The 144,179-nt window shown below is 38.0% G+C and overlaps 2 protein-coding genes across 4 annotated transcripts; one reads left to right on the forward strand and one right to left on the reverse strand.

Annotated features, from left to right (window-relative positions):
• Positions 1 to 12,040: 12,040 nt before the first annotated feature.
• On the reverse strand, positions 12,041 to 70,270 carry ARP7 (actin-related protein 7). Of its 2 annotated transcripts, none has more exons than XM_088954969.1 (7): positions 69,891 to 70,270; positions 68,201 to 68,416; positions 55,595 to 55,736; positions 30,937 to 31,181; positions 14,533 to 14,716; positions 13,043 to 13,110; positions 12,041 to 12,595 (listed from the first exon to the last, which is right to left on the reverse strand). In XM_088954969.1, the coding sequence occupies exons 1-7, from the start codon at positions 69,969 to 69,971 to the stop codon at positions 12,443 to 12,445; spliced, it is 1,089 nt and encodes a 362-aa protein (XP_088811095.1). In that variant the 5' UTR covers positions 69,972 to 70,270; the 3' UTR covers positions 12,041 to 12,442. The 2 variants fall into 2 exon arrangements, with proteins under 2 accessions (XP_088811095.1, XP_088811096.1); XM_088954970.1 differs by having other exon boundaries at positions 12,041 to 12,576; positions 69,891 to 70,256.
• Positions 70,271 to 88,012: 17,742 nt separating this feature from the next.
• On the forward strand, positions 88,013 to 105,949 carry LOC148846074 (uncharacterized). Of its 2 annotated transcripts, XM_088956250.1 has the most exons (4): positions 88,032 to 88,439; positions 89,731 to 89,841; positions 103,831 to 103,978; positions 105,623 to 105,949. In XM_088956250.1, exons 3-4 carry the CDS (start codon positions 103,856 to 103,858, stop codon positions 105,665 to 105,667), a joined length of 168 nt encoding a protein of 55 aa, XP_088812376.1. In that variant the 5' UTR covers positions 88,032 to 88,439; positions 89,731 to 89,841; positions 103,831 to 103,855; the 3' UTR covers positions 105,668 to 105,949. The 2 variants fall into 2 exon arrangements, with proteins under 2 accessions (XP_088812375.1, XP_088812376.1); XM_088956249.1 differs by lacking the exon at positions 89,731 to 89,841 and having other exon boundaries at positions 88,013 to 88,439.
• The last annotated feature ends 38,230 nt before the right edge of the window (positions 105,950 to 144,179 follow it).

Genomic DNA, 144,179 nt, shown 5'->3' on the forward strand with positions numbered 1-144,179 from the left:
TTAAATTCTTTCTTTCCCAACCATTTGCCAAGGTATGAAAAAATTTAGTATTGTTGTATCCTTCCTTAATTCACGTATGCCTAGATTTTTGTCTCCAATTGGTCTCTTCCTTAAACAACACGTCCTCTAACTTCTTCCTAAGGGATCACCTCAAATCTTTATCTTCCACTCCAAAGGTTTCAATCTCACTTTGTTAGGTAATGATGGTTCCATTCACTTCCAATTTATAAATGAAATTCTTTCTTTTCCAACCATTTGCCAAGGTATTAAAAAACTTAGTATTGTTGTATCCTTCCTTAATTCACGTATGCCTAGATTTTTGTCTCCAATTGGTCTCTTCCTTAAACAACACATCCTCTAACTTCTTCCTAAGGGATCACCTCAAATCTTTATCTTCCACTCTTAAGGGTCCATTATCTTATTTAATATCTAGCTTCTCAATGTGGCTAATTAATTCTTGTTTTCTTTCTTTCAGTCTCCTAAACTAATGGATATTCTATTCTGTATTTTGGCTCTCAGATCCTTCAACTTCCTATGGAATAACATGCCCTTCCATTTAATTCTCGGTTGACTTCCTTCCCACCATTTCTCAACTTTCTCCAAAAAGCCACTATGACAGAGCCACATGTTCTCAAATCTGAACAGAGTAGGGCCTCCCTCTAAACTCTTCCTTGGCAATGGAAATAAGCCAATGGTCTGAAGTCACCCTAGGTAAAACCCTCGAAGCCAAACTTCCCCAATATTCTTCCCAGTCCAAGGTTAATAAAAATCTATCCAACATGGAACATAATGGATTAGCTTGAATATTGGACCAAGTGAACTTGTGGTATGACAGAGACAACTCCTTAAGCTGAAAATCATTAATAAATTAACTCAACTTCCTCATACCGGCGCTGCTAGTCTATCTTAAATTATTGGACTCTTCACCAAATGTGATCACATTAAAGTCACTCCCTAAGCACCAAGGTCCATCCCACAAACTTCTAATATCACCCAACTCCTCCCACAATTCATTCCATTCTCTATAACCATTTAGACCATATACATTTGTTAAAACTCATTCAAACCTGTCACTTACCTGATGAAACTTCATAGACATTGTCAATTTGCCCACCAATTCTTTCACTCCTTCCATGTAATCATTCTGCCACAAGGTAATAATACCCCTAGAAGATCCCCAAGAGGGAGCAAAAGCCCAACTAATACCTTTGGCCTTCCATAAACTTCGAGCCCATTTCCTATCAAAATCCAACTAATACCTCTAGCCTTTCCTTGGCTTTAAAAAATGTCTTCAACATTGCAAATCCTATTTTAATCTAGGATAGGCTAAAAACTAAACATACTTTAGCCATTGGTCTCTAAGGTTAATTTCACCATGCTTGATTTTGTTGAGCATCTCAAACAAGTGGTTACATGAAGAACCTATAAAACATATAACACATAGACCATGGACTTGAAGCTTCTTTCCTCCTTGATGTATTGTTGTAGCACCAAATCATTTTGAGTTGCTCCAAAATCTTCTTATCCCTTATAATTCATTCATTCTTTAAGTTCTTTGGAGCAATCCTCAAATTTAAAAAGAATGGTAATGGTGTATGATGAAGTTTAGCTCATTCAATTGAATCAAGCAATGCTTCCACTTCGTTTTCTTTAGAAACATGCTTGTAAGAAATTTAGCCCAAATAAGCTTACTTGGATTAGCTACATACTTACCACATCATTAGTATTTTCCATGAGTTTGTTATCATTAAAACATATAGAGTCAACACAAAGGGACCATTCTTCGTCTCCATATGTAATGAACTTGTATGAAGACTAATACTAATCTAATTACTAAATAACAACCATTAAATAACTTAGAAACAAAAACCAAATTTCTCCTAAGCTATGGAATGAAACAATAATCTTTCAAAATTAATTGCTTCCCTAAGAACTAATTCTACAATATATAGTCATAGATAAAATAAATACAAACGTTCCCATTTAGAGCACTACCGCATCTTTAACTATTCTTTTGCTTTCTTTGAATCCTTGCAATGTATAAGGCACATGAACAAAAATACCTTAGTCAATATACTAGCAAAAGGTGGAAGTTACCAATAAATTGACCTTTATATTCCAATCATTAAGATTACCTTTAGCAGGTTTATTCTTTCTAGACTCTAGTTACTATAGGTAGATGCTAGCATAAGGGAGACTCATTAGATGATTTGTCTCTCCTTTGCCTTTTGTTCTACCAACCCCATTTGTTTTGAGCCTTCTTCTTATTCTTTCTCTTCTTCTACTAGATTTTTTGCCAACTTCTACAAGCATGACTACTAACTTATCATTTTTTATCAGTCCCTTAACTCTTTGCAACATATTGTAGAAAGGCAAGATAGCAATTTTCTTGTTCATATTGTAATTCAACATGAATTGATTGAATGATGAAAAGGAGTAAGAATCATATCTACTTTAGTATCATCTCTAAGAGATTCTAGTTCATTAATGTAACCAATCATCTTCATAGAAAAGACATGAATCAGCATACTCACAATCATCCAAGTGGTCATCAATTATTTGAAGACTTTTTGTTGAGCAAGTTCTAAGATTTTCATGTTACTTCTGAAAAGATGTATCCAGCAATCCTAAGATATATCATTTGGCAAAAGATTTCTTAGTTTACTATTTCTTATGCTCTTTAATTTCATCCTTTGCTTAGATGCACACTCACCAAAAACATTTGGAAATCTTTAATTTTGATCACATTTAACTTTTTAGACAAAAGAACAAGGTTAAGATTTTATTTCTATCAACATAGTTAGGGCCTTTAAGTTTATATTTGTTAAGAAGTTTTTCAAGGGGACAAAACGTAATTTTTCTACAATATAAAAATACAAGATTAGTTCACAACTAGTTATGTATTATACCATAGATAGAACTTTTGTCTAGGTTTCACTCATCTTTTGTCAATTTTGACAATTCCCTTTTTTGTTAGAGATGATACAAGATTAATGTCTCCATGAGTATCAAGACCTCCATAAGTGTATAAGGTTGACTGTTTCAACCATGCCCTATCACTTTCTAGAGAGGATTCGTAATCCATTCATTCAAAAAACATCCTTTGGGCCTCTTCAGATGTAGGTTTATTGCCACTCAGTTAAACCTTCTCCAACAAGAGAGTCTTTGATGTTAAGATAGTCCCCGCCTATTAGTCTATAATTCCCTATAATCTCTATCAAGTTATCTATAAACATCAAAATATGAGTAGATAGCCCCATTTTAGGGTGCATCTCTATTCACCATATGGACTCACTTTTACACCAAAGATAGAAGCCTTTAGAGATTCCCTTCCATTTAATTCTCATCCTATGCACTTATATTATTTGATAAGGGAACTTGAATTTGCAATCCCAAAAGTTTGGTTAAGGTCAGCCAAAGTAATTTCTACTAATTTTCATTAAGTTCAAATTTTAACTTGTCTAGGCAAGTAAGGATTTAACACAAGGATCCCTCTTGGAAGAGAAATCAAGTGGACATGACTATAAGAGGGAGATCATCTAATGATTTCAAAAATTCATGAAGATGATGTGCATCTATCAATGACACATTGATGGAGTCACAGAAATCTAACATTTGGCCAAGTACTAATAACCATGTTGCAACCAGCATGCCATTTGTATGCCTTCTTATGTGTCCCAGGTGGGGCAATGTATGTATTTTGTATGAGGGGATTTTCAATGGCGCTGTTGTAATTATTAGTATGATATTTCACCATTTTGATGTATTCTTCTATCAGAACCCCAAAAGTTTAACATCCTCTTTAAGGGGAGGTGAGTAGTCAGAAAGGAACCAAGGTGTAAAGCTTAAGCACATAGCCCCATGGCAGGTTGGCACATAATTTATTATGTATGTACTTACCTTATTAATGAAAGATAAGGTGCCTTTTTTACTAATTTGTGTGCCTTCTTAAGACAAATTCACATGGTATAAGAGTTTCAGACCTACATATCTACGGCAACTCTTAAGACAAATCCAACTAAATTTTTGTCATAATGCAACTTAAGGGTGAGATACCCAATAGGCAAATCCTAGTCATTGATTCTAGGTTTATTTTGTGCTACTTTAATCAATTCATAACAATGTGATCTAAACTACTAAACCACACAAACATGTTAATTAATAAAATCAAGTTTGATAAAAAAAATATATAGCCTCAAAGGGGAGGCAGAATGCTTGATCCAATCCACCTTGTAAATTGATCAAGGTCTCCACCATTTGTCCATCGATCCATGATCTCCATCACATGCAAGTTTGAATCTCCAATTAGCCTTTCAGGATTAAAACAAAAGAACCTATTCTAATGCTTATATAACTGAAAGACCTAATACATTTTCATCTAATGAAAGTAAAACAATCAAATTTAAACACTTGGAAAACCGGAAATCAATAGTGGCCACCCAAGGTGATTACTGAAAGTTGTAATGCAAAAAGTGGTGAAATGTTTCAGCTCAAGCAAGCACAAGTTCGAAAACATTACATATAAAAAAAAAAAAATCTGCTCAAAGCTGAAATGTCTTACCATAGTGAAATGATTTCTCCATTATAGGATTTTACATGGAATTGGACCAAATAATCTCAAACCCAAGAGAGGTTAGAAAGTACCTCAAGTTAATGGAGAATCATCACCACAAATACAATGCAAGCTATGAAGTTTATGCCCAGGTCTACTTGTGCTTCTCACCAATTAGATGTGAAGGGTGAAGATGGAGCAATACTGGTCCACTCAACCTAGCAATTTTATCCTCTCGAAACAAGCAACATTTTGCAGTAAAAGTTGCTTCTTTTTAGTGTTGACTTGATCACAAAAACTCAACAACTCAATGGTGTAGGTTAAGTTGCAAAGGTTGAAAAAGATGGAAAGGGTTGATCGAATTCCAGCTATTTATAAACTCCATAGAGTCTTAATTAGTTACATAAAAGAATTCCCTATCCAATTAGAAAAGAGCTCCCCAATTAGTTAGACTCCTTAGTCAAATTAGTCAACTTCTAATCAAATTAGAAGTCTTCCAAAAGGTCCCCTTCTCTCTAAGAAGGGATGGAACCCACCTAGGCTGGTTTCTCTGTTCACTAAAGAGAGACCACTGTAGGTATTTGGGCCTCAAATTTGGCCCATTTATGTCAAACGCAAAATGCCTAAGTTCTTCCATCCAAAGTACTTTGTCCAATTGGTCCAAATTCGACAATATCCACCAAGTAAAAGGGCCTAAATGAGTATTTGTATTGCAATATCTCAGCCATTAATATATATAACACTGAGTATTGAGAAGGACTTCTTCCCCTAGTTGATAAGACCCAACGTCACACTCTCTACAATGATGGAACTTGAGAAAATCATTTTGCAAACAAATTTTCAAAATAAACTATTTATTTATATAATATCTATTTTGAAAAATTGGGTTCAAAACAAATTAAAATCCATTGTTCATAATTTAATTGTATTTTCCAGCCATCAAGAGAGTATGTTCAAGTATATTCTCTTCATTTAACAAAGTGGCTGATCCTATAACAATGATCATTTGCTTAGATGTCAACCTCATCTAATCCAGCATATTCAGTTATGACCTCAAATGGATGTTGCTGATTGTCATATCAAAAGCAAAGTTTGACATCATACAAAGTATCTTTATCTACTCTAAGGGACTACAAGAAACAATCCAATTCCTCCAATAAAAGAAAGGTCTAAAAGCACATGGGAAATTATCCAATTTAGTGTTTCAAAAACACCCATACTTATATTGGATCAAACCCAAGCAATTGCAAAATACAGCTTCACCCTTATGCAGTATAAGTCATGTCAGCCATTAGAATAAACTATCCAAGTTTATCCACTAATTGAGAACATCTAGTCTACATACCAATTATAAATGCCTCTATGCAAAATTCTATCAAGGGATATTTCAAGAAACATACCCAATAACACATGTAAAAGTCAATAAATTCAGCTTTCTTTCATAATACAATTAGTGTACATCAATAATTGGATCCTCAGGCATACACCGTTTAACAAATGCAACCCATAAATTAATTGAAATACAAGAGAAAAATAACAAATAATCAAATCAGCTATTGTCACACAATTCGTAGTTAATAAAATTAACAATGATAAATCAAACCTAAATTCAGATCAAATAGCCCTTTAGTCGTGAACCATTCACACCATAAATCAAATTGCCAAAAACATGAAAATTACACATAACTAATTTAGAAAATGTGATAATGACACTAATGAGGGCAGATTTAGCTCTTCACTGACAACATGACACATGGCATTTTAGAACAGCTGGATGACATCCCAGCATCACCTAGACGATGACTTGCCTCAGCCAAAATGATGGAGTCCCAGCTGGCGACCTGCCTTTGTCGTCGACCTGGCGACCTACCTTTGACGTCGACCTAGCGACCTGCCTCTACTGCCGACCTAGCAACCTGCCTCCACCACTAACTTGGCGACTTGCCTCTGCCGCTGACCTGGCAACCTACCTCCATTGCCGACTTGGTGGAAATCTAGCTGGTTGTGGAGCCGTCTATGGTTCCCATGGGAGTTGATAGCCAACAAACTGTGAAGTCGCTCCACAAGTCGAGCCCTCCATGCTCTACGTGGGAGTTGATGGCTAGCAGGTTGTGGAGCCGCCCTTGCAGGTTAGTCCTGTCGAGGTGACAAGGTGTCTGTAAGCCGAGGTGCTAAGACAAAAACTAGACTATCAAAATTCCGCCGACCTGGCAACCTGGAGACTTGCCTCTGCCGACCTATCGACCTGGAAACCTACCTCCGCCGACCTGGAAACCTAGAGACCTACCTCTGCCAACCTGGCGACACACATAATCAGCTCAGACGAGCCTTGTTAGCCTTGTTCACGAGGTCACCCCTACAAGTTGAGCCCTTCGTGGCTCCCGCGGGTGTCGACGGCTAACAAAATGTAGTCGCCCTTGCGGGTCAAACCTTTCAAGGTTCCCATGCGAGTTGGCAACCTACAGTTAGTAAAGCTGCCCCCATAGGTTGGGCTCCCTATGGCTTATCGTAAGAGTAGACGACCAGCACCTCCGAAGATTGACACAGTGCAGCCGTGACACTAACCTGCTATTTAAACAACAACACACATGTTACAAGGGGAAGCCAAACCGCTTTCAGCATCAAAGACCCCTAAGCCGACCTCGAAATATGTTGGTAATAGGCCAAAGGACCTACAATAAAGCTACTCCCTTCGCTGAAATAACCTTAACTTGGGAGTGGGGGGCAATTGATGAGGGCAAATTTATCCCTCCACTAACATCATGGCACACGGCATTTCAGAACAGCTAGATGACATCCCAGCATCACCTAAGTGACGACTTGCCTTAGCCAAAATGATGGAGTCCCATCTGGCGACCTGCCTCTACCACTGACCTTGCAACCTGCCTCTGCCACTGACCTGGCGACCTGCCTCTACCACTGACCTTGCAACCTGCCTCTGCCACTGACCTGGCGACCTGCCTCCATCGCCGACCTGGTGGAAATCTAGCTGGCAACCTCGTCAACAACTCAGGGTGGCTAGCAGCACTTTGTCCAAGACCGACTTGTTGTACTTCATCAGTACTGGCCGAAGTGACCTTAACATGAGAAGCAACCTCCCTCAAAGGCTTGCCGACCTGATTGAGGTCCAGGTGGTGACCTGCAAAATGTGCTCGCCGACCAATTCTGCATGCATCCCATAACTCATGGATCTCTCGGAAGTTAGCTCTCACACCGAATGTTCTAGAGGAAACCGAATAAGGCACAAAGATTGGTCTACGTGCACAACTACTTCCAAGGACTTTGGACTAGTTAGGCACGTCTTCCCGAAGATCTTAGACGCGGTGCGTGATGCCCACGCCAAACAATGCCTATATAAAGGCCTTACCTCCAACCTCAGAAGAGATATGCACAATTTAGTTCTCGAAGCTCTCCAGCTCTCTCACATTTAGTTATCTTAAAAATCTCAGATTCGCTGACTTAAGCATCAGAGTGCCCACCCCGGGTAAAGCAACCAGGGCACTCTGACATAGCTTCCTTGCGGGCCGCACCAATAAACTATGCAGCTTGCCACCTTCAGCTAGGGACAGTTCAGCTAGTTATCAGAGCCACCTTCAGCTAGGTGTCAAAGCCACCTTCTGGGTAGGGATTGTTCAGTTAGGCATCCAAGTCACCTGCCAGCCGAGAGCTACCAAAAAGCGCATCATCAAACACTAATTTTGAACCAATAATAATTTCATGTTTGCAAAACAATGGTTCAAATTCAACAATTCAAACCAATTGCTCAAATATCAATTGAAAACGTTTCATCATATGGAAGGGCGAAAACTACAATTCATAGTGTAAACCAAGTTCAAAATGCAAAGAAGACTTAGGATTGAAAGTGCAATTGCTATGGTAGTTCACACCAAAGGTTCGATTTTTGGGAGCAACAAGCTTTCTCTATAGTTTCGATTTCTGGGATTTGTCCATGGTATAGGAAACAAAAAATGCAGAGAACTGCTAAGGTAGTTCACACCAAAGTCCCCTTAGTTCTCTCACAAAACAACTTAGGATTGAAAATGGAAAAATCCCTTGTCATCCTAGTGTATTCCCCATTTGATTTCACAATTATTGCTCAGATTTTGATCTCCTCTTGGATGTTCTTCAACCACCAATCAAGAAGCAAAACAGTGGTCTTTTTCTGGTCTTAACAAAGCAAGATGATAGTGCTCACCCTAGACCTTATCTAGGTATATTAGATGTCTTTTTGGTTGGTCAACTAGAATGCTTAGATTCCAAGATGTTGGAGTGTCTATAACTAGTCAACCTTAAGGTTTAATATCCCTAGAGAGTCCTTTTCTAAAAGCCTATTGCACTTATAATTAGTCATTGACTCCTAATCCAACTAAGACATTGACTAATCAAACTAGTCAAACTCTAACCTAATAAGAACAAAACAAACCAGTCCTACACTTTCTAATTAATCAAAGGATAAATATGACAAGAGAATTTGTTTTCCATGGGACTCACAACCATAAGATCGAACCAATTAACTAAATATTTACAATGTAATCTCTCCACCATTAAAACCTAGCAACCGCATGGGGAAGGACTTATTCCCTTCACTTTAAACGCCATCTCACACTCTCTACCACAATCGAACTTGGAAAAAATATTTTGAAAACATGTTTTCAAAATAAATATTTTATTTCTATAATATTTATTTTTTAAAAACTTATTTTCGAACATTTAAAATTCTCTATTAGCAGTTTCCAAGTTTTCCATTAGAGAGAGTTTGTTCAAGAATATTCTTTTTGTCTGACAAAGAGGCAAATCCTATCACAATGATTACATGTATCCAAATATCATTCTAATATACTCCAAAATACCTAAGTATTGACCAAGGACCTCATTGATTGGCATATCGAAAATAGGTAAGTCTAATACCCAATAAAGTACAATTACCAAGTTCAAGGACTACATGCAACAATCCAATTGGCCCACCAATCAAAAATTCTAGAAGCACATTGGAAATGGTCTGGTTCAGAGTTTCATAAGCTCCCACACTTTCACCTTGGCTCTAACCCAAGCAATTGAGGCACACAACCACATCCCTTGGGTGGTATAAGTGTGTCAGCCTTGTCAAGATGAACCCCTAGGTTAATCTATCGATTAAGAACATTTAGTCTACATATTGAATATGTAGTCTCATAAAATAGTCCTAAAATGTAGATCAAGGGTATGACACAAATACACACACACACAAGATGGCACATAAAATGTATAAGAAACTCAACTTTATTCATAATAAAGTAGATTATAAGCAACATGAATTGGACTCCTAGAGCGTATTGCCTTTATCTTGGTTCACTTTTATTTTTTTAGTTGTTTTTTAAACTGGTTCAGAGGGGTCGGTTTAAGGCTCATCTACCCCCTGAACCAAGTCAGACCCTGAAACGTCCACTGTAGAGGTGTATCAGAAGGCCACCAATACGATACATATTGGCCGATACAGCCCAATACGTATTGAAATTTTAAACCTTGACTAAGATCAATCTAGAGAAAAACAACATTTGCTTTTCTTGTACTTATTGTATAGTTGTTTTTCAGAAAGAATAAGTTAGTTAGTCATTTTGTTGAAGAGATTCTTAAGCTTAAATAGTTTTAGAGGCAAGATAACCTGAAAAGCCCTTGAGCTTGGACAATCTTACCTATCTATTGCAAATCTCTTCACTAAGTTAAGCATCAAAAGAGACTCTATCAACTAAATAGTTTATGTTTTTTATTGTTACATCTACTTATTTAGAGGATTCTTTTGTTGTAAACCTGCATGAGCTAAAAATAGCATTATCCTAGGGTAGATAGGTGTTCAAGTTTTAAACACTATTAATGTCTTATTGGCACATCTACTAATCCCAACTACAAGGTCTTATAGGCACCTGGAAGTCCCATTATTGATTAGGTCTTGTTGGCACCTATTAATTCCATTTGGTTTAAGTCTTGCAGGCACCGGTAAAGTCCTATTGGTCCAACTATTTAGTGGAAATTCTTAATAGTGATTCAAAGTAGGGAACGAAGACAGAGTTAGCCAGACCTCTATAAAAATCTTGTGTGTGTGCTTTATTGTTTCTATCTTTCTTTAATTATTTTGTTTCAAGTTCTTGCAGTTATCTTGCTACTAACTTACTAACATTCTTTGCTAAATACAATTACTAGAGTTTCTTGTGATTTTAAAGTCATTACAGTTATCTTGTTGATTTTCTTTTGATCTATAAGATACAAGAAGACTTAGTATAGTTATTGAGCTACTAACATCACTTCCTTCTCATAGATACCCACTTGTAGTTGGTCTGTATCTCAACTACCTACTAGTGGTTGATCCTCTCTCTCCAATTGCTAATTAAAACACACTCATTTAAGCAGTAGGCATTCATTTTACTGATTTACTTTCAATTACCATTTAAATTTCAGCAATTATTTACTTTCAGTGTTTATTTTTTGTCTATTTAACTATGGAACAACTAATTTAATAGAGGATTGCAATATTTATTTGTTATATTTCATTTAGCTGCTATCCACTTGTTAGCAGGTACTTGTTTTTATTGTTTGTATCTATTTAACTACCAACCCTTGTAACTCCTGCTATTATATTGTTCATTTGTTTTTGTAGCTACAATCTTATTTCAACAATAGTGTTAGTCATTAAGACTATCATCTTGATTAACTATTGAACTAAACTGACTAAGCCTTTATTGGACTACATCTTCATTCTAATTATCAAAAAGGCTTAGCTTTATTTTTAGGGAAAGAGTTTTCTGCTTTACTTGTTTGTAGTCAAAGATTTTTTAATCTTTACCTAATTCACCCCTGGATACGGCCATTGACCCTAACAAGTGGTATCAAGGCAAGCCCACCAATCCATAAGCTTAATAACTTGGTGAACAATGGTTCCTCATGTTAGTGCTCCATTTTTCAAGATACTCTATATTCCTATCTCCTATCTTTGATGGTATTGATTTTACCTACTGGAAGGCTAGGATGAGAATTAACCTCATCTCCATGGAGTACAATCTTTGGGAAAGTATAGAGAAAATTCCATCTACTAGAGAAAAAGGCAAATAAACCTCTTAAAGAGAAGTTTGAGCCAAGAAGAAATTGGCAAAATCACTTCCAAGTATATCTGCGTATGAAATTTGGCAAAGATTACAATTCTTGCATAAGGAATTAATTACATATGAAATGGTTGTTGAATTTGTGTGAAAGAAAGATGATGAGATTAATCAAGATTCATCCATTAATGTTACACTCGCAACCAATAACAAGGAAAACAAGGAAGAGGTCATTATTGTAAGATCTGTATGTATCAGATGACCCGGATGGAATGAAATAACGTATCACCAATTTCACCCACGCCGCATTCCATCAAGCCTCAGAAACAATACATATCGGCCCAGGAGTGAAGGACCAATATGTTGCAATATTTTGAACCTTTCTCATGGTCCTCTCAATGGACAAAAAGAATAGGGATCCTTTTAAGTTATCACCCATTGAAGTTATACCTTGATCTTCCAACCAAAATCAAGTTGATAAATTGAGCATACATCTGATTAAACATTCCAACCAAAATCAAGTTTCATCCAGAAGAGAACCATGAGAAAGGTTCAATACCATTATCCTATTATATTTTCACCTAAAAAAGTCTCGTGTTGAAACCAATCACTCCACAGCATACTGTTGTACAAATTCACTCTTGTATATTAGTAACAGGGATCGTTTACAACAGCTTGCACCCACAAAAACAATCTTCATTCTTCAGGTTGATGATATCTTGCGCGGTCTTCTAGTAATGTACCTGCTGGTTAATGGTACAGGCGTACAGCTAGATGGCATGGACCCAAGGCAGACTTCTAAGCATGCACTAGGATAGTTTCAGAAGCATTTCCGGTGGACAATTGATGGTCCAGTTTCATCATAGTCTGCTTTGGTCACATGCTGGTTTTGTGGGAAGACAACTTTGGCAAGTATGGCACCTCCCATCCACGCTGAGTTCTTGGTCAAGTTCTCTGGCATATATTCAGGGGGCTATCAAAAGAAAAAAAAATCAGATATTATAGCAAAATTATTGCACGGTTAAAGATGTATAATCCATCTCTTTACACCCCAAGATTGCAGAACTGATGCCCATTGGGGGGTGCAAACCTCGTAACCTGCTTTCAAGAATTTCAACTGCATTGGGCCCAGGGCCTTGCGCTGGGCACCCTTCAAATTTTAACAAATACCCAACCCAGGCCCGCCCAGGCTGCACCCTTAGGCCTTAATGTCCATCAGACCAGGCTCTTGAATCAAGGCCCACCTTAAAAGACAGGGCACAAACCCAAGAAACATAAGGAGAAACAAATCAATTAAATATATCAGAAACGTATGTAACAGGCACCAATTGGTTCAACAGCTAAGAGTCTACACATATATGGCTTGTAGAAAAGTTTAAACATGGAATTTTATCATCACATAGATATAATAAATAACTACCTTGACAAGAGAAGGACGGATGGCTGATGAGCATAAGTTAGATTCTTTTTGGAACCTCTCTTCAAATCCTGCAAAAATCAAACCCCACATAAGCAGTTCTAAAAGTGCAACTCCTTGTCAAATGAAGTTCATGAGCATTGTAACCTACATTTTTCTATTGGGTATCTCACCCTTAAGCTGCATTATGACAAAAACTTAGCTGAATTTGTCTTAAGAGTTGGCATACATACGTTGGTCTCAAACTCTCATACCATGTAACAATGTCCAAAAGAAATCAACTGTTCTTTTAACATTTAGGGGGTGTTCTTTTTTTGGATTTTGAGAGGGGGAAAGTTGGTCAATGGGATTTTGGTTACCACAAACCAATAATCCCATGTTCATTTTTCATATTTATGTGGGGACCAGGGAAAGTTTATTTTCCTGGGTATCACTTACCCGGGTAAATGATACCCATCTCCTAGGTGGGTAAATAACTTTCCCACCTAGGGGGAAAGTTGCCCACACTTGAATGAGACAAAAATGCCCCTTTTAATAATGGATTTTTAAGGATAAAATGGCCATTACCTTATTTACCTAGTAAATAAAAGAACATGGGTAAATGCACTTACCCGGATAAGTGTTTCCCAGGAAAAACTTACCCGGGTAAATAACTTACCGAAAAGCGAACAGGGCCTTAGTAGAGTTACGATTTTCTTCCCATTTATTATTAGGGTAAAATATAAAAACCCCCCCTGTAGTTTCACAAGAACCTGCAGTTACCTCCCATCTTTGTCCCAGTAATGGAGACTTTAAAGTTACAAAACTACCCTTACAACTTATTAGGGCATCTTTCAATATAATTCAAAATGTCAGACTTACCCTTCTAGACTAAACTAGACCTAACTTTTTATAGAGTAAAATTACTTACTCTTTTGGGGAATTTTTTAATTAAAAGTAAAAAATATATATCTGGGGGTATTTTAATAAATTTCCATCTAAGTTGATAAATACAAGGGTAAAATAGGCACTTTTGAAAAACTAATGCATTTGGTCAATGTTTTCCACCCAAGACAATAAGTAAAGGGAGGTAACTGCAGGTTTTTTCAATACTTCAGGGGAGGTTTTGTGAAAATGAAATCTCAGGGGATGTTTTTATGATTGTCAGAAACCTCAGGAGGTTTTTGTATTTTACCCTTATTATTAAAACCATAGCTTTAGTTTTTCCTGTATTTTAACCAGTGCACAAGATCAAAAAGGATAAGATGAAAGCTGAAAAGGATTTGGATCGCTATGAAGAATAACTTTTAGTTCTAAATATGCTACCTACAAAGTGAATCAAGGGACTTGTGAAGCAAAACCGAATATAGTTGGGATGAGGCTTTAATCATCAACCAACCAATTGACTAACGAAAACAAACAGGATTGTATTTGCATTAACCCTGTGAAGCAGACTGCAGACTTCTCCTTTTAGACGATATAATAAGAGGGCCTCAAGTGAAAGAAAAATATACCAATCATAGATGCAGTGCCACCACAAAGTACAGTATTTTCCAATAGCTGGCGGTGATTCTCAGATGACACACTTGAGATACTACGAACAAGCTGCTCAACAATCCCATGCTCCTCCAAACCAAGTATAGATGGTTGAAACAAAGCCTCACCAACAGTATACCTTTCTCTTTTGATGGTTAGAACCTAAAAACCATATTTGCAAGGATAAACCTTTAATGCATCCAAAAAAAAAGTTCTACACTTATAAGTATAACAAAACATTATGATATGTATAAAAGGAAAATATAAAGCAATCATGTGTAGTGTGTTAGTGTAGTGGTCCATCATTGGCAAAGTAATACTTCTGATGGATGCCATGTGATTGACCTTGCCTCAAACTTGCTGAAGGATCCAAGTGGAGATCTTTAAGTTAAATGGACGATCACAGCCTATCCAATCTCTTGGGCATTTGCAATTAATTTGACAATTACTTTCTGGGGCATCCTAAAGGAATCTGATGAATATAATTATCAGTATCATTTCCTAACAATAAGTTTCAATCAAGGGCTTGTCCTAGGTGGTACCTACCATTGGCAGTTCGTGAAATTTGCTTGTAGTCATATTTGTCTAGCCTTTTATTAATTTATATAACTAAAACCTAGCATTTAGTCAGGCTGCTAATTTGTCATGTTCTACCAGCAAAGCAAAGTACATTAGCTGGGGTTGGCCAAAAGAAACTATAGTGCTCTATAGAATCCTATTGTACTTGGTCACAATTGTACATGCAATACACTTTTCGCGGCAATACTGCAATATAAATTATACTCTGCCTTTTTCAAGACCTAAAATTTGAATCAATGTGTTCGACTACTGCTCCTCTCTGTTCATGACTTCCTTGTTCTTCTTTCTCGACTGCAAATGGAGAACACAGACTCAACCTAGGTCTGAGAACACTTCGGCCTCTCTTTCTCTGCTCAGAACTTGATTGCCTTTCAAAGAGAATAACTCCAGAAATAAGTGGATCGTCGACTGAAGCTCTCCATCAAGGTTGGTTATCCTTTTTTTTGTGCTGTTGGTGTTTCTGGGTTGGAAAACCCTCAAAAATCTGCTCGGACTGATCAGAACCTAAAGAACTAGGTTATTTGTAGCCTTGGTTCTTGGCAAAAGGTCCAAGAACAGGCTGTGTTTACAGTGACCAAATGGTGTAAGGGTTACGGCAGTGGTAGTAGTTCATGTCTTTGGACTGGTAGTGACCTCTGAAAAAAAGGTCAGACAGACCTGTACCATGTGGGACAGATATGGTTGTGCGGTGATGCTTGTGACGCTCACCCTTTATTGAGCAGCCTCAAGAGGGCTTGTATGTGGTTAGTGAATTGCTGAATTACTGTAGTGGTGATTTATGGCTGTGTAATCAGTAATGGTGTGAATAAGAACAAAAGTTGTGTTTTTTTCTTTGGGCTGGAAGGAATGGCTGAATTGCCTACATCAACTTTCTGCCTTATTGGTGTTGTCTGAGTGCTGGTTTACCTTTTGTTCTAAATCTGAATGGTGGTTTGTGCACAGTGGTGATTGATTTTGACTTGTTGTGAACCTATCATCTGAGTTTAGAGATTGCTGTAGTGTTTCCTTGGCTGCTGTAGTATTTGGTTGGTCACTGAGAGTTCAGCATTAGAGATAGCAGTGGGGGGACATAATGGCAGCAACGGGAGATGGTTCTAGTGATCAATAACCGAGTGTGATGATCCCCTCCAACTATTTGGATGTGCAGATGACTTCCATTAAACTTAATGGTGAGAATTATGTGTCATGGGCCAAGTCAGTGGAAGTTTTCCTCAAGGTAAAGAGGAAAGTGAAACACGTGAATGAAGATAAACCATCAGCTGACTCTCTAGGGTTTGATGACTAGGAACAGGAAGATGCCCAAATCATGACATGGCTATGGAATAGTATGGAACCCAAAATAAGTGCCAACTTTGTGTTCTTAGATATAGCTAAGGACATATGGGCACATGCCAAGAAGCTTTATTCTGGGCAGGATAATACTACAAGGGTATTTCATCTCTATCAGGAGTATTTCGATATGCAGCAAAGGAATAAAACCATAGAAGTGTACTATGCCAGTATGAAAACCCTCAGAAATGAAATCAATGTCTATCATCCCCACACTCCAGATGTTAAGGTTCAACAACAACAGTGGGAACAACTAGATGTCACTAGGTTCTTAGTGGGGTTGAAATCAGAGTATAAACCAGTTAGGGCCCAAATATTGGGAGGCTCTACTCTTCCTACACTTGAGGAAGTTTTTGCATGGATTCGCAGGATTTGTTTGGGATCTACAGAGAATCCCACACCGTCTGACAGATTAGCATTTGTGATAGCCAGAGGAGGTGGATGTGGTACTAGAGGGGGAGGACATGCCTCCCGAGGAAGTCATGATGGTTCCATATTTGGCTGTGGTAAAGGAAAAAGTAACTCTATAAGGAAGTGTACCCATTGTGGCAGGGACAGACATTCGGTGAATTTCTATTATGATCTCCATAGCCCTCCTTCTACATGGGCTAATCATGTAGTAGCCGGTGGGGTTGAGGTCAGTGATAACCAACAGGCAGATCTAACACCTTCCACATCTACATCTGTTTCTGGGGAAGGAGATGGTGAGTGTACCGTGCGATGAGTATGAGAGGTTCCTTCAGGCTACTTCACAACATACTACAGCCACCCTTGCACACTCAGGTATAGCTTATCTGGCATCCAAACCCTCTCCCTGGATTATTGACTCTGGAGCCTCTGATCACATGACCGGGACTCCATGTGTGTTCTCTTCCCTCTTTGAAACTTCCACATCTCAAACTGTAACCCTTGCCAACAGTTCCTCTTCTCCCACCTATGGTGTTGGTAATGTTGACACGACTTCTCTTTCTTTACCATATGTTCTATATGTACCTAAATTTCCATTCAATCTTATGCATGTTAGTAAATTAACTAAGGCTCTTAATTGCTCTATTACATTTTTCCCTTCCTTTTGTGTTTTTCAGGATCTCAAGACGGGGAAGAAGATTGGTGGGGGCATGAGGCCAGTGGATTGTATTACCTTGACAGTGGTGGATCGTCAGCTGCACTTCATACTTCACTCACTCCTCTACAATGGCATTGTCGACTAGGACATCCATCTCCCAAGGCTCTCAAGATACAAGTTCCGTCTTTAAGTCATTTGTCGTCTTTACAGTGTGAGCCGTATCAGTATGGGAAACATCGTCGGGTTCCCTTCAGTCCTAGAGTTGATAGTCATATGTTGAGTCTTTTTGCTTTGGTTCATTCAGATGTTTGGGGTCCGATTAAAATAGAGTCCTATAATGGTTTCAAGTATTTTGTCACTTTTATTGATGATTGTTCAAGGATGACATGGATTTATTTAATGAAAGAAATGAGTGAATTATTTTCCATTTTTCAAAAATTCCATGCTGAATACGTACACAATTTGGTGTTCCAATCAAAGTTCTTCGTTCAGATAACAATCGTGAATACTTTCTTACTTCCTTTCAACAGTATTTATAACAACATGGCATCATTCATCAAATTTCATGTGCATCCACTCCTCAGCAAAATGGGGTGGCTGAACGAAAGAACCATCATCTCCTTGAAACTGCTCGGTCTATTCTTCATCATATGAGTGTTCCTAAACGATTTTGGAGTGATGTTGTACTTACTGCTTGTTTCCTTATTAATCGGATGCCCTCCTTCATTCTTCATGGTCAGTCTCCCTTTTCTATTTTGTTACCCACCTTGTCTCTCTTTCCAATAACACCCTACGTCTTTGGTTGTGTATGCTTTGTTCACAATCTGAGTCATGGGATAGACAAGCTGGATGCATGCTCTATTAAGTGTGTATTTCTTGGCTACTCTTGGACTCATAAAAGGTATAAGTGTTACAATCCCATTACTCGAAAGTGTTATGTCTGTCCTGATGTCACCTCTTTAAGTATGTCCCCTTCTTCTCGGGACCTGAAGTATTGGTATCTCCACCTTTGCTTCATTTTCCTCTTCCAGTCTGTGATCCTATTCCGGTTGTTCCAATTGGGGTTGACCCTTCACCTCCTCCAATGCAGATCCCTACTAAACGATCACCGATCCGGCACGTGTATACTCATCAACAGACATCGGCTCCTCCTCCAGCTTCTACCTTGTCTACGGATCCTGTTGTTGCTCCTATCCCAGAACCTTCAAGACTTGATCTTCCCATTGCTTTAAGGAAAGGTAAACGTAGTTGTACCCTCCATCCCATTTCCAATTTTGTTTCAGTCTCTCGCCTTTCCGCTTCACATCGCCAGTTTGTTTCACTGTTGTCATCTATTTCTATACCTAAGAATGTCCAAGAGGTTCTTACCTCACCTGGGTGGTAGCAGGCAATGGAGGAGGAACTCTTTGCCCTTCAGCATATTCAAAAGTGGGAGTTCACTACTCTTCCTCTCGGTAAGCATGTTGTATGTTGTAAATGGGTGTATACTGTTAAATACTTATCAGATGGTAGTGTGGAGCGTCTGAAGGCCAGACTTGTTGCTAAAGGTTATTCACAGTTGTATGGGGTGGACTATATAGAGACCTCTCTAGTGGCTAAGATTGACTTTGTCCGTGTCTTAATTTCCCTGGCAGTTATGTATGATTGGCCCTTGTTTCAACTTGACACTAAAAATGCCTTCCTTCATGGTGACCTTGTGGAGGAGGTATACATGGAGCAACCACTTGGGTTTGTTGCTCAGGGGGAGGAAGGTGAGGTGTGCAAATTGAAAAAGGCAATTTATGGGTTGAAACAATTGCCTCATGCTTGGTTTGGGAAGTTTAGTGAAATGGTGAAGAATTTTTGTATGAAACAATGTCAGGTTGACCACTCAGTATTTAGCTATGATTCAGAAGCCAGAAAGATTTTATTAGTGGTCTATGTGGATGATATTGTCATAACTGGCAGTGACAAATTAGCGATTGATAAACTAAAGGTCTTTCTGCAAAACCATTTTTAAACAAAAGATTTTGGGACGTTGAGGTATTTCTTGGGTATAGAAGTTGCCAGATCAAAACAAAGTGTAAACCTGTGCCAAAGAAAATATGTTCTTGATTTGCCGGATGAAACAAGACTGTTAGGTGCAAAACCAGTTGAAACTCCCATGGAGCCAAAAGCTAAGTTGAGCAGTGGTACAGGGGAAATATTTGATGATCCTGGAAGATATAGACGGTTAATGGGGAAGCTGAACTATTTGACTATCACGAGACCAGACATCTCCATTGCAGTCAGTGTGGTGAGTGAGTTTATGCAGAACCCTCAAATACCTCACTGGGATGCAATTCTTAGAACTGTAATTTGTAAGGTACCTAAGGGGAGCTCCAGGCCATGGGTTATTGTACAAATCAGGAGGAAGACTTGTGTATGATAGAAGATCTACTACAGGCTACTGCACATTTTTTGGAGGAAATCTTGTGACATGGAAGAGTAAGAAGCAAATGGTTGTGGCAAGGAGAAGTGTTGAAGCCGAATACAGAGCCATGGCACACATTACATGTGAATTAGTATGGCTGGGGAATCTCCTACAAGAAATCGGGTTCTCCATGGATAAACATATGAAACTGTACTGTGACAACCAAGCTGCACTCTACATCTCATCTAACCCTGTTTTTCATGAGAACAAAGCACATAGAGATTGATTGCCACTTTATGAGGGAGAAGGTCCTTACTGGAAAGATAAGCATAGAACATGTGGGCTCAGGTGATCAATGGTCATATTTGTTTACAAAAGGCTTAAGCTCAGGGAGAGTGAACTAAATATGTAGCAAGCTAGGATTATACGAGGGGGAGTATTAGAGCTAGCCAAATAATGGTAGATTAGTCATTTTATTTCTGTTAAGTTATGTGCTTATGTGGCAGTTTTAATAGAGACTTCCTGTCCATACTTAAGTGGGGGCAGTTTAGTCTTTGTACAACTAATCAGAGGCTAATTCATATTATGGTCGACTGATAGGGTTTAGCTTCTTCTTCTTCTTCTTCTTCTTCTTCTTCTTCTTCTTCTTCTTTGAAGCCACTAAGCAAACATATACAATTCACTCCCCGAACCCACATGGGTAGTTAGGTTTATGCAAGTTATTTGTTTAAGCACGACTACATGTGCCTATAAATACATATCTCACGTATATTTATCAATATGTTCATATATAGGTAATCATTGGATGCCTATTATGCATGTGTGAACACATGCATATTTTACATGTTATTTATGATGCCAAAAGTGGGTTTTAGACTTTAGTACTGGTGCTGGGAAACATTGTTTGGCTACGAAAGTTCCAAAAGGAAAAGCTGTGCAACATTCAACAAAAGAAGAGTGGCATTTGGTAGCAATGTACCAAAAACCCTATGTTCAGTAAGTTGTAATGGGGTATTTTTTTCATATATTTCGAGCAATGGCATTTTAGTTACTTTACTGCTATGTTGGGGTTTGAAGATAGCAAGGAACTGAGGGAAGTCTTGTCGAGAAAGGAGACTGTGAACAGAAACTCTTTCCTAGCCAAAGAAGGCACGGAAGAGAAGGGGAGTGGGGGATGTTCTCAAGAGAAAGGCAGGGATGTGGCTGTTAGGTTCCAGGAAATAAAGGAGGTGAGAACTGGTTTGGGAACCGATCAAAGAGAAGGACAAAAGAAAGTGAGGCCAGGATAACTAACAGCAACAGAGTGATTGAAACTGATTTGGATTGGGTCAAATTGGTGAGGAATAAGCAAGAACTAAGAAAGTTCTAGTTGACAAGAAAGATAGGAGAAGTTCAGTTCCAGAAACAAGGGAAGAGGAAGAAAGTTATGACAGTAAAGTGGAGGAGAGATACTAGATTCATCTTGATCCAATATCTAAAAAGGAAAAGGAATTATTGAACAAGACCTTTGTGAGAGGCTGGTGAGAATACTGTCCCCCTCAAGCTAATCATAGATATCAATCATGCCCAGCTTGCATACATACTGCTGCAATTTAGCTTTAGGGACTCCCTTGGTATGTACGTCAACCAGTTGCTCTTTAGATGCAACGAACTGTAGGCAAACTTCTCCAGTTGCCACTCTCTCTCTAATAAAGTGTTTGTCCACCTCAATATGCTTCATCCAGTCATGTTGGATAGAACTATGTTCTATGTTAATGGCCACCTGATTGACACAACACAGCATCAAGGGCTTGTCATATTCAACAACCACCTCCTCCATCAGAGACTGTAACCATAAAAGTTCAAATACACCATGTGCCGTGGCTCTACATTATACCTCAACTGAAGACCTAACCACCACTGACAGTTTCTAGCTCCTCCAAGAAACCAAATTTCCAACAACCATAGTATGATACCCAGATGTAGACCTCCTATCATCAATACATCCTACCCAGTCTGCATCTGTATATGCTTCGAGTGTCCTATGACCATGCTTTCCAAAGAGGGTACCTTTTCCTATGTACCCTTCAATTAACACAAAACTCTCGATATGTGTATCTCTAGGGTATTTGTTTTGTGCATCCCCCTCCCCACGAGCACACTAAGCTTACTGCTCAATCAGCTATATGTGCCTTTATGGTGTACAGTTCAGAACACAATGGCTTTCTATATTATAATCCTAAAGTTTGTCATCTTTGCATATCTCAAAATGCTATCTTTCTTGAAAATCTGTCCTTCATTGAACACATTGTTAAATTACTTGCACCATTCACCTTTGTTTTCTTTGCTCCTACAAGTTTCCAGACTTACGAGAACAAGTTACAAAGCAGCCCAAAAAAGACCTTCCCTGGATACCCCTTGCTTGGCCAAGGAATCAGCGACAGTATTTGCCGACCTGCTTACCCATTTAACATACTCTCATATTACTGGTTAGCCGCTTCACTTTTTGAGGTGGTTTCTATAGCCCCAAATGGCAGTGTTCAGGTTTGACAGCCACCCTACTACCACCAGAGAGTCTCCTTCAATTAGAAGATGTTCCACCCCAAGCTGGTTGGCAACCTGGATCCCTTGAACAGCAACTAGTACCTCGGCTCTTGTAGAGTCTCCCCCTCCCACCAGTCTGAGAATAAGGAAATAATGTTGCTGTTCTTATTCCTTAGCACATCCCCTACACCCGAAGGAACAAGGTTGCCTTGGATACTCCCATCAAAGTTCAATTTAATGACACCTTCTGGAGAAGGTTCCCACTGTACCTCACTTCTATTCTTCCTAGTGGAGGTATTAGCCACTTTTAGCCAATTCCTCCAAAGATCATCGAAGGAGAATTCAGCAAATAGGGCCAATGTCATGAGCCAATGGATTACTCTAGTTAAAATACAATCTTTCACTTCAGCAAAACTTCTTTCCTTCTCTAGGAAGGTTCTAGAATTCCTTTCCTCCCAAACAGTTCATAATATAGCTGCCCTAATAGATTTCCACATAATTTTACCTCTTCTCGTGTGCCACCCAAAGGTAGATGGATTAAACAGCATACTTGTATCAAGCGGCGGGTTCCACCTACATCCAAATAAACTAAAGCTCCAACTCCATAAGGCTGCAGCAAAAAAGCAAGAAATTAGTAGATGGTAACAGTTCTCATTCTGAGCCTTACACAGGAAGCACCAATTAGAGGAAGAGGCAAAGATAAGGACTCTTCTTTTGCAGGTTTTCCAAAGTGCTGATTCACTCATAGAAAACTTCCCAGCAAAAAACAGCAAATTTGGGGGAATAGGTCATACCCAAACTTCTTTGACAGGGAACACCCGGAGGTTAGGGCTGGCAATGAAGCATTTTAGAAAGGAAGCACAAGTAAAGGCCCCTTTCTGAAGAGGGGTCCAAACTCTTTGATCAGATTTAGTGGGGTCCAAACAAACCGACTCAAGTAACTGAAGCAACTCAGAAACACAAATCAATTCATCATCTCTTAATCCCCTACGAAAGCCAAAGTCCCAATTTAAAGACAAAGGAAGTATCGGACTGGGGACAAACTTTGAGATTGGCTCATTTTTGTAAAGGGAGAGAGAATAGAAAGAGGGGAAAAGATCTTTGAGGGGTTGGTTACCTACCTTCCACAAAAGCCATCTCAGATTCCCCCACCACCTCATGAAGCACTTTCCTCGGTCTTTTTGACAGAACCTTGGCTAAAAATTTGTAAGTGCTTCTAATCAAGCTGATTGGCCTGAAATCCTTCAGCTCTACTGTGCCATCCTTCTTTGGGATCAATTATACGAATATAGCACTAGCCATTTTCTCTAGAGATTTTTCTCTATGGAACTCTTTGAAGATCTGATCAAACTCATTCTATAGCATATTCCAACATGTCTTTATAAATGAGAAATTAAATCCATCTGGATCCAGAGCCTTATCCCCATTTATTCCTCTTAAAGCCTCCTTAATTTCCCCCAAATCAAAATCTCTCTCAAGCCAAGTTGTTGAGACATCACTCACCTTCTTGGGGGCCATCTCCCCAAGGGCCATCCAACTCTAAACTCTTGAAGAAACTAAATCCTTGTAAAAACTTACCACATTGCTTTGAATTTCATCCCAATCCCTCTACCATCTCCTCCCCCACCTGGATTCTAGAGACAAAACTCCTCCTAGCATTAGTGTAGGCATGAAAGAAGGCAGTGTTTTTATCACCTGCTTTCAGCCACATCAATCTTGATTTCCGTCTCCATTTCTCCTCTTCTCTGTAAATTATTCTCTTTATTTCACAATCCAGTCCCTTTCCATCCTCTTCTCCCGGGTAACAGTTCCTCCTCCAACTTGTTTCTCCCTGTATCCCCAAATATTGTTGAACTCCAGCTCTTGCTTTCCCCTTTCAGCAATTGGAGCCTCCTAACCAGTGTAAAGCCTGCAGACCCTTGTATCTTATCCCACTTCTCTTCCACCCACTCTAAGAAATTTGGGTGATCAAGTAACATGTTTTCAAACTTGAATGGTTTTGGACCAGAAAACATTACAAATTGTCTAAGCACGACTATCTTGTGATTAGACAACAAAAAGGCAAAGCTTTCTGTATCAGATTAAGCAAATGCTCCTCCCAATCTCAAGATAACAAGAACATATCCAATCTTCTCAGAATAGGTGGACTTTGGCCATTCAACCAAGTATATCTACATCCGCTCAGAGTGGATCGATTAAACCATTCCCCCTGATGAATTCACCAATCTTCTCATCCCCACTCTTTCTCTTTAATTCCTTCCCCCCTTCATTTCCCCCACTCTCCCGACTGAATTGAAATCACCTCCTATACACTATGGACCCACCCACTCCTGTCTTACCTTTTCCAGCTCCTCCCACATCTCCACCCTCCCCCTTTCATCATTAGGACCATAGACGTTTGTGAGACCCCACTGCCAACCCCCTTCCACCATTTGAAAACAAATTGATATTGAAAGTAATCTACTCCTTTCTCTGATCTTCCTTAGACATCTTGGGTCCCAGATGACTACAAAACCACCTGATAAACCCATCACATTCACCTCTGCCCATTCCCCACTATTGGCTCCCCAAATTTCATCTTTTATGTCCAAATCAAAAACAGCCAGCTTTGTTTCTTGCAATAATACTACCTCTGGTGCAATCTTCCTCTTAAAGCAGAAGTAAAAAATTCAGTGGTCTAGGTGTGGAGAACATTCATAAAAGGAATATGGCTCTTTTGGAAAGTGGTTATGGAGACTGCTTGATGAAAGGATAAATTGTGGGTGTTGAGAGAGATGTTATATGTTAAGTCTTTGGAGGCAGGGTAATCTAGTAATTTTCAAAAGAAAATAAAGGTGCTCCATGTCCTAAAATTGTTATACACAGGGGCACTATTGTACTTGAACTTATTTTTCATTAATATATATGTCGGGCCAACTTTCTTAGAGAGATTAGACTCTAATCTTCTCTTCTAAGAGTGGTTCTTCTGTTTCTCTTAACCATAATCCCTCTTTCTCTTCTCCCTCTCCTCTTTCTTCTTCCTTGTCTGAATACTAATAAAACTCTGTTACATGGTAGCAGAGAAGGAAATTTTGTGGTATCTTATTCTTTCTACCCCATCTCATTCCTTTCGAACTGCTCTAGAAGTTTTCTTCGCTAACTAAACCCTAGTTCCCCTAATCGGCCTAGGGCTATTTCACTCTCTATTTACTAAGTGATGGGTCTAACTACCATAATTGGCAGTGCAAGTTATGTGTGAAGTGAAAACCCTCTAGTGGGATCATTCCAAGAGGGAGTTGTGATGAATCTGAATGAAGGTATCAATCCAATAGTGATCAAATGAACAAAGCAGGTGAGATTTGTGTGAAGACATCAATTCAGAAGTGATAGAATGAGCAAAACAGGTAAGGTACTGAAGTGGCTATGATTAGTACATAATGTGCCTTTGCATGTGTTAGCTTTTCCATCTCTTCGGTTATCAAAGGGACAAACTTGAACCCCAAGCTGTTAAATGTGTTTTCTTGGGTTACTCTAAGACACAAAAGGGTACAAATGCTATACAGACCTTCGCTTTGCCATCATTTCATCAGCCCAAATGTCACCTTCCATGAGTCTATTTCCTATTTTTCTTCCCCCAATGATTCATCTCACTTGTTCACTCATGATGATCCTCCTCTTCCCATTCATGTACCTTCATCTATTCAGGTTCCTGTTCCAGTCTCTCTTCCTACCAAACCACCCCTTAAGCAAGTTTATTTTAGAAAGAGAACAACAGTTCAGCCTTTACCACCATCTGTCTTGTTGTCTGTAGATCCTGATGATGCAGTGTCAGAACCTTTGCCTTCAAATATTGATCTACCTATTGCTCTCTGGAAGGGTAAGTACACTTTTTTTGCACACCCTATTATTACCTTTGTTTCCTATCATTCTCTACCACCCACAGCCCGTGCATTTGTTACATCTCTCTGCACAATATCTATTCCCGAGTCCATGCAGGAGGCCTTACCTGATCCTGGGTGGAGGATAGCTATGGAAGAAGAGATGTTAAATTTACACCAGAATTGTACTTTGGAATTAGTTCCACTTCCAGCTTGTAAGAAAAATGTTGGTTGTAGATAGGTCTATGCTATGAAGCACATAAACAGGGGCACTATTGTACTTGCACTTGTTTTTCATTAATATAATGTTGGGCTGACTTTCATAGAGAGATTAGACTCTAATCTGCACTTCTAAGAGAGGACCGTCTGTTTCTCTTAAACCCAATCCCTTTTTCTAGTCTCTCTCTCTTCTTTTTTCATCTTCCTGGTCTAAATACTATTATACTAATACAACTTTGTTACAATGGGCAAAGGTGATTATAAGCAATCATGAGCTTGCGGCTAATGAGTAGAATCCTAGGCTATGGACCAAAGCAACAAGAGCTTCATAGAAACCTATCCATGACATTCTTCTAGTGTTCTTACCCTTCATTAGATATAACATGCGCTCTGCAAACCTTGTTAAACTCCGGGAACATGTGTAGTTGGGTGACTCACCATTGAAGGACAATTTCCATCTCTTTTTAATCTGTCTAACCTTGAGGATGAGCTTGCGTCTTCCTTCTTGTTGCCTTCTAGCTCAAGTTCAAGCTTTGCTTGGAACCTGGGGTTTAGGAGGAGGCTCAGAGATGCTGAATTAAATAATGTTTCAACTTACTCCATTGTTTGGACAGGATGTTCCTGAACCCTTCAAAGTCGAATAGTAGGATTTGGTGAGTCGGGATCTCCTACCCATAGCTTCCTACCCATGTCCATACCCACATCATAAAATTTGGACACATGTCCACTAACATGTGTCTAATCTTCTTATATGCAAATGTAATGGGACGAACGTTAAGTCCATCCTATTAGAGCTCATCCAATTAAACCCAATTACCCAAATAACATTTTTCTAACCAAAAAAAAAATTAATCCTTCCCCTTCCTTTTGGAACAGGAACCCTAATCTTCTTCTTCCTTCGGTCCCATTCTCTCCATTCTATTATCCATAATGTCCTGTTCCAAGAAACTTCATTAGCAGCCTGCAACCAGAAACCAGTGACGTACTCACTGGTATTCCTATTCTCTCCATACTCTCCATCGATTAGCCCTGTTCTTCTATTCTGCATAACGTCCTGTTCCAAGAAATTGCACTGGTGACGTGCTCAACGGCATCCTATTCTATGCATACTCCTCTATTGGTTAGCCCTATTCTTCCTGTGGCTCACAGCAGTGTGGTCCTCTTCCCAGGTATGAGAAAAAAGCACCGGTGGTTAAGCAACCTCATCAGTGTCCCAAGATAAAATATTGCAGAGAGAGAGAGAGAGACATAGGTGTTGAGCTGCCTAACGAAGCTTGGGAAATTGCTAAGTTTGAAGTACTTAGGAAACAAGTCCAGGGAAAATACAATGACACCCCATATGATAAAACTGTTTGCTCGAACTCCACAAAACTATGGGAACAGTTGTAGGATCCTCCACCGTATCGTAGCTTTAGGTCCTATATTTGGGATACCATGCAATAACACAAGAAAATCATTATTATGGAAAAAATAATGTGAGAATAAATTGAGGAGATTACTTATATAGAGTGTCTGGCCAGAAGAAAACATAAAATATGGGAAGCAAATAAAACAGAACATAACTACCCATGAGAATAACCTCATTGGAAGAACTATAAGAAAATAATGCTCACTTTTTTCTTGTATCGGTTGAGGTTGCTTAACCACTGCAGTTTTTTTCTCATACCTGGGAAGAGGACCATACTGCCGTGAGCCAGAAGAAGAACAGGGCTAACTGATGGAAGAGTATATAAAGAATAGGATACTGGTGAACATGTCACCGATTGCTGGATGCTGGTGAAGTTTCTTGGAACAAAAAATTATGGATAATAGAATGGAGAGAATGAGACTAAAGGGAGATGAAGATTAAGGTTCCTATTCCAAAGAGAAGGGGAAGGGTTAGTTTTTTGGGTTAGAAAAATGTTATTTGGATAATTGGGTTTAATCAGCCGAGCTCTATCGGGATGGAATTAGCGTCCACCCCATTACATTTGCACATGAGAAGATTAGACACATGCTAGTGACATGTGTCCAAATTTTATGATATGGCGACACTTGCTACAACTTATTAATTTCTTGCCCTTTGTTTCTGTTATTTGGGTATGGTTTCTCTCTATTCGGGTGTAGGTTGAATCCCCCACAAAATGTGCAAGGCTTGTTCGGTTCTACCTTTGTCAACTGGAGGAAGAGAAGGGAGACAATTATGTGGTGTACAAGAGCGGTTGTTTGCTAGACAGTCTAGGAAGAAAATGGAAAGAGGTGGTTCATTGCTCTCCTTGTGGAAGGAGGTCGAAGGAAGAAAGTGGGAAGACGGTAAAGGTGCTGAACATATTGGAGGCACTTTCTAGAATGAGAAGAGAAGAATTATTGCCTTCCACTCAGGCCCAATATGTATGTGTGATTCATTAAGGATGAAAGCATGGCTGTGATGGAAGGAGTTCAATAGTAAAGGTGTTGAACATCAGTAGGTCAATCAATGAAGAGGATTCAAAGCTAGTAGTGAGCTGGCAGCACAAAGAGGAGATTGGTTGGTGGAACTTTGTTAATGAAAGAAGGAAGTTCAATTGGATAACACAAAATTTAGAAGTTAAGCTGCAGTGGGTAAAAAGAAGTGCAAATTCCTTTGTTGATGCTTTAGCAAAGCAAAGGGTGAGAAGTGATCAACTTTTCTGGGTTGTGTTGTAACTTGTGTAATTAGCTGTCATCTCGGAGAGAGTTAAGAGAATTTATCTCTCTCATGGTGTTCCAATGTATCTTTTTCCATATTAATGAAATTTTCCTGTTATTGATAAAAAAAATCAACCATGGCATATCCTGGGACAGATGCTGGGTCGAGTCCCCACTTATAACGAATCCGTTTGAAAGTTGGGTCTTGTTGGGCCTCAGCCTTTATCTGATCCAATAGTGGGTACTTAGGTTGAGAAACTCCCAATAAGTGTAAATCCCTGACCCATGAGTTTGTCAGGTACTATGTTAGCTAGACCGAGTGTGTACTCTATGTGAAAATTATAGCCCAACAACTTATAAGCCCAATGCTGCTACGGCTGAGCACACGTTGATCCAGAACATGGCAGATGCTCCGATGGTCTGTACAAACTGTAAACTTTCAGCCCAAGAGGTATGTCCATTTTTGGATGGAAACAACTACAGCCATTAACTCTTTTTAAGTAGATTTGGACAGGGCCCGTCTAGACAAGGCCTTACTGAAATATGTTGTAGGCTGACCTCCTTGCATCAACACAGAAACAAATCCATGACCCAATGCATTTGTTTCAACAATGAATTCCTTGGCAAAATTAGGTAGGACCAAGGTGGGAGGAGATGTCACCAATTGTTTAAGGGAATGAAATGCTTGCTCTACCTTTTCATCCCATTCAAAGAAATGTTTCTTCAATAAATGAACTAAGGGAGCTGCCAGAGTGACATAGCTTTTGATGAATCGTCTGTAACAACCGATCAACCTAAGAATCCACACAAGGTTTCTGCGGTGTAGCTTGGACCCATTCTGCTATCTGCCTTGCTTTCTCCGGATCCATTTTTTTTCTTACTTTATTATCTAGGACAAATAACAGGTACCATGGAACAGTCCTATTTATGGCTGCATTATATATTTAAATAAAAAAAACGTCTATATATTGCATATGTATAAACCATAAAGACCAGGAAAAGCTGAGGTTCAAATAGCCAAACCTATGACCCAGGCCCCACACAACCTGGAAATTTGGACAAATATCTAAGCAAAGACTTAAAGCCCTCCAAGCCGGGCTCCATCTGACCTGAGCCAGAATTTGCCACCACTAAATTTAATTATAGCCAATAACTATATGCAGCATCTAAAAAGGAGATGAACAAGATACTGATATGTTGGATATATTTAAGATATGAAAAGGAGATGTAACTATGTTCCAAACTCAACGGCTCATTTAGTAGGGTTTCTAGCACGGATCAAAATCTCGCAACATATTGGCCCATAGGTACCGTATTGGTGACCCAATGATACGCAAAATACAAGGAGTTTCAGGGTATGAGTATGACCAGTTTCAAGGGGTAGGCAGGCCTTATAACAACTCCCCTGAACATGTTTAAAAAACTAAAAAATAAAAATAAAAACACGTTATTTAAAAGTCCGGTATGCCCTATCTGGTGTATCGTACTGTATCGATACATTAAACCTTGATGTCTAGAGCTAGAATGGAGAATGACAGGGCCTAGGGAAGTTTTGTAATTATCATATATTAATTCTTTATGGTGCTGCCAGCCTGTCACAACTAAAGAGTTTGTTGTTTTTCTTCCTACTCTCTCAAAGTTCTTGGAGAACAGTGTTGTCCTTTACACATCTGTTTTAATAAAATTTACTATTACTGACAAAAAAAAAAGAATTATAGTCTAATTTAGCTTTACTTTGCAATGAGAATTATAGTCTCTTGTAGCATCAAACCTGGCCGTCAGGAAGAGTATGCTGCTCTTCCTGGCATGATTTCTCAGTCTCCTGATAAGCAGCTTGATCATCGGCACAGCATGCATACTGTTCTTTCAATCTCTCAACATCAGAGATGCTGATATTTACCATTGGATTGGATTTGTGGAGTTCCTGAGCCATTAAGTTTGTCAAATCAATACCCCCAATCTCAAATCTTTTTGAAGCAATGTGCTGAACTGCACCTTCACAAACTGGTGCAATATCTGGTAAAAGGCCAAAATAACCACGTCGGACAAAGCTATCAGTACAATGTGCACCCTCTTGGACCATGGACATAACAGATTGCTTAATAGATTATAAAAAGGCAAAATTCCCATGTCAACCAAAGAATAGAAGAAAGAGAAAATAAAAAAGAAAGGTAGGAATGAAGGCACCACATAGAACTATGATCCATTGAACTTATTGAAGGACTTGGTCACAAAGTGTAATAGCCCTTAGCCCAACAGGTACATTTTATTATACACTTACACCTGGAGTTCCATAAGCCATGAGATGTACAGCCTATAAATAATCAATGGCATAGTTGCAAGTAAAATGCATAGGCATAGCAGAAGTGTTGCATGGACATGTACAGGAGTCAAAATCAATACGTTTTCAAGTTTGATTTGGACAAAACAAAAAGAAAAGGACATGCAGACACACCTCTACATAAACATATATACTATGAAGACAGACCACATTTTTTGAGTCTTTACACTATATACCTATAGAAGATGTTATAAAATATTGTCTCTGTTATTAAGAAATTCTTTGTAGAAAAATGGCTTTCATCATGTAGTAGCTGTTAATTTATGTCAAATACTACAGGAGAAAAGGAAATTATGAGTGTCCCCACTGTCTTAAAAACACAAGGGGCATTTTCCACCTAAGGCATAAGGTAAAGCACATCCTTTGTGAAGCAAGGCAGAAATTTAAAAAATAATAATAATAAAATTAAAAATGATATTATTTCAAAAAATGCAAACTTAAACTTTAAAAGAAACTGTTGTATTTGTGACTTATATGCTACAAGGGGCACTTTGTCTTTTTATTCTTTTACTTTTTATAGTTCAGCCGCCCTACTATAAATAATAAAACAGGGAGCCAGCCTACCCTTTTGACTCCAAATCTTCTCTCCTCTTTTCTCTCTGTTTTCTCTTTATTTTTCTAGTTCTCTTTCTGCTAATATGGTATCAGAGCAGGAATCTAGGGTTTGAAAACAGATCAATCAATTCCTCTTTCCTTTTTTCTCTGATTTCTGGGATTGAAACTCAATAACAGTTAACCGGCCACAGGGGCACCTTTGTCTTTTTATTCTTTTTTTATCGTTCAGCCGCCATACCATAAATAATAGAAAAGGCACTGCCATCCTATCCTACAGTCCTACCTTTTTGACTCCAAATCTTCTCTCCTCTGTTTTCTCGCTATTTTTCTAGTTTTCTTGCTGTTACTATGGTATCAGAGAAACTATAAATAATAGAAAAGGCGCTGCCAGCCTACCTTTTTAACTCCAAACCTTCTCTCCTCTTATCCTCTCACCTTTGATTTCTCGCTATTTTTCAAGTTTTCTTGCTGTTACTATGGTATAAGAGCAGGACTCTATGGCCTGAGAACAGATCTATCAACTCCTCTTTCCCTTTTTCTCTGATTTCTGGGATTGAAACTCAAGAACAGTTAATCGGCTTGGTCTGGAACAGTTCAAGTGCTTTTGTTCCTGTATTTTCTTGGTTGTTTGCCAAAGAAACACTGTGATTGTGGTGGCTGAATGTTGTGAAGAGGTTTAGTAATTTTCCAAACCCCTGTGTTGACTGTGTGATCCTTCTGTAACAAGGGATGTACTCTCATTAGGTCAGGAATGACCAATTTCTGCTGTAACAGCAGTAATCCTCTGATATCTTGTGGCCATGTGGTCTGGTTTGATGGTCAGTAGCCTTTGTCCAGACTTGGGAGTGGTCTGGCTTGTCACTGAAGGGTGTAGGACAGTTTTTTCCTCAAGTAACCTGGAGTTCAATCACTTAGTAAGTGTTGGTTAAGTATTCAGTGGTGCTGCTCCTGTGTTTTTACTATTAGGAGGTAACTTGGTCAATTCGAGGAGTAAGAAGCAAAATGTTGTGGCCAGATCCAATGTGAAGGCTGAGTATAGAGCCATGCCTTATGGAGTTGTAGAGATCCTGTGGATAAAGAATCTGCTAGGTGAGTTAGGATTTGTGGTTCATAGTCCTATGTCACTTTATTGTGACAATAACAAAGCATATTGAGGTGGACAAGCATTTCATTAGGGAGAAACTTAAAAATGGAGAGGTGTGCACTCCTTATACTCCAGAGATCAACTTGCATATGTGTTTACAAAGGGACTTCACTACTTGTGACACAATGATCTTTGTGACAAATTGGGCATGATAGACATCTATTTCCCAACTTGAGGGATATGAATTCATATCATGAATCATTTCCTGCAATTCTAGGGCATTCTCTGAATGACAATGCACTGCATTGGGCACCCATGGGCTGTGATTAGGGCTGAAAGTTAGTTTACCCAATTTGAAGAATTTCAATTGCATTGGGGTCAGGTTAGGGTTCAGGCCCATTGAAATTTTAACAAATTCCCAACCCAATCAGACCTAGTTGCACCCCTAGCTGTGATAAATGAGCAAGGGATTCCCACTTCCTAAAGCTTAATGGACAAGTGTGGGTAAAGAATTTGGTCCAAGAGACAAAAATACATTTAAACTTTAGCGAGAGTATGGAATTATGTAGATAAAATGATAAAAAGATGAATTAATATTGAAAAATCTGGCATAATGGTGATTATCATGGAACAATCCAATTAAAATACATACAGCAACAGGGTGGTTAAAAATAATATTTTTCAGTAGCCTCTAAATGCTAAGACTAAAAATACAATTTAGCTGTAATATGTGAATATTAGAGTAACTATCATGTCCTATAAAGCATGTTTACAAGAGACAAAATGGAGAAAAAGTTGAGATGAAAGAATAAAAACTTTGGTATACAGGAAAGGCTAAAACAATAAGAGGATGGAGATAATAATAGCAGATAAAGGTTTAAAATATCAAATTACAGATGCAAAAACAAAGGAGACAAAATAATATTAATAAAACTCCTCTTAAGAGAAGACATAATTAGTTTTAATACACCTGAAAGGATAAACTTAAGAAATTTGGACAATATGGTCAGACTAGTCTAAGAAATTTCACTTGGGGAAGCTGGGAAGCATTATTATTGCAGATCTTAATGGTCATGTAGGAAAGAAAGTGCAAGAAATGAGACAAGAAATACAATTTAGCATAGTTGTCAAGGCGACGCCTAGGCGCCCTTCTAGGTGACTAGGCAGTTTTCACAGAGTGCCTTGCCCAAACATCAAGAAAAAAGTATGCTAGGTGCATGCTTAGGGGACTGAAACACATATACAAATACAATATATGATATTTATTAAATAAAAATAAATATATAATATATGATATATAATATTTTATTGGTTGGTTTTAGTTTTTATAATAGAACCCATTGCATGCTATCATGTTTTTTTCATGGAAAGTAAAAACAAAATAATCTTCGAGGGTTTCACTTTGACAAAAGAATCGAACCAAGGAAAAGGAGAGGAACAGCCCTCCATCGTTCCCACATAGTCCTCTAAGTCAAGGTGAGCTAATCAGTTTCCTTCTTCTTCTTCATTTTGTTCTCTGTTTCCTGGTTTAAAATAGTAGTTACACCCCATTTTTCTCCTCTTCCTTTTTGTATTTTTCCCCAAGTTTTTTCAATCATTTTATTGGAATAAAACAGGGGCTCTGCCCTCTTCTTTTGTTCTTAAATTTTTTGTGTGTTTTCAGCTTTTTTTTCTCATTATTGGTGTCTGAAACAGAGGTGGAACAGGGGCTCAGCCCCTTCTTTTATTCTTCATATTCTTCTTTTATTTTAGTATTTTTTTCACCAGCTTTTCTGGGTCTAAAACAGGGGCTCCACCTCCTTCTTTTGTTATTAATTTCTTGCATTTTTTTGACTTTTTTTTCTCATCATCGGTGTCTGAAACAGGGGCTCTGCCCTAGTGTTTAAAAAGTGCAATGCACAAAAAAGGTGCAGGGGTCAATTTGCACCTAAGGCGCAAGGTGAGGTGTGTGCCTTTTTGAAGAAAGGCACAAAAATTTAAAAAAAAAATGCTAAAAAGATCAAAAAACATGTCAGAAAAATCAAAAAATGGAAAACAAATCAAAAAAAAAAAATTGATAATATTAAAAAATATAAACTTTAAATTTTAAAGTAAATGTTTTAGAAAACCTATTATCTAAAATTAAAATACATAAACATAACATGTAAAACATTTTCAAATGTGAATTTAAAAATAAAAACAAACATATAAAACCTTTTCAAGCATGTAAAACCCACAATCTCTTTTTTTCCTCAATTGCATTACTTAAAGTAGCCAATGTGATGCACAACATATTACCTTCCTGATTCTACGAACCACCTTTGTGCCATACCCCTCAAGGCAAGCCCAAACAAGTCCATGTTAGGGTCCTAAATTCTTAGTTCTCACACAAAAAATAAAAAGTGTAAACCTTCAAAAGGCACACGCCTGGGCTGAGGCGCAAGGCGCATCAGGTGCACACCTTTTGAAAGGGCTGCGCCTAGGACCTAGGCGAGGTGCCTACCCTCAAATGCGTCTCGCCTATGCACCTAGGCGTGCATGAGGTGCGCCTTTTAAATCACTGTTCCACCCCTTCTTTTCTTCTTCATATTTCTTCTTTTATTTTAGTACTTGTTCTCATCAAGCAAAACTGCAAGAAACACAAGCACAAAAGTAAGTGCAGAATACAAAAAACCAAAAAAACTAGTTCAGATAGGGTAGAAATCCACCGGCTTCTTATTTTTAAATTCCATTGCCTAGGCACATAGGCGCCCCATGGTCACCTAGCTTGCCTTGGCACCTTGATAACTATGCAATATAGGAATTTGCAGTACCATTTGGTCCAGTACTCCAGGTTTACCAATGCAGTAAAGAAATGATTAGTCATTTTGACCTCTCTAGTCAAAGTGATGACTAGTCAGTTCTCTTGATAAAAAAGATGTGTTCCAAATTCAAGATATTGATAGCAAGGTGCCAACCAGCTGGTTGGTAAGGCCTCCTGCTGGTTGTAGCGGAGACTTGGGATCAAATCCTGCCTGCACTTGGGTTGAGTGGGGGGGTTATGGATTGCGGGATGGGCTACCCCCTGTTGTGTAGCCCTTCAAAAGTGATCAAAAAAATTAAGATATTGATATAATTTCAAAAGTTATGCAAGAAAAGAATGACATTGGACATTGAGCTTGTAGTCTTTGTTTTGCAAACAAAGAAAAAGTTAGGTTTGATAGCCTAAGATAGGGAATCACAACCTTTCTTTTCCAAAAAATCTTGACTATTAAAAATGTCTTTTGTTTGTGGCAACTCCATAACGACACGCTACTGAATGAAAGAAATCCTAAAATAATTCCTCCACTGCCCTCTTTTATTCCATGCTTTTTTCATTTTTATGTACCATCATCTAATCATATCCCATCACAAATATTTTAAGAAACAGCATGAATATAACAAAATGCAAAACATATTCTATATTATTTCAAATTAGAGATGAAAGAAAACAAATAAAAACTTAAAAAGTATGTTGTGGTTAACTAGTTGTTCATTGACTGTTAGAAGTGTCTCCTGTTTGTGGCAACTCCATAACAAAACGCTACTGAGTGAAAGAAAACTTAAAAGAACTCCACTGCCTTCTTTTATTCTATGCTTTTTTTCTATTTTATATACCATCATCTAATTATATTTCATCACAAATATTTAAGAAACAGCAATGAGTATAACAAAATGCAAACATATTATATATTATTTCAAATTAGAGATACAAGAAAACAAATAAAAACTTAAAATGTATTTTGTGGTTACCTAATTATTAATTGATTAGTTGACATGGTCAATGATTAGCTGTCCAAGGTGACTGCATCATGAGTATAGGCTAAGTAGTTAGTGATGTAATTGGTCTAACCATCAAATTACTAGTCAATGCTTTGATAACATTAACTTGACCTTGTAATGATAACCCTCCCAACAGGGGGTTCTGTTTAATGGTGTCCAGTGAGGCTCACACAAATCCAGGCGCCCAACCCCCACCCAATAGAGGGTAAAATGTTGATAGAGGGTTCTTGAAGGGTTGCCATGTCACAGACAAATAACAGCCAACAACTGGATCAAGCCTCTAACCAACCAAAGCACACAACCAAAGGGCGCCTTCAACCTGGTAGTTTGTCAAGAGACTACAAATCCTACTCACCCTAGTAGGAAGAGTTGTCACTAGATTTTAATGCCTCAGATGGCAGTGGAAGACTAGTACAACAATGAAAAGACATAAAGACACCATGGGTACAATAATTACCTGTAAAGAAGGTCTATTTTGGTAATTGCAAGCTTAAGACCTCTCTCATAAAGGAATGTCCCAGATCAGGCATGACCCACTTGATTACGGATATTTGTTGGTGGCCTGACAATCATGGGAAGAACCCCCATCAACATTTTTCCCCTTGTCAGGTAAGGGTCGAGCACCTTGAATTGGGCAAGCCTCACTAGACACCTTAGTCATTGAGGACATACATGAGGAAGTCCCCAGTAGAAAACCAAATTCTAGAGGACGGTTTACCTTCCCATCACATCTAGACACACAGGGCACGAACTGGATGGGTTACAAATTAGGACAATCCAAACCAAAATAAAGTATTTTATTGACTTGTTTCTTACTTAAGCTCAATTTTTCTTCTTTCTCTAATCTTTACCCTGCCCACCCAAGTTGCACCCCTACTAAACCCCCTAGTTGACACTATATCATTGAAACATTTCAAAGGGTCTGTTTGGTTCCCTAGAATAGGTGCCTGGAATCGGAATCGGAAAGGGTCATCCCAATTCCAGCCATTTGTTTGGTAGGAATGGGATTCCCCATATGGGGAAACTCCATTCCATTCCAGTCCCCCCCCTGGGAATGAGATTCAGATTAAAAAGTTTCTCAAAAAGTAAAGAACTCTTGACAAAAAAGCCCTTCCCAAGCCCTCATGTTAATATAATATTAGCAAATTAATAAAATATTATTAAATTAATAATAATGAAATCATAGTAATAAAATATTAATATATTCATAATTAAACATGTAGAGAAACTGGGCCGGATGGCCCCAAGTGCTTTATCTTGTTTCTTTTTCTCTTATATGTTATGTTAGTGTTAATGGGCCTTGTCCACATGGACCTGTTAACCATTACTTTGTTCCTTCTAAGTGATGTATAATAGCTGGCCGCCCCATTAAAGGCAAGATTGTAATTGATCCATAATTATTAGTTTAATAAAACAGATTAGGAGAATAGAGAGAGATCTGATTGAACTCTCCTCTTCTTCTCCCTTCTTCATTCTTTTCTTCTTTTCTTTTTCCTCTTCCACTGTTTCTCTTCTCTTCTCTATTTCTGTTTATTTTTTTCAGATTTCTATTCTGATTTTACAGGACTGAATCACATCTTGGTATCAGAGAAACTCTTCTCTTTTCCTTTTTCTCTCTTAATCCCATACACCCTACGGTTGGAAGAGTGTATGGAGAGATAAGTTTCTGATTATCTTACAATCATTTTTGCCTAGTTGGTAGAGGTTTGGAGAGATAGAAGCTGGCTGTAGATTTCCAAGAAATTGAGGCTGCATTTATTTGCCCAAAACCCTAGCCGGCTCAGTGTTTTAAAAGCGCAAGGCACAATTTGCGCTTGAGGCGCAAGGCGCAAGGTGAGGCACGCGCCTTTTTAAGAAAGGCACAAAATTACAAAAAAAAGAGCTAAAAAATAAAAAAAAAAAGTCAGAAAATTCCAAAAAATGCCAAATTTTTTTAATGCAAAAAATATTAATAGAAATATAAACTTAAATTTTAAAATAAATGATTTTAAAAACCTACTATCTAAAATTAAAATACATAAACATAACATGTAAAGTGTATTCAAATGAAATTTTAAAAATAAAAGCAAACATATAAAGCATTTTCAAGCATGTAAAACCTACAATTTCTTTTTTTCCTTAATTGCATTGCTTCAAGTAGTTAATGTGATGTAAAACATATTGCATTCTTGATTCTATGAGTCGCCTTTGTAGCATGCCCCTCAAGGCAAGCCCGAACAAATCTATGTTAGGGTCTGAAATTCCGGCCAAGCCGTTAGACTCAAAAAAAATAAAAAGCAAAAAGCGCAAAATTTTAAAAAGGTGCACGCCTGGACTGAGGCCAAGGCACATCAGGCGCACGCCTAGGTGCACCAAGCACATGCCTTTTGAAAGAGGTGTGCCTAGGACCTGGGCAAGGCACATGCCCCAAAATGCGCCTCGCCTATGTGCCTAGGCACGCCTTTTAAATCACTGAGCCAACTAGAGAGTTTTCCAGTTACGGATCAAGGAGATTGTGTGAGGGTGGCACTCAAGGCTTGAAGGACCTCTTTTGATCCCTAGAAGAGATCGATTGAAGTTGGAGGTGATTTGGAAAGCTTTGGTAAGAGCAGCTACAGTTTTACCATTTCTCCCACAAGGTTGGGTGCAGTGAAACCCTAGTTTTTGGGTCTTCTAGCTTGGGACTGACTATAGTTAGGTAATTCTGGACCTGAAATATTGTTTTTTTATTTTCATTTGATTAATGGAATAGTTTGGAAGTGAGATGAAGCAAAACCTAGAATTTGGGGTTGGTCCAATAGATTTCGTATTGTGTTGTGACCACAATTAAGTTGGATGGAACAAATTATTTGGCCTGACCATGATCCAAAGGATTTATGTTTGTAGTGGAGGGAAATTGGGATATCTTACAATTAGTAAGGAGAAACCAGTAGAGATGGATCCCACATATGAGGGATGGATGTAGAAAAACTATGTCATGATTAGATGGTTAGTCAACTCAATGCCGCCTCACATCAACCAACATTATCTCTAGATGATTTCAACCAAGGAGATTTAGGATAGTGTTACAAAAACATATTCACAAAAATTGAATGTTGCCAAAAATGTTGAAGAATGATGTGAACAATCTAAGATAGGGACAGAAATGTGTAGTGGTGTTAATGTTTTACTCTATGTTGAAGTCCCTTTGGTAGGAAATTGACATGATGGAAACAGTTGTGTGGGAGAACACCAAGGATGCAAAAATTTATAGAAAGTTGGTAGAGAGGAACAGGGTGCTTGAGTTTCTCACTAAACTCAACCCTGAGTTTGATATTAGCAAACAGAATATTCTAGCTAAGGATGAAGTCACACTTGTTCAGGCATATTCCATGGTTAGCAGTGAAGAGAGCAAGAGGCAAGTACAACTACAAGGACCGCCACCCCCAAAATATTTCGCACATGCAGGGTTGAAGCCAAAAGTACCTACTAAGAAGAAGGAAGTGATGTGTGAGTACTACTGGAAGTCAAAACACACCAAGGATACTTGTTGGAAGTTACATACTTACATCCAAATCTTCTTCCAGAATGGTTTCGGAAAAACAACACTAGTAAGAAGAATGGTCAGGTTGGGAAGCCTAAAAATGCAAATGTAGCTACAGTACCAAAAGGTAGAAACAAAGAAAGTAAGAAGTCTACTATGAAGCAGTTGACAACAGTAAAGGCATAATTTGAAAGGTATGGGAGACTCAATAACCATTCGCAAACTACAATTGTAGCATCCAACTCCTCAAGCAACACCTCTTCATCCGCCTTTGCTCACTCAGGTATTCATGCATCTGCAAATCATGTTATTATATTAGGTAATTATAAAATCCCTTGGATTATAGATTCTAGTGCTTCAAACCACATGACCAGCATGGCAACATATCTAACCTCTTTTGTTAATATCAACTTCTTTCTAGCCATGAAAAAATATCCCTTGCCAATCGACCTCTTGCTCCCATCTCAAGGAAAGAGGATATCAAAGCCTCTAATTCCTTTGTTTTGTCCTCGGTCCTTCATGTTCCTAAACTTAACACCAACCTTTTATCTACTAGTAGTTGACCAAATCCATAAAATGCAGCATAACATTCTTTCCTACCCATTGTGTTTTTCAAGACTTGAAGTCTCAAAGGACGATTAGGAGTGGCCATGAGGCGAATGGAGTCTACTTGCCGGATACACCTGACAAAAGTCTTGCACCACCTCATGGAGTAGCTTTGGATTCTGTTTCATCATATTCTGTTGATCGAGTCATGTTATGTCATTTACGTTTTCGTCATCTGTCTTTTTCTGCTTTGAGTCATTTGTTTTCAAAATTGTTTAAAGGAATATTTTTGTCTACTCTTTATTATGAGTCTTGTGAACTTGCTAAACATTGAAAAAAATCCTATTCATTGTGTAACAAAAGTCAATTTCTCATTTTCATATTGTGCATTCTGATGTGCGGGGGTCATATCAATTATCTGCTATGTGGGGTTATAGATACTTTCCTTTTTGTTGATGACTTTTCATGTTTAACTTGGATTTATCTCATAAGGTCATGGGATGAGGTCTCAACCATTGTGTAACGCTTTCATGAACTTATACTTACCCAATTTAATTTGATGCCTTTCGGGGTTATTAAAATTTTAATTCCTACACTCCACAACAGAATGGAATGGTGAAAAAAAAAGAACCATCATGTGGTTGAAGTTGCCAGGAGCCTCCTCTTTGCTATTCATGTTCCTATTAAATTTTGGGGAGATGATGTCCTTACGTCTACATATTTGATAAATTGTATGCCATCCTGGGTTTTGGGTTTCAAGGCCCCCTTTAGCCTCCTTTATCCTAATGAAAATCTCTTCTCTCTTCCTCTTCGGATTTTTGGGTGTACTTGCTATGTTCATATTTATATGCCAAAGGCATAATAAACCTAAACCTAAAGCTCAAAGTGTGTTTTTATTGGATATGCCCCCACACATAAGGGATATTGTTGCTATGATCCGATGTGTGGCACCAACTTTGTATCTAGGGATGTCGCATTTGCAGTCTACTCCTTTCTTTAGCATTTCTCCTGAGGGGGAGCATCCACAGGAGTTGTTTGTAGTATCTTCGGTTGTTCCTCTTCCTATTCCTATTGAATCCTCTGTTGACTCACCTACTCTATTGTGTCTCCTCCCATTAAGTCGTCTTCTCATATTCCTACTCCTCCAACTCATCCTCCCACTTTTGTCTCTCATCCCATTGTTCAAAGGTGGTATCAAAGATAGAGACTCAGGTATGAGCAAGTTGGTTCCACTCCTTCAAATGAGCCCCATGCACCTCACATCACCAATGGGATACCAGGCCAGCCTCCTACTACTCCCTTAAATACTTTCTCAGATCTTGACCTTCCTATTGCTCTCAGAAAAGGCAAACGAAAGTGTACAGCCCATTGCATCTGAAAACACCTATCCTACAGCCTTCTTTCCTCGACTTACTATTCCTTCCTTGCCTTTGTTTCTTCACATTTAATCCCTATGTCTACCCCAAAAGCCCTATCTAAACCAGAATGGAAGGATGTTATGATAACTAAGTTAGATGCTTTGCATAATAACAATACCCATTAAATTGTTGATTTACCCGAGGGGAACAAACCAGTTAGTTGTAAATGGGTACTTATTGTTAAGTATCATTCTGATGGTACTATTGAAAGGTTTAAGGCTCGTTTGGTTGGGCTACACTAAAATGTATGGTGTTGATTCCTTGGAGACCTTTGCTCCTATAGCTGAAAGACATATGTTCAGGTTTCGTTATCATTGGTTGCTAGTTTTGACTGAGCACTTCATCAATTTGATGTTAAAATTGCCTTCTTGAATGGAGATTTGCATGAAGAGGTCTAAATGCCTTTACCTCCAAAGGTGTATGGGAAGGAAATGAAGGGAAAGGTGTGTAAATCGAATGTCTTTGTATGGCCTCAAACAGTCTCCTAGAGCTTGGTTTAAGAGAGTCCAAGCCGCTCTTGTTGCTTTTGGATATTCACAAACTCAGTCTAATCACACCCTCTTTGTCAAGAGGAGGAATTCCTTGGTGACCTTTCTCAATGTCTATGTGGATGACATTGTGGTAACAACACAAGTAATACTTAGCCTTAAAAGGTTTCTTAACTCTGAATTTGAGATCAAAGACTTACGGGAACTCAAACATTTTTTTTGGAAATTGAAGTTGTTCAGTCTAATGAAGGTATCGTCATTTTTCAACGCAAGTATGTCCTTGGCCTCCTTGCTAAGAGTAGACATTCAAGACTGCTATCAGCCTTGAACCCTAATAGATTTCAGGTTCGAAAATAGAAGAAAAGGTATAGAGAAGAGAGGAGAAAGAGAAGAGAGAACAGTAGAACACAAGGGTTGAAAGGAGGGACAGAATCTTAATGTTCTGCCGCCGCCACTTCTATTAAGTATTTATAGGTTATGCTCACTAAATGAAAAGGACAGATCTGCCCTTAGTATTTACATAACAAATAGAACAAAATAAAACTAAAATAAATAACAACTGAAATAACCAATTGACCACCAGCTAACCCTAGGATGACTAGAACACATTCTACCCTACGAACACAATGGGACCATAGTTGTGGGGCCCACATCAGTGTTCTCTACACTCCCGCTCAAGTTGGGAATAAATGTATATCATTCCCAACTTGGATAGATCCGCCTCTAGCTTCTTCCTTGGTACAACTTTGGTCAGGATATCTGCTAGCTACATGTTGGATGTGATGTACGAGAGACACACTTCTTGTGATGAAACCCTCTCTCGTACAAAATGTCGATCAACTTCAATATGTTTAGTTCTGTCATGCTGCACCGGATTGTGTGCTATATTAATAGCCGCTTGATTATCACAATACAGCATCAAGGGCTTCTCATACTCAATACCCAACTCCTCAAGTAGTGATCTCAGCCATAGAATTTCATCCACTCCGTTAGCCATTGACCTGTATTCAGCCTCAACAATAGATCGAGAGACAACACTCTGTTTTTTACTCCTCCAAGAGACAAGGTTACCTCCCACAAGGGCACAATATCCAGAGGTAGACCTTCTGTCATCAACACTCCCAGCCCAATCAGCATCCGTATAGACCTCCACCTTCATGTGGTCATTGTTCTTGAACAGTATACCTCTACCCGGGCATCTCTTCAAGTATGCTAATATTCTTTATGCTGCAAGAAGATGCATGGTTCTAGGAGAATGCATGTACTAGATGACAACACTAACTGCATAACTGATATCTAGCCGAGTGAGGCAGAGATATAGGAGCTTTCCCACTAATCGCTGGAACATAACTTTGTCTTCAAGAGGTTCCCCACTCTCTACACTAATCATGTGGTTCTGTTCAATGGATGTATCCGCAGGCTTGACACCTAACTTTCCAGTTTCCGCCAACAGATCTAGAACATATTTCCTCTGAGAGACAAAGATCCCCTGTTTAAATCTAACAAACTCAATACCCAAAAAATACCGCAGTGCACCAAGATCTTTCACCTCAAACTCTTGATGAAGGAGCTGTTTGAGGGACTCAATCTCATGGCTATCATTTCCTGTCACCACAATATCATCAACATATACTGCAAGTAGTGTCAAAGAGGACACCACCCTCTTGATGAACAGTGTATGATCTGACTGGGCTTGTACATAACCGAACTTCCCAAGGGCTAGTCTAAATTTATCAAACCAAGCTCTAGGTGACTGCTTCAAACCATACAATGCCTTATTGAGCCGATAGACCTTCTTACCTGTCTCTATATCATAGAATCCAGGAGGTAACTGCATGTAAACCTCTTTCTGCAGGTCTCCATTCAGAAAAGCATTTTTAGCGTCCATTTGGTACAGAGGCAAGTGTGGCTCGCTGCAAGAGATAATAGAACTCAAATGGTGGTCATCTTGGCTACTGGGGCAAGGGTCTCCAAGCAATCTATACCATAAGTCTGGGTGAGCCCTTTTGCAACTAGCCGAGCTTTGTACCTCTCAATGGAGCCATCTGCATTGTGCTTCACAGTAAATACCCATCTGCATCCAACTGGTTTCTTTCCTTTGGGCAGATCATCTAGCTCCCAAGTATTATTTTTCAACAGGGCATCCATTTCAACTTGCATTGTACCTCTCCACTCCGGGACTAATAGGGCTTCTTGCACTATTCTTGGAATAGGGACATCGGCAACGAAAGTAAGATAGGACCTGTAGGAGGGAGATAGGCGATCATAGGATAAAAACTGGGAAATGCAGTGGGATGTAGATGTGGCGCAATGTTGTTTCCCTTTACGGACGGCAATGGGAAGGTCAAGGTCGTCTACAGGAGGTGAAGTGGCAACAGTGGAAGGAGTCTCTGTGGGCCCTGGGGCTGTAATACCTGGACTTGGAGCCGTAGAAGAGGTTGGAGCTAGCCTGGACTGTTGATGACCGGGATCAACCTACCTGCATCGCCTGTGATAGACTCTCAACTCCTGATCCCTCTGACCACCCTCACTACTACAGCCATCATCACCCAATGGAATAGGTAAAGGAACAGCCCCAAAAGTATTAACCCTACCCTCACTGTGCTCCCCCTGAAGAAAAGGTCTCAAATCCCCACTCTCACTACTCTCCCCCTGAGGAGAAACCCGAGAATAATAGTGTGTCTCCTCAAAGAAAGTGACATCCATGGAGACAAACTTCTTCCCTGAGACAGGATCATAGCAACAATAACCCTTTTGATTTTGTGCATAACCAAGAAAGATGCATTTGGAGGCCTTTGGTTCGAACTTGGAGTGATTGAGTCTGAGAAGCTGAACAAAACAGGTACAACCAAATGTTTTAAGGGGAACAGTAAACAATTCCTCATTTGGGTATAGAAGGGAAAAAGGAGGTTTCATATAAAGAACCCGGGAAGGAACCCGATTAATAAGATATACCGCCATGAGGATAGCATCACCCCAGAAGCGAATAGGGACATTGGAGGTAAACATAATACTTCTAGCCACCTCCAAGATGTGCCTATTCTTCCTTTCTGCAACCCCATTCTGCTGAGGTGTATGAGAGCAAGTGCTCTGGTGGATAACCCCATGAATAAGAAGGTAAGATGCCAATGGCTTAGCAAAGTATTCATTTGCATTATAAGATCTAAGAACTTTGATCTTAGCATCAAACTGGGTTAGGACCATTTGGTGAAAGTTTTGGGTTAGGGCGGGAACCTCATCTCGTGAACGCATAAGATAAACCCAAGAAAACCGTGTATGGTCATCAACAAATAACAAAAAATATTTATACCCACCCATAGAAGGGATGTGATATGGCCCCCAAACATCAGTATGCACAATATCAAAAGAACTAATTGGGACAACTTAACAGACTCAAACAAAGTAGGAAACAAACTCTTTAAGGACCGAAAAGACAAATGACCCAATCGGTTATGCCAAAGCATGACCGGACTCATACTCTGAAAAACAAATGACTTCTTATCCACTGACTCTTCCCGACGAGAACTCTCCCCGAGCAGATAGATCCCATTCGTCTCACAACCAGTCCCAATCACCGTCTTCGTCTCCAGGTCCTAAAAAACACATCGGTCAGGGAAGAAAGTTACTGAGCAGTTCATATGTTTGGTAATACTACTGACTAAAAGAAGGTTACTATCAAGCTTAGGAACATGTAAGACACAAGACAAGGAGATAGTATCCAATAGCTTGATGTCACCCTTGCCAAAAATGGGGACAAGAGAGCCATCAGCAATAGATACTTTATCCCAACCAGAAGATAAATGATAAGTGGTAAACAATGAAGGCAAGCCAGTCATAATTTATCCCAACAGGGCTCAGTAGTACCTGCAGCTGAGGCATGGTAGGTTGAGGCTCGAGTACCTGAATGTGCGAAAGCAAATGTGACAGGGGCTAATGGTGACTACAGTGGCTGAGTTGAGTTCCCAACTTCCTTTCCAACTGTGTTAGAGCAGCCCGAACTACAGCTAAGCTCTCTAAGGGTGTGCCTCTTGTTCCAGACGAGGATGTTGAATCAGTATTCATGGCCACATGAGCATTACCCTTCTTGCTTCTCAACTTTGCCGGGACCAAATGAGGATGCAACTTCCAACATGTTTCTTTTGTGTGTTTGGGTTTCTTACAATGCTCACATACCACATCCCTTTTATCTTCTTTCGTCCTGTCCCTTTCTGAATCACCCCCTGATTTGGGTTTAACAACTACAAGGGTCGGTGTAAGAGGCTGAGGTTGCATCATGACTTTCCTCCTGGTCTCTTCACTATGCACTAAGGAGTATGCCTGGGAGAGGATCACACTATCTCTGGCCAAAATCTGTTGCCGCACAATACCGTACTTTGAATTCAGGCCTACCAGAAACTCAAACACCCTGTTTGTCTCGACTTGCTTTCTATGGGTTTGTGCATCTTTGGGAATCTCCCACTCAAGAGTCTCTAAGTGATCCGTCTCATGCCACAGGGACTTCAAGGTAGAGAAGTAGACCGAAACCGGTTTCTCTCCTTGTTTAAGAGTATTCACTTCACATTTCAATTCATATGCTCTGGCAACATTAAGGGGTTCGGAATAAGTTTCTTTCATAACATCCCATATCTCCTTAGTTGTCTTTGCCCGCAAGTAATTCCGGCTGAAATGAGGCTGCATAGAATTACACAGTCGTGTCATAACCAAGTAGTTTTCTTGGACCCACTTGGTATACATGGGGTCTCCCTTGGAGGGTTCTTTCACATCTCCCAAGAGATACCCTAATTTACCCCTTCCCCCAATAGCCATCATGGCTGATTGGGCCCATTCCAAATAGTTTGATCCATCAAATCTTACGGTTGTAATCTGAAAACCTGTCTCAGAAACACCACCATAGTTGTTGTTCCTAAAACTACCTTCTGCCTGATTTTTAAACTCCATTTCGGTCAAGAACCAGTAGTCTCAAAAATTAGGGTTACTACAGTCAAAGAACAGCACTTGGACTATCAATCACAATCGAAAATCATTATAGAACCAATCTGTATTCACGGTATATGTGCATGAAACAGGTATAAGTCTGATATGAAACCAATTAGCAAACACAACAGCAACAGTCCGTACAGTTTTCACCCCTTAAAAGAGTTTGAAACCCCCAAAAAATCTGAAAACAGCTTGGAGAATAATCTGATATGCTGAAGCAGAATTAGGGTTTTAATCAGTCCTTAAAAAAAATTCTCAGCCGCACATTCCAGGCAGTACCGTACAGATAAGACTTGTAGTAGGGTTAATATGAAACCCTAAAACTGATCAATGCTGAGGAGAAAACTTAAGAAGAGCTTCACAGGCAGATCACAAGGCTCGGCCCAGCATTAGGATTTGCCGCAGGGTTAAGACAAAACCCTAGAGAATAGAAAGAAGAAAACCCTAGAGTGGTCGGCCGCCCTTTCTAGATAGGTCCAACCTATCTTCTCTGATAGTACTTCTCTTAGAAAATAAAATAACTTACAAGAGAATGTTGTTCGCTGCCTTCCAAGGTTACTCGAACCCTAGCCTTCTCTAATTCTTCCTGATCACCAACACTCTGCAACCGTGGCAAGTCTTCAACAGCTGCTAAACCCTCTGGCGATCTCCAAGAATCAGTCAACGAACTCTACTTTCTCAGCTTCCAGCCCTAAATGGTTCTCATGTGGTCGGCTGGACTAGACTCACATAAGAAACCCTAGCTCTGATACCAAGTAGACGTTCAAGACTGCTATCAGCCTTGAACCCTAATAGATTTCAGGTTCGAAAATAGAAGAAAAGGTATAGAGAAGAGAGGAGAAAGAGAAGAGAGAGCAATAGAACACAAGGGTTGAAAGGAGGGACAGAATCTTAATGTTCTGTCGCCGCCACTTCTATTTAGTGTTTATAGGTTATGCTTATTACATGGAAAGGACAGATCTGCCCTTAGTATTTACATAACAAATAGAACAAAATAAAACTGAAATAACCAACTGACCACCAGCTAACCCTAGGATGACTAGAACACATTCTACCCTACGAACACAATGGGACCATAGTTGTGGGGCCCACATCAGTGTTCTCTACACTAAGACTAGCAAACTTGGTGTTAAACTGGCCTCCACACCTATAGATTTGAATCATAAACTCTTGGCTACTAATGGTGAGCTATTGTTTGATATGAGAATGTTGCAAGGACTACTGAGTGTTGTATCTTTGTATGACCCGGCCAAATATTTCCTATGTAGTGAGTGTCATTAGTAAGTTCATGCAGTTGTTGAGACTGAGAGGATTTTGTGTTACTTGAAAGGCACTCCAGGAAAGGGCAATCTTTTTGCTAAGCATGGACACATGAAACCGGAAGCATACACTGATGCAAACTAGGCTGGATGTATTGATGACAGGGGGTTTACCTCAGGATATTGTACTTTGGTGGCATTGAACATTGTTTCAAGGATGAGTAAGAAACTATCTGTAGTGGCCAAATCCTCGACTAAGGCAAAATACAGGGCAATGGCCCATGGAGTTTCAGAACTATTGTGCCTTAGATCCCCTTTGAGAGAATTAAGTATTGACTTTGAGAAGCCAATAATGCTATATTGTGACAACCAATCAGCTATTAACATTGCACATAATCATGTCCAGCATGATAGAACAAAACACAGAGGTTGACAGACATTTTATACAGGAGAGAATTGCTTCAAGGGTAGTTTGCTTGCCATTTATTGCTTCCAGATGGGGCCCTTGTGCTTTAATTTGTTTCTTCTTCTCTTATATGTTATGTTAGTGTTAATGGGCCCTGTCCACATGAGCTTGTTAACCATTCTTTTGTTCCTTTTAATGATGTTTAATAGTTGGCTGCCCCATTAAGGGCAAGGTTGTAATTAATCCATTATTATTAGTTTAATAAAGCATATTAGGAGAATAGAGAGAGATCTGATCAAACTCTCCTCTTCTTCATTCTTTTCTTCTTCCTCTTCCATTGTTTCTCTTCTCTTCTCCATTTTTGTTTATTTTTTCCAAATTTCTATTATGATTTTACAGGACCGAATCACATCTAAATGATAATACAATAATAATAATATGATAAATTATTAATAACAAATAATAAAAAACTAATAGTACTATAATAAAAATTATTAAATTGGTATTAAAACACAAATAAATTTACTATTAAATAATAAAATAAAGTACAAATAAAATATTAATATAATATAATTAAAGTAATAATAAAATAATAAAAGAGAAAATAATAATAATAATAGTAATTATTAAAGAATAATAGTGTAATATTAAATAATTAAAAAATAATAATGAATTCATAAACTAATAAGGAAAAAAATAAAATAATAAGTTATTAATAAACTAGTAATAAAATATTAGTAAAGTAATAACAATATAATAATATATTGATAAAATACTCATAAATTAATAATAAAATACTAAGATAATAATTATTAAATACTAATATAAAATTATTAAAGTAATAATAAAATAACAAAATATTAATAAACTAATACAAAACTAAAAAAATCAATTGAAAATTCCATCTCCAAGTGAACCAAACAACAACAATTGAAAGTATAGTGTTAGTTGACTATAGGTATACTCTATGAAGGGGTAGGGTGTAACTTTGGCATGTAAGGGTGCAATTTCTTTCTTATATAAAGCTTAGTTTTTCTGCGTTTTTCAACCGTTGCCCTTCCAAGATGAGAGGGAGGTATATATAGAATCCAAAAATCAAATGGGGATCTTAAGCATGTAATTACCAAATCAGGCCTCCTTTCATGTAATCAATATACCCATGGGCATCTTCTCAACTTTTTGTTATCGTATAGTCATCTAATGCCACAAGAAAGGCTTGGCCAACAGCCTAGGCTATTTTTTGAGCTTTCTCGGCATGACACCTTATCTCACTTAGTCCCTTGTTTGTCTTCCTCACTAAACAATGTTGAAAGCTTGTATTTTCCTAAGTATAGTACCACAGGGGTACTATTGTACTTTTACCCTTTTATTTTTTAAATGTTGTCACCCTAGTATATATAACAAAATAGCTGGCGCCACCAGCATGCTTTTTGACTCTCAATCTTTTCTCCTCTCTTCTGCTCTCTCTCTCTTCTCTCTCTCCTCTCTCTTCTCTTCTCTTCCATCATTGCACTGATAACATGGTATCAGAGCATGACTGTTAGATCCGAAAGAAGAAATCGAGCACAGCTTCCCTGTCTTCTCCATTCGCCAAATCCAGATCCAGATTCATTGAAGATTCAGATCCAGATCCAGATCGAACTGAAGTACCCTCTCTCCCTTCTTTTTTTTATTTTTTCTGGTCGTGTGCCAGAACAGAACCTGTAATAGGTTCAGACTGTTAATGTGAGGCAAGCAGTCCCTTTTCTTTCCTTTTTTGTGGGGTCGGCTGATCCCTGTAAAACTGTAGATCGTGAGGACCTTTTGTGGGCTGCAACAGCAGCTTTTATGGTGAACTGGAGGTCAGAAAGTGACCTATACTTGCTGTAATTGCCTTCCTGTTGATGCATAGGTCAAGAGATGACATGTATGCACTATGGCAACACTTGTGTTAATTCCGTAGGTCAAAGGATGACCTGTTAGTGCTGTTACAGAAAAGAGATGTGTTTTCTGAAGAAGAAAAGGGGTTCTCCTTGGTACCTTGTTAAGTTTTTTTTAAGGCTGTGTACCCCTCTAAGAGTGTTTTATTGAATCTGAAATCATGAGTGGTGAAGATTCTGCTACATCCAGTGTTTCCTCAATGCCGAATGGAATAAGTGGGGGTGCGGACCTATCCTTTCCCATGGCTGTTATTCCTCTCGACAGTTTAAATTACTTGGAATGGTCAAGAGGGATCAAGTTATACATTACTGCAAGGGAGAAGATAGGTTATATAAATGGGAGAATCAAAGAACCCAATTCTGGGAGTGCTGAATACGACAGATGAAACCAGGAGAACAGCATGGTTATGTCCTGGCTTTTAGTGTCTATGCAACCCCAAATAAGAAGGAACTTTATGTGGGCTGAAACGGCAAATGAAATCTAAGAACAGGCAAAATCAACTTATTCTGACAAGGGGAGAGGTGTATTTCTGTGTACTACTCCGACTTGACCTCTGTCTGGAATGAGCTAGATCATTATCAGAGTGTGGACTGGAAGTGTAATAAAGATGCAAAATTATACAAGAAACTTGTATCTCAGCAAAGAGTGTTTGCTTTTCTACATGGCTTGAATCCGGCATATGAATCCATCAGAGTTCAGATCCTAGGTAGCAAGGATCTTCCCTCCGTCTAGGGAGTTTATGCTCTTGTACAATCAAAAGAAAGTAGAAGGAACTTGATGAACAGTTCTGGAGGGGATGCAGTTGGGTTGGTAGCAAAAGGAAGTGTGATTACAGGTGGTGGGAACACTTTTAAGAGAGGGGACTCTCAAAACAGAGCAGATGACAAAGACAAAATGTGGTCTACTCATTGCCAAAAACCCCGACACACCCGAGATACATGTTGGGATCTCCATGGGAAGCCAAAATGGGCTCAAGATTTGAATAAGAAGCAAGGTTCAAATCTGAACAAAAAGTCAGGACAGCAAAGTACAAGAAAGAACACTATGGCAAACATGGCCTCTCAGGGAAATCAACCCCCCATTACTACTATGACACCGACTCACATCTCTGGATCTGACCCAAGGGAGGATACTACTAATTCCTTTCGTGACCATTTAGAGCTCTATGGTAAAGCAATTCGTCAAATGGATGCTCCTCCCTCAATGTCATTTGCGTCTACATCAGGTAACTCTGGCACAACCTTCCATGTTGCATCTCATACCCCTGACACTCCCTAGATCATTGATTCTAGAGCGTCTAAACACATGACTGGTATGTCCTCTTACTTTCAAACCTATCACCTCCTTTTCTGGAAGAGACAAGGAGAGACTAGCTGATGGATCATATACTACCAATAGCTGATCAATGAACCATTTCTCTTCCTTTTGGCCTTACACTCTTTGATGTTTTACATGTCCCGAAATTTCCCATTAATTTGTTCTCTGTTAGTAGTATTACAAATTCTCTGGCCTCGAGGAAGAGAATGGTAGAGGATGTATGGTGGATGGACTTTACATGCTGGAGAATAAGGTTCGTCTTCAAGTCACAGAGTCTAAGAGTCAATCCTATAAGAGTCAAGTCTATTTACGGCATTTTCGTCTTGGTCATTTATCTTTTGAATCTTTAAAAGTGGTGTTTCCAGAATTGTTTAAGTCAGTGTCAGTTTTAGATGTTTCTTGTCAAACTTGTCAATTGAGTAAGCAATGTAGAGCTCATTTTCCTTCAAAGAATAATAAATCTGAAATTCCTTTTCACATTGTTCATTCTGGTGAGTGGGGCCCATTTACTTTACCATCTGAGAGTGGCTACAAGTATTTTATTACCACTATTGATGATTATTCTAGATATATAAGGGTATATCCCATGCGGACAAGGGATGAAGTACCAAAATTTATCCAGGACTTTCAGCGGATGATCTTCACCCAATTTCAAACTGAAATCCAAATTTTTCAATCAAATAATGCTAAAGAGTATTTTCATAGTGACCTCACAAAACTCTTTGCTTCACGTGGTTCACTTCATCGTAGCTCTTGTTCCCGAACACCACAACAAAATGGTGTTGCTGAAAGAAAAAGTCGACACCTCCTTGAAGTGGCCCAGGGTTTACTAATCCATATGAATGTCCCAAAACGATTTTGGCTTGAGGTTGTCCTTTGTGCTACATATCTCGTTGGTTAGAGTGCAAAGCCCCACATCAGCTTCTTTTTCCTAAGGCTCCCCTTCTTTCCATTCCTCCTCGTGTGTTTGGTTGTCGTTGTTTTGTCCAAAATCTGTCACCCACTCGTAGAAAATTAGACCCTCATGCTATTCCTTGCATCTTCCTGAGGTATTCCTTCACTCAGAAGGGATACCCTCGTGCTATTTCTTGCTACACAATTTGAAGTAAAGGATCTAGGTCCTTTAAGATACTTTCTTGGAATTGAATTTGCCCGCTCACAAAAGGGTATCTTCATTTCCCAAATGAAGTATGTCCTAGATCTACTCCAGGATAGAGGAAAATTGGGAGTGAAGCCAGTTGATTCCCCGATTGATCCTAACCACAAATTAGGTGACTGCCAAGTTTCAGAGACTTATAAGAACATTGTTATATCTTTCTATGACCCGCCCCGACATTGTTTATGCAGTTAATGTTCTTAGCCAGTTCATGCATGCTCCCAAGACCACTCACCTTGAAGCAGTAGAAAGAGTTCTCAAATATCTTAAGAAGTTCCCATGCGCAAGTTTGTTGTTTCAAAAGCACGGACATCTGAAAGTTGAAGTGTACACTGATGCAGATTGGGCAGAATCCCTAAATGACAGAAAGTCAACTAGTGGTTATTGTGCCTTCATAGGAGGAAACCCAATTACCTAGAGAAGCAAAAAGCAGAATGTGGTAGCTAGATCTAGTGCTGAAGCTGAATATCGAGCAATGGCTCATGGAGTGGCTGAAATTATGTGGCTAAAGAATCTGTTTAGTCAGTTGAGTTTTCCAATGAACAGACCTATGACCCTATTCTGTGATAACAAAGCAGCCATAAATATTGCTACTAATCCAGTGCTGCATGATGGAACTAAATACATCGAAGTCGACAAACACTTTATCAGAGAAAGTGTTATCACAGAGAAAGTGTGTACTCCTTATATCAGCTCTGAGGATCAACTTGCAAACGTCTTTACAAAAGGGATACACCATTCACGGCATTATAACTTATGTGACAAGTTGGGCATGATTGACATCTATGTCCCAACTTGAGGGGGAGTGTTGAAAGCTTGTATTTTCCTAAGTATAGTACCGTAGGGGTATACTATTGTACTTTTACCCTTTTATTTTTTAGTTGTTGTCGCCCTAGTATATATAATAAAATAGTTGGCACCACCAGCATGCTTTTTGACTCTCAATCTTTTCTCCTCTCTTTTGCTCTCTCTTTTGCTCTCTCTTCTCTCTCTCCTCTCTCTTCTCCTCTTCTCTTCCATCACTGCACAGATAACAAACAATATTGATTAAAATTATTCTTTTACCCCACTTCATGGTAACATATCATGTAAAAGAAGCACTCAAACACCCCAGCCTATTTGTTAAACAGCCAAGCCTTTCCCTAGCACCACCAACTGAAGTGTGAAAATCTAGTGACAACCTGTGAGTCATGAAGCTAATTCAAACAGGTTTCCTAACTAATTGAAGAAGGAAATCCCAACACTCAACAATAGGCTTCAGCTACAAATAGGACACACTATAACTCCCTAATTCCACTAAACATAAAAAACCCAAAATTACTTAAAATAGTAGGTCATCTTTTAGTATACAGGCAGACAACAGACCAACATATCCAAATAACTGTAGAATTTACATGATTTTAACACAAAAATATCTACTTTGAATAGAGGAATCAAAAGCATCAATCTGAGATGTGCAAACACATGCTATCAAAAGAGTGTTGGCAGTCTGGGTTAGCACATCAGCTACTGTAGGATCAGTTTTGACCTTCAGTTTTATTCAACCATGAGCAAGGGCTCTCTTCACAGTCACATAATATCAAAGGACCCAATTCTCCCTGTGAAAATAACTTAAAGCATCATAGCTAGTTAGCTGAGAAGACATAAAAGCACTAATTTAATTCTGTTGGGCATAAATACCTATCTTCCCATGACCAATATCAACAGTGCAGCCTGAAATACGCCCAACTGCATAAAGTGATAATACTGCTTGTTCAGATGCATAAAAGCCTGAAACATTAAATGTTTCGAACATCATTTGCACCAATTGTTCTCTGACAGCCTGATAGTAAAATTTTGACAAAAATAAATAAAATAGAACTTTTAGTTAATGAAATCTAGGAAACTAGCATGTGAGCAAAAATACTTGACAGAGGCCAGAATTCAAAGACTGGAAAAATGACCAGAAATGATGATCATGCCTTCAATTATAATAATATAATAACAAATGAGGACCTACAAGAGAGATAAATGTTATTCCAAAGAGCATATGCATTTTACCATGGTCCATGGCTTAAGATCTTCATAATGACGGCACCCTGGATCATCGTTTAAAATGTCCCTAATTTCCCTAATATTTTCACGACATATTACCATTTCCATGGGTAGCAACATGAAATTTTACTAGAATCAATAATTCCCCAATGAACAGTACCAAAACTACGTGGAGTACAAGAGATAGTATCCACGACATATTTCCATTTTCACTTCCATGTGTAGCAATATGAAATTTTACTAGAACTGACATATTCCCTGGTGAACACTACCAGTACTATGTGGAGTACAAGAGAAAGTATTATAACATAAGTTGGTGACAATTTTGTAGATGTGTGGAGTAACAAGTTATTGTCCACCTAACTTACATTATTACAACTTTGAGCTGGCTCAATATTCATTTCAAACATGAAATTAAATAATAGTTTTTGTTTCTAATGGTAAAGTATTTGGTTGATCTATTACAACCATTTACATTTTCTATGAGTTTAAATTTTTCTTTAACTAATTCTATCATGAAGTTCTAAAGCTTAAGGTTTACAGGGCAACTTCAGAACATATTCTTTTGTCTATAACCTTATTTTCTTAGTTTTGTTTAATAATTTGGAACAAGATAATAATTTAAAAAGGTGTGCCTATGCTTCTTTTGTCATTTCATAAAATACCATTCTATATTTTGCATATTTTACAATGTTTCCACCATGTCTATAATTTTTACAATATTCCCATACAATAATTCCGACATTTCCGACATGTTTCTTATATTTGGATAACCGACATCGACATTTTAAACCTTGCCCTGGATTGAACATAGGCATTAATCCTTCGTAGACCATGAACTCAGAACAGTGCTGGTTTCAGTATGCAAACCATGTTTTGTTGCTCATGTAAGTATTAAAACGGCATGTGATATCAATCACCTTAAGAAATTATAAGGTCGTCTAGTATACGTTTCTCTATTATTTTGTCTGTCTTTTCAAACTTGGCAATAAAAAGTATTTGGAGTTTGCTACCTAAACCTACACACCATAAAGACTTACTAAATTTGAAATCAGAAGTAAGAGGAAGGGGAATCTGGACACTATGCTGATTGTTTATGTAGACAATATCGTTGTTACTGGTGATGATCTGCAGAAAGTGTTGAACCGAAGGCACTCGTTGCTTCAGAGTTCAAGATTAATGATGTTGTCTTAGAACTGAAGTTGCTAGATCCAAGAAAGGTATTTTTATCTGTCAATAAAAGTATGGTCTTAATCTTCAAGAGACTGGTAAGTTGTTTTTTGTGGGAAAAAAAGGTAAAGCAAGAATTTATTAGACTAGGAGATAAATAGTACAACAGAGAGGCAGAGCTGCCCACTAGGCCAACCCCCTACAAATGACAAGCCACAACAAGGATCATTACAAAGATAGGTCATAGGCAGATCAGCAAACTCTCTGGACACAAAGCCACAACCCAATTCTGCCGATTACTTCGTTGATCAGCTCATCCACACATCTTGATCTTTGGGAGAAGATTACTCTGTTTCTTGCACACCAGATTATCCAGGTGATGGCTTCAGGAACAAGCCTCCAGATGACCTTTCCTTTGGCAGCACATCCAGACCAGGCAAGGTTCTAAATATCAATACAGGCTGATACACCAGATGGGGCGTGTTGGCCTGTACCGTTGGCTGCATTTTTTTTTAAACTGTTCCCTCAGGTTGGCATAGGCCTTTCTACCCCCTGAAACAGGTCAACCCCCAAAACCAAGCTTAAAGTGGCATATTAGTGGGTCATCTATACGATATGGATTGCCCAATACGGGCTGATACATTGTGGAATTTCAAGCCTTGAAACCAGGTTCTGAAAATCTCGAAAAGGGTTCCAGGCATTACTCAGTTAAGATTAGCTTAACCAATAAAAAAACTCCCAAATGTGTAGGCTGTTAAAGTTTGACCTGCCCTAGAATTCTGTCTTATTCGTTGACTGTAAAGTAAAGTAAAGTAAAGTAAAGTAGGAGAAGAAAGAAGAAGAGAGAAAGATGAGGAAAGAGAGAAAGGCTGGTTCGAATTAGAGAAAGATTCATATCCCTAGATTCGGCCAGACCTGTTATTATATTATTAACTAAATGGAAAAGACTTAAGTGCCCTTCTTTAAATAAGAAGCACTCGAACTAACATAACAGTACACATCAACCTTCTCAACAAGTACAAAGACCAAAATACCCCTTCACTAACACCACTAACACTCCCCCTCAAGCTGGTGAGTATATATCATATAATCCCAACTTGTTACATATGTAGTCCACTCTCCCCCGACTCAAACCTTTTGTAAACAAGTCTACCCACTAGTTTCACGTACTAACATATGCAGTTTCTATCACCCCATTCAACACCTTCTCTCTCACAAAATGACAGTCAACTTCGATGTGCTTGGTTCTTTCATGAAACACTGGATTGGAAGAGATATGAACTGTTGCCTGATTGTCACAATAGAGCTTCATTGGAGTACTGATGTCATATCCTATCTCCTGTAGAAGGTTCCTCAACCACACTAATTCACAAGCAGTATGTGCCATGGCCCTATATTCTGCTTCTACACAGCTTCTTGCCACAACTGTTTGCTTCTTACTTTTCCACGTTACCAGGTTACCCCCCAGAAAGGTGCAATAGCCTGTGGTGGATCGTCTGTCAGACATAGAACCTGCCCAATCAGCATCGGTGTATCCTTCTACTACCAGTTTTCCACCACTCCTGTACAGCAAACCACGACCAGGAGCTCCTTTCAGATACCTCACAATCCTTAGCACTGCATTCCAATGTGGGACCAAAGGTTTCTACATGAACTGACTCACCACACTAACCGCAAATGAAATACCTGGCCGAGTAATGGTTAGATAGTTTAGTTTGCCTACAAGCCGTCGATATCTGCCAGGGTCTTCAAATACTTCACCTATATCACTGCTCAGCCTCGTATTTGTTTCCATAGGTGTCTCAGCCGGTTTAGTACCCAATAACCCTGTTTCTTCCAATAAATCGAGCACATGTTTCCTCTGACACAAATTAATGCCATGCTTAGATCTTGCTACCTCTATGCCCAAAAAGTATTTCAACTTGCCAAGGTCCTTTGTCTGAAAGTGTTTTTGTAGGAATGCCTTCAATCTGTCAATGCCCATTTTGTCATTCCCAGTCACAACGATATCATCCACATACACCACCAATATTATTTTGCCTGCTGAAGAGTCAAAACTAAAGACAGAGCGATCAACTTGGCACTGTTTCATACCAAACTTCTTGACCACCTCACTGAACCTACCAAACCATGCTCGAGGGGATTGTTTAAGTCCATAAATAACATTCTTAAGTCTGCATACCTTACCATCCTCCCCTGAGCAACAAACCCTGGTGGTTGCTCCATGTAGACCTCCTCGAGCAAATCACCATGCAAAAAGGCATTTTTGATATCTAGCTGATGGAGAGGCCAATCATACATAGTTGCAAGAGAGATGACGACACGAATTGACCCTATCTTAGCAACCGGGGAGAATGTCTCTGTGTAGTCAATGCCATAGGTTTGGGAGTACCTTTGACAACCAGCCACGCCTTCAGGCGCTCAACACGACCATCTGGCAAGTACTTAACACTATACACCCACTTACAACCGACAACCTGCTTCCCAGGAGGAAGAGCGGTGAGATCCCAAGTGTGATTATAATGTAGAGCAGAGAGCTCTTCTTCCATAGCACGGAACCACTCTGGAGAGGTAAGGGTTTCCTGGACATCCTTAGGAACAACCACGGAGGATAACAAAGAGATGAACTAGCGATGGGAGGCGAAGAGGTGGGTAAGTGAAACAAAATTGGAAATAGGGTGAAGGGTGCAAGTACGTTTACCTTTCCGGAAGGCAATAGGAAGATCTAGGTCGGAGGCTGGTGTCGGAGCTGGAGCTGGATCTGTCGACGGTGATGAAGCTGGAGGAGCTGCAGCCGGTACACGCAGCGACGTGTATACACGTGACGGATGGGTGGACGGTCAACCGACGGTGGCACCGAAGGCAAGGACGTAGGCATGACTGGAACCAGAGGAGGTGGATCAACCACAGGAAGAGGAAGAGGAGGTGGTGATGAGGAGGAAGCAGCAACACCGGACCCGACGAAGAATGGAGTAGACTCGAAGAATGTAACATCAGCACATACAAAGGAACGACGAGAACTGGGATGATAACACTTGTACCCTTTCTGAGTTCGGGAATAGCCAAGGAAGATACATTTCAGGGAACGTGCATCTAACTTGTCAGTCCCGGGACCCAGATTATGAACGAAGCAGACACACCCAAATACCCGAGGAGGAAGCGGAAACAGAGACATGTTGGGGAATAAGACACTAAAAGGAGAACGACCATCAAGGATAGACGTGGGCATTCGATTAATTAAGAAACAAGAGGTGAGCATTGCATCGCTCCAAAAGGTTTTGGGAACATTCATGTGGTGCATGAAGGAGCGTGCCGTTTCTACAAGATGACGGTTCTTTCTCTCAGCCACCCCATTTTGTTGCGGAGTGTAAGTACATGAAGTTTGGTGTATAATGCCATGTTGGTCCAAGTATTCTTGAAAAGATGAAGACAAGTATTCACGTCCATTATCAAAACGGAAAATTTTGATGTGAACGCCAAATTGATTGCGGATCTCAGCATAAAATTTCTGGAAAATGGCAAATAATTCACTTCTTTCTTTCATTAAATAGAGCCACGTCATTCTTGAACAGCCATCAACAAAAATAACAAAATATCGGTATCCATTATATGACATCACTTTATAAGGACCCCAAACATCTGAATGAATTAAAGAAAAAAGACTCGACACACGATAATCAACCTTAGAACGAAAGGGAACACGATGGTGTTTCCCAAATTGACACGACTCACAATCTAAAACAGAAAGTTGACTCAATGAAGGGACTAAGGACTGCAACACTTTCAGCGAAGGATGACCAAATCTACTATGCCACTGGAGAGGAGAAATTGATGACTAAAGGGCCGTCAACGTTCGTCCACCATCATCAAGATAATACAGTCCATCGGCTTCATGCCCTTCACCAATCTTCATCCCCGTCTTGAGATCCTGAAAAACACACATAGAAGGGTAAAATGTGATGGAGCACTTAAGGGACTTGGTCAGCTTACTAACAGACATAAGATTAAATGGAAACTTAGGTACATATAAAACAGAGGATAGAGATACAGGGTCTAGGTCAACATTACCAACACCACAGATAGATGATGTGGAGCCATTAGCAAGGGTAACAGATTGTGATGTTGAGCAATGAGTGAGAGATGAAAACACACCCGGAGTTCCCGTCATGTGACCGGAGGCTCCATAATCAATAATCCAGGGGTTGGGTGTGGATGCCAAACAAGCCATACCTGAGTGTGCAAAGGAAGTTGTGTTCTGGTGCGACTTGGATTGAACAAACCTCTCATACTCATCCCGATGAACACTCACCATCTCCTTGCCTGAACCATCTGAGGGAGTAGAAGGCAACAGGTCAGCTGACCGGTTCTCCTGTCTAGAGCTGAAACTAGTGTCACTAGTCATGGCATGGTTGGCCCATGTCGAGGGAGGACCATGTAAGTCGTAGCAGTAGTTAATGGTATGTCCATCCAATCCACAATGAGTACACTTCCGTGGACCCAAGCCACGTCCTCTACCACGAGCTCCCCTGAATCTCTGCCTCTAGTACGACCACCACCACGGGTATGTGTAGATCCACCACTACCACTTCTGCCAGGCTGGGCTCCTCGAGCCCCACTTCTGCCACCTCGACCTCTCGACACTGCAAATGCTGATTTATCGGAGACATTAGAATCCATAGATCCAATGGAAACCCTCCGAAGACGAGCAAACACCTCCTCTAAAGATGGAAAAGCAGATCCCCCTAGTATCTGAGCTCGTACTGGTTCATACTCAGACTTCAACCCCACAGAAACCGTGTCACATCAAGCTGCTCTCGTTGTTGCTGTTGAACTTTGACATCAAAAGTGAGAGGATGATAGACATTTAACTCATTACGGATATTCCTCACACTGGCATAGTACTCCTCAAGGCTCTGACTTCCTTGTTGCAGATTGAAGTATTCCTGATACAGTTGATATACCCTAGTGGTATTATCCTAACTTGAATACAGTTTCTTAGCATGATCCCACACCTCTTTGGTTGTGTCAAGAAACATGAAGTTCACACTGATTTTGGGTTCCATACTGTTTCACAACCATGTAATGATCTGTGCATCTTCCTGTTCCCAGTCTTCATACTCTTGAGAATTAGCGGGGGGGTTTCTCCTCTCTTATATGCTTCACTTTCTTCTTTGCCTTCAGAAAAACCTCTACAGACTTGGACCAAGGAACATAATTCTCTCCATTCATGGAGGTCATTTGGACATTCGGGTAGTCAGTAGAGATCATGACACTAGGATTACTATCACTGTTATCTACCATTGCCGAACTCCCTTATCACTGAATTCTGAGCATTGAATTATGAGCACTACACATTGCACACTACACACAGACACTTCACCAAAATCTGCACACTGATTTCAACAGTAATAAATGCTGAGAACTGCAACACCACAAACCCTAATCACCGAAATCTGCACACTGATTTTAGCAGTATTAAATGTTGAAAAACTGCAACACCATAGCCCCTACTCACCGAAGTCTACAACCTGATTTCAGCGATATCAAGTGCTGAAAACCACACTTGTAACATCACAAACCCTAATCCACACTATTGCCCTTTGAATCACACAAACCAGAATAAACCCTAGCATAAACCCTAGCACACTGCAATCGAAACCCATCATGCAAACTGTACTACACCTCTCATGTATTCCATAACAGAAAATATGCATAAAAAAAACACTTTACCTCATCGCCTGAAGGCCAACCACACGAAGGGCTGAGACACCATTGCACCACACGTACCAGCCCTAACTAGGGCTTAGAAACCACAGCAACCAATCACCAACGACACAATCGGAGGCATAGGAACCTCCTAGGGAAGAGGGCGATCACTCCTTTTCAGCCCTTTTCCCAGTCTCCAACTCACAGCTGAGAAACCCAAGAGAAACCCTAATTCGAATGCGCAAAAGACAGAATTCTAACAAGTCTGATTTGTTGAACCTTGCTCTGATACCATGTTAAAGTTTGACCTGCCCTAGAATTCTGTCTTGTTCGTTGACTGTAAAGTAAAGTAAAGTAAAATAGGAGAAGAAAGAAGAAGAGAGAAAGATGAGGAAAGAGAGAAAGGTTGGTTCGAATTAGAGAAAGATTCATCTCCCTAGATTCGGCCAGACTTGTTATTATATTATTAACTAAATGGAAAAGACTTAAGTGCCCTTCTTTAAGTAAGAAGCACTCGAACTAACATAACAATACACATCAACCTTCTCAACAAGTACAAAGACCGAAATACCCCTTCACTAACACCACTAACATAGGCTAACTGGAAAATCTACTAAGACTCGTATAGATTTTAATCATAAAATAGAAGCAAATGATGGGGACTTCTTTGCGAAAAGGAAGCTTTTTAAGTACTTGAAAATTGGCTACTCTATCTCTGCTAAACCATGCCAGATACTCCTTTGCAGTTTAAGTGTTGTGAACAGTTTATTTATCAAAAAAAAAAGTGTTGTGAACAGTTTATGCACCATCCTAGAACCTCTTACATGCAGGCAGTTATGAGATTGTGTTATTTGAAGGGTTGTCCTAGTAAGGGGATATTATACTCTTTGCCAGTTGTTATTGAGCAATCAGTGTCTAGGGAGAATGTGTTGGTGTCAAATGTGTATGGGCCAAATGGGGATGGAAGCAGGGAGGAACTTTCGGAAGAACCGGAAAGATTTCATGATGCAGGATCAGAAACTTCAGATCTTATACCACGTCAATCAGTTTTAAATTATCCTGTGAAGAGTCATGATGTTGTACTGTATTATCATAGTCCCTATTGTATGCTACACATTCTTTATTTCTTTGTTTTCTCCTTCTCTAGTCCTATAAGGGCTTTTTTGTAATTGTACACACACTGACACAAATATATATATATAATGGATGGACTCTTTGGGTAGGGGTCAATTCATTCTTTTTGGCACCCCTGATTTCTTGTGTTCTCCCTTGTACACACTGGAAAAATGACATGGTACCATAGAAGGTCATTCATACCAGCTTGTAATCTCAGTTTTTTGTTCTAGTGTGAAGGGTAATCTTTAGGCCTTCGACATCCTTTTTTTTTGATAAATGAGAGTAGTTTTATTAATTCAAAAAATAGCAGTACATTCAGACTAGGAAGAGGCACGAGGTGTTACCTCCCCCTAAGACTGAGTCATAAACACTCACAAGCCTGAAGCACAGTTCAAAGTGGCCCAAAATAGATCTCCCCTTGACACCCCTTGCTTGGCCAAAGAATCAGCCATTGCGTTTGCTGATCTGCTGACCCACTGAAACCTGATTGACATATTCCTTGTCAGCCATTTAACCTTCTTTAACAAATCCCTGTAGCCCCAACAAGCTGTCTCTGGACTTGTCAACCAGCCCACTACTATCTTGTATTCCCCTTCTACTATCAAATTATTCACTCCAAGTTGACTGGCCATCTGTATACCTTGTACTGCTGCTAGCTTCTCTGCCCTTACAGAATCACCAACACCCACTGGTCCCGAAAATAAAGACAACATGTTGCTATCTTTGTCTCTCAGAATCCCTCCTATTCCAGATGGCCCTAGGTTACCTTGGCAGCTACCATCAAAATTCAGTTTTACCACTCCATCCGGTGGGGATTCCCATTCAGCTTGTGATTTGTTCTTTGTGGAGACTGTAGAAGCCATTGCTGCCCAATTTCTCCTTAAGTCATCAAAGGATTAATCTGCCAACAAGTGTGAAGATTTCAGCCATGAGACTGTCCTTGTTATTATGCATTCCTTAATTTCAGCAAGACTTCTTTCCTTTTCTTGAAATATTCTAGCATTTTTCTCCTCCCATAGAGTCCACAAGGTAGCGGCTCTGATACATTTCCACATTAGCTTCCCTCTTTTTGTCAATCTCCCAAAGGCAGTTGGAATGAACAGCAGCTTTACTTCGGAGGGCAAGTTCCAGCTGCACCCAAATAGTGAAACAACCCAGTTTCAAATATTGGCAGCACAAGAGCACGATATCAGTAAATGGTTACAGTCCTCACCCTTCACTTTACACAAGAAGCACCAATTTGGGGACAAACACAAGTAAGGTTTCTTCTTTTGCAAGTTTTCCACCGTATTGATCTTACCCAAGTAGGCTTGCCAACAGAACACTGCTATTTTAGGAGGAATTGGCCTTGACCAGACCCTCTTTAACAGGAAACACCTGAGAGGAGGGATTGGAGCAGAGGGCTTTAAATAAAGAAGCACAAGTGAAGGAGCCAACTGGGGTTAGAGACCAAACCCATTTATCTGGATTAGGGGGGTCCAGGCACACTGAGTCTAGAAGCAACAAGACCTCTGAAACACAAAGAAGTTCTTCATCCCCTAACCCTCTTTGAAACCCAAAATTCCAGTTTAAATCCAAAAGGCGAACCGGGGGGGAAAGAAACCATGAAATTGGTTTCTTTTTAAAGAGGGAGATGGAATAAAGAGAAGGAAAGTAGTCTTTTAGGGGTTGATTGCTCACACAAATATCTTCCCAAAAAAGAATGGAGTTTCCAGAACAAGCATCATACTTTACAAATCTGAGGAACTTTGGGAGAATGCCATAAATAGCCTTCCAAGGTGTTGTGAGCAAAGCCCTTCGGGATACCCCCGCGTCCCAACCTGATTCAAAACAGCCATGGATACTCTTCACTACTTCATGCCACAACCTCTCCCTCTCCAAGGGCCACCTCCAAAGCCACTTACCTAAAAGAGCTTCATTCTTACTCACCACATTCCCTAAGACTAGGCCTCCTTTTTTGCTTCTACTCACCACCTCCCACCTAATCAAGTGATCTTTTTTCTCTTCCCCAGGTTCCCATAAGAAGTCCCTCATCAGTTTTTCCAACCTCTTTGCCTCCCTTTTAGGAATTCTAAAGACTGACAAGAAGTATAAAGGCAAATTGGCTAGAGTTGCTTTAATCAAAGTAACTCTACCCCCTATCCAGAACCTACTTTCCTTTGGAATTGCGCCTAAGGGAAGTCCTAGGTAGGATAGAGGCCACTGAGACCATGTGCAATCTAACGAGGCTGCTATAGACTCCATCTCCTCTCTACTCAAATTTATTCCCACAACACAACTTTTCTCAAAATTTATCTTCAAATTTGAGGCCCTCTAAAAGTGAATTATCAAATCCTTCAAATTTCTTACCTCCATCATATCACAACCTTCATAAAAGATTATTATGTTGTCAACAAATTGAAGATGGATTACTGAAACTCTATCTCTACCTATTATCCACCCTCTTAAGGATCCAGCCCTATTCGCTTCTGAAAGAAGTCTACTAAAAGCACCAGCAACTAAAGTGAATAGGAAAAGTGACATGGGGTCACCTTGTCTCAAACCCCTGCTAGCTGGGAAGAAACCGTTAACTACCCCATTGACTAGGATGGAGTAATGGCAAGAGGAAAGGCAATCGTTTATCCATTTGCACCATCTATCCCCAAACCCACACTTCCTTGGCACGAGTAATAAGAATCCCCAATCCACTAGGTCGTAAGCCTTTTCAAAATCTAATTTACAGACATAACCTTTACGACCCGATCTCCCCATCTCCTCTACACATTCATTTGCTATTAGGGTCCGATCTACTATTTGTCTCCCCTGAACAAAAGTTCCTTGGGCTTGGCTGATAAGACAAGGAAGCACCTTTTTAATCCTCAAAGATAAGACCTTAGCCACAATCTTGTATACACTAGTCACCAAACTAATAGGTTGAAAGTCCTTTGGATGCTTGGCCTCTTTCTTCTTGGGAATTAAGGCTAAAAAAGTAGTGTTAACTCCACGACTAATCACTGAATTATCCTCGAATTCCTTGAAGACCTCAATCAAGTCTTCCTTGATTATGTCCCAACAATCTTGAAAGAAAGCCATTGTGAAACCGTCCGGCCCTGGTGCTTTAGATCTGTTCATGGAGAAGACAGTTTTTCTTATTTCTTCCTCCTCAAAATTCCTTTCTAGCCAGCTTCTATTCTCTTCTAGAAACCTCTACCAGGTCACACCTTCGACATCTATTTTCAAGACCTTGTTTGGAGGTTATTTGAAGGCTGTTCCGATCAGCACTCTACGGAAGGGATCCACCCACAGACCCACTCTCCTCCCATATGAGAAAGGATCTACATCGGTAGCAACACTGGAAGACCAGCTCCTCCAAAAAGATGGAATATAACAAAAGCTAAAATTCCATCTACTTCAGGCCCAACAATGGATGAAAGGTTCCTACAACAAAAGGCACATACCGGTTCCATACCAAATTGGAGATCAGGTGTTCCTCAAACTACAGTCATTTCTCCAAATTGTATTAGCAGGCCACAAGTGGAACAAGCTGAGCCCAAGATCTTTCAGTCCATTCCAGAATCCAGATCATGGATCATATCGGGCCAATAGCAAACCAACTTGACCTCACATCTACATCAAAATTACACCCTGTGTTTCACATATCTCTGCTAAAAAATGGCCAAGGACTGGAGCAGTCACAACACCAACCCTTCCACTATTCTCTGAAGATGGACAGATTGAAACTGAACCTACCCACATCACAGATTTCAGGTGGGTGCGAAAAGGTCATCATGTTGAACCAGAAGCATTGGTAGTGTCTTCCACTCAAATATGCAACTTGGGAGCCTTACTTGGAATTACAGAACCGATTCCCACACATTGACCTTGAGGGCAAGGTCTCCTGTATAGGGGGAGGGACTGTTAAGATAGGGATACCAGGAATAATAAGTCAGGTATACAAGAAAAGGCCATGTCAGCCCGTAACCAACACAACTTGAATACGGTAACTATAACAGAATCCAAGATTGTGTAACCGACTGTGTTCCTCCTTCCCTCCCTTCCTTGAACATGCAAAATGTGTTTTGGCACAACATCAAGAATCCTCACTCAAGTGCAAGTAGAAATAAATGCACAAGATCATTCTTTGAATTAATATAATACTCCCTGATATGGAGCGGAACATGAATGCAGTTAAATGCAAAACATTCCGTGTCAATTTTCTATGAAAACAATTAACAACCAGAATTTATATTAATTCATAGGGAAAAGCAATATTTTACTAACCTTTGGGGTTGAAAGTGGATCAGTGAACAAAATCTGTCCTTCATTTCCAATCTCCCATCCAAGGCCAGTGTACAGAACATGGTGCAGCAAGTCTTCCATAGCATCCCAATCCCTAATAAAGCCTCTCACAACTGGATCAACAGTGATATCCTCAAACAATGAACTATCTGTCAAGGTTTCATCAGCAAGCGTGCGTTTCATTTGTGTAGGGATTATCTGTATCACATTCCAGAAAAGTTAGAAACCATTCCTCAAATGAGATGATTGTAAACAAAAATATTTTTCTTTCTGATCAGCAACACAGAAAATTTTTCACTACGATTAGAAAAAGGATTACAACAACAGGTTGTGAAAGAAGAAACAGCAGCTCCAGTAGAGCTGACCCATCCCAAGTACTATAATTGAGCCCAATACAAGGATTGTCTTTGTACCCCTTGCTTAGCTAAACCATCTGCCAGACTATTCGCAGTTCTCCTAACCCATTTAACTTGGATCAATGCATTGATTTAAAAGGCACGCCTAGGCGCACAGGTGAGGCGCATTTTAGGGTAGGCGCCTTGCCCAGGTCCTAGGTGCAGCCCTTTCAAAAGGCACACATGTACCTCAGCCCATGCATGCACCTTTTGAAAATTTGACGCTTTTTCCTTTTTGTTTAGTCTAGCGGCTAGGGCAAGGGCAAGGGCTCCGCCCCCGAACCCCCGTGCCATGCCCCTCGAGGCAAGCTCAAACAAGTCCATGTTAGGGACTTAAATTCTTAGTTTTCACACAAAAAATAATGATTTTATAGTTTTAATTGCTTTTTAAGAAGATATTTTATTAGGATGAATGAATGGACAACATTGCCAAATAGGGGGTTCTCAAAGCCAAATTTTCCATTTTGACATTACCAATCCCCAAACCCCCTTCAATCTTCAATTTCACCACTTTCTCCCATCTCACCAAATGATCTTTTTTTCCCTTCCCCCAGCTCCCATAAGAAGCCTCTCATGTTTTTGTTCAATTTTCATCACCACCACTTGGGGCATCCTAAAAACTGACATATAGCACAATGGAAGGTTGGCTAGGGTGGACTTGATTAGAGTTACTCTGTCACCGAACGAAATATAGTTTCTTTTTCACCCTGTTAATCTCTTCTCAAAAGGTGATAAAATGAGAGAAAATACTGAGGCAGTTTGATCAAGTGCAAGGAAAACCATATACAGCACCCATTAGAAAAAGTAAAATGTTACGAATTGAAGTGGCGGGGTAGACCGAAAAGGACTTGGGTGGAAGTAGCAATAAATGATTTAAAAGTAGTGTGTGTTTGTGGCAGGAGACTTAAAAGAATATTCAAATGGACGTGGCACTAGAGAAATGTGGAAGCTTTTCAAGTCATCCTGAAAAAAAATCTAGGGATTTATTTGAAGCGTCAACTGGTCTTTTTATTACCGCAACCACTTTTTTATGGAAATTCTTCCCACTTAAATGGATAATCGGGAAACAAAAAGCAAGATATGTCAAAGAGGAAAAAAACAGTTGTATCAAATAATTCAATTCATAACATACAGAAGCTACAATTACTAAGCAAACAACATCAAATGCTCTACTTTTTTTCTCTATAGTTTCCTTAATCATTAACAATCAAGAAAACATGTTTGCGCTTTTCTGCATAGTGTGAATGAGTGTGTGGTTAAACGAGAGATAGGATTACCATGGATGGAGCTTGATCGGGAACGGCCAATCCAGCCTTAAGGAGCTTGGATCCAGCATCGACAACGACTGCCTCACCCATTGTAGATTGCTTCTCCTGTAGTCCAACCCTAGTTTTCAGAGCTTCTTCCCCTTTTGGCGGTTTGGCGAGCTCTGTTACTCCGGCACAATTCGAAATCCAAAAATAAAGCGCGTATTCTCAGACTTGTAACAACAATTAAATAAACAAACGGGTCAACCCACCCCAAATCCTATGTGGTTGGACTCGCCCCTTCTCCGCCTCGCGAATGAACTTGGGAACCGGCTAGGAATTGACTGGGGGTGAAATATTAACCGGTCGGTTTGGTATTTTTTGAAAAACTAAAGTATCAGTCCGGTTTCAGCTGATCAATATAAAAGACTAGCCGTTAACTCAACCGACGAGTATATTATCAATATATCAAGAAATTGAAAAATCAAAAGATAGAATCGATGGAAAAATGAACGGATCAATTGATTAACGGACGGGCTTTAGTTCGGTTTGAGTTTATAGTTTTCTAAAAACCAGTAGTACCAATTCGGGTTGGAAAATAAGCCCATAGTTTGATTAACCAAACTGTAAGCACCCCTAAATGGCCATACTCATTCCCGCCCTCACTGACGAGGACAAAGATTTTCCCGTCTATTGGACCAACCGAGAGGACTTCAATATTATATTTAGAAAAGTAAGTGAATCATAAATTGTTCAAATAAAAAGGAAAATGGTAGTTTGGGATTTAAAGAAATAAATAACTGAATGAGAATATTTTTTAAGTTAAGCAACAAAACTCTAATATAAGGGGGTATTTGTCGCATAGTGAATGTGAAAGCTAAGGCTCTTTGTTGAAAATGAAAGTACAAGTGGGTAATTGTCATTAGTCCCATAGTATAGGGGTTTCTGTAATCTACCCTTGTTTTTATTTATATTTCATTCCCAACAAATAAAAATAAAATAGTTAAAACTTATAATAGATCCAAATTTCTTAAACTACCAATTATGGTTTAGCAAATTGACTAACCCTACCCATAGTGTTTATATATTGTCTTAGACTACCCTTGAGTTTTTTACCAATTGCCTATAACCTCCCAAATCATTAACTTTCCATCACATGAGGCATCATGTGACCGATAATTTTTTCAAATTTTCCAAAAATGCCCATGTACCTCTATTCAATTGATCTCCTTTTCAGTGTCGGACACAAGTCGTTAGAGTTTAACTCATATAAAAGCCCAAAAAATTAGACCCCTACATCTAGCGTTGTTAACTCCAAAAAGGGAGTCTTCCTCCCCAGTTCCACACATCTCCTCTTATTCACTCAATAAATTTGAGGCAAACCCTAGCTTTGACTCGAACATTACTCTCTACAAAACCTAACCTAGTCACCGATATATATGAGTGGGGTTAGGGCCAATCTTCCACAAGATCTATATCTTTAAGGTCTTGAAGTAGGTTTGTTCCGACATCAGTATCTCAACTAAGGCTATGGGAATCTTGAACAGCTTCATCAATATCGCTATTGCCAACAATTGCAACGATAGCAATGATTGATCTTAAACAAAGAAAAGAAAAAACAAAACCAAAAAAAGGAATGAAATGGGGCATTCGGTGATGTAGGTATAGAGAGAGAGAGAGAGATGAACACCGTTCAGCTCGAAATCTGGTCATATTCTACCATCGACAACAGAGTTAGAGGTTAGGCATATTCTACCATCCGATTTAAAGGTTAGAGGTTAGGCATAAAAATCTAGGAATATTCGATTTAGTTTATTGAAGCCAAGGGTGATCGGAAATACCCATGATTTCAATCCTTGATTGAGGTCAAGCCACAATCGTTCCGTCTAAAGGGTGGTGGTGGAGGTACACTGACACTGGTGGACGGTGGAACATGGGAAAGCGGAGGCAGGGAGAGAGCAAAAGAAATAAAGGGGAGAATCTCTCGAGTTGATGTTATAGTGTTTCCTTCGAGTGGAGGCCGGTAGCAATTGCAATGAGTTGATGTTGTTGAAGCACAGTAAACAAAGGGTTGAAATTTGAATAAGAATAGTGGGTAAAGTAGTCTTTTTCATCTTTATGTTAACGAGCATTAATGGTAAGGAGGATTTAGTTAATTGCCAAAAATACTTAGCGGTAGTATAGGATGATATGAGACAATATGTAAACAATAAGGGTAGGGTTAGTCAAATAGCTAAACCATAAGGGTAGTTTAAGAAAATTTTCCTTTTCAAAAGATACTAATACAAATTTATTGACTAATTTATAAGTAAAACACAAATACTCAACATAAATCCCAAGTTTTGTGTCTCAAGGCCTTAAACCCATTTATTAAAAACTTAAATATCTACAGTTTGGAATTATATATGGTAGGGATGCCCACGGGTGGGGTATTGCCTAATTAGTAACCTAGGAGAGGGGGTGAATTGGGTTTCTTGATTTTGAGATAGAATTCCTTACAAGATTAAACATTTTTTCCACATTCCATGTATCACAAGAATAATCAATAACAAATCATGCAAACTTATTCACTACAACAAATCTAGCACAAATAAACATTTTTTACCTATGTTATTTATACTAGCCTTGAAGCATGTTCATATACAATTAACATTTGATAGAAACTAATTAAGGCATTCATACATACATTGATTATCAAGTTAAAAACATGCAGTTGTGCTCATCAAACCTCATTTTCAAACGTGAACCAAATTGCATGATACTTGTTGGAGTTGTGAGAGATAATGGAGAAAATATCAAAACACCAAGATTTATATATATTTGGCTTTTCCAAGCCCACATATTGTCCCCAAAGCCACCACATTGAGAGTTTCAATCGACTAACCAATTGGAGTTCGCAGTAACAACCAAACCATATATATCTTTATAGATAGCCTTTATGAGTCATATCGAAACCTTTATAACCACACCCCCATCTTCTCACCAAGAAGACACAATGCCACACCTCCGCCTTCCCTCTTAGAATATTTGATGCACCATGGATAGCATTCACAAGTAATATCAAAACCATTATCACAACCAACATGAACATCCCTTGTTCTTGTTTTCCCTTACACAATTTATCTTAATAGATGATAATAGTTTACAATCACAACTCACTTAAAAAAGAATACACCAATACAATCTCAAATTGTTCAACACAATGTGCAAATGGAGTTTGCTTACATACACAATGGGGATGTCCCTACTTCTCTAAAGAGATGAGATGACTTTCTCTTCCTGTTATCATTTTCAAATTGTCTTATTTTTAGCTCTCCTTTTTCATTTTCCATCTCCCATATTTTCATTCTGAAACTTATATACCCATAATTTTCTAACATTAAAGAGAAAAAGTCTCTTTTCCTATAACCCTTCATTTTCTTAGGAATATACTTATCAATTGCCATATTTAGTTTATCTAAATAAGAATGAAAATATAACATTCTTTGGACTATATACTTGTCATAGAAGTCCTACATTATTCGTTTAAAAAACACCATTTTATTTTTCATAAGAATGGATAATAGCTTGTATTCCACACCTTTCTATTTGTGGGATGTTTACTTTTTTTTTTTAATTCAGCAAAACTTTCTACACACAACAGGGGGTAGCATGTCCCCAAGAGCTAGCAAAACAAATAAACAACAAAGAATGAGGAGGGAAATAAGGAATAAAAGACAAAAGTTATGCCAAAGAAGTTTGAGCCTCATAAGCCAACCAATCTGCTCCATGGTTTACCTCCCAATATGCATGTCGGTACTTTGGCCCTTTATCGAGCAGGCCCTTCAGTTGAATGCAACTTTCAATAATATTCCTTAAACTCCATTGTAGGTTAACCTTTTGCTTGAGACATGTGATGGCAAATTTGGAGTCACCCCAAAGATGATTGAATAATTTCTTAAATTGATAACTAACTTATGGGCTTCCCAAGCATCACATGCTTCAATTTGGTTTGTGGTGGATATGCCAAGATATATGCTTTAATATTGAGCACCCTACCTAAGAAATCATGAGCAATGGCTGTCATTATACACCTCTCAATATCCCATCACCATCACGGGAGGCATCGAAATTAATTTTGATAAGCTCATTATTCGAATGTCTCCATATGATGGGCTTCCAAAGTTTGGCTCCTCAATTGAATGATGGAATCGTCCATTCAAGGCCTTCAAGGCATTCTATAAACATGTTGAGAGCCCTCTCAAAATAACAAGAGGGGGAACCGATGAGTTATTAAACATTTTGATATTTTTGTTCTACGACAAAGCCTAGAGAATAAAAGCAAGTTTTTCCCTGCATTTTTATATAGGTTGAGTTGAGAATGAGAGTCCTATAGAGGTGAAAAACGCTTTTGAAGTCTCTCCTCTAATTTTTCCCTCTTTTTCCCACCCAAAGGTCCACTTAGAGCTTGAGTTGGATTTGTATTTATAGATAAAAGGAGGGGAAGAGTTATGAAATAATCAAAGAGCCTAGGCTTCGATAGAGTTTTTTTTTTTCAATAAAATATCAAAGATTTTCACAGCAAAAAAAAGGTTCTCAATTAATCATTTCTTGTTGGTCAAAGGATTTCCCTTGATTTTGAGTTGATTTTCACGAGCTTTTGGCGTCCAAGGGGAGATTAGAACATGCTAGATGTTGTAGTTTTGTATTTGGGGCTGTTAGAGGCACAAACTATAAATTTGAAACACCCTTGATAGTTATTATCTTTTATTATTTGTAAGTTGAGGTATCTTTGGGTTTTTATCCTTTTTTAAGTATAATAAGTTTAACCTTATTGGTCCAAGTGTTTTAAAAGGTAAAGTAAGAGATTGACATCAGCCATCATCCTTTTGAGGTTTCAGGTTGGGACAAATGAAGTGGCGATTTGTCCATCACATTGAAACAAAATCTTTATAGATTAGTAGTCAAATAGGTGAATTAGGTCATGAAATTTGACATACAAGGGTTCTTTTTAGGTATTTGAACACAGTAGTGGGGTTTAATTGGTCAAAAGTTGTCGGGATGATGGAGATCTATGGTTGTCAGCACCTAATTTTTGCTTAATCCACTTCCTGAACCCCAATCCACCCAAATTCTCAATCAATCCCTTCACATCCTTCCAAAACACCCAAAAACAAAAAAATCCCAACTTTCAGCCCCAAAGCCCTCAAATCTACCGTTAAAATTACCATCGGATCCGATCAACCCCACTTGCACCTCAACCATTATATCAAACAAAACCATCAGACCCAATACCTCCTAAAAGACTTACTCGTAAAATTTCAACTCAAAATTCCTCTGTTCACCCATCATAAAGTGAAGATTCCATTAAGACGCCTCTTGTTACCCTAAGCACTCGAAATCCAGATCCCATTTATCTTAACACATCTGAACTGATCAAACCATGTCATTAAACTCTCAACACATCATAACACATGCTCACAAAACTTCACCCCCAGATTCTTCCACCCACCCTTTTATCAAACCAATACTTCGTTCTAAAACATTCCATTGACCAAAATTCACACGATCTTGGCCCTCTAAGATTGGCCAAACCTCATCATCAGATCCTAGACACCCTCAAATACCCACCTGTGAAATCTTATCTCAAAATACCTCCATTTACCCTTTAATCGCACCAAGATTCCATTTCAAGGTCCTAAATTGACCAAATTACAAATCTACCCGATTCGGGCCCATTTGGCTCAACCTAACCTTAACAATCACCTCAGACTACCCAAAAAATCCTACCATGATAAATTTCATCCAAAGCAGACCTTATTTGCCCTAAATCACATAAAGATTCTGTTTCGAGATTCTAGATTAACCGAATCGAACCCTATCCAGATTTGACCAATCCGAGCCCAGTTGGGCCAATCTGGCCCCACTAATCAACCTCAGAATGTACAAAAAACCCACCCTGTGAAATTTCAGCCAAGAATACCTTCATTTACACTTCCATCTAACAAGATTCCATTCAGTTAAACTCATCATTACGCACATACACGACCCCACTCCGCAGTCAAATCCATCATAACCCTCTGATCATCAACCCAAAAACCCCATCGTTGAACCAGAACCCCAATTTGACCCTGGACCAACATTGACCTGAATTCACAAAAATAACTGAATTACACTTAGATGCCCCAAAATTACCAAAATGCCATTTTAACTTAATATTTAAACTTTCTTTCATTTGAAAGTAAGGGGTTGGAATTCATTTTTTAGACACTATTCATCTCATTCGATAGAGAACTAGAGCGGTGATAATTCTAAGCACAGTAACCTTCTCCAGCTCCAACATATCGTCTCCTTTCTCCGAACTGTTCATATTCTTCCTAAAGTGACGAATCGAGCGGCGGTGAAATGACCCTCATTCGGCACTGCTCATCTTCCATCGGATTTTTGCTCCCTTCATCGAATTCCTCCCCTTCTCTCTTATTATCTCTCTCTTTTTTTCCTTATACTTCTTCCTCGTCCTTTAATACACACACACACACACACATATATATATATATATATATATTTGAATCCCTAAAAATGTTGTTCATCGTCTTCCTCTCGACTGACAAACTAGCGATGACGAAAATCACCAACTGACCGAAATCTACTGATCGCCTTTGTCTTTTACCTAGGAAACTGAACCAACAACAACAATTGTCTTAATCCTCTTCCCACCAGATCCGACGTGATCTCCGTCCCTTGCTGCAGTGTCCCCTGTTGCTTCATTTTCAGATCCAACGGAAACCACTTCCTATAGGTTATCTGTTCCAACCTAATACCGTTGTTTCTTTTTTCTTTTTTCTTTTTATTTTGGTTTTGAGAATAGCACGCATTCCAATGTGCAAAAAAGAAAAATCCAAAATAAAAAAAAAGATTAAAAAAAAGTCAAAACTCAAAAAGGGAGGATCCAATGTGCAAAAAGGGAAAATCCAAAAGAAAAAAAGCAAAATCAAAATACAAAAAGGCAAGTCCAAAACTCAAAATAAGAGAAAAATATAAAATATAAAAAAGGGGAAAATATAAAGTGCAAAAAAAGCCAAAAATCCAAAATACCAAAAAAGATAAAAAAAATCTAAAATTTGAAAAACAAAAAGAAGGAAATTCTAAAACATAAGAAAGGGAAACAAATCAATATATGAGAAAACAAGGAAAATTCAAAAAACAAAAGACGGAAAAATCTAAAATTCAAAAAGAAAAAGGAAGTGTAAGAAAAATATCAAAAAAGGAAAAAATTATAATACAATAAAAAGGGAAAGCCCAAAATTCAAAAAAAAAACGAGGAAAGAGAACATAGTTCATTTAAGTGGGAAAATTAACTATTAAAAGCAAAAATAAAAAATAAAAACTAATTAAAAGTAAAAGAATCATAAATTATACATCCAAATGTCATAAAAAATGATAAAAAAAGATAAAGTCAACCAAGAATTAAAAATCCAAAAAACAAAAAAAAATAAATAGTAAAAAAATAATCTAAAAGTGATAAAAATAATAATGATGATGAAAAATAAATGAAAGAAAAGAAAGAGAAACAATAATAAGAAGAAATTTTGAAAAGTGGAATTAAAAAAATGGATAAAAAGGAAATAAAAGAGAACAAATAAAAAAGGAAGAAGATAAGGGAATGTCAAGGAATAAAAAATCAAAATTAAAATTAAGATTAAAAAAATCAAATTTTACAAAAAATAAAAAATAAAAAATAGAGAGAATAAGAGAGAGAAAGAGAGAGAGAACAAAATAAAGAAAGTAGTAGTTGCTAACTGGGTTTTGTTGATAAGAAAGCACATTCGAGAGTCTTCAGCCAATTCCTCATCAGATTGTGACTAGATCAGTTACTAGGTTGTGGCACAAAATCCATTCCAAAATCATGCAATCACTTCTTTGCTAGCAAATCTGGTTGTTTCCTCCTTAATAAAGCCAAGGGTATCGGTCTTAGTTCTATTTTTTAACTATGTTCGGCCTGATCCCTTTCAAATGGGTATGTAGAGCAACCCATCTTATGGGTTCGGCCACTTCCATAAATAAAATATCATTTTCCCTCATTTTTCTTTCTCTTGCCTGAGATGCTTACTTATAAGAGAGTGATTAATCAGTTTAAGGTTATTTATCCATACAAGAAGGTAGAGTTTGACTCCTCTTAGAGTCCCAAAAGTATGCTTGAAGAAAAATCAGTTGTTGATCAATAGTTTTTAAATTAAACTTCTTGTTGACCTCCCAACCTGTAATAAAGCCATCATCCTTGTCCAAATTTGGGCAAAATTGTAGCTACCAAAGCATAGTCCATTCCCCTTGAATATCGACTGAGCTAGCACAGAACAAAGGCACCATCCTAACATAGTGCTTTGTTGATTAATCTAATAAAGGACTGAAGGCCATCCTCAGTTGTTTTTCTTACCTCAACGATCCCTTAAGTTTACAAAAGTGTCTAGTTAACCAATTGAGCTTGTACATTAAACATTTTTATGGCAAACTATCCAAACCCACTGGATACACCTCAGGTATCATCAAACGGCTAAAAAAATGAAAAGAGAGAGAGAGAGAGAGAGAGAGAGAGAGAGAGACTAAGTGAATTTGCTCCACCAAAGAAATCTTTACCATATATAGAGTGAGGAGGCAATAAACCAGGCATGGGTTACGCTCAACATATGCTTCTTCAATATACAACGTGCAATGGATAATGAAATGAATGGAGGCTTTCTATGGCCGCTTGTTTGACCTTGGACATTTAATCTTGATAATATGAACCAAAGTCCCTTAGTTTGTCCACTGATCATTTCTGTCAACATTTTCTTCACAATAAACACTTCTAAGCGATGGATGTCAAATCAAGAAGAATATAGTTATGACAAATGAGCAAGAGTTCAAAGAAAGGAAAAGAAAAGGAGACAAAGAGAAAAATGAAAATGAAATGAAAAAGAGTGAATTGTTGACAACTTTGTTGATAATGAAATACTCAAGTAAAGCGGGATGGTTATTAAGGAATATCAATGCAAAGGTGAATTGGCAAATGAAGAATCAAAAAATAATTAGAAGAAACTAGGGCTGTTAAGATGATTTTATCATCATAGGAGTTTTTATGTTGACACCCACATGCTAGTTTTGGTTTTCCCAATCTATTTACATTTCGTCCGAAAATGAATTCCCCTCTCATTAATAAGAAGGCATAATTCATATTGATGAAGAATATGAAAAGCAATCTCCATCCATATGGCTATGAAGAGAGACTCGATAAATAAATAAAAAAATAAAAAAAAATGATGATGAGAGTAGACCCTGAATTAAATCCCTAAGGTGGAAATCCGATCATCCAATGCCTATATTAATTGTTATTTGAGCTTTTTTAATCAATCATTTGCAACCTCCATCCCATACCATGTTTCGTCCTAATGAGCAAGACCTCATCGATCTTTGAAAAATTGACAAATCAGCACTTGACAGACCTATTTGACCAACGATGAAGGACCATAGTTGTCACTTGCTCTATTAAAATACCAGCTTTATAGCCACCATTTTTGTTAACCAAAAAAAAAGAAAAGCAGAAAAAAAAACCAAGGCAAACCCATGTGATAAAGGTTTTCTTAGAATGAATCCCTTATCCAACAACTTACAATTCCATCATGCATGCTTTTGAATTCAATGAATTTTGAGCAATGATAGGATACACACTATCATCTTATGCGAACTAGACATAGCCCATTTGGACATAATTACTCTCATATGAGTTAAGGTTGAAGGCACTTTTACCCTTGAGTTTTGAAACTTTTCCATCTTATCATTTCAATATTTCATGTCTTTGTGCATTGCTCAATAATTGAATAGTTACTTGTGCCACAGTTTGAGATGTGTTAACATTTTCAATGCGTACTTGACTTCTATATTGGCTTTACCATCACATCATATCATTTTGCTTATTCATGTATTTCACTGGTCATGTCATCCTTTATGCTTTGAATCGCGTTAGAAATTCCATTGGTCATGTCAGCATCTATGCTTTGACCAGCGTCAGAAATCCCATTGGTTATGTTAGCTTTTATGCTTTGACCCGCATCAGAAAATTCCGTTGGCCGTGTCAGCCTCTATGTTTTGGCCTACGTCAGAAATTCCGTTGGTCATGTCATCTTATATGCTTTGAATCATGTCAGAAATTTTGTCGATCATGTCTGCCTTTATGTTTTGACCACGTTTAAAAAATCCCATTAGTCATGTCGGCCTCTATGCTTTGGCCCACGTAAAAAAAATATGTCGGTCAAATCACATCAGAAATTCTGTTAGTTATGTCAGCCTATATGCTTTGACCTATGTCAAAAAATCTCGTTGGTCATGTTAGCCTCTATGCTTTGGCCCACGTAAAAAATTGCATCGGTTATGTCAGCATCTATGCTTTGACCCACGCCAGAAGTTCTATCAATTATGTAAGCCTCTATGCTTTGACCCACGTCAGAAAATCCCGTTGGTCATGTTAGCCTCTATGCTTTGGCCCACGTCAAAAAATCTTATTGGTCATGTCAGCCTCTATGCTTTGGCCTACGTCTAGGGGTGAGCATTCGGCTTATTTGGTTTTAACCGAATAAATTAAAATTTTAAAAACCGAACTAAAAAAATAAAAAAACTGAACCGAAACCAAAGTTTTCGGTTAAAATCAAATTTTAATAATATATACTTTATTATATATGTATATTATGAAATCGAATTTCAGTATATTATATAATATTTACATATAATAATAAAAAGTTTGATTGATTCGGTTAACCGAAATTCTAAACCCTAAAACCGAAATAACCAAACTGATTTAAACAAAAACTGAAAAACCGCACTGAAAAAACTGAAACCAAAATTTTCGATTTTAACCGAATAATGCTCACCCCTACCCGCGTAAAAAATTTCGTCGGTCATGTAAGCCTCTATGCTTCGAGCCACATCAGAAATTACGTTAGTCATGTCAGCCTCTATGCTTTGACCCATGTCAGAAAATCCTGTTAGTCATGTCAACCTCTATGCCTTGGCCCACGTCAAAAATTCAGTCGGTCATGTCAGAAAATCCTGTTTATAAGTCTCATTTCTTTGACCGACACTAGTATTTTAATCCAATAAAGTTGATATAAATGATAATAAAAATTTATAAAATAGAGAAAGAAAAGAAAATAAAAAAAAAGAATGAAATGAATGATAAATAATGTTTGAAAATCTTATTTTACATTGTGTTATGTCAAAAGCAGTTATTAAAATCGTTGAAAACGTTCTAAAAAAAACTAAAGAATATTTGTTGGTGTTTTGTGATTGTGCTTTGCAAGAACTTGAACCCTTGTCTTAATGATTAATTTGTTTGTCTCTAACTTGATTTTCTTAGTGATAGATTTACTTTAATCCAGTTTTCATCAATTTCCCTTATCCAGTTTTCGTAGATTTACAATGATCCAGTTTCTCGCATATTTACTTTGATATTGTTTTCACAGATTTACTCTGATTCAGTTTTCACAAATTTTCCTTGATCCAATTTTCGCAGATTTACTCGGATTCAATTTTCGCATGTTTACTTTCATATAGTTTTCGTAGATTTACTTTGATCCAGTTTTTCATATATATACTTTGATCAAGTTTTCACAAACTTATTTTAATATAGTTTTACAAATTTATTTTGACCCAGTTTCCACAAATTTGCTCTGGTCCAGTTTTTGTAAATTTACTTTGACCTAGTTTTTGCAGATTTATTTTGATCAAGTTTTTCTGCATATTTTATTTGGTATAGTTTTCGCAGATTTACCCTAATGCAGTTTTTCGTACATTTACTTTGATCTAGTTTTTTTCGTAGATTTACCCTAATCCAGGTTTCGCAGATTTACCCTGCTAAAGTTTTATTTTGCAGGTTTACCCTGATCCAGTTTTCGCATATTTATCCTGATTCAATTTTTTGTAGATTTACTTAAATACAGTTTTCGCAGATTTACTTTGATTCAGTTTTTGCAAATTTAGTTTGATATAGTTTTTGCAAATTTACTTTGATCCAGTTTTCGCTTATTTACTTTGATCTAGTTTCATAGATTTACTCTTATCCAACTTTCATAAATTTACTTTGACATAGTTTTTGCGGATTACTTTGATCTAGTTTCCTTAGATTTAGCATGATCCGGTTTTTGTAGATTTACATTGATCTAGTTTTTTGCATATTTACCTTGATCCAGTTCTCGCAGACTTATCCTGATTCAGTTTTCACATTTTTACCTTGACTCCATGAGGTTTTCACTCGGGAAGGGCTGTTTTTTTTTTTCAAAATATTCAGTTTTCACTAACTTCATAAGGTAAACTAATAAGTTGCTTTATCACTATTTCTTTTTTTTTTTAATTTCCTTTACAACAAATGTATCTTGATTCCGAATGTTCTTAATACCTAGGAAATGTCGCTTTAACAAGAATAAAATGACATGTACATAATGAAACATTGTTGTACGATAATTCCTTTTCATCTCAATACCCTCCCTCATCTCGCCCCTATTCCAAGCCCACCCTTCGCAAAAATCTCTGAGTGATTCTTTTGGTCATTGTTGTTTCGTAGTTTCCACCTCACAACAAGGAGGGGTAGTTGTGAGCAACCGATTTTTGCTCAGTCCGTCGCTTGAACCCAATTCACCCCAAATTCCCGACCAGACCCTTATCATCATTCTAAAACACTTAAAAACCTAAAAATCCCAACTTTCAGCCCCAGAGCCCTCAAGTCCACCATTAAACCTACCCGATACCCATTCGATGGCCCCGATCAACCCCCACTTACACCTTAACCATTATATCAGACACAACCACCAGACCTAGTACCTCCCAAAACACCTACCCATAAAATTTTAGCTCAAAATGTCTCTGCTCACCCATTCATCAAGCGAAGATTCCATTCCGATGCCTCTTGTTAACCTAAGCACTCAGGACCCAGATCTCCTTCACCTTAACACATCCGAACCGATCAAAACATGTCATTAAACTCCCAACACACCATAACACCTACTCATAAAATTTTACCCCCAGATTCTCTTACTCTCTCTTTTATCAAATCAAGATTTCATTTCGAAGCATTCTATTAACCCAAATTCCTATGATTTTAACCCTTTAAGACTGATCAAACCTCATCACCAGGTCCTAATTACCGCCAAATACCCACCTTTGAAATCTCAGCTCAAAATACCACCGTGTACCCTTTTATCACACCAAGACTTCATTTCAAGGTCTTAGATTGACCAGATTACAAATCTGCCCGATCTGAGCCTAATTGGCTCCATCTAACCTCACCAATCACCTCAAACTATGCAAAAATGCTACATTGAGAAATTTCATCCAAAATAGACATTGTTTGCCCTTCGATCGTAAAAAATATTATGTTTCAAGACTCTAGATTGACCGAATCAAATACTGTGTATATCTGACCAATCTGAACCTAGTTGGGCAAATATGACCTCACCAATCAACTTAGAATGTCCAAAAGCTCCACCCTGTGAAAATTCATCTAAGAATACCTTCATTTACCCTTTTATCTTAAAAGATTCAATTTCGGTCAATTTTATTGGTGCACACATGCACAACCCCACTCTGTGGTCTAATCCATCATATCCCTTTGATCATCAACCCAAAAAGGCATAAACCCCATCGTTGAACTAGAATCACCATTCGACCCCTGGGCCGACTTTGATCTAAATTCCTATAAATTATCAAATTACCCTTAGATTCCCCAAAATCACCAAAATGCCATTTTAACATAATATTAAAACTTTGGAAATCTTCCTTATTAGTAGCTTGTACTTGGGCTTAGTGCCACTTTAGTCCTCAAACTTTAAAATGCGACAATTCAGTACCTAGACTTCAAAACATGACAATCTGGTGCCTGCTATTAACCAACCATTAATTGACATTTGAAAAATATACAAAGGCCCTTCAAGTGTCAATCATCCAAACATTAACAAGAAAATTAACTATCTTAAATTCTTGCCTCTTCTATTAAAATGACCACTAGAACGTGGCCCCAACTTTTTTGAATGGAAAAGTAAAAGATTTGTAATGTTAATTTTTTGTCTTATACGGAAAAGTGGATTTTTAAAAGTTTTTGTACTAAATTATTGCAGCAAGTAAAAGATACTAATATAAAAATTTCCCTAACTTTTTCATTAGAAGGGAAGGGAGACGGAATTCATTTTTTGAGACAGTATTATCTCCTTCGACAGAAAACCAGAGCGGTGACAGTTCTCAGCTCGGCAAACTTTTCCAGCTACGTATAGTCTCCCTTCTCCAAACTGTTCATCTTCTTCTTGAAGCAGCGAATCCAACAGCGAAGAACAACCCACATTCGACACTGTTCATCTTCAACCTCTGGTCCTTTTCCGCTCCCTTCATCGGATTCCTCTCCCTCTTTCTTATTCTCGTTCTCTCACTCTCTCTCTCTCTCTTTCCCTTCTGCTTCTTACTCCTCTTCCTTTTTTTTCTTTTAATTTTTGAATCCCAAAAAACGTTGTTCATCGTTTTCCTCTCGACCGACGAACTAGCAGCGGCAAAAATCACCAACTGACCGAAATCCACTGATCGCCTCCTTCTTTTACCTCTCGACACCGAACCAATGGCGGCGATCGTCTCAACCCTCCTCCCGTCAGATCCGACACGATCTCCGTTTGCTGTTGCAGCGAACCCAGGCCAAAACCGAATCAGGTAAGCTTCATTTTTCTTCCCATTGCTTCGTTTTTTTTAATCACCGCTTCTTCTTCCTAGGCGCTGTGATCGGGATTTGAGGGGAAGGGGGAGATCCAACGGAAACCACTTCATGTAGGTTCTCCATCCCAACCCAGTACCGTCGTTTTTTTTCTTTTCTTTTTTCTTTTGGTTTTGAGAATAACACACATCCCAATTGTTGGGAGATCGGATTTGAGCGTATCTATTTTTTCTATGTTATCGGCCTCTATTTTATTTCTTCCACTCTCCTGTGATGAATCGATTCTATATCATACAAAGGTTGCTGCAATATTAAAGTTAATGTTTTTCATCTTTTTGATTTAATTGATTATCTATTGTGCTTGATATGCTTTAAGATTAGTGATTATTTGCTTACTTTGTTTCATTGTCCGTGGTTTCACTATACGTGGTTTGTTTGTGATTCCTCCCACTCCCACGAATGCATTTTTTGAATTGAATAGCGGTTTGATTTATTTCAGTTAAATCATGTTAAAAAATGCTGGGTTTGTCTTGAACATTCATCTTCACTTAGGTGAGAGAAGGCTATCAATAGTGGACCTCTGATTATAGAAGAGCAATTGGGCCATAAAAAAAACTAATAATAAGATATTAAAAAATATTGTGATACCTTATTCTCTATTTGTTTTGCTTTATTATGTTATTAGCAAATTAAATAATTATATATTATGTGTTTGTTTGTTTGGGATACCATGTGGGTCTCACCTGTTGGACCTAAAAGAGGGGTGCCTAATCCCTTCTCTCTCCCATCCGAGTCTTACTCAGGTTGGTTCAACTTGTCTCGAGCTTTGGAGTCACTAATAAATCAAGATGTTTTTTTTATGCAAATCCCGGAGGTCCCATCACCTCTAATTTCGTAACTGATGTGTGGCAACTCCATTCCCAGCCCAAGTGATCCATTTTTCTAACACTCACAATGGCTAACAAGTTTGAGTCTATAAGATTTACTAAAATTAAATCATTAATTGATGAAATGGTCAAATGAGGGATTTTTGGATGAAATTTGGTAGGTATGTAGTTTTGAATGTTTGGAATCTAGTGGAAGCGGTGGATCTTTAATCAGAGGTGTGGATTGACAAATTTAGTTTGGATTCAGGTTTTAGCTTATGGGTTATCAACCAATGAGAATGTCCAAAATGGAATTTTGGGAGGAATTTGAGCAATTTAAGGCTAGATTTGCTAGGTGCTTTAATTTGATGATTTTGGTATTGGGATATGACTTCTTGTGTAGTTTAATGATAAACGTCAAATTGGAATGTTAGTTGATTAGACAGTTAAACAAGGGAAATTTTGAGTTAAGATTTGATGTGTGGGCATGAATTAAGTGGATGGTTCTGATATGAAAAAATAAATGGTTGCTCTTAGTCTTCGAGGTCTAATCATTCAAGGTCGTTGAAATGGGATCTTGATATTTTCAAGGTTTATCGTCATAGATTTGTGGTGGGATTTGCTACATTACAAAAAATGTACATATACTAATAGTTACAAATTTGTTGGTTTATATAGTTTTTACTAACGGAAATTTTTTATATGTGATTATATGTCCTCTAAAATATCAACACAATCATCAATTCATCACTAAAATCCTATCTATATTGACGGTCATCTTTATGGATAGTGATAATCCATTGGTGTTTGTAGTTTTTACCAATGGTTATTAGATACATCGCTATATGTCTTATACAATATCATAGTTTTTAAGGCGTCTAGGCAATTCTGGGTGACATTGGGGCACCTAGTTGCCTAGGCGATAAAAAATTTATAATATGAAAAACTAACTTTTGGCTAGCTTCTTAGTTTTATATACCATTCAACATGTATGTTAATTGAAAAATAACAATTCTCTTTAGCAAAAACATTAAATTTTCTATAAAAATGTGGCAAAACATCACATCTAAAAGATAAAAATCTTTTACATATATTAATTTCATTATTTTCAAAAATAATACTACTATAATAAGTATTTAATAGAGCAAATTCATATTAATTAGCAGCTAAAGAAGGTTATTAACTTTATATGATAAATATTCAATATGGAAAGTAAAATAGGAAAAAAAACAATGATTGAGTTTCTGTTTTATCTAATTAGAGAGAGAATAGAAAAAATAACTTTATTATTCTATTGTTACTTTCCCCTTTCTTTTCTTCTTTCTTTTTCTCTTCTCAAAACCCTTTGATCTTTTAAATTTCAATAGTAAAACATTAAAACAAAATATAATTGATATATATATATATCATATAATAAAATGTACTAATACATACATTAATAAGATACAACAATATAAATGACATTATAAAAGGCACCCACCTTGTCATTTTTGTCGCCTAGGCAAGCGCCTAGTTGCTAAAAGTCAAGGCATTTGGACGAGACACACCTTGACAATTATGTATATTAATAAGATACAATTATATAAATGATATTATAAAATGCGCCCACCTTGTCATTTTTGTCGCCTAGGCGAACGCTTAATCGCCTAAGCGGGCGCCTAGTTGCCTAATTGCTAAAAGTCAAGGCGTTTAGGCGAGGCGCCTAGACAAGGGCGCCTAGTCGCCTAGGCGGACACCTTGACAATTATGTACAATACCGACAAGTATTGATATCTGACAACGTTTATTTTATACAATACTAATGGACATTGTCATATTGATATTCATCACTATATGTTTTATAAAATATTGACATAAACATGGCCCATCACTATATGTCCATACTATATTGACAAAATCTATAACATGTCCCTATATATAAAATTAATGTTTTGAAATTTGGCTCGAAAGCTAAACCATTTTTGCCTTCACATTATGGATAATTGGTTCGACCATTCGGGTTGAACGGGTCAGATTGTTGTATGTTAGTATATTATTAGTTATTTATATATAATTTATATTTTTATTTATATAAAATTATATATATATATATATAAGATTATTCTAACTTTGACTAGTAAAATCAGGACCTACGGGGCATTCTAGCTTTTAGTCTGGTTTTAATCAATTCGTAACTAGGTGGTTGGGTCAAATGGTCAATGGTTCAATCACTCATGTTAAACAAGTAGTTTTATTGACACAAAATAAAATTGTCACTGTGTGGTTTACTATACCACCAAAATTCATAGACTTGGTCAGCGTCGGTTGAACTATCGATCCATTTAACCTGAACAACAATTTTGAGCATTTTTTTAATTTTTTTATATTTTTAAAATTAGAATGAATCATCCGTTTGAACCGTAATGTCAAACTAGTGATATGTAAACTAGTTGCAAAGCGGTTTTGGTTCCAGATCGGTTCTTAAAACATTGAGCTGAAATATGGTTTTGAAAACCGAACAGTTTCACCTGAAAACTGTCCCGGATCGTTTGACTGAACCGATGGCCAAAACGGTTCCGATTTTTAAAACCTTGGTCTAAACCATGCTTTCCATGCTTCATCAGTTAAAAAATTAGGAAATAAGATAACACCCGCGTGCGGGGAAAGCTGCGCGCGAACCCTTTCTATGCTCTTCGTCTCTCTCCCTCCGTTTTTTCTCTATTCGCTCACATTTCTCACCTTTTCCACTCCTTCTTCCCTTCTTCCTTGCTCTCCAGCCGTTGGTTCTCTGTTCATCATCCCCACCGGTGAGAGCGGAAGAGTTGCAGCAGCAGTACATCGTTTACTCTTATTGACTCCAGCATAGGCCAAACCCTTATTCTCAGTGAAACTCGAGCCTGGAAGCTCGCTTTCCATCAGAAAATCCTCCCAGACAGATTTCATGTCGCCGTTCTCGCCTGAAGACAAGCATCCCGATATCAAGACAGACTGAGATCTCCCCTGACGCAGCGAACGAGTTCAGGTCCATATTCGATAGAGGTGAGCTCCATTTTCGCAGTGTTTTCTCTTAAATCACATTCCTCATATTCGCATAATCTCATCAAGTATATCGCTGTGTAATGGTCGGTATTCGGGGAGGTTATCAGAGCGTGGCAATGAGGCCATCACCAAACCGGCTTCTGAGAAGCATTTTGAAACCAACTCAATTCCGTGAAAGCCCAATCCCATGCTACGATTGTCCCGGTTCTTTTATTTATTTATTAATTTTTTTCTATTGTGGGCTCCAGGAAGAATTTTGGTCGATATTTTTAAGAAATTGGTCATTACCTGGTTTAATAATCATTGTTTTTCTCTTTGGAATATTACAGTGAATGTTAATGGCGTCGCTGTTTAATATTTACTTCTGTTCTCCATTCTATTGAAAATCAAATTTGCTTTGAATGAAATGGTCAAAGGGTGTTAAACCCTGGTATACGCATAGCAGTCCGTTTCTTGCAGCTTTTCCATTAATCAGTGATTGTTCTGCTTGCCATCTTCAAGATTTGTATTAATGCGATGCATGCTCTGTTGTTCTGATCATCGATGCTTAGTTTGGATGCTAGATTTTTGTTCTGGGAATTGGGTTAAATGGCCATCGGTTGTACCCCCCTCGAGACTGAGATGAATATGACTGTGCTCAACCTAGACAAGAATGAAGTATGAATAAAATCAGTTTAATATAAAAGGGTAAGATGATCATACAGAAAATATGAAAGAGCTGAAGTGATCCCATATGTAGGCATATGTTAAACCTCTTATAAGAGTTAGAATTATTAAATCAACAATGATAGAAAGATACTAAAAAAATCAAGAGAGTGGTTTCTGAAGTGGGCTGGATGCCTCCCTTTTGTGTATGCATGTGTCTGTGTGTGTGTGTGGGGGGGGGGGTGAAATTTCTTGCATTCTCCAAATAGTTGCAAAATTGTCAAGTCCTTTTCCTGTTTTCTTTTGTTTTTGTTTTCCCCCTTTAACAAATCATTGAGTTCAGTTAGCAGAAGTTCTGAGAAACTGAGGGATTGGGCCTAAAATCTCCTGAAATATATCATGGCTGAGGTTTTGACCGAGTCACCTTAAAATCTTTGATGAGCCTTGTATGTGTTTCAAGATGACTTGTAAGCTTTGTGACAGCATGGTGCTCTGTTGTTCCATGTTTGCATTCAATAGTATTGAGCCTTATGTCATTCTGCACTTCTAGTCTTCTAGATTGTCCATCAGGTCACTTGGTTGACCCTTTTTAATTATTTTAATATTACCTCAAGGAACATCATGTTTATATATTGTCTGGATCTAGGTGTAAGACACTAGATGGTTGGTGTAACATCTGTACATGACGGTAGGTGAGACATAATATCTGGGAATGCAACTTTGGTGGGCTAAGTTCCTTCTGAAGCCCAAATCCCAGGTGTGGAAGTCATTATCTAACTTGTTTTTATTTGAGAGAAAGTGTAATTGATTGTATTAAGAATCAGAAAATTACAGTATATGATATAATGTACAAGAAAAGCCCAACACAGAGATTACAAAGGTAAGTGTCTGTCACTAAATAAAACTTCCCTCTGAGTACCTGGCTTGTTAGGTTGTCTTCTAAAGAGTTTAGTTCCCTAGGAATCCAGCTGAATTTAAACAATCAGGGAATTCAAAAGGTCTCTTGCCTCAGTCATATCAATACTTTAAGCCTTAGTTGAAGGAGGAATGGAGGTGTGAGGTAGCAGAAGAGAGATTCACCAGTCAGTCATTGCCTGTCTGAATAATGAGGTATTATATGGAGGGAGAGTTCGAAGTAGTGGGAAGGTGGAGAAAGGAAGTCTCGTTCGAAGCAAAGCAATACAAACTAGAAGAAGTAAAAACGAGGTTTCTGGTATTTCTGAAGATAAGAGAAGAAAAAAGAGCCACAGTTTATCTCCAAAGGGAGGTAGCAGCATGGCTGAAGGGTTTCCGAGATGTAGCTTTAGTGTCAAGGAAAACACAAGCCTGGAAGAACTCAATCAAAATCAATGGAAAGGAGTTTGTAGCTGAACTTCAACTAAATAGGAAGGGCTGGTTTGTAACAGTTTCAGAATGGTTTGGTGAAGGTAGAAGACAAATGACTTGTATTCCCATGGGAAAACAAAGCAAGGGGTGGATGCTGTTCGTAAAGGAATTGCAGATGTTCTTATGGAGAAACGGAAACATGCCAACAAATATCCAACCCGACCAAGCACAGGAAAATCAATCACATATAGTTGGTGAGAAGGAAGATCAAACATACCAGAACTGGCGCAAAAAATATATGATACTTGCAAACAAAAGAGTAGGCAGTTGGGGATGTGCCGCAGAGGAGATTGAAAGAAAACTGGAAGTGGATGGAAGCTTTGTTCTTCGACCATTTCAAGAAGATAATGCAATACTAGAACTAGAAGCAGACAATTGGGTGGAAGAAATACACACGCTTCCCATTCAGACTGTTGAAGGAGTAATGGTGAACAGTCAGTGGTGGCTGAATGCAAATCGTGTAGATCAGATAGAAATCTTTCGCATCAAAGTGCTAGGGCTCCCATTTCATCTTTGGTCCTGTGAAAACTTCAAGAAAATCGCAGATCTGTGCGACGGAGTCCTAGAGGAAGTGGACGTATCTAATATCAGCTGACGTGGCAGCTGGAGGGGGCGGAAATAAAAGAACAAATTTTGGAAGGGCGCCAAGACTGGACCCAAGGTCTAAACTGGTCGAACCAGATAACTTAAACAGGTCATGTGTCCACTTAAAATTACATGGGCGCAAGCTGGCCCAAAGGCTTGGGGACGGTTGCTCGGGTCTATCATCATCCAAATCAACCCTTGCAACCTCCTCTATTGCAGCGGTCACGGAAAATCTTTCTAGAACCCCTCTAAAAGCAGTCGATGACGCTGGGGTAAGAACTGATCGGTCAAAGAGCAACTGGAAATGGATGCCGGTTGCAAAAACAAACTCTAGACAAGTCAAACCCAAAATTTAATAGGCCCGAGTGTGAAGACTCTAAGGAAGAAGACGATTGGGAAGATCCAAAGCAAGAAGATGTCTGGCACGATGAAAGCAGCATTGGAAGTGTTTCACCAACTAAAACTTACAATTTGTGGAATGATGAGATAACATGGATGTAAATATTGTTTGAAGACCCCTTTAGAATCTCTGTGTTGTCACCAGAAGAAGAAATTGAGGTGAGACTTCCCTCATCCCCTAAGGCGAACCTAGTTGTAGCTGATAGAGAACCGAATATAAGGATATCCAAGAGAAATACCAAGGGAGACACAAATTCAGGATATCCAAGATAGAGAACCGGATATCAGCATTATCCGAAGCACATGTACACAAGAGGAACAAAAGTTAGATGATATCCCAGCTTTACTTGTCAAGGACTCTCAATGGCTTCGATCGAAGGGAGGTTTTGGACGTGCCGAACCAGGGAATCCCTACACCTTTATCTCCTGTTCCATTTTCCTCTCCGTTGCTTCCTTCTAAAGAGGTCTGTAATTTGTTCTTGGCTACCTGTGCAGGTCCTGTCATAACCCCACCTACTATGGAACTCTCAATCCGAATTGCCACAATTTTGGAGCCAAAGAATCTTTTGGGAGACGGAGTAGAGGAGGAGAGGGCTAGGGCTATATCATTAATCCTGGAAGTTCTAGCTGACCCAATCCTAGGTATGGATAGTGTTGATGTTAGCCTAAACCCACTCACTACCTAGACAAAGAAAACCCAGAATGAGACCTTGGAAAGGAAAACGAGTGAGATTGAGAAGCTTAAGAGTGGAATAAATTATGAGAAGGAGGAGAATGGGAAGAAAGAAGAGGGGAGTGTTGAGAAGTACCAACCTAGGGGTGTCACAAATCACTAAGATGAAAATAATAAGTTGGAATGTAAGAGGATGAGGAAGTGCCAAGAAGAGAAGGTTAATCAGGAATCTTTTTAGGAAAGAAAAACCAGACTTGATCATGATTCAAGAAACCAAATTATCAGAGTTGAATAGAAGGTGGATAAGGAGTATTTTGGGAGCTAGGGGTTTGAGCTGGTCATATACACCCTCATGGGGAGCTTCAGGGGGAATTTTGACCATATGGAGGAGTGAGGAAATGGAATGTGTGGAGGAAAGTTGGACGAAAGAGAATGGGTTTTAACAAATGTGGATGACCCTAATTCTTGCAGAGAAAGAGAAGATTTTTGGGAGGAACTATGTGCCAATAGGGGATTGTTGAATGGCCTATGGTGTGTGGGGGGTGATTATAATGTCATCAGATATTCGGGGGAATCAAACAACCCGAACTAGGGATTTACTACTAGCATGAGGAGGTTCAATAGGCTAATAGACTCTTTGGAATTAAGAAACCCCCCTTGCTTCAGGTGGATTATACTTGGTCAAACTTTCAATCCCCCCCAACTTGCTCCAAACTAGACAGATTCCTCTTATCTCCTTAGTGGGAAGAAATGTGGGGATCCTTGATAGCAAGAGGTTTACCTAGAGTTACCTCAGACCATTGCCCTATTTGTATCGAGAAAGAAATCCCAAGGGGAGGCCCTTCTCCTTTCAGATTTGAGAATATGTGGTTTGAGGACCCTACTTTTAAGACTAGGCTAAAGGAGTGGTGGGAGGCACTCAGACCTTTGGGGAGGTTGAAAGTGGTAGGTTTCTCTAGAAATTGAAGTGGCTAAAAGAAAAAATAAAAGAATGGAGTAAAGCTCATTTTGGAAGGGTAGAGGAAATAAAAGATAACTTGGTGAAAAGGATTAAGGAGCTAGATAGGAAAGAGGCTCTCAGAGTCATTTAAGAAGAAGGAAGAGGGGAAAGATGGAATCAAAAGCAAAAACTTGAAGAGATAGTACGAAAGGAGGAGATTTGTTGGAGACAGAAATCTAGGTGTCAGTGGCTAGCAGAGGGGGACGGAAATACTAAGTTTTTTCACTCTCTTGCAATTGGAAGGAGAAAGAAGAACTTAATCTTGAGTGTGGAGGAAGAGAAACAAGTGGTAAGAGAAAGTCAGGGGATTACAAGGATCTTTGTAAATCATTTTAAAGAAATCTTCTCAAGCCCACACGAAGTGATGCCAGAATTGCAAAAGATGGAAGGGATGTTTTATCAGAAGAATAATCTCGTGTCCTAGAAAGGAGATTTTCTCTGCAAGAAATCAAGGAAGCTATTTTTTCAATGGACATATCTAAAGCCCCTGGGTCGGATGGCTTCTCCATGGTCTTTTATCAAGAGTGTTGGGATATGGTGAAATCATACATCCTAGAAGTCTTTAATGAATTTTTCTCCAAAGGGGAGGTATTACCAGGAGCAAATGCCACATTTATCACTTTGATTCCAAAGAAGAGGGAGGCTAAAACCTCTAAAGACTTAAGACCAATAAGTCTCATCGGGTGTGTTTACAAAATTTTGTCAAAGGTTTTAGCAGAAAGACTAAAAAGGGTATTACCCTTGATCATCTCTCCTTTTCAAGGAGCTTTTGTAGAAGGAAGGCAGATTGTGGATAAAATCTTGGTGGCTAATGAATGTGTAGGGGAAAGAATAAAGGGTAGAGAAAAGGGGTTGGTTTGTAAGGTAGATATAGAAAAAGCCTATGACTTGGTTAGTTGGGATGTCCTCAAAGTTTTAGAAAAATTCGGATTCGGAGATAGATGGAGGGCTTGGATCAAAGGATGCTTGAGTTCAGCTCACTACTCAATCCTAATCAATGGTACAACAAAGGATTTCCTCTCGGCCAGGAGAGGAATTAGGCAAGGTGACCCTCTATCCCCATTCTTGTTTACCTTAGTGGTAGAAGTGTTAAGTAGAATGGTGGCAAAAGCTGATGCTCAAGGCCTCATCAGAGGGTGGAGGGTAGGTAGACATTGAGTGATTGTTACCCATCTCCAATTTGCAGATGACACCATATTTTTTTTGTGAAGGAAACAATGAGGAGTTGGTGGAAATTTTGAGGGTGCGGCTGAATAATTTTGTGGGAGTGACATGCCTGAGGATAAATTGGACCAAAAGTGGAATTGTAGGGGTCAATTTGGAGGAAGGAGAACTAATAAGATTTGCGGAAATCTTGGGGTGTGAGATCAGAAGCTGGCCTATTAGTTACCTATTTTTACCCTTAGGAGGAAATCCCAAGTCAGTTGGTTTCTGGAAACCAATGTTAGAAAGGTTTGATAGGAAGTTAGCCCTTTGGAAGAGGAATTACATTTCTTTGGGTGGAAGAATAACCTTGATTAGAGCCACTTTGGCAAACCTTCCCACCTATTTCCTTTCAACTTTTAGAATCCCTTCTAAGGTAGCAAGATGCTTAGAGAAGAATATGAGAGATTTCCTATGGGACCTAGGAGGGGAAGGGAAAGATCACTTGATTAAGTGGGAGTAGGTTGGTAAACCCAAGGAACAAGGGGGTTTGGGAATTGGGAACATCCTTTTAAGGAACACAATTCTACTAGGTAAGTGGCTTTGGAGGTTTCCCTTTGAGGGTGACAGGTTGTGGCACAAAGTGATTGAGAGCATTCATGGGGTGGTTGGAAATGGTTGGGATGCAAAAGTTTCCCCTCATAGGTCCTCGGCTTCTCTTTGGAAAGCAATTCATGAAATCTACTCCTACTTTCCTCAATTCCATCTGGTTCGATGTGGGACAAGGTAATAGAATTCTGTTTTGGGAAGATCTACGGGTAGGGGAACCCCCACTAAAAGATCAATTCCTTGATCTCTTTGCACTCTCTAACCTAAAGGGGGAAGCTATATCCATGCTGGGATCACCGTGTCCAATTGGTGTGAATTGGAATTTGGGCTTTAGAAGGGGACTAAGGGAGAATGAGTGTGAATCCTTAACCCGCTTACTGAACTTCTTAGGGCAGATCCACTTGGACCCTTCGTTGGAAGACTCTAGAATCTGGGTAGGCTCTCCAGGCGGCCTCTTTTCTTGCTCTTCTTTCTTCAAAGTACTTGCTTCCCCCTGTAAAAGAAATCTGGTGCAAGCCTATTCCCCCAAAGATCCAAGCTTTCTGTTGGGAAGCATTCCTTGGTAAGGTAAACACTTGTGATATGCTGCAGAAAAGAAGGCCTATATGTGCCTTTCTCCTCATGTGCGTTCATTGTGTAAGGAAAGTGGTGAGGCCCTTTCTCATTTAATGATATCTTGTTCTTTCGTGCATTGAATTTGGGAATTCTTTTGCACTCTCTTTGGTTGCAGGTGGGCTCCCCCTCAAGATGTGGTAGGACTCTTCAATCATGATTTCTTGAGACAAAGAAAGAAAAGAGGGATGGTAATGTGGAAAACAACAAAGGCAGCAATTTGTTGGGTAATATGGGAAGAGAGGAACAACATAATTTTCTTGGAAAAAAGTAGAATAGTAGAGGAAGTGATTGATAGTATCAAGGTAAAAGTAGCCCATTGGGTAAAACTCTTGGACTGTTTTCAAGTCTTCTCAGTCGCAGATATTCTAAGAACATGATCCGAAGTAGCACAATTTTCGAGAGTAAGAGATAAAGTAAGGATGGAGTGGAAACCACCTGAAGGCAATAAAGTAAAGCTCAATTTTGGCGGGTGCTCATATGGAAATCCAGGCATATCAGGAAGAGGAGGAGTATTAAGAAACTACGACAGGAGGATATTGGGTATATTCTTAGGACCAATTGGCAAAGGAAACTCACTGAAGGCTGAACTATTGGCATTACTACAAGGGTTAAAGTTAGCCAACAACTAGGATGCAGACATGTTGAAGTGGAAGGGGACTCAAAAGTAGTAATTTCATGGGCAACAAATAGCAGCCACACCCCATGGACATTTAAACATGTGATTAGGGAAGTGAAGAAGATTGCAAAGGAGGTTGCGGCTGAATTTAAATGGGTCCGAAGAAGTGCAAATGAGCTAGTTGATGGATTAGCAGAACAAGGGGCATTGAGACAACAATTATTTTGGGCTACACTGTAATGAGGGGTGGCTAGAGTGATTAAAGGGGATCAACAGCCCCATCATCAAGTTGTATAAACTGCTTACAATCTGAATTTTAATAAAATACATATTTATGATAAAAAAAGGTTTCTTGCCTAAGTCAGATAGTGAGCTAATCTCCAAGGTCCACTCCTTCTCCCCTAGCCATTTTATAATTTTAACAGAATCCCCTTTGATGGCTAGAGCGGTTTGGCCAACTTTGATGGCTTGAGCTGATTAACCTGGCAATAGTGCAATTGTCGGTCATCATCATGGAACAGTCATCAATTACCTATAGTGAATAAGCCTAAGATTCTGCCATTACACCAAGCAATGGCCCCTCAAAGGACACCAGATAAGCTGGGATCTACATTTTTAATGACCTTTTAACTTAGAATTTAGTGATGCTAAAGAACCCGTGTGCCTAGGGGAACTGTTAGGAATCAGCTCATAATGATTTCTTGAATTTATTAGTTCTATCAATAAAATCCTCTTTCAAATAGAAACAATATAGACCCTATATAAAGTTATGAACTTATTTCCATGGTCTAATGACTCTAAATCTATCTCTCATACCTATAGATGGAGTGCTGAACTGAATTGACTAGAATTCTTTGAAAACCTTCAAAAAATGACTTGTTGAGCCGTTAAATGCTTAAAATAAATTTCTAATAAGGAAGCAACTTTAAAAATTTAAATTCTTACCAAAATAAATACTAAAGCTACTTGAAGCAAATCACAACTGAAAATAACTAGAAGAATAGAAATCCTGCCAAAGTGATGCAGGAGCTGAAGAGTCAAAATTGGAAGTTTATGATATTTTATGTATTTCTGTATTTTTGGACAGTAGGGGTATTTTTGTCATTTTGCAATTTTCTGTGGGGTCCAATAATATATTTTGATTGTCTAGTTATAGTTTGTTTATGTTTAAAATTTCAGAGTCGTTGCATAAGTAGGATTAGAGTTATTTAGTCTTCTTTGAATTGAAATAGGATATGACAGCTTAGTTTGAGTCCTACTAGGATTATTGAGTCTAATAATTTGACTCCTAAGACTATTATAGTCATTGTATAAGTAGGATTAGAGTTATTGAGTCTTCTTTGAATTGAAACAGGATATGACAGCTTAGGTTTGAGTCCTACTAGAATTATTGAGTAACAGTTTTGACTCCAAAGACTACTATGAGTCTAACAGTTTGACTCCTAGGATTATTATGAGTTTAGAGACTATAAATATTTATGGACGTTTTACACAAAAGGCAAAGGAGTTTATTGAGTTTTCTTCAGCTTATGCTAGCTATGGTGAGTGATTCCCGTGCCCTAGAGTGATTCTAAGCACCATGTGAGTGATTCCAGTTATTTTCTCTCTTCTTTCTCTCCCTATTTTCTCTCTTATTCCTTTAAGAAGCCATTACAACCATTGAAAGCCATAAAACTCTGATCAAGAAGACCATTCAACATTCTCCAAGGACTAGAACTGAGCTGGTCCTATATCAGTTTGGTATCAGAGCTAATGGTTTATTCACTATGTTCTCACAACGTGACTGATTCTATAGGTCTAGGGTATCTTCTAGACAATCTTACATGTCTAGAGTCAATGATGATTGGGTTTCTGAACTATATGAAGGGTCTTTGATTGACTTATTTGAGAAGATGGTGGAAGAAAACAGATCTAATAATGTTGGCTATGGGAGCAAGGTTTTCAAACATGTTAGAAGAGAAAGGAAAATACCAGATTTCAAAGGAGATGACGATCCACAAGCATACTTTGATTGGGTTGCTGAACTAGAAGAATATTTTGATTTGAAGCTGACGGGTCATGCTAAAGTATGGTGGAGAACTCTAGAGCAACAAAAAATAGAGGCAATGATCCAATTAGTACATGGGCAGAGATGAAGATTTTTTTTTTTTTTGGTAATACCAGAGATGAAGATGTGTTTGCAAGAAAAGTACATCTCACTAGACTTCCATGATGATTTATATATGGAGTTGACTAATTTCGAGCAAAAGAAGCAACAACAGGTTACAACAAAGAACTTGAAGTCAATGGGAAGAGGGTACAGAGTTGAAAAGAAAGTAGATGATTCCTTGCAAGTTGATGCCTATCCTAGAGCTAAAGTTGAGGATGAAGCTAAAGAAGAAGAATTTCAAGCTATAGGAGTTGTAAATATTAAAAGTCAAAAGGGTGCAGGCCAATAAAAAACAGAAATTGCTGAAGTCCCCAACACCCATGATCAGTTTGAGGTTAATGATCAAGAAGAAATAGAAGTGGAGCAAGCTAAAGAAATTCAGGGTGCAAGATGCAAATGTGTTGATTGTAGTAGATCCTAGTAAGGAAGTAAGTGACTTTACCTTTCAAGTTCAACTAGAATCAATTCAAGATTTACAACCTGACATTAGCACAAGTTCCACCAACATCAACAATGAAAGGAGTCCTAGAGTTTGTTGAAAAACCAAGGATATCAGAATACATAAAGATGGTGATTCTTAAGCTAGAGGTTGAAGGAAAAGTTCCAAATGTTGCAGTTGAGAATTTGGATAAGCGAGGGGAAAATTCATCACAATCGCTGGTTGATGAATTAGGTGTTCAAGAAACTAATGTTATTGATGATTTAATAAAGATGGTTATGGAGGACAGTGTTTCAAAAATACATTTCTTTCAAGATCCTTTTCTAGTTCTGTCTGTGGCCTCTACATACCAAGCATGTAGCTGTGGGAAGTCCTACTCCTTTTGTAATTGGGGCATATCAACTTTTTATCCTCAAGTTCTTCAAAACTCGAGGACGAGTTTTTTTGAATTGGGGGAGAATGATGTAAGAGTTTCCGAGTCAAAATGAAAATTTATGATATTTTATGTATTTTTGTATTTGTGGACAGTAGGGGTATTTTGTCATTTTGCAATTTTCTATGGGGTCCAATAATATGTTTTAATTGTTTATTTATAGTTTGTTTGTATTTAAAATTTCAGAGTCATTGCACAAGCAGGATTAGAGTTATTGAGTCTTTCTTTGAATTGAAATAGGATATGACAACTTAGTTTGAGTCCTATTAGGATTATTGAGTCTACCAGATCGACTCTAAAGACTGTTATGAGTCTAACAGTTATGCTCCTAGGATGACAGGAGTTCTACATTAGGTAGTGGCAAAATGTTTGCTGACCATGGACATTTGAAGTTAGAGGCTTACACAAATGCTGATTGGGCAAGGTGCCTATGTCCTATGATGACAGGAGATCTACATTAGGGGTTTGCACTCTTGTTGGAGGTAATCTAGTTTTATGGGAGAGTAAGAAACAATTAGTTGTAGCAAGGTCAAGTGCAGAAGCTGAATACAGAGCCATGGTACATTGTGTTTCAAATCTCCTCTGAGTCTGATCCGTGTTAGGGGAGATTGGAATTAAGGCCGAAGAACCTATGATGCTATATTGTGACAATCAAGCAACAATTAACATTGCCAATAACCCAATTCAGCATGATAGGACGGAGCATATAGAAGTGGATAGACACTTTATAAGGGAAAATGGTGACATCTGGAGAAGTGTGCTTACCATACGTTGCATCCGACTTGCAACTTGCTGATGTTCTTACAAAAGTTGTTGCAAGAAACAAACTGGAGCATGATCTTCACTGGTTGGGAATGTGTGACATTTATTCCCAACTTGAGGGGGAGTGTTGGTTTTGGGATGAAAACATTTGTTTTTATTTACAAAGCGTGGTTAATGAGTTATTGGGCCCAAGGTCCATTAGTTTATGTTTAAATTAAGAGTGTTTACTTACTTTTACATGAAACTGACTTACTAAGGGCATACTTGTCTTTGTACTCAGTTTTATTTATGAGTATATGAGCTAATGAAAGGGGCGGCCAGACCTAATTTTGGCTTCTCCCCATTCTCTTCAACTTCTCTTCTCTTTTTTTCTATGCACAAACCTTTTATTTTCTTTCTTTCTTTCTATCTTTCAAAGATTTTATATCAAAACAGAATGTGTACTTTTCTTTAGCAAGAAGGATTAAGCTAGTTATGGGGTGCATTATCTTGGAGTGCCTAGGGGCTTTTGTGGGAGGAAGGTTGACGGTGGATGGGGGTCTTAGTAGCAAATGAATTAATTGACTGAAGGCTGAGAAGTGGAAGGGGTGGGCTGCTTTGCAAAGTAGATTTGGAGTAGGCATATGATCATGTGAATTGGAGTTTCCTGGACTACAGGCTTAGAAGGATGAATTTTGGATCTAAATGTTTGAAATTGGAAGAAGATATATGTTAGTACCCCGTCGTTTTTGGTTCTGGTAAATGGAAGAGCTAATGGATACTTTAAAAGTTTGAAGGGGATTGGACAAGGGGGCCCACTATTCCCTTTCTTGTTTATTTGTGTGATGGAAGCTCTCAACAGATTGTGAAAAGGGTTGGCTTGGGGGGATTTTTAGAAGGTTTCAGTAGGTAATGAGAGGGTGGAGGTTAATTTACTGCAATATGCTGATGACACTTATCTTCTATGATGCATCACAAGAGCAGTTATATTTTGTAATGTCTGTGCTGAAATGGTTTGAAGTAGTTTTGGGGCTGAAAATCAACTTAAGCAAAAGTGAGTTAGTGGCTGCAGGTGAGGTGCAGGAGATGGCTCGTTGGGCAGAAATGTGAGAATGCGCCTGGGTGCAAAATGTAACTCCAAAACAATTTGGGAGACAGTTGTAGAAAGACTTAGAAAGAAATAGGCCTTCTGGAAAGCCAAATATCTTTCTTATGGAGGCAAAGTTACCCTGGTGAAAAGTGTGTTTTCCTCCCTCCCCATGTATCTTTTATCTTTGTACCCAATCTTGGTAGGAATGACAGCTATCATTGAAAAGAAGATGAGAGATTTCCTTTGGAGAGCCTGGAAAGAGAAGTACCACTTGGTAAATTGTAACAAGGTTTGTCAGTCCATATCTAAAGGAGGGTTGGGGGTTAGAAGGGTGAAAAACATCAGTATTTCCTTGCTAGGGATTAGGGAAGTGGTTTCAGACATTTGGGGAGTGCCAAAGAGGGCTTTGGAAAAGGGTTGTGCAGGCCAAATAAGGAGATAGAAATTTTGGATGGGATCTAGGAGCTTCAAATCAGTCCTACGGGTGTTTGGTTTGAAAAGGAATTGAAAAGGCCTACAACTTGTTTGCAAAAGGTGTGAAGTTCAAAATAGGAAATGGGGAGAGGGTGAAATTTTGGAAGGATGTTTGGTGTGGGGAGAGGCCCTTGTATGAGAGATTCCCTCCTTTGTTTGAAGTGGCAGTAGACAAAGAAGTCAAGGTTGCTGAAAGCTTGCAAATTCAAGATGGTAGCTTGGTCTGAACCCCACAGTTCAGGAGGAACCTAAACAATTGGGAAGTGGATGAATGGATGGAACTTTGCAGCTCCTATATAGTACACAGGTGGAGTTTGCCAGGTCTGACAGTAGTATCTGGAAGTGGGAGAAGACTGGAAGATTCATAATTAAATCTTTTTACAAGGCCTTGTACAATGCATTAGGACATTCAGTCCCTACTCACATCATCTCTTGTAAAACTGTACCTTAAAAAATATCTTTTTTTTTTTTTTGTCCGGACAGCCAATCGCAACAGAACATGTACAAGGGACAACCTTACTTGGAAAGGTGCTGTACTGGATTCAGCTAGCTGTGTTCTTTGCGAAGGACAACTGGAAACAGTGGATCACCTTTTACTGCACTGCAGTTACTCTGAGATCTAACAGAATTTCACACTTGTTTGAAGTACAAAGCTGCTGCTCAGGATGTAGATGACTTTCTAAAGGGTTGGAAGGTGGAAGGACTGAGTAAAAATGGAAAATTAATCTGAAATATAACCCCAACAGTGGTATTCTGGTGCCTTTGGCAAGAAAGAAATACACGAGTCTTCAAGAGCAAGATAAGTTCCGCTGATTCCATGTTTCAGAAAATCGTAGGGAAGATATTCTCATGGTTGTCTGGTCATAGGTTGTTTAAGGGTGTAGGTTTTGAATCCTTTTTTTTTTTTTTGTATAGGATAATCTTTTTTTTTTTTTGTATAGCATGAGTCTTCAAGAGGGAACAGTTTTTTCTTGTTTCCTTAGTACATCTTTTTGTACATTTTTTGTTCATATAATACAATGATACCATACCTTCTCTCTCTCTCTAAAAAAAACATAATATGCAAAACGTATTCAAATAAACATTTAAAAATAAAATCAAACATATAAAACATTTTCAAGCATGTAAAACCCGCAATCTCTTTTTTTCCTCAATTACATTACTTCAAATAGCTATTGTGATGTAAAACTTCTTCCATCCCTGATTCTATGAGTCGCCTTTGTTGATCCTTGCACACAAAAAAAGATATTATAATTTTAATTGCCTTTTAAGAAGATATTTTATTAGCATGAATGAATGAACAACATTAGCAAATAGGGGGTTCTCATCCACCCTGGTGCCGGGTGTTTGGGGGCAGAGCTCTTGGCCTAACTTTTAGGTTAAAAAAAAAAAGAAAAAGCAAAAAATAAAAAAGGCGCATGCCTGGGCTAAAGCGCATGGCGTACTAGGTGCAGCAGGCACGCACATTTCGAAAATGCTGCATCTTGGGCCTAGGTGCGCCTTTGAAATCACTGGGTGGTCTATTGGAGAAATGTTCATCGGTGGTTTTACAATAACTTATTTATTGATTCTACATCTCCTTGATTGCAGAGGAGAAACGGGAGATATTTCCAATTACAATGACACTATTTATAAACTTGGCATAAGGACTCAGATTTCCCTTTTACAAACTCCAATTTAAATTCAAGAGCTGGCCAGATGCAACTCCTAATTTCTTTAGGACTAGGATGAAACTATGGGTATAACCTTTAGAGAAAAAGGACATTATCAAATGATAATAAGAATCCTTGAAAAATAATCTGAAGGAAAAATGACATTATTGCGATTTCAAGTTTCCCACATTCAAAAACTTCTCTAATATTACACTTTAAGACAATTAACCCTGTTTTAAAGAAAATGGGCCATTGCTTGGTGTAATGGTAAAATGACTAAAATCTTAGGCTGATAAATGTGAAATGTGGGTTTGTGTCTGTGAGTGACCACTTTGTGCCAAAAAATGCCAAAGGTTAGGTTTGTATCCAGTTGACCCCTCCCAAGACCCCAAATAGCTGGGACCAACATTAGGTGATGGCCTTTTTAACGCTATTTCTAAAGAAACTGGAAAATAAAAAATTTAAAAATATCAAAATTGTAATCACCAAAAATATGAAATTATCACTCTACGAGGAATTGGGATAAACTGATTTCTTTCTCCATGGTTTTTTTCTTCTTTCCATTTCTGCATCATTATGCAACATCTAAAAATATGCTACTTACAGCTTTGTAGGGTATTCTTATTGCTATTAATGTTATTGCTGTTGTTATTATTTGTTATTGTAATACTTGGACATGTTCATCTCATTGTATACTTTTGAAACATGGATTAGTTCCTCATGCTTGGGCTAATTATCCCAGGATAAAGCATTGAGATTAAAGAAAGATGCCACACAGAACACGTCCTATGGCATCACTCTTGGTGTTTATGGGGGTCAATGTGATCTTGGTGTCAACCATTACTCCAGTGTATGATTTCGTCTGCTTCCATCCATATTGGGAAAGGAGGGTATTCTTTTGGTCTTTATTTACTTTTAGTACCATCATAATTATGATAGTTATTCATGCTTGTGTTTTAAGTTTGTTAACCATTACTCCAAGTATATGATTTCATCTGCTTCTATCCATATTGGGAAAAGAGGGTATGCTTTTAACCTTCATTTAATTTTAGTACCATCTTAATTATGATGGTTATTCATGCTTGTGTTTATGTTTGTCCCCAGGCTAATGATTTGGGTGACCATCTTCTGCACAAATGGGCATACCATTACTGAGCCATTACTGAGAAGGCAAAATTGCCCATCTTCTTTTAATAATAATATATAATTAACATTTAAGGATACTTCTCTCTTTTTAAAATAGTACATTTTGACAATACCTGATACAAATGGTGTCAAAAGTGAATTGCAAGTGAATCCAAAATAGGGAATAGTTTTCTGAACAAATATTAAGATTAACCAAATTTGCTAATCCTTCTGACTCCAGCCAAAATCAATGATGAATTTGAGCTTGATAATCTAATTCACTGTTCCCAACTTTCCTTGGGATCAAGGATTTGCATGACAATGGCATTGTTTGACTCTGTCTCAGGGTCTAGGTGAATGCTTTTATTGCTTTCTTTTTTATGTTTCTCAAATAGAATCTATTTACAGATGGAAAGATCAAGCCATAGACCAAGCTATTTTTTGACTTTGTCCCATGAGAATGGTATTTGAAAGTTATGTTTTGTTTTTTTGTTTTTTTGTTTTAATTTTTTGTTGTTTTTCAACACTTAAACAGGACCAGTTCACAGAATGCCATTAACGAACTTCCAATATCATATGTAGAGAGTAGCAAGATAATTGATTTTTTTTTTTCATCTTTTCCACTGGCTGAAAGTGCACTTTATACCTATCTTCTTGAACATTGCATGAGAACCCACCTGGACCGGCACTATGTTCCAAATGTGTGGTATACTGGTGTATGATGCACTTGTATCCAGTTTGTGGAAAGAAATGTTCTTCTTTTATTTATATGTTCTAGAAAGTCTAAAACAAGGATCTTAAAATCAATTCCAAGTCTCACTTTTGACAAGAACTGCATGTTGCATCACAAGTACTTGGTCATGATTTCTACTAAGAGTTTTATTACCATTCTTCATTTATGTAAGCAAATACCAGAGTCCTGAAATACCTGGTAGGACGACCCTAAGGATGGTTTTTCCAAGGTAGAGTATGCCTGGTGCTCATGGAAGGAAATGGGACCAAGAATTTATAGATCATAACTACATCTTCAAACCAAGATTTGACTTGACAAGTTTCTAACCATCTGAGTACATTCTTATTTCTTTGGGTTCCTCACTATTTTATCTGCAGCTTCACAATTGGAGGCCTGTCATTTTTTTACTGGGCCAAAAATTCGCATTATCTCTTACACACTATCAGACTCGCTTTCATGCAAAATATGTGACTATATGAATAGATGATTCATTTATTGGGAGGCTATGCATAATATGATTCTAAACTCTGGAAATTTATACCTTGTCAATGATCGTTAAATATGAAAGCTGTATATTTAATTCTGATAACACAATCTTTCTCCATTATTTCATTTTTATTTATTAGTTGTTCGGCTTGTTTTATTTATTTATTATTGAACATACATGTTACATCAGAGAGAACGCCGTCGCAAGGAACGTGAAAGCTCTCAATCAGCGTAAAGAGTATGCATGCCAAGCAAGCACAGAACACTACAGTGGTATACCTACTTTTTAGTCCAATCCTGGTATGGTCTTTGAAGTTGTCATTTCAAGGTTTTTATTATCATAGCCATATCTATTAATTTATGTAAAGATGGAAAGCCATATTTAAACTTTAATTCACTTCATTTAGATTTTCTTTTTTTTTTTTTTTTAAATAATGAGACCGCTTCATACCATTGATAGTTAAAGATTACATGAGAGTTTCGGCTAGAGTCAACGTGAGCAGTTACTCTAGCTTTACATGCTTAGTCAGAATATGAGCAGCCTGATATTTTTCTCTATTTACAAAACCAAAAAAAAAAAAGACTTAGGTGAACTTTAACATTTCGATCATCTTCGATTGATGAAGGTGCTCCACCCATTTAGTGGGGATGACTCGGTTTTGGAAAAAGGATGCCAGTTGCTTGAAGTCCTTGTATACTGTGTGATCATAGCTGCATTCTGGGTTGAAGTTGCCTCTAGACCCGCCGCAAGGTCCCTTGGTTCTGCATCATATGGACTGATGGCCTAGCAAGGTTGTCCTTTACAAATAGACTGGTGGCCTTGTGCTTTTGTAGGTAGGGGTGTCAATTGAATTCGATTTGGTCCATTTCGATCCAGTCCAATGTGAGTTCATTACAAATGGACCAGGTTTAATCCAATCCAATGAATATTTTGAACTGGTCCAATTCAATGTCTGGACCGTCTAATCTGTTCAAATTCATTTTAATTTAGATTGATTGCAACCCAAACCCGGTCCATTGACACCTATATTCTAATCTTATATCAATGGACTAGATATTGGCTTGATCCAACATAACCCAATATAAATTTACTAAGAATGGGCCAGGTCCGGTCCAATTTAATAAATATTTTGGACTGGATTGGTCCAATCCAATGTCTTGTTGGTCTGTTCAATTCATCCAAATTGATTTTAAACCGGTCCATTGACACCCTTAGATGGAGGATGAAAGGGCATCCTGAGCTACCTGTGATGTGAAAGGATCACAAGAATCATCAATTTGTAAAGAAGAAAATCCAGTCAGCAGCCCGTATTCATTTGCAGGTGCTAAGGGATACTATATGTGATTGATAGGTACTGGTAGGAAAGTACGTTCTCAACGTAGCAATGATTGTAGGTGTAGTTTGGGATTGTTCATGTAGCTTCTTGTTCCTTGCTTCCCAGATGTAAAAAAAATGCAACCTCTCCAAAGGGTGCAGATGGCAATTGCTTAATTTAGAATTCATTCTTCAGTATCCATACAGTATGAGTGGATAACATTTGGAGTTGGTTTTGGTCATGGAATAACTGATCCCAACCCTTATCTCACCTGGTCCGCCCAAGAATCAAACCAAGGCACTGGGCCGGCCCAATGAGTTTTGTCAAGTGAGAATGGTCATGGAATAATCATCATATACCAAGTAGAGGAGCAGCATTAATCAACAAACTTAAACATTTGTTGATTTGTTGTCAAGAGCTTGAAATCAGTCCAATACCAGTTGAGATACCTCTATCGGCTCATCCCAAGTTTAACCTGTGGATGAATCCAAGGTTTCAAGTAATTGATACACACCAATACGCCAGATGGGGCTTATTGGGTAATTCGATCCCACACCTTTTTTTAATTTTAATTTTTTTTCAAACCCTGTTCAGAGGTTTAAAGGCTTTAACATCCACTGAAACAGGTCACAACACCAAAGCTTATATTCGGCCGCCAATATGTGTTGATATGTAATGAAATTTTGAACCTTCCATGAATCAGTGAATGATCTCTTTTTCTCACTGCTTATATTGGGGTGAAGTAATTTCAGCCTATGGGACTAATGTCCTCTGCCATATCAAGAAAGAAATTCCCATGCTTTTTCATATAAATTATCCATGGAAATTCGAAATCAAATCAGCCCCCCCATAAGATTGTCCCCCACAACGTTCCACAGCACATCCCCACCGTGTATTGGGAACATCTTCCGATGATATTAGGAGAGAAACAAAAATCTTGTAAGGGCTGATTTGAACCCTGGAAACTCAAGTGATAGGGCCTTGTAGGAGAAACAAAAATCATTAGAAGATGGAGAATGACAATTATTTGAAAAAAAAAAGATGTGTTTTATCTAGGTGGTTCCTCACTAGATGGAATGGTGTCCATTTTCTTTCGCAAGAAAAAATGGACCAATTACTTGGTCTCAAGGTTCAAAATATTGATACGCCCGATACATTGGTATGGGCATATTGGGTGAATCGATACTCCTTTTGTTTTTTTTCCCAACTGGTCCAGGGGAGCCGGTTTAGGTCTTTGCCACACCCTGAACTGGTTAGACCACTGATGCACCCATTATAGGGGTGTATCGGTGGGGTGCCGGAACGATATGTATCGGCTGATATGGGCTAATACGTATTGATACTTTGAACCTTGATTGATCTCTATACTCTTGTAAAAATTGATAACGATATTTAGGCAATTCCAAAATATTTTGGTACTTGCTTTTTTTTTTTTTTTCGTATTTTTGAGGCAATCATATGCAATGATTTCCTTTGGGATCCATTATCCAGGTGCCAAGTCTTGTAGCATTTAGTTTGGGGTTTTAATTTGATTTAGGAGATTAAGTTTGATTTGTAATTAAGCAACACATTCTATCCAAACCAATGTAACGTCTTCAGGTCCTTGTGCTTGGTTTCTAATTTTGAGTTAAGAAACCAAGTGAGATTAGATTTGTTTTTAAAGGGTATGTGACAGCTTTCTAATTTGGAGCGGAGCAACAAAATTTTAGGTCTGGAGTGGGACCCAAGACACCACATTTTTATTTTGAATTAAAATTTATTTAGCTCCCCTTTTTATTCAATTCGACATTTCGGCCACTCAATTGCACTTTGCAGTTTGCATCCTTAATCTGAGCTGAATGCAATGGCTGTTCAGTGGGCTGTTGAGCCAATGATGAAGTTACACGCCATTATAAATTCATGGGCCCTCTGTGAAAGGTGCAGGTCCTGTGAAGAGTGGTTTTGTTGAGATAACTTCATCTTATGAGAACATATTTGGAAGTGATAAAATGGAAGTTCTTTCCTCCTCTTCGCTATGATTATTGACAATTATAATCAACCAAGGAAGAAGTCAGAACAGATACCATTGGCGCGCCCCATGGAAAATACAAAAGCTTGAGGCATAAGATATTACTTTCTCCTTGCAAATCCAAGGTTGGTGATGAGTTATAAGGGGTTATTTTTTGCCAACAAAAGAGAAAAATAAGTGTAGCGGTTAAGAGTAAAGATTAAAATATCAATACGATATATCTGACATGCTTGAATGCACAGATATTGGTGTATCGTATCAATATTAGTGTATCAAGATATATTTGGATACATTAATACAATCACAAAAAACTTTTTTAAACATTTAAAAGGTCTAAGACCTCTTCCTCAATCCTTGATCATTATAAAATAAAAAACTGAAAAAATAAAAAAGCACGAGTGTCAGCCATATTGATACACACTGATTACCATCGGTATCGTGCGGAATTTTAATCCTTAGCTAAGAGTATGATTCAATCGAATATTATTTTTCTTTTGGGTAAATTACATACTGCCACGTTGTATTTTGGGGGTAGTGACACTTAGCCTCCCAAACTTTCATTTGCAATAGAGATCCACCCTGAATTTTTCGGATTGCAGCACCTTTCTCCCATCTTATTAATGGGCTTGACGATACCTTTAAAATGTGAAAATTCCCATTCCAAGTTCTATATTCATTTGCATTTTCTGTAGTTTTGTACTTTCCACTTTTCTTTGTTTGTTTTGTTGAATTTTCTCAATTTCCTTTTTTGTGCTTTTTTTTTGTTTTTGCATTTTTGCTATTTTCAATTTTTTGTATTTCCTCTTCTCTTTGATATTTTCTACAAATTTCCATTTTCTTTGTATTTTTGCTTTCTTCTTTTTCTTCATTTTTTTTTGTATTACATATATTTTCTACAATTTCCTACTTTTCCTTTATTTTCTTTTTCTGTTGTATTTTATCAATTTTCTACATTATCATCGCCATCCAAGCTTCATCCCAACTATACTGGGTTGTTTACATGAATCCTACTTTGCCATGCCATTCCATTCTATTTAATGCCATGTCCATTGTCAAATTATGAACACTTAATCATTTTTTACCATTTTGACAAGGGTGCCCCTAGTCCCCATATTTGTCTATTTGATTATACTTTATACTAAAGTTATCATTCTCTTTACTAAACTGAATTCACGAGTCACATGGGGTGAAATTAGGGCCTATTTCGTTCATAGGAATAGGGGTCTGGAATCAGAATTGGAATGGTATTCCAATTATTAATGGAATGGCATTCCCCCATTTGAGGGAATGGCCATTCCCTCCCCCTCCATTGGGTATGAAATCCCATTCCAACTTATTCAAATTCTGATTTTGATTCCTGTCTGAACCAAACAGACTATGAGAATAGACCATTCTGATTCTGATTTCAATTCTGTTTGTTTTGCAGTCAAAATTGGAATGGTCTATTCCTCCTGCCTGTTTGGTTCAGATTGAAAATAGAATCAAAATTGGAATAAGATGGAATGGATTCTCATTCCCAAGGGAGGGAAAGGGAATGGCTATTCTCTAAAATGGGAGAATGCCATTTTAGCAGGAGTAAGAATGGGATTCTGATTCCGCCTAACCAAACAGTTGGACCATTCCAATTCCAGACCCCTATTCTTGCAAACCTAACGGATCCTTAGTAGATTGGGAATACGGATGAACCACCTCTTATTTGCTAACAACTGTTCTTTGGAAAGTGTTTCACAACTAAGGTTTATTGTCTAATTAAGAACAAATGAGACACTTCTGTAAGTGGTTAGGACGAGAAATTAATTTTCAAAAGTCATTTATTTGTACAAACACACATCACTATATTAGACAAAGAACAACTATATTCTTGGATGTGAAGTTTATGCTGTCAAAAGATAAATACCTTGATGGCATATTTTCTTTGGATGATCCAAAGGTGCACAATTGGCACTTTATTATCAAGAAAGTTAAGAGTAAATTGCAAGGGTGGAAGGCTTGGACTTTATCAAGTAGGATGAACATTTTGCTTGAACCCTTGGCCATGTACTACATGCAAACTTACTTCCAAATTTGGTGTGCAATGAAATTAACTCCACGTGTCATGATTTGTGGTCAGGTAAAACTTAGACCCAAAAGAATATCTAGAAGAATGAAAGCCTTTTCTAATGCCAAAAGAATATCGTGGTCTTGGATTGGTTATGTGGAGGTTTGTGATAAGAATCTTATACTAAGGTTGTGTTTGATAACAATTTTTAGATGTCTAACGTCTAAATAACTTGCTTTTTAGACATTGGCCTATTTGTGCTTAGGTCTGAGCACAAAATCTGATAAAATAAAAATAGGTTTGTGGTGGAGAGTGTATGCCGTTAGGTTCAATAATGCTTATAAATTAATTATGATTGTGAATAAAAGTGCAATTAATTCATGTATCATGTGGTGTATTTTTGCTAAATGAACCCTTGTACTATATTTTTAGGAATATGTTTGAGGCAAATTTTGTATGTAGTCTAAATATTCTCAATCAATCGATAGATTTGGATAGTCTAATCTTAACAAGATTGACATTCACATATTACCTAAGCGATGGAGCAGACTGTGGGTTGTGACTAAAGTGTAGGAAATGGTAATTGTATGAAACATTAAACCAAAATAAGTTTCAAATTATTCCCGGGCTTTTGGATAAGTGGAATGGCTGAACATTGCTTATGATCCCTGATTTGATAATGGTACTCGATCAGATATCTAGGAGAGTTACTTTTAATATACCAATCAATGAGATCCTTTCAGGGTCAATATTTGGATGTGTTGGAGTAGTTATGGGCAAGGTTCAAAATTTCGCAATGTATTGAATCGTATCGGCCGATACTTATTGTTCCGGTACAAGTCCAATATACGAAACACATAGAAATTATCTGTAGTGTTCCTTTTCATATGGATCGGTCTATATTGGACCGTTTCGGGCCTTGTATCAGACTGTTTTGGGTTTGTATCAGTTGATATGACTCCAAAAAAGTCTAATACAGGGAAATCTCTTCCCATTAATTTCGTTAGTTAAATTCATTTTGTTAGTAAAAAACTACAAATTAGCAATAGCAAGATTTGAACCATAGCCATTACGCTTTAAAAACTAGATGTTCACCACTAAGCCACACCCACTTAATTGCTATAAATTTATACATTTTTATTTTTAAGTAAATTTTCTCGTTTTCTTAGTATATGCTTATCAATAAATGTTAGAATTAATTATTAAAATTTATGCATTAATAAATATTAAGATAAATTATATTGATTATTTTAATACTAATGTATATCAATATAGTTATTCCATCATTTGTCATTAGTTACTAAGTGTATCTCGATATCTTGAATTTTATATAGACCATTAAATTGCAGTTTTTTTTTTTTTTACTTTTAAATAACTTATTTACAATCATCTAAAACTTGTAACTATTGTTATTAATATATTTTTTAGGATTTATTTATGTTTTTTATCATATATATGCGTATCTTGATTTTTTGTCCGTATCCATACACATCCAAAGCGTATCCCGATATCTCTTAAAATTATCTTTCCAATACACCTTACGTTTCCAATACTTTAAACATTGGTTATGTGAGGTATTTGCGCAAGTGTTCATTGTGATATGATCAACCACTTTGTGATATGATCAACCACCTTTCAGGGTCAATATTTGGATGTGTTGGAGTAGTTATGGGCAAGGTTCAAAATTTCGCAATGTATTGGATCGTATCGGCCGATACTTATTGTTCCGGTACAAGTCCAATACACGGAACACATAGAAATTATCTATAGTGTTCCTTTTCATATGAATCGGTCTATATTGGACCGTTTTAGGCCTTGTATCAAACTGTTTTGGGTTTGTATCGGTTGATATGGCTCCAAAAAAGTCTAATACAAGGAAATCTCTTCCCATTAATTTCGTTAGTTAAATTCATTTTGTTAGTAAAAAACTACAAATTAGCAATAGCAAGATTTGAACCATAGCCATTACGCTTTAAAAACTAGATGTTCACCACTAAGCCACACCCACTTAATTGCTATAAATTTATACATTTTTATTTTTAAGTAAATTTTCTCGTTTTCTTAGTATATGCTTATCAATAAATGTTAGAATTAATTATTAAAATTTATGTATTAATAAATATTAAGATAAATTATATTGATTATTTTAATACTAATGTATATCAATATAGTTATTCCATCATTTGTCATTAGTTACTAAGTGTATCTCGATATCTTGAATTTTATATAGACCATTAAATTACAGTTTTTTTTTTTACTTTTAAATAACTTATTTACAACCATCTAAAACTTGTAACTATTGTTATTATTATATTTTTTAGGATTTATTTATGTTTTTTATCATATATATGCGTATCTTGATTTTTCGTCCGTATCCATACACATCCAAAGCGTATCCCGATATGTCTCTTAAAATTATCTTTCCAATACACCTTACGTTTCCAATACTTTAAACATTGGTTATGGGAGGTATTTGCGCAAGTGTTCATTGTGATATGATCAACCACTTTGTTAGACGAAAAGAATATCTATGAACATACCCTCTTCAGTGGGTAGGTCAAAATTGTTGATAATGAATTTTAAAAGTTGTTGAGATTTGTTTTGTAAAAGTATATATTTATTTATAAATAGTTTATTTTGAAAAGATGTTTGTGAAATGATTCTTTCATGGGATCCATTGATGAGAGGGTGTGACATTGGGCTATGTATTCAGGGAATAAGTCCTTCCTTGAACCCTAGTGTTAGATATTGATGGTTGAGAGATCATGTAGCAAATGCCATATTAAGCCCAAAAAACCTGATGGCCATATAAATGGAAGTGGATAGGACTTGGGCTCATAGAATGGCTGAGGCCTAAGTATGTAGTATTAAGTACTAATGGGCTGAATTGCTGAAATGTTCATGCATTTCAGCCTAGTGGTCCCAACTCACTTCAAGTGAGTGAGTGGAGTATAAGTGGTTCGATCCAATTGGCATGTAGGTCCCATGCCATATCTCTTTTATCCCTTGAGAAATTAGAAAACTATTGGAAGTGGTTCAAACAAGATTTCAGGACTTCTAGTATTACTAGGAACCCAACTGGTCTTTTCTAGTCAAACTAAGATTGAATTAGTAGCTTTCCTTAGACCAACCATTCCCTAATTTGATTGGAGCTTTTTCTAGGGATTAATTGAAACTTTTTATAAGTCTTAAATGTCCATTAGAGGCTGGTATTGAGGGCTACATGTTCAGATATTGTAGAGAACAATATTCAGTTTAAAAATCCTAGTTGATATCTAAGAGTGAACTTGCATTCTTGTCCTCCATTCTAACATCACCTTGAACCGCATTGAAGAGAGGATTTTTTGGGATTCTTCTATAGTAGAAATCCACCATTAACAAGAGGTCGAGCTATTCAATAACTAAGATTGCGCCATCTTCAGTTCAAGTGAATCACTAGAGAGGGAGGCTTAATTTCTTAGGTGTAAACTCCACCAGCAGTTCTTTCACTTGTGAGGACCATTCTATCAAGTAAAGTTCTAATCATTATTGTCGTTTTGGGTTTAATATGATTTGGTTCAAATTCTAAAATCAATCTTGAGGAGAAAATCAAATATTCTCCCATGCAATTTTGCTACTCTGCCAGTCGAATTCTTGGGTTCTTGAACCCTAGTTTCAAATTTATTTTGAATAAAATACTTCTTCCCTTTGTGAGTGTCACAACTTTCAATTGGTATCAAAGCATTCGGTTTGAATTTTGTAATTTGATTCGCACTCAATCAGACTCTATTTTAATTCAAATATATTTCTGAAATTGCATATATCAATTTACACTATTCTTGGTTCGATTGGAGGTGGAATCAAATTGCACCTTAGGGCAATGTGATCTGAAATTAGGGTTTGAATTTATATTGTGATGATTGTCATATATTTCTGCTATGGTTTGGCCAAATTATCGATATGATTATTTATACATTTAATTTGTATCATTCAAGGGTTGTAATTCAGCTTGGTCGGTTTCATACTTTGAACCAGTTTCTTGGGTTTCTTATTTTTCTTGTTTAGAATCAACTTATATTAGGTTTTTCCAGTTGTAAGCATTAGAAAAGTAGGTTCTTTTGTTAAATTTTGGAGGACCTGAAGTTGGCACAAAAAGTCGGATGATGGAGATTTTGGTTTGATTTACAAGATGGGATCTTGATCAAATTGCTGCAAGAGGAGATCAACAAAATTTTGGCCCCACCATTACATCTGTGTTTTTATCTATTTTTGATTAAGTTTTCTTGCATATTTTGATCACTTTTTGTTCAGATCACATTATCTCAATTTGATTTAAGTTGCAACACATCAAACCCTAAAATCGATTTTGGTTGTGTTGGGAGCAACTCTTGTTGCTGTCCAAATGATACCATTGCTGTGAATATTTAGAATACAGTTAAAAGTTTGAGGTGCTAGAACCTTAGCTAAATTCGTCTACATTTAGAACCCAGCCCAATTAACATTAAATCTAGATAAGTCCATAGTTGATAGCATTAGTGTATGGGCCGAACTGTCTCTTGCAACAGGGTGTGTGTAACTTGGACTATTAAAAGGTCACATGATTAGTTACATGGCTACTTAATCAAGTGGGCTGAGCCTTGATTGGTATTTTAGTTGTTATTCCTATTAGTTGCTTTTTGTGATTGTGATTACATATCTAGTGTGTTAAGTCACACATGGCCGTAAGAGCTTGGCTATGTAAGACTTTTGGTGATTCGAGCTCGTTTCATGGGTCCAACTTACTTAGCCCCATATCAAGGATTATTAAATAATACCCTTCCCCAACTAAATTGATTTTAGATTCCTCCCAAAGGGATACTCCAAATCGTTCAACCCACATGGATTTATTATTAATTCTAGTTTTGTGAAGACTAGTGGGAGTCACCATGGTTAACCTAACCCTAGACCAGTTGGAATTACAAATTTGAATGTTCCCTCACTAAATATATAAGTTCTAGAGATAGGGATAAGCTTTGGAAGTCATCTTATAAATCCTTCCATCATTGATGAGTAGGTGAGCTGAAACAGTAAGTGGAGATGCACTCTAAAATGGGGCTATCTACTTGCCTATGGATGTTCCTAGACCACTTCTTGAAATTGTAGGACATCAAAGACTAGTTGGAGAAGCCTATTTTAAAATGGGAAACTCTTTACGGTACCTTTGATACTTCAATGTGATAGGTTTGCACTCAATTATTGGACAGGGTTTAACCCAAAATGGCTATGAAGCCTAATTCGGAAAAGGCTGAAAAGAAGTTCATTAGATGAATGGATAGAGTGTCCTTCGCAAAAGTGATATGGTTGTGCAACTGAAACAGTTATCCCTATGTACCTATGTGATTCCTTACACTCTCAGAGGGAATCCAAAAGATGAATAAATGAGAATGAAACCTAGACAAAATCCTACCTTAGGTATGGTACATGAATTTAGGTCATAAACTAATTAGTCATCCTTTCTCTCATAAATGATGTTCAGTTCCTTAGCAAAACTACTTGACGACTATAAGCTTAAGGACCTAATTACATAGACTGGAAACATAACCTCAATATAGTTCTTCCATTTGAAAAGTTGCAAAAGGTTGTGACTAAGGATGCCCTTAAAGATCTCGATGAGAATTCTTATGAGCATAGAAAGATAACAATACCTTGACTAGCAAGATAAGAGTTCTAGTGAGACATCTCTTCAAAAGAAGCATGATAATCTCCACACTTCAAGGAGATACTCCAAAGTTTAAAGATGATGTTTGAGGAGCAAACTTATTTTGCTAGATGATTAAGAGTATGCTTGTCTGCGACCATACCATGAAAATGATTGGTTATATAAATGAACTAATGTCTCTTTATGTTGATTTGGATGATAAGGCAAAGATCAACACAATCCTTACTTCTCTTTCTCCCTCCTTTAATTATTTCATGTTGAACTATAACTTAGCAACATGTTCTAGAGGGATGAGGAATTGATGAAAAAGGACAAGCTTGTAGCCATGCTTGTGGAAGCAAACAAGAAAGTTGGCAAGAAGAAGAGAGGGAAAAAGAAAGTTCAAAAGAAGCAAGGTCACCCCAAGAAAAGGTAGATGAGAGGCAAATCATATGATGAGTGTCATTACTACAAGTAGACAGAACACTAGAAGAGAAACTGCCCATAGTACCTAGAATCCATTAAGAAGAAACTTGTTGAAGGTAATTTGTTAGTCACTTTTGTTTTTTCTTGGTGTATCGACTTAGGTGCATCCTCATATGTGTGTAACACATTACAAGGATTAAAGGAAAGAAAAAGGTTGAGTGATAGCGAGGTGGTGCTTTACATGGAAATGCCAGCAACTATTGCAATTATATCTATTGGAGTGGTACTATACCATATAGAGAAGTTATATCAAACTTTTATAGTAGAAGAATGCCAAATAACATAACAAGTTGATTTTAATTAGGATATAAGAATTTGTATAAAAGATTTTTTTACAATTATTTAATGATTCTACAAATTCTTTTTGGTATTTATTATTTATTCTCCTCTATTTTAACTAATCACTTATATTTAATTTGTAATTGTCTTGCAAAACTTAGAAATGAATTATAATTTGAAAATATTGTTGAACAAATGCAAATTAGATTTAACTAATCACCTACTAAACCTACTAGTTGTTAGGATTGTGTCTTATTTTTCAACCATCATATTAGTTTTTAATCTAACAGTGTGTATGGCCTCTCCTTTAGGTTAAAATGGGTTTTACATATAAAATGCTACTTTTGTATGTAGGGTTTTGAAAATACAGTTTTCTCTTTTTTCTTGTTGCAGGGGAAAAAAGATGTTAGGAGAAAGAGGGTGCTCTTGGTGTAAGAGTGTATTTTATTTTTTTTCTCTTGTTTTGTTTTCCAAGTTGAGAGGGGAAAGACAACATGAATCAACAAGGGTTAAGGGTTGGTTTGAATTGCAAGCCACAAGGTACCTATATTATTTCTCATTTTCCTTCATAGTGAAGAATGATTTTTGTTTCTCATGTGGATGTAGGCAGTAAAGTGAAATCACATAGATCCTTTGTATTCTTGATGGTTTAGGTGGAGTGGTGAGGCGATAAGTGATGGTCTCCTTAAAGGATAAATATAGTAAATGGATAGATCTGGGGACTAAGATGCGAGGGGTGAGTTCAGTCTTTGAAGAGGGAGATTACGGTGATGTATTAGGGAGTACAGTTTGAGGATTTTGGGGTCAAACTCGCCCAAGGTGATTTGTGTCTCCCCTTTTTATAGAGGAGATCCTGTGACTAAAAAGAAAAACACCCAAAAGGGGAATTTTCTCATTGAGGAAGGGAATCTCGACTCTTTATTTATTACCGGATAGACCCCATTAGGGTTTTTCCACGTGTCGAGTGAGATCCTTTAAGAACAGGGTTTCCTTTTCTTTAAGGAGTGTTGCACGACACGTGTTGGCTATTTCCCTTCGAGTCTCCTTGTGGCCACGTGTCAGAGGTGGGATCCTTGAATGATTAGTGTGTTCAGATAGCTTGGCAAGCACCTTAGTATGAGTCATTGTAGCTCATCGTGATCAGTATAGAAATTAACCATAGCTTTCGTGTGCTATGGACGATTTTTCATGCTGATATCAGGTGTGTGTGTGTGTGACTTCCATTTGCTTCATAGAGTATTCTTGCACTGTTGTAGAGACTTATTGCATTTGCTGATTGCTTGATTGTTGATCGTAGTCATGGTTTTCACAAGTGTTTCACTTTGCTTTACTATGGTGTTCATGGCAAATAGAACCCCTCGTATAGTTGCAATTCAGGATTCTTATTGTAAATTCCATAGTATCAAGATACATATACTTACAATTAGCCCCTTGCTTATTGATAGGAGTATTTTTTTCAATAAACAAATCTTTCCGGTTTCTCTCTCTTTTCTTTTGTGATATAGTTCTCGTAGTTAAGGGATTGAAGATGGGAGGATTAACTATATTGTTGCAAGTCATGGACTTATGAATATCATGAAATGGTTCTAGTGGTTGTGTGTTTTTATTGAAATTAAAATTAAAATTGTTATAATTTGTTAGTTCGAAGCTACAACTATAGAAGAAGCTCTCCCCCATTCGGCTAGTGCTAGGACTGCTGAAATCAGTCCTCAACTAGGTCTGTCCTATATAGACCTCTCTTAGTAGCCAAATAGCTACTATTTGCTGGAAATAACCTAGTAGGACATTTTCTTCTGGGTCTTACTTCCCTTGAGCCCTACAACCAAGGGAAACCCTTGGTTCGAACTTGCTTTGTTCTCTTACAACCCTAGGTTTTCACTACAGCAACCCAGAAAAGAAGAAAGAAGATGAAAAGACAGCAAGAGAAGAGAGAGTGCGCCGGCTGAAACCAGGGAGAAGCAAATGCTCTGATACCATGTGAGCTTAGGAGTTGTAAGTAGTAGAGAAAAGGACCTCTGAAATACTATGAATGTCGAACTGAATAGCTCAGTCGGCAATACTGTTATTTATATTAGAATGTAGTAGAATGATACAAGGAATTACTGGAATGCCCCTGATTAGTGATGGGACACCTAGACAACTTAAAACATTAAACAGGCTTAGGCCCATTAACACAGGCCCAATATAGGATAACTTAAACTTAAGTATAGGCTAATAAGAACTCTTATCAGCCGAACACTCATACATAAAGAGACTTCAATCCAACAGGTGTATCTAGAGTTTAATATTGTGGTCTGATCGGTTCGAATGTGTTAAGATTGAGGGAATATGGGTAATGAGGTTTTAGGCTAACGATAAGGATCGAAATGGAATCTTGGTATGATAGAAGGGTAAACGGAGGAGTTTTGAATTGATATTTGCTAGATAGATATTCTGGGAGGTCTTTAGTCTAATGGTTATGCCAGATCTAGTGGTTGAGTTGTTAATGGGGATTGATCAAGGCCATCGTATCAGTATCGAAGAGGTTTAGCGATGATATGCCAAAGTGGCAGAGAATCCATGTGCTATATAAAGCAGAAAATTTCTATTTGTAATGTTTCAGATGGCGGAGAATCAATGTGCTATAGAGCAAAAAAATTCGATTTGCAATGTGGCAATGGTGGAGAATCCATGTACTATAGATCTGAAAATATTGATTGTGATGCACGAGCGATGGATAAACTTGTGTGCTATTGAGCGAAAAATATGAATTGTAATGTGCCAAAGGTGCGGAGAATTCATGTGCTATAGAGTGGAAAGTATTGATTATGATGTGATAAAGGCAGAAAACCTTGTGTGCTATTGAGTGGAAAATTTCAATTTGTAATGTGCCAAATGGTGGAGAATCCATGTGCTATAAAGTAGAAAATTTTGATTTATAATGTGCCAATGGCGGAGAATCCATGTGTTATAGGGCGGAAAATTTGATTTATGATGTGTCACATGGCAAAAAACTCATGCTATAAAGCGGGAAAATCAGTGGTTTGTGATGTGCTAAAGTGGTAGAATTTCTTATTCATGAGGTGCCAGATGGAAGAGAACTTATGTGTTATGCAACGGAAATTCTCATGTGCTATAAAGCAGAAAAGCATGTGCCATATTGTTGAGGAACATGGGCTACGAAGTAGAAAATTTTGATTTGAAGTGAGTCGAAAGGCGAAAAATCCATGTGATATTAAGCGGAAAAACCATGTGATATTAAATGGAAAATACATGTGCTAACCCAGACCCAACCCTTAAATTTGGGCTTAACGCCCGAACCAGGCTTGAGCTCGAGGTCAAGCCTAATTTTCCCAACCCGAGCCCAACCTGCCATATAATTTGATGTACTCGGGTTGGGCTCGGGCCCGGGCCGGGCTTGGGTTGGTCAATTAACTCATTCTAAAATTATACATATATAAATGTATTTATGCAAATATATATACATATATTTATGTATGTATGTAAATATGTATGCAAAATATCTATACAAATGTTATATATACAAAAATATTTGTGTGTATATATATATATAGATAGATAGATAGATAGATAGATAGGTGTAAATATGTATGCAACATTTACATATATACACATATATATGTATAAATGTATATAATTTGGCTAGGCTCAGGCCGGGTTTGGGCTACCTCAGGGTAGGGCCAGGCCCAAAAAATAAAAAAACCTAACTTCTTGGGCCCATGCCCAGCCCGTGTGAAATTCCTGGTTGGGCCGGTTCGGGCTCAGGTTGGTCCCACCCAAGTTGCACCACTAATCATGATGTGCCAGAGGGGTAGATAGTCTATGTGCTATACATCGGGAAACTTTGATTTCTGATGTGCCAAAGCGCAGAATATCAATGTGTTGTGCAATGGAAAAGCTCATGTGCTATAAAGCGGGAAAACATGTGCTATAATGTGGATAAATATGTGCTAAAGAGAAGAAAATTGTAATTTCTGTTTAGCCAAAGGGCGGAATATCCATGTGATGTGCAGCAGAAAAACTCATGTGTTTTAAAGCAAAAAAACATGCACTAAAAAGCGAAAAATTCTGATTTTTGATGTGCCAAAGGGTGGAATATCCATGTATTGTGCAATGGAAAACCATGTATTATTTAGTGGAAAAATTCATGTGCAATAGAGTGGAGAAACATGTGCTATAAAGCAGACAATTCTTAATTGAAGATGTGCATGTGAAGCGTTAAACTCAATAAACTAATGTTCTACAAAGTGAAGAGAAAAATCGATAAGAACAATAATGTGCAAGAGTAGAAAAAATTGGTGACCCGATTAAACGATATAGTCAATGATGTAATTAAAAACTACGATTCACGATGAGAATAATGTAATTATTATGATGGAAACCAAACTTTGCAATGTAATGTGCAATAATGAAGACATGAAACTAACACAAAATCACATAAATGATGGAAATGATAACCAGATTAAAAATTTGAAAATGCCAATAAAATGCAAGATGTAATAAATGCAAAATGCGATAAAAACTCAAGAATTATCATCTCAATGAACAATTGAATTCCTTTTCTAGAAGACCTTTGCAATGTAGCGGCTTGAGTTTCTTCTTTAAGACACATTTGTGCTCGACTCGGATGCCAAACGCCATGGGCTTCCCTCAATCATTTGTTTTTTCATTTATTTATTTTCTCTTTTTTTTTTTATTTTCTTTGTAACTTCTAGAGTAGAAAGAAAGTACAATTCAGGTCCGTCCCGTATTGAATTACTGATTTCTAAAAGAACTAAGAGGACTTGGTGAATGGTACGAAACATGGTTTATGATTGGAGATTTGAAATGATGGGTAAAAGGCTTAAAAACTTATTTCCAAGGGGAAACCAGAAGCTTGACTTTTATACAAGGCTGTTATCATCATTTTTTGTTTATATTCGCTTATTCCTTTTTCTTTTTCTCTTTTTTGCTATCATAATTTTTTGTTTATAATCTGCACTTCACCAATGTTCTAAGGAATATTTAATAATTCTTGGGCTAAAAAAAAACTAAAACTTCCACATACTAATTTAATAAGAGAGGAACCTAATCATTCAAATCAGCAACTAAGCAAAGGAAGAAAGAGTCAACATTAAATAAAGAGAAAATGATTAAGCAATAAAAAGTGTGAATTTTTAATCGATCAAATGAGTTGAAAACAAATGAATTAAACTATAACAATAATTAATTGCTAAAGAAATCAAGACTATGTTAACAAAAGTTTAAATATATCAAACTATGTGAATAAGAGCATAAAACAAGAGTTTTTTTTTTTTTTTTTTTTTAATGAAACAAATTTTTGAATTGGTGAATGTGTGCATGCTGTGCTATATGCCTGTTGTTGGTGCAAGAGGAGAGACGACTTCTGATTTGATTGAATAATACATAGAACTAGCTGGTGTGAGAAAGACTAACTTAGATAATTATAGGATGGAGAGAATGCCAGTCTAGCCATAGCGATAATCTAAGGAAAGCGATTGATCAAGGGCGGTGGGTTGTTAAATGCATTGGCTAGTGAATTAATAAGCCAAGAGTTGGAGTCCATTCATAACAAGCAAAGCTATCTATCATGAGATGCACCTAATTAATTTAAAAAACTAATTGTGCTGATGGAGTGATTGAAATAGTGAACGAAAGAAAGCTAAAGAATGCAACTAGTTTTCATTTATTTCTTTTCATATCCATGTTTTGTAACAGGAGGCGATCTTGGGCCTCTCCCACTTTCACGTTTTCAATTATGACATGGGTTGGGTGCCATGGTACTTGTTTCTCTATATTCGGATTCATTTGATAGGGTACAAATTGCCCTACCCATTTTCAAGTTAAACCCCTTGACCAAAGGTTTTTTACTAAAAAAGTAGTTTCTTAATGCTTAAAATGTGACTTGAACCCAAGATTGATTAATGATAACACCAAATCTCTTAATACTACTTTAAGCCACTAAGCCATCTCGCCTTTTATGCTATTTAATGAAATAAAATAGATTTTATTAACTTTTGTGTTCATCAAAACAATCAATACATGTATATGATTAAGAATTTCAATTAAAGATTAAAAGAAATAGTATTTAAAATTAGCATTTTATAACTAAATGAAATAAACAATTTATCGAATCCAAATTTACATCAAATAATGATTTTAATCCCAAGAAATTTATACAAATAAAATATTAATAATAGAATAGTTATCTTAGTACTTAAAATTTATAAATTTGTGCGTGATATATAATATAATAGACTAATAGATTCATACTTATGCATCCTCGGTATTGGGTTTTGGATACCCTAAAGTCAATACCCACACCCATCTCAAACCTTATAGGGTTTTAATCTAAAATCCCAAACCTGTCCCAAACCCTATAAGGTTTTGATAAACAGGTCTTATTAGAGCCGAGACGAGTTGAATACCGAAAAATTCCCACGGAATTTCCATCCCTAGCTGTTAATTTTTTATGAATGAACTTGCATTTAAGCATACAAATCTGACCGCACAATAATAATGTGTTCAATTACAAAAGGGATCAAAAGAGATTTTAATAATATGCGAAGTTCCTCTTCGGTTGGCTAAGGGGGGACAATCCTATAGGACTATTTAGAGAAGAAAACTTAAAAAAAGAACAGTGATTATAATAAACAAAAAATGAAAACAGCATTAAGTAATTGTTAAGATTGCGGTTTAAAGAGCATGACACCTTTTTGTTGGTAGCAAGTGATGGTATCATCCGTGTCACTGATTAAACAAATTGAATCATTTAATCACAGCTCAAAGGAGACTAGAACGAATGGGAATCACCTTAACTGAACCTTATCAATACTGTCAGCTTTGATCATTAAAAAAAATTCGAAGAAGATTTCTGATTTCCACTGCAGAGTTATAAACATTCAAAAGGTCAAAAACTCATACTCTATGCATTCATACCCACTCGTGAATTAGCATCAATTCTGATGTAACCGTTTTTGGTCATGTATCAACCTTTTTTGGCTAAGTACCTCATCAGCTCGTCTGCTCCCCAATGACTTGTGACTCAGGGGTTGAAGTGGAGCTACCTAGCGTAGCGCAACCCAATTGCTCCTTGCATGAGATGATCTGGCTACCAGCAACGACGGGAACTGAGCTGGCTCCTCCCTGTTGGCAATGATCTGCTCATCTTTGTAGGTGGTGGGAGCTGAGGGACCTACGAGAACTAAATCAGAGAACCCGGGGATGTTTACCTGGCAAGGTTACTCCGATGCCTAAATTAGCACTTAGTGGAGAGCTGAGAATGATATTAGAGAATGAGAGAGCTAGAGAGTAGGAGTTACCATCCCTTTTTTTTTTTTTGCATCCCTTTGCCCCAAGGGGTGGGGTCTTTATATACTGGAGTCCTCGTGGGTTAGGTGGAGCAGTTCTTGGATTCTCGCTATGATGAGACCTGCTTTCATGTTAGGTAGGGATAAAGCCACCAACTGGTAAGGTTGCCAATTTCCTCCTGACTGGGGGAGTGGGTGAGCTAATATTGCCGTTACAAGTCACAATCCTGTAAAATGCGGGGTATGGTTGTTAGGTTGGCGCCTGTGTCAAGCCGCCAGGTCGGTGCCTAGGCCAGGCCGCCTGCTCGTGCTAGGGCCAGGTCGCGCCAGGGCTAAGATGCCAGCTTGTGCCAGGGCCAGGCTAGCTGGTCACGCGTGTACCAGGCTGTGCTTGTGCCAGGCCGTGCCTGTTGGGACACCATCAACTTAGCAAAAGCCAATTGTTGTCAAAGTGGTCCCGGGTGTCACCTAGTTGTTCTGAGGTGCCAGGCTACATGAGGGTGAGCTGCCTAGTGGCGAGCTGCCTAGTTGTCAAGAGGCTCCACTTACTTGTCAAGAGGCTGCCAGGTGTCATAATGTCATTGGAGGGCCAAATTCGCCCTCATCATTTGCCCCCACTCTCGAGATGAAAGTAACTCGGCGAAAGGAGTAGATTTCTCGTTTTGTTCCGTAAATCGGCAACTTCGTAAGCGCTGATTCAGTTTCTTAGGCTCTAGGAGCTGCTTGGAAGTGCTGCCCGTAAGGTGCTAGGGTCCCTTCCTGTTCGGTATTGTAGCCCTTAGGCTTTGGGAGTGACTTGTGGTCCACTCCTGAACTTTGCCCATGCCGAAAATGCGTCTGGGACTTATGCTGTAATGTGGCCCTTAGGCTTTGGGAGCGACTTGTAGTCCACTTCTGAACTTTGCCCATGCTGAAGAAGCGACTGGGTCTTGAGTAGTAATGTGGACCTTAGGCTTTGGGAGCGATTTGTAGTCCACTCTTGAACTTTGCCCATGCCGAAGAGGCGATTGGGTCTTTCAACTGTATTGGCACTTTGGCTTTGGGAGCAACTTGTGGTCCACTCCTGAAATTTGCCCATGCCAAAGAGGCGAATGGATCTTGAGCAGTGTTGTGGCCCTTAGTCTTTGGGGAGCGACTCGTAATCCACTCCTGAACTTTGCCCATGCTGAAGAGGCAACTAGGTCTTGAGCAGTGTTGTAGCCCTTAGGCTTTGGGGAGCGACTCGTAATCCACTCCTGAACTTTGTCCACGCTGAAGAGGCAACTGGGTCTTGAGCAGTACTGGCCAGGTGCTGAGCTGCTTGTGAGGTGTCAGGCTGCCTGTGAGGTGCTGGGCTGACCAGGTGCCGAGCTGCCTGTGAGGTGTTGAGAGCTGCTTGTGAGGTGCTAGGCTGACCAGGTGCCGAGCTGCCTGTGAGGTGTTGAGCTGCTTGTGAGGTGTTGAGAGCTACCTGTGAGGTGTTGGGCTGACCAGGTGCCGAGCTGCCTGTGAGGTGCCGGGCTAACTAGGTGCCGAGCTGCTTGTGATGAGATTCATTGCTCTTTAGAGGCCTACAAGGAACTAAATGTCAGAGGACCCGGGATGGTTAACCCGGTGAAGTCGCTCCGATGGCTAAATCAGTACTCTCATAGTAGACTACGAGTTAAAAATCACAGTCTGTGAGCTAGAACTTGCTTACTTGCTTTGGGGGTTAGTGCCTTTATACATGCATTGTTCGACTTGGGCTTCACGCACCATATCCAAGATTTCTGCGAGGTCGTCTAAGTGGTTAGAGATTCCTGGAGGTAACCGCAAAGCACGTTGACCACCCTCCAGATTGTTCGGCACGTGGGCCAACTTCAAGGATCGTGGGAGTGTTTGGATATGCATGCCAAATTTGTCGACGAACACGTCTTGCAAGTTGCAAGGTCGGTGCATGTGCCAGGTCGCCAGGTCGCCAGGTCGCGCCTATGCCAGGCTGCTAGGCCGCCAGGTGGGCGCCTTAGTGCTATGAAGTGAGAGATTCAGTCTCTTTGAGTTCAGAAAAAATGGAAACTATAAAGTGAGAGCTTCGGACGACGCCAATCGATGTAACCGTTTCTAGTTACGTATCAATCTTTTTTGGCTAAGTACCTCGTCAGCTTATTTGCTCCCCAGTGACCTGTGACTCAGGGGCTGAAGTGGAGCTCCCTAGCGTAGCGCAACCTACCTGCTCCCTACATGAGATGATCTGGCTACCAACAATGATGGGAACTGAACTAGCTCCTCCCTACTGGCGATTATTTGCTCATCTTTGTAGGTGGTGGGAGTTGAGGGACCGGCAAGAATTAAATCAGAGAACCCAGGGGTGTTTACTCGGCGAAGTCACTCCGATGCCTAAGTTGGCACTTAGTGGAGAGCTGAGAATGATATTAGAGAATGAGAGAGATAGAGAGCAGGAGTTACCATCCCTTTTTTTTTGCATCCCTTTGCCCTTGGGGGTGATGTCTTTATATACTGGAGTCCTCGTGGGTTAGGTGGATCAGTTCTTGGATTCTCGTTGTGATGGGACCTGCTTTCGTGTTAGGTGGGGATAAAGCCACCAATTGGTAAGGTTGCCCATTTCTGCCTGACTGGAGGAGTGGGTGAGCTAATATAGCCGTTACAAGTCACAATCCCGTAAAATGGGGATACGGTTGTCAGGTTGGTGCTTGTGTTAGGCTGCCAGGTCGATGCCTGGGCCAGGCTACCAGGTCGCGCCTGGGCTAGGCCACCAGATCATGCTTGGGCCAGGTCATGCGAGGGCCAAGCTGCCAGCTCGTGCCAGGGCCAGGCCACCAGGTCGCACTTGTACTAGGTCGCGCCTGTGCCAGGCCGCGCCTATGCAAGGCCGCGCATGTTGGGACACCATCAACTTAGCAAAGGCCAATTGTTGTCAAAGTGGTCCCAGGTGTCACCTAGTTGTTCTGAGGTGCCAGGCTACATGAGGGTGAGCTGCTTGTGGCAAGTTGCTAGTGACAAGCTGCCTAGTTGTGAAGAGGCTGCACTTAGTTGTCAAGAGGATGCCAGGTGTCATAATGTTATTGGGAGGCCAAATTCGCTCTCATCAAATTCCGAGCTGATTCCTACCATACAAATTCTGACCCTGGGCTGAACCTTCATTCTCCCTTAAAAATTCCCTACCCCTATGCAAATACTGTGAGGGGGCTTGAATTTTGTGCGTTTGTTAACCGTCCAAAGCTGAATTAGAAAGATAGGAACTATTGGGATGTGTTCCAACGATGAGGGAACTAGTTGGACCTTTGGGTAATTGCAGTACTATGTGAATATCAAGCTTTGGTACAAAATACTTCATTTAGGTTAAAAGAATTTCAAGGGTTCTTTGAGCGACGTTGGGATATGGGGGATGATTATGCATGTGTTTGGTTTTGTTGTAGTTTCTTGGGGGGCATTTGTAAGATAAACGTTTATCTAATAAATGTCAATTTAAACGTTTTCTATTTTCGTTGTTTAGTTGGATTTAAAGTGGGCATTTCAAAAAACAGCGTTTAAAGGTAATTTCCTACTCTGCAAAGACAAATGTTTCCTCAACTTCTTCTTCTATTTGGAAGGGCATTTCAAGAAATGGGCATCTAGGTGATTCAGTGCGGCACCTTTCCTTGGTATTTGGGTGTCATTGAATCGATCCAATGGTCCAAGCTACACTTGTTTGCATATTTTTATATCCAAAGGTTGATTTTGGATGAAAATCACATCCAACGGTCAAAATAACGGGTATAGGGGATGTATGGATGGCATTGAAGTGATCCAATGGTCCAAACTGCCCTTTGCGCATCTAATGTACATAGCTATATGATCTGGTGCCGTTACTTATCCTAAGATCAGGACTGGGTCTACCATGATCTGGACCTGACCTGGCCCTTGCTAGTTGGCATATGTGGTAATATACTTCAGAAGTAATTTGAACAGCCCCTCGATGGTTGCTTTATCTCCTTTATAAATTTCCTTACAATTTTAATGAGGCTGATAAAAGAGTCTAATGTTCAAGAAATTTTTCTATGTAGGCAAATTAATTTCTCTCTCATTTTCCCTTTTTTTTGTTTGTCTGATTTTTTAATACTGATTTAGCTTTCCTTGCCAGGGAGCTATAAACACCTGGCCTCCACTTTCTCCCTATTTTTCCTAAGAAATTTTCTTTTCAACGCTTGTTATTCAAAAGAATTGCTTGATGTTGCAGAAGAAACAATTGAGGAGCATGATTTCAAAACCGGACCGCACCAAACCATTGATTTTGGGGAGCAAACTGTTGAATCGGCCGGTTAATCGTTTAAATGGTTTTGACTGTTTTTCAAAATTTTTAAGGTTTTACACTCTATATATTTGCATTTGTACTCCTTCCAAATTCAGCCTAAGGGGTTTTTGGACTGCAATCCCCTCAGAAGTATTTAGATGTATAATTCAACTGTGAAGCATTTAAGTTCAAATGGGTTTTTTTCCCTTTTTCCAATTTCTTTTCTTTCTGTAGGGTATGGAGAAATATATTGACATCAAAATAAAGGATGTTTAAATGTGCAATAGCATCTCCCTCCCCCAAACAGAAACTAAGATAAAGAGCTTTCACCATAAAATCTCCCTCTCTTCCCAGAATCTAACAAGGCCATATATCATACTGTCCATATCTGAGGATCCATTTAATTAAGGTTTAGGATAGTGTTCCAAATCCTATGGTTCTCTTCCCAACTTTAAGCTTGATCTTCTAGAATTAGTCAAATCTCCATGAACTGCTAACTAAGTAAATCTTACTCTCTTGTTTTTGGTGGAATTTGCAACATTAAGTAAGGTTCATCATCGTTCATCAAATCCACATCCGTTAGGCTTTGAGGACATAATGTTGGCAGTCCCAGACTTCCAAGAGAGCTCCCATCAGAATTGGCTCCCCAGAGTTCAGCTGTAATGTGTAAACCATGTCCTTTCCATTGCTAATGCTTTCCCTTAGTGCAGCCATGATACTCTTGAAAAGTTTCACATACACAACTTATCATGAATAAATTAATTATGCATTTTATTTCATCTACATTTGGAAATATATTTGTTCAGTTCTTCAAGTTATTTTTTTTAATTGAATACATTTTAACCATTTTTTTAATTCAATAAATTATCTAAATTATATAAAACTAATATTCATCAACAACTCATTTGTCTGTCCCATCTGCATTCAAGAAAATTAAAAAATAAAATCACGGGGGGGAAGCTTAAGAAGGATGTCAAACAACCATTTTATGATTTAATGGAATAATTGAAAAGGCATATATGATTTAATACTACTGAACATCACTAGTATATGTTTGTTCCATACTAACAAGTCTACACTGCTAGTTACATATTAACAAGTCTGATAAGTTTTCATATATAAGCCTATATCACTATGTCATCTAATAAGTTTCCCTACATAGCCACAATCTAACGAGTCTACACTGCTATCATTCTACTTCATAATCTTCAATAACAGAATAATCATGCATACCCATGCCCAAAATATAAAGCACAGGACATTACAACCACAACAAGGTAACAAAGCAATGTTACTATTAGTTGATTGTGGTTGCACAATTGATGATGAACGGTGTTATTTTGGGGTAGCCCTATTGGGTGTTGGGTACCCTCATGGTACTGATCTACCCATATGAAAGATCCCATGTGATACCCTCTCATTAGACAACAGAAAAATCATCGTCCATAGTTATTTTTGGTCCTAGCCATGTGTAGTGTTATAACTAATTTGAATAGTAAATTAAAACATGGGTGAATCATCACAAAATGTATATGTCTTCCACCATAAACTTAATTCATTTTATCAAACCATTCTAGTGCATAGTGAGTGCATTAGAGTATAGTGGATTGAACACAATTCACCCTATACTACATTTAAACCTACTGTGTCATCTGGTATCTCTCCTACAGTTCATTGGCAATCTGATCCCATATTGTATTATGTTGTGTGTTTCTACTCGAAGCATTTGCACCATCATCCCCACCTTTGAGAACATTCACTTCAACATCCTCTTCGCCCACCATTTGTTCATCGAGCCATAGGTTTAGATGTGCATCTTCACGTACCTCTCTCTTGATAAAGTTGTAAGTAATGAAGTATGTCAGGATAATGAACCGCTGCAAGGACAAATCATAGCATGACATGTTCTTAAATATTGGAAAATTTCCCTTTAGTACACCAAAGCATTGCTCTATTACATTTTGTAGAGACAAATGGGTAAAGTTGAATAGGTCTTCGTTGGTTCTAAACCTACCCCGTTGCCCATGGAATTCACTTAGGTGGTATGGTCAACCAGAGTATGGTTAGAGGTGTAAAAGCGGGCAATCCGTGCAAAGTGCAGGACATGTCGTGTTGGCTCGCGGGCCATCACGAGCCATGCCGCCCTCTTCGGTGAAAAATTTGGGGGTCGGCCCGGCACGGTCCAGGCCCATGCGGGTCTGTGTTGTGCCGTGCCATGCCGCAGGCCTGGGTCGGGTTGGGCTGGGCCATAGGGTGGGCCTTGGGCCTGGTCCGAACTGGGCTAGGCTGAATTTTTGACTTTTTTGTTTTTTTTTGAAATTATTGGTTTTTTTTTCTAAGTAAAAGTGTAAAACTAAAATTTTTAACTTTCCTTTGAGCTTTGGCCTTTGGAAACTATTTGAAAATTTAAGAAATGAGAAATCTAACACATAAATGAAAAAAAAAAGGCTTAACCAGATAAGAATCAAGAATGATGGAACAACAAATTGAAAGGAAAATATGAATTTTATTTCATTTAAATTTGAATGATACAAATTACAAAGCATACAATGGTTGGATACTTGGATGAGTGAAATGTGAAAATGGAATTAATTAATAAAATATAAAAAATAAATTATAGTTATAAATTGATAATACAAAATTACATTGTTAACAAATAACAAATAAACTAAATAAAATTAAAACAAAATTTACAATAATTTGTAAAAAAAATAAAAAGTTTTATACAACTAGTCAACTATTGTTCATGAACCATGAATTTCATCATCTGCTTGAGGTGAAATATCTAGTGCATGTAGTATCATGGCCTCCTTTATCTTGTAATCTATCTTCTGCATCTAGCCGATCCTTAAAGTAGATGAACATTTCTATACTTTCATCATTCATGCAACTTCTCTTGTCGTCCAACACCCTGGTACCTATATTAAAACAACACTCTGATGGAACTGTGGACACCGGAGGGCTTAGTTGATCACATGCCATGGCGGCGAGAACTGAATGATTGTTTGAATGTTCACTTCACCATGCTAAAATATCAAAATTATTTGTTCCCTCACCTAAACTAGAAAAATTTGCTCGTAAATAAAAATTAAGTTCAGTAAATGAACTTGTTGTAGAAGTAGTAGATTTCTGCCTTCTACTTATTAAATAAAAAAGTTTTTCTCTTCTACTACTAGGCTCAAGATCAAAAGTAGAAGATCTGAAGATGTTAGATGTTGTACAAGTTGTAGGATTATTTCCTATTGCTTCAAATAATTAGATTCATATAAACTATACATTTCAAATAATAAATTATTAATTTCTTCTTTTTTATTTCCAATGTCAATATTCATATTTTCACAATGTGTTTCAAGTAAAATATCTAAACCATCTTTCTTAATCCTAGGATCTAATATTGTAGCTGAGCAATAAAGGGGAGAAATGTTCTCCCAATATTTTTTATATTTATTTTCCATTATTTCAACAATTCATTTAAATTGTGGATTATTTCTTCCTCCTCATGTGTGAGAAAATGTCTGCTCAAATGGCCAGTGCCACCCCTGCTACAATAGCTAAAGTCTTTTCTACATTTTTGCCAAACTACTCTTTTCCCCTTCCCCTCAACATCCTTTATTCTAAATATTTTCCAAATCGGGCTACTAAACGTGGGGAATTGGTTTTGGGAATAGTCCGCTTTTAAATTCTAAAAGAATAAAATTAATTTAATTAGACTTACTCGGATTATCGGTTCAGAATCCCAACTTGATTTCAACGGTTAATAGGGGTGTTCACGGGTCGGGTAGGGTCGGTTTATTGGGGTTTTCCCAACCGACCCGACCTGGTCGGGTTACCTGAGGTGGAAACCGAAACCGACCCACTGATAGGCCAAACTGACCTGGTCGGTTTGAGTCGGACTTGGTTGGTTTCGGTTTTGCTATTGTACAAAAGGACACCTAATTGAATTCTAATTGTAATTGCCTAATGGGTTGCCTATTTGGTGTAAAAATTATAGAAAGTTAGGAACTAGGATAGATTGCCTATTCTAATTGTAATTGCCTAATGAGCCTTCTAGTTCTAGTAGAAGAGTAGTTATAGTTAAGTAGGAAACTACTCAAACTAGGAACTGCCGAACTGGTAGAAGACTAGTTCGGTTTGGGTCGGGTTGGTTTCAATTTTCACACAAGAAAATTGAAACCGACCCGATATATCGGTTTATATATTTGCCCAACCCGAAACTGACCAGTACTGATGAAAACCCGATCGACTCGGGTTGGGTCGGTCCGGGTTGGTCGGGTTGGGCATTCTTATGAACATCCCTAACGGTTAAAGCCTTTCAATGTCCAAGCCTCCCAAATTGCTAACTTGAGATACTTGAGCTGGTTGAGCAAGGTAGCAAGTCTTCTTTTTTTTTTCTCACTCAAATTGTAAAGAATGTATGTGAGAGAGAGAGAGAGAGAGAGAGAGAGAGAGAGAGAGAGAGAGAGAGAGAGAGAGAGAGAGAGAGAGAGAGAGAGAGAGAGAATTGTTGAATGTTGAATTGGTGTGGTGAAAAGAATGGTGGAGGATAGGGCTATTTATAGGGATTGAAAATAATTCCATTACCCAAAACACCCTAAAAACTGGTTGCTTTTAGTTGTTGGGAGGGGTATTTTGGTCATTATAAAGTTATTTATGAATTTACCTAAAAAGCCTCCCTAAACTAGTTGTTATATAGCTATTGGAGGGTATTTGTGTCATTTTCCTCTCCTCCATAAGCAAAATACATAAATACCCCCCCTATATAGCTATTTATAGTTATTAGGGGGTATTTATGTAAAAAACCCAAAAAAAGCTGAAACTAGCCATTGGGGGAGGGGGCACTAGACGACTAGTTTTCAGACGGGCTGAGCACAACCCACTATGGGCCTTGTGGGCCATGCCGGCCCGTAGGCCGTGGTCGGCGTGACAGTTGTACCGGTCCATGGATTACAAACCCCTGGCCAGCACGATATAGACCATCAACTTGAGCCTAGCACGGCCACGGGCTGTTGTGCCGTATCGGGCCGGGCCAGTCCAAATTCATGTTGGGTCGTAGGCAGCACGATCCAATTTACATCTCTAAGTATGGTGTGAGATAGCTAGGTGTATTGGCAAAATTGGAATCAACAAAGTAGTATTTCCCTACATGTATCAATGACGAGAATCAACCATGGCAATGAAGTTTAGGAATTAATGTAGTAAACATGGTGATTTGATAATTCTCACTTTGAGGGGATTTGCTCAAGGATCCTAGAATCATGAGCCAAACCCTCTCATCCGGTGTATATGAATTTGAATATCATGTCAAAATCATACAATGCCAACACATTTGAAGTGCAAACCTTCTTCCTGTCTTTAAAGGTGATTTGCTTATCACATGGTACACATGTTGATACTTGAGTTCCATCTATTGCCCCCACACAATCCTAGAGACTTAGACCATTACTACCTTAATCCACTTGTATAATAAGCTATGGTATAAGGTACCTTAAACATAGGAAAATATCTGTCAGGTATTTTGATGTGTGTTGGTACCTCTATAAATGATGGTGAAGTAATGAGATCCTTAACTTGCATATTGCTCTGACCACTTTCTTTATATGGGTGTTAATGTTTCACGTTGAGTGTTGGAGTTGCTCAACCATTGCACGATTTCTATCGTTTTGGCGTATGGTGAGCAGAAAAATTACAAGAGCCTCCTCAATCGTGGTGCTTGTATTTTTGAGTAGACCCCTATGTCTAAGAAGATTAGCAAAGTTTTTAAAAAATACATGGTGCTCCATCCTAAATTGTTCACAACACTTATTTGGGATTTCAAGGTCGTTTAGTAGTTCTTCCCACATGCAATTGTGCCAATCAAAGAGGAGGTGTGGCAGAGTTGCCTAGTTATTCGAGGTGCATGTGTCTAACAATAATGGAATTACAATGATATTGACTATCAATTCATCCTCCTCCGAGGATAAACCAGTATTGTCCCTAATTTCATGACCACTATGAGAGGCATTGCTATAGCGGATAGTCCAGGATCATAAACCTTACTCAGTAAACCTTTTATATAAGAGAAATATAGGTGTGTATCAAACAAACATAAGCTACAGAAAAAATTCAACAATATACACAAGCTATCCATACAACAAACAATATACACAAGCTATCCCAATTACGATAAACCTTTGTGCGAAACTTTCTAGCCCATCTATTATTCCACATATATGCAAACGAATCAATATTTACAACAGCACTTACATATGAAACAAATCAACTCAAATGGCAACTTACTTTGCAAACTCTTCCCTAACTTCTTCACTAACAGTAGACATCATTTTAAGTGGGTCAATCGCAAAGCTAGCATGGTTAATAAGGGACAAGTACTCGTTTCGTCTCTTCTTCAAAGCATGAAACTTGTTCTTAAGTTGATGGTGATTATAGTTCTTCTGGTGCAACTCATTAAATTTAGTGCCAATGTAATTCCAACCTTCGTTGCTGAAAGTCCCTGTGGACTTGTTATCGGCCGGCACCATTTCAACCATCAACCTTATAAAGGTTTCCTCTTCATTCTCTATCCGTGCTGGGCTATCCACCCCACTTTTGGACCCCTCTCCGTCAATCTGTTGTGAGGAAATCTTGGTATGCAAGTGTTTTTTTAGTGAAGAAATCAACACAAAAATATGAGTATCAAATCAGTGGGTTGATCTTATTCAATTCCCCTTTTTCCTACCCTAAGCCAATAGTGACCTTTGGTTTGTTACAAATTGTTCTTTGTAGGCACGCTTCACTTGTTGTCTTGACTGTTACAAGGAAGTTGAATTGATCTTCCATTGTCCAAGGGATATTAATGATTAAAAACCAAAATATTTGAGTGCACCCACTAATCATAGCCTAAAGAACAATAGGGAAGGCCGAAATGGATCTGATTTGAGGATTGAGACAATAATAACAGGTTTCACTGTTCCCAAAGGGCACCTAATAGAAGGTTCCAGAATATCAACCATGGTGTACTGTTGAAGCCCACTAAGAAGGTAAAGAGCACATTCAGCCCCAAGCAATATCACCATATAAAGGAATGGCTAAGAGGGGTTTAGATGTTAGGAACTCGGAAGTTTCACTCCCAGGAAGAGGATTAATCTTCTAGTGTGCTGGTTGGCAGAGTAGAGATGTATGATTTCATGACAGTTTATGACTTTATGCTTGTTATCTCGCTATGATAGTTGATCTCAGCATGACTCTAATGCTTCTAGCATTTTACCAAAAAGCCTTGCCAACTCTTCCCGTATCATACCATTAGGTGTGCTGTTTTATTTCTTGACCCGTCTCGTATTGGAAGCTTTTGTTATACAATGTTCTAGAAAGAAAACTAACTTTTTATTTTTTGTATGATTAGCCTTTTGTTTGCTAATAACAGGATGCTTCTTCTCTCTTTAACTCTTGCATATAATTTCCCAATGATTTTTGTAATCCATTTTATCCATGTGAAAAATTAAAAAAAAAAAAAGTATTTTTTAGCTTGTTTGTTTTGTATGTAGAAATCTTGCATTGAATCCCCTAATGGTAATTTCATATGTATAAACCACAACCATTGTGTCATCTGTCATAGGCTAGGAAATAAAGGAAACTTAGATGTGGAAGTGAAATAGTTGAATGGGGAATAAATTAAATAGTCAAGCTTTGAAATTTTGTTTGATAAAAATAGTTGTGCATTGGTATGAGTTATGACCAAATCCAAATGTTAAATTGAGTTTTTATACTTACAAAAAAAAGAATTGAGTGGTCTAATAGTTGCAAATATCAAATTGTTGATCGTAATGAAATGGACAATTGACATCCTATTCACTCACCTCCATTTTGACACCAGTTCTCAAACCAAAAAAAAAGGTAGGATTTTCTTCAAACATGAAGAATGTAAAGCAAAAAGTAAATAGAGATCTGGAAAAAAAATGCATCCAACACTAGATTTGGAAAAAAAAAAAGAACTCTAAATAGAGATTTGGAAAAAAGAGAAAATGAATCAACATCCAATTGGCAAATGAAAATGTATTTTCATAATAAAAAAACACAACTGGTAGGTAACCTCCAATTAGCAAATGTACCTTCGATTTAGGTACGAAAACAACACCGAGGGTCATCGACGGCGGGAAGAAGAGCCTAGAAGGTCTGTTCATGGAGGAGACTTGCGTGAAGGTAGTAGATTTGTGAAAACAATAAGAAAACATGAATATCGGTGACAACGAAATAGTACAAGGCTTCAGGTTGACGGTGGTCTTGGCAATTCTCAAACAATGGCAGTAGGTCTCAAGGTTCTCTTCGCATGGGATAAATGGGATCAACTTACTCGAACCACCACGTCAGTATCCACATCAGTGCTACAGCAGCAAGAGGTTTCAGGAAAGGCCATGTCGTTGGGGGAAACGAGAATTTGATGCAACCCCCAATGGCTCTAGGCACACAAATCTATGATTTTAGTTTCTTATCGTTTTTTCAATAAAATTGTGAACTAAACCATGGTTCAACCCTCAATAAACACCCACGCCTAGTTGGCGTAGATGTGGCAACATTTTTTTAATAAATACTCATGGAACCAAACACACACTATCTCTAATCTAGGGCATGGGAGAAGGAGGATGGAGCATGGGTTGGGCATGAAGGGGGGTGTTGTCTAGCCTAATAGGTGTAGAGTTTTCTCCCTTTAGGTTAGAATGTGTGTCCTTATTTGTGAGAGATTATGGGTATTTATAGAGTTTCGGGGAGGATTCTAGAAGGGAATTGAGGATTGAGATTTGAGTTTGGGTATTTATAGAATGTTTTTGGAGGGAGATTAAAGGTGACAAAGGGATTGCATGACTTTTTTGTGAGAGATCTTCTCAATCAGTCAAGACAATAAGAGGAACGTTTTACAAATTTTCCTAAATTGAACATTCCAAGTTTAGATGATTGGCTTGATCAAATAAAAACTCTTTAGTTGGCTAAATTTTAAATCTTAAGATAGTTATGGAGGTTGGGAGAAATATCTGGTTGTGTGGGTCTTTAGGTTCGAAGGTGTAGTAAAGAGGATTCCGAACGAAGGGTTTGAATCAAGTTTAACTTTTGGTCTCAAGATGGTGGGGTTAATAGTGTCAAAATTGGACAATCTAGATATCGTTGGACATGGAATTTTGAGCTCTATGCATCTATAGGGCTGGATTTTTTATTTTATTTTCTATTCGATATGGTTTAGGATAAAAAGTTGTCCTGATTAGAATCAGTTTTAACTTTGGGTCTTAGATGAAGGCATAAACAATGTTGAATTTTGGTGATCTTGGTGTCATCAGATTTGTAATTTTGGGATCTATATAGCTATAGTGTTTGATTTCTATTTTGAAGTGAGATAAGCTTTTGGATAAAAATGGTCCCAATTGGATGATCGGAATTGGCTCTAGATTCGGGTCCTAAGATGAAAGGGTAGACTGTGTTGAGTTTGTGTGATCTTAATGTCATCGGATTTAGAATTTTGGGCTCAAGATGTCTATGGTGTTGGATTTCTGACTTAATGTGAGATGAGATTCAGGATGGAAATGATTCTAGGATTAGGGGTGTAAATAGATCGAATTGGATTCAAATCAGACAATATCCGAATTTGATTTGATATTTAACAGATATTGGAAATTAATATTTGAATTCAACTTCTATTAAATATTCAAATATTCTATTTGATTAATAATTATTTTATTTATATAAAGTATATAAATATATAACTTGTTTATATAATTTAATTATCATATATGTAAATTATATAAAACATTTAAATATTTTATATATTGTATATAAGAATTAAATAATTGATCGAATTTAGATATTTATCGAATCGAATCTGGTCATATATGAATTCGAATCCAATTAACTATTTGGTATGAATAGGATATCTGAATTTGACCGATTAGACATTTAAATGATTTGAATCCGATTTGATTATATCAAATCTTGAATTCGGAATCGAATTTTTGAATACCATTGACATCCCTATTTGGGACGATAAGAATTGATTGTGGCTTTGGGTCTTAAGATGAAAAGGTAAATGGTGTCGGTTTTGGTGATATTGGTGTTGTTGGATTTGGAAACTTGGGATTTATGTGCCTATGGTGTTGGGATTCTGACTTGATGTCAGGTGAGGTTTAGGATTGAAATGATCTCGACTAGACAATTGGAATTAATTTTGACTTTGGAACTTAAGATGAAGGGGTAAATGGTGTTGGATTTGGGTGATATTAGTGTCATCGGATCTGGAATTTTGGGCTCTACGTGCCTAAGGTGTTGGATTTCGTACTTGATGTGAGATGGGGTTTAGAACCGAAATGTCCCAATTGGATGATTATAATTGGTTTCGGCTTTGTGTCTTAAGATGTCATAAACGATGCCAATTTTGGGTGATCTTGGTTCATCGGGTTTGGAATTTTGGGCTCAAGGTACTTATGTTGTTGGATTTCTAACTTGATGTAAGATGAGGTTCAGGATTGAAATAATCTCAATTGGACGATCGAAATCAATTATGGCTTTGAGTCTTAAGATGAAGGGGTAAATGATGTCGGATTTTGGTGATCTTGGTGTTGTCGAATTTGGAGTTTTGGGCTCTACGTGCTTATGGTGTTGGATTTATATCTTGAATAAAACGAGATTTTGGATTGAAATGTCTTGATTGGAGGATTAGAATCAATTCTGGCTTTGGATCTTAAGATGAAGGGGTGGATGGTGTCGGATTTGGATGATCTTGGTGTTACCGAATCTAGAATTTTGGGTTATACGTACCTATGGTTTCGGATCCTAGAGGTCTAGAGTTTTTTAAAATCCAAAAATGCCCTCGGGTCTACTTAGAGGTTAGTTATGCTTTGCATGGGGTACGTGATTTGCATGTGTGTTTAAGGTTTAAAGATTTATGAAAGTTTATTCTCTTAAAAAAATCTTGGTTTTATGATTCATCTTTATTTTTATCATTTTTTTACTACACTATCTCCTAATTTTCCCTACTAAGAACTTTCTTAAGGTCTTATGATTGTATCCTCCAAAACCCTCGTAGCGTCCTTGACCTTGCTACTAGTTGGGCAGGCTTAATTCATGACAAGGCTGATGATATGGTACAAAAACTTAAGAACCTCCAAGAAGAAGTCCACAACAAGCTAGAGGTAGCCAATGCTAAGTATAAACAATATGTTGATGGAAAATGGAGGAAAGTAGTATTTGATATGGGAGACTATGTTTGGGCCATTTTAATAGAGGACTGCCTACCGATTGGGCAACGTGGAAAACTAGCGCCAGGGAAGGCTAGACCATGCGAGATAGTCAAAGTCATCAATGAGAATGCGTATAGACTAAAGCTACCCAGCCATACACATATCCATGATGTTTTCAATTTCAAACACTTGGTATCTTATGTTGGTGTTCAATCAGATGATGATTTGAATCCGAGGAGGGATTCTCCCCAACTCGGGGAGGATGATAAAGTACTGGAGAATGCCGATAAGTTCTATGCAAGTTGGGACGATTCCAAGACACATAAGAAACAGAAATGACACCATTGACCCATCTTAGTAAATAGTACCGATATAGCATCATCATAGGAATTCTATCTTAGTACAGTTTTATCAAGTTGGCGCCATCTCAAAGTTTCCATCTTAGTTCATTTTTACCAAGATAGCATTATTTTGAATTTATATTCAATTAGAACTTTCCTTTTGAAGGATTTTAGTAAGACTCTATTTTGGAATGTTTTCTTAGATTAGGATTTTATTTTTAAGGAGTTTTAGTAGGATTCTATTATGAAGTATTTTCAGATTAGGATTAGGAGACATAAGGGTGTATGCCTATATAAAGAGTAGATAGGGGAAGGCTAAGGTAGTTTTCTTGTTATCAGTTTTCTCTCAATTATTTAGTGAAGAATTCTTCTTCCTAAAATTTGACTTTTTCTCTTTTCTTTGAAGCCTTTCTCACGTGTTTCGTTTCCGTTCTGCATCACCAAACAATAAGGGTTTCTTTGAACTGGACCAGTCCTACCAATTTTTCCATATCCACAAATCGAAATAAACCGATACCACAGGTTTCAACATATTATAAATATGTATATTATACTAAATATATACATATATATAATAATCATATAAATACATATATTGTTCGATTTGGTTAACTAAACTCTTTGGTTTGGTTTTCTTGATTCGCTTTGGTTTTCTATGAGCACCCCTAGTATTAGTGGAATAACTTCATGAAACTCTCTCCTTTATACTAGTTGCTCGGCACATGCAAAAAAGAGAGAGTAGCACATGCATTTGTATGTATAAGAGGAGATAATGGAGAAAGGAAAATAAATGGATCAAAATGTTGGGTGGTAGTTTGATCATTGACTAATGTTATTACTTACAAAGGAATAAGAGTTAAGGATACAATTAAGAAATTATGCAAATAATAAGGGTATTTTAAATGTATAAAAGTTTAGAATTGGGACCAAAACAAGAAACAAGGATAAAATAAGAAATTATATAAATAAAGGAAATATGTTGTAAAAATATAAAGGTTTAAACACAAACCTATTAATGAATTAATAGGTTATAAGGATAACATGAAAAATTAGTAAATAGAAGGGTATTATGGATACACGAAAGTCCTAACTAATTGGGAAGTAAACAAAAGATATATTGAATAAAAATTAGATAAAGAACAAGGGCATTTTGAAGATACAAAATTTGACCTATCAACGAATTAACAAATTAGAAGGATAAAATGGAAATTTGAACATATAGAGGTCGTGGAACTCTTTCGTTTATTATAGGTTTATGGATATATTAAAGTAAAAAAAAGGGCTTTAAACGATAATTACCTCCACTAGAAATAAAAAAAATATATATATATATATATAAGTTCATTTTAATAGATATTATAGAATCTATAAAGTAAATTGTTATTTAAAAAAAACCTTAATTTAATCTCTTAATTTAAATATCAAATTTATATATAAAAAATATCAAATAAAATAATAACCTAAATTTACAAGCATCAAACAAAGTTTACGAGAATACATAGATAAAATAAATTTGAGAATACTGCATGCTTTTTAACATATCTCTATAGTTTATCTTGAAATGAAACTAGAGAAACAAAAAAGAACTTTTACCATATCTCTATAGATTCGAAATTAGCCCCTTATGAAAAAAAACAAAAAAAAAAAAAAAAGTTGGGCACCATATCAAAATGAAACATTCTTTAATCTTTTTTATCATGCACGGCAGTGCAATAAGGACCGTTGGTTGTCCACTTCTTCCCATCCACTCAAATAAAACTCGGTCAGCAGACACACGTCCCTCTCCATACTCCATCCATCTTCGTAGTCCATTCCTTAGAGAATCCGGATTTCCACTTTCCAAAAAGTCACTCTCGTCCCGGTCAAACACGCGCGTGTCTTTCCTTCCTTGTCGCAAACGCGTACGAGGATTTATTCTATTCCACGCGTATGCCCAGCGCATGCTTCCATGTTCCACTGAAATCATAAACGGGTCCCACTTTTACCAACACATCTTCCGGTGCTGGTGTGCTATTATTGCACACTTGCCTTTTTTAGCCTTGAATATTTTCATACTTAGTATTTGTATACTTAAGGAAAAGATGGACTGAACTAGCATACTTTAAAAAAGTATGTAACGGCGATTGCCAATATCTTTATTTTTATTTATAGGAAGATATTTTCAATGCACACAATTTGTGAAGACGATTTTGTGAGGAATGACGCAGAATACCCATGTGAGGCAAGCCATTTATTATACTATCGTAGAGTCGTCGCAGATGGTCCCCAAAAGAGTGGCTCGAATCCATACCCATGAGTTGTTCATACATTAATTTCTACCCACGGGACATCACAACTAGTATTGGAAAATGGGAATGTTTCAGTATTATTCATGAGGAGATCTTCCGATACATGGTGGTGGTGTTTTTGGGTAGGAATGTGTGAATAATTTGTGGGTAACAAAATCTTGAGTGCCAAATTAACTAAAATAAAAAAAATATTTTATTTACTATTATTTTATATTAAATTATTAATAAAAAATTGTTGTTAATTAACTAAAAGTATTCAAAATTATTATTAATATCTAAAATTTTAATATTTTTATTTTCATTTAATGTTGATTTACAAAAAATAATTATTGTTAATTTAATATGAATAAATATTTTTTAATAAATTTAGTTTTATTAATAACTTATAGTAATTTTAATAATTTTTATTATTTTTAAATAAAATTTTTATTAACTTTAAATAAACAAAAATAATTATAAAAGCTAACATTTTTATTAATTTCATTAATAATTAACAATTATATAGGAATGATAACAGAGTGGATTCAAGGTGGGGCACCCCATCCCTTTCCTTGCCCCATAGTCAAGACACTCTACCCCATATCCGCCCCGTCCCCATTGTCAGGTGGGTTCAGGGCAGGACACCCCATCCCTGTCCTTGCTCCATAGTCAAGACACTCTACCCCATCCCCGCCCCATTCCTAGTGTCAGGTGGGTTCAAGGCAAGGCAACCACTCCTCAATGTCGAGCGAGTTCAGGGGCAAGGCATCCCATTCGTCATCAAGGATAGAGAATCCTTGAATTTCCCCGCCCCGTTCCTAATGTCAGGTGGGTTCAAGGCAAGGCAACCACTCCTCAATGTCGAGCGAGTTCAGGGGCAAGGCATCCCACTCGTCATCAAGGATAGAGAATCCTTGAATTTCCCCGCCCCATCCCTTGTATTGAGCGGGTTCAAGTAGAGGTGTAAATTGGGTCATATTGGGCCAAGCCTTGGGCCAAGTTAAGCCACGGACCGGGCCAAGCTATGAGAGGTCCATTTTTAGAAAAAAGAATGAAAAAGAAGTTTAAATTTTTATTTCATATGATTTTTGATGTATACAATTGTTTATATATACAATTAGACATATTCATGGGCCAGGTAGCCCAACGGCCCAACCCGACTTGACCTGTTATTTTTTAGGTTTGGACAAAATTTTAGGCCCATGGGCTCAAGCTTGGGCTTTCTCAAATACGTCCGGCCTGATACTATTACATATATAAGCACTTATGTTATATATAATAAATAATATATATATATATTAATAATATCAATTACTATTAGGAAATATAAATGTAATAATAACATGCATTAAAATAAGAGGCATTTGAAAACCCAAAGAGTCTCTCTCTCTCTCTCTCTCTCTCTCTCTCTTAAATGCCTTTTGTAAATGTAACAATAACATGCATTAAAATCAAAGGCCTTGGAAAACCCAATGGTCTCTCTCTAATAGTGTGTAACTTTTTTAATCCAATCAAGATAAAAAATGATTATCATTTTATATTTTTAAAACCAAAGAAAATAAGTAAAAATGGAAAAAATAGATAAATAGCTTCTCTCAAAGG

This window comes from Nelumbo lutea, chromosome 7 (genome assembly GCF_056320005.1).
Source record: "Nelumbo lutea isolate HS-2025 chromosome 7, American lotus-T2T, whole genome shotgun sequence".
NCBI classification, from domain to species: Eukaryota; Viridiplantae; Streptophyta; class Magnoliopsida; order Proteales; family Nelumbonaceae; genus Nelumbo; species Nelumbo lutea.

What these genes read in the sequence shown, in the direction of transcription:
- ARP7 (XM_088954969.1), bottom strand. Translation starts at nt 69,971, where the DNA reads ATGGGTGAGGCAGTCGTTGTCGATGCTGGATCCAAGCTCCTTAAGGCT. An exon ending in ATCCACTTTCAACCCCAAAG is followed by an intron (nt 55,737 to 68,200) that starts GTTAGTAAAATA and finishes TTTTACTATCAG; the next exon opens with GCTGTCAGAGAACAATTGGT. An exon ending in ATACTCTTCCTGACGGCCAG is followed by an intron (nt 14,717 to 30,936) that starts GTTTGATGCTAC and finishes TATGGTTTTTAG; the next exon opens with GTTCTAACCATCAAAAGAGA.
- LOC148846074 (XM_088956249.1), top strand. Translation starts at nt 103,856, where the DNA reads ATGCCACACAGAACACGTCCTATGGCATCACTCTTGGTGTTTATGGGG. An exon ending in ATCCATATTGGGAAAGGAGG is followed by an intron (nt 103,979 to 105,622) that starts GTATTCTTTTGG and finishes ATGTTACATCAG; the next exon opens with AGAGAACGCCGTCGCAAGGA.